This window comes from Gobius niger (assembly GCF_951799975.1).
Source record: "Gobius niger genome assembly, chromosome: 24".
NCBI classification, from domain to species: domain Eukaryota; kingdom Metazoa; phylum Chordata; class Actinopteri; order Gobiiformes; family Gobiidae; genus Gobius; species Gobius niger.
In genome coordinates this window covers 10,802,861-10,947,039 of record NC_136875.1, presented here as the reverse complement: position 1 = coordinate 10,947,039, position 144,179 = coordinate 10,802,861, and the positions used below count along the sequence as shown (strand labels likewise).

At 42.0% G+C, this 144,179-nt stretch overlaps 4 protein-coding genes and 1 pseudogene across 5 annotated transcripts; all 5 read right to left on the bottom strand.

Annotated features, from left to right (window-relative positions):
- Window positions 1-75,625: 75,625 nt before the first annotated feature.
- Window positions 75,626-99,307, bottom strand: LOC306982505 (high affinity choline transporter 1-like; the record flags this gene model as incomplete). The annotated part of the gene is made up of 8 exons (XM_079582441.1): window positions 75,626-76,180; window positions 76,332-76,549; window positions 76,641-76,794; window positions 76,897-77,040; window positions 79,402-79,550; window positions 79,622-79,777; window positions 81,724-81,840; window positions 99,124-99,307. The coding sequence occupies 8 exons, from the start codon at window positions 99,305-99,307 to the stop codon at window positions 75,626-75,628; spliced, it is 1,677 nt and encodes a 558-aa protein (XP_079438567.1).
- LOC306982452 (high affinity choline transporter 1-like) lies at window positions 91,913-98,005 on the bottom strand (annotated as a pseudogene). The gene is made up of 8 exons: window positions 97,963-98,005; window positions 97,788-97,904; window positions 96,147-96,302; window positions 95,511-95,659; window positions 95,283-95,426; window positions 94,945-95,098; window positions 93,420-93,637; window positions 91,913-92,467 (listed from the first exon to the last, which is right to left on the bottom strand). The product of its transcript is annotated as a high affinity choline transporter 1-like (transcript).
- Window positions 99,308-107,966: 8,659 nt separating the features above from the next.
- Window positions 107,967-115,782, bottom strand: LOC306982504 (high-affinity choline transporter 1-like; the record flags this gene model as incomplete). The annotated part of the gene is made up of 8 exons (XM_079582440.1): window positions 107,967-108,521; window positions 109,496-109,713; window positions 110,601-110,754; window positions 110,947-111,090; window positions 111,188-111,336; window positions 111,953-112,108; window positions 112,648-112,764; window positions 115,599-115,782. The coding sequence occupies 8 exons, from the start codon at window positions 115,780-115,782 to the stop codon at window positions 107,967-107,969; spliced, it is 1,677 nt and encodes a 558-aa protein (XP_079438566.1).
- A 576-nt stretch (window positions 115,783-116,358) lies between these two features.
- LOC306982503 (high-affinity choline transporter 1-like) lies at window positions 116,359-129,828 on the bottom strand (the record flags this gene model as incomplete). Its single annotated transcript, XM_079582439.1, has 8 exons — window positions 116,359-116,913; window positions 118,076-118,293; window positions 123,055-123,208; window positions 123,401-123,544; window positions 123,629-123,777; window positions 125,714-125,869; window positions 126,618-126,734; window positions 129,645-129,828. 8 exons carry the CDS (start codon window positions 129,826-129,828, stop codon window positions 116,359-116,361), a joined length of 1,677 nt encoding a protein of 558 aa, XP_079438565.1.
- Window positions 129,829-132,810: 2,982 nt separating this feature from the next.
- On the bottom strand, window positions 132,811-143,402 carry LOC306982406 (protein-glutamine gamma-glutamyltransferase E-like). The gene is made up of 6 exons (XM_079582343.1): window positions 143,329-143,402; window positions 142,797-142,858; window positions 141,225-141,399; window positions 140,058-140,218; window positions 134,582-134,715; window positions 132,811-133,047 (listed from the first exon to the last, which is right to left on the bottom strand). Exons 1-6 carry the CDS (start codon window positions 143,378-143,380, stop codon window positions 132,888-132,890), a joined length of 744 nt encoding a protein of 247 aa, XP_079438469.1. The 5' UTR covers window positions 143,381-143,402; the 3' UTR covers window positions 132,811-132,887.
- Between the last annotated feature and the right edge of the window lie 777 nt (window positions 143,403-144,179).

Sequence of the window (144,179 nt, the reverse complement as noted above, 5' to 3'; positions counted from 1 at the left end):
TTTCTTCATATGAAAGATCAGGAGACTTTTTTAAGTTTATATCCAATAAAATAAAACAAGAAAGCAAGATTTTATTTTTTGGCCATATCACCCAGCCCTAGTATAGTTTTTTTTTTAGTTATCTATTATTTAGAGTTTGTTGTTTAAGGCGAGACACTGCAGGCGAATAGGGAAAACATTTAAATTTACAGATATCAATTTGAAACTTTTGCTGTCGATCACTGGCATAAATGTGAGAAAAAATACATTGCAAGTTTTCTGTCATTTTATCTTTTCATATAAGAACAAGGTGTTTTATGCCTAAAAATGCCCCAAATTTCCCATCATTTCGGCGACGAAATCTGAATAATGGATAGAGCTACATTCAAATGTATGGTTTCATTTTATTGATAAATGAGTTTCCAAGACTTTTTCAGAGGGGATTTTGGATTTTTTGTTTAGTTTTAAAATAAGCTGTTTTTTAGTGGAAAAATTTGTAAAAATGTAATTTTCACCTCATTTTTTGACATTCAAAACTCAATAAATGGGGCTACGGATTAAAAAATAAAAAATCCCTCTGAAAAAATCTTCCAAATATTGTTCAGTCCTAGGCTGGAAAATTTGAAGTCTTTAGGTCCGACTGACGTGGACATAGTGTCGCCACAATGACAGAAAAATGTGTTTTGAGAAAAAGGCCCTTGAAATTGCATTCTCCCATATAAGTCTATGGGGGAACATTGAATCAGCGCAATATTTAAACATGTTATTGTGAAGATTAGGCATATTTTCTGTTTCCGGGTGAAAGCTTGTATGTTCAGAGACTAATTTGGCCCAAAAATTAGTTTTGCCTGTACTGTCTCCCCTTAAAATGTAGGCACTTCGCCCATTGCATAGGATGTCGTATTTTTATATATGAAAACCTGAAATGACAGAAAAACCATCCCTTCGCCGAGTAAAGCGTGAACGTCCCATTACTCTTCCTAATCATTCTGCACAAATGTCATTTTTGGCACACAGGATGACGTTCATGTGGACAGCGTGGACATCTGGCTCTGCACAGACAACGTTTAATCGGTTTATGTTTTTCTCGAGAAGAGCCTTTTTGAATATCGCGAGCCAACTTTATCGACAACCGTCTAATTATGGACCTCATCTTTGTATTTCCAGCTGCGGATTTTTTTCACCGTGACCAAAATAAATCCTCTTCATAGTTTGTTCTTTCCGTGCAGGAGAAGAAAAACACCGTTGGCCTTGGTCCAGTTTGGGATTTCGACACATTTGCCGCCGTTGAGACTTAGTTCTGCCTTTGAAGTGTGAGCAGGTGGAGGAAAGTCGTTTTTTGAGAGTATTTACTTTTGCAAATAAATTAAGTCAAAATAAAAATGTGGTGTCGCTTTTCTTTTACTGCAAACTTGTACCGATATTTGTGATAATGATTTGAAAACATTCTGTGTTGATGCAGCGAGTTCAACAACTGACCTTGTGGGTTTTCTGTAAAAGTTTGAATTGTTCTATGAATGTTATTTCTTTATCTACATGACACAATAGTCTTATTTATCAAAGAAAAGGCTTTTGTCTTAAATTCCTAACTTTCCTCACGCATTTCAAACATTCCAGTTCTTCACAGGGACGAGTTCATGAGCGTGTTTCACTTTCAGGGTCACTTTCACGGAAACACTAACAAAACCTACAAGTTCAGTCGATTGATGCGAATACTGGCAAAACAAAAAAACAAAACAAAACAAAAAAGGCGGCGCAAAAACAAGGTCACGCGCTCTTTTGTTTGGACGCCTTTAGCTTTTACAGCACATTCTCTGTGGCTTTGTTTCAATAAGCTTCTGCAATGTCAAAAGATCTAGTGTTGCCTGTCCCGTCGCCAGACGTCAGACTTAAAGGAATAGGCCACCGTTTTTACATACTGAGATATGTTCTTCCCTTAGCTTTGACGAGTTCTTTAGGACCTGTCTGGTCTTCCAGGGCTTTATCAAATCAAATGTTAAGACCTGATTGGACCGGTTTAGACCTGGTTTGGACTGGTTTAGACCTGGTTTGGACCAGTTTAGACCTGGTTTGGACTTGTTTAGACCTGATTGGATTGGTTTAGACCTGTTTGGACTGGTTTAAACCTGGTTTGGACCGGTTCAGACCTGGTTTGGACTGGTTTAGACCTGGTTTGGACCAGTTTATACCTGGTTTGGACCAGTTTAGACCTGGTTTGGACCAGTTTAGACCTGGTTTGGACTTGTTTAGACCTGTTTGGACTGGTTTAAACCTGGTTTGGACCTGTTTAGACCTGTTTGGACTGGTTAAGACCTGTTTGGACTGGTTTAAACCTGGTTTGGACAGATTTAGACCTGTTTGGACTGGTTTAAACCTGGTTTGGACAGATTTAGACCTGGTTTTCGACCAGTTTAGACCTGGTTTGGACCGGTTTAGACCTGTTTGGATTGGTCTAGACCTGTTAGGACTGGTTTAGACCTGGTTTGGACAGATTTAGACCTGTTTGGACTGGTTTAAACCTGGTTTGGACAGATTTAGACCTGGTTTTCGACCAGTTTAGACCTGGTTTGGACCGGTTTAGACCTGTTTGGATTGGTCTAGACCTGTTAGGACTGGTTTAGACCTGGTTTGGACAGATTAAGACCTGGTTTCGACCAGTTTAGACCTGGTTTGGACTGGTTTAGACCTGTTTGGACTGGTTTAGACCTGGTTTGGACCGTTTAGACCTGGTTTGGACCGTTTAGACCTGGTTTGGACTGGATTAGACCTGGTTTGGACTGGATTAGACCTGGTTTGGACTGGTTCAAGCTGGATTTGACAGGTTTTGACTGATGTAGACCTGGTTTTAACTGGTTTAGAGGAAGTTTGGATGGGTTTTGAGCAAGTTCAGATCAGGTCTGGCTGAACTGGTTTATGCTGGTTTAGATCAGGTTTGGACTGGTTTAGAGCAGATAACTAGGAGGTCTCACAAAAATGGTTAGAAAATAATAATAATAATAAAAACGTGTAGGGAGTCATACATGTAACTGCACCTTCTATATTAAGCTCGTGCATGACGGCACTTCGGACCCGAATTAACACCTTTTTGAGTGACAGTGCAGGATTTTAGAGGCAGTTGTGGTGAACAGGTCTCATTCTACACATTAGGACATGGCTGGAACATGTAGCGGGAGGAAAATACTTAATTTTAACATTTTTAAACTCCGTATAGTCCCTTTAATATTGTCATCTTCAGCTCTCACAAACTCAAAAAAGTGTCTTAGTATTTCCAGCGAGAAAACGCTCATCTCTCTCCATTGTTCTTCCATTGTTCCATCTTTTTACTCAGGACAGTGACATAATAGTAACGCACAGTGACTTGGATAAGTAGCGTTAGTCTGATTACTGGTTTGGAAATAGTAACGCGTTGGAACTTGTTACTGAAATAAAGTAGCCAGATTAGAGCCGTCTCCATCCCTGACTGTATCGGCATCGACTTCAAGAACCTCTTATTTGTAAACATTCAAAGACATTTTATTCAGCTGCTAGAATAAACTCGTCTACGGGGTCTTTAATGTCTTCTTTAAGTACAACGTAAGTGAAATAGGTATCGACGACTCACAGAGGCCCTGCTGAACTCCTGCAGGCCCGAAACGCTGATTCAGGCTCGGCGTATTGACAGGGCCTTGCACTTTGGGATAGAGAGCCCCATCGCTCACAGTAATGGTGCGAAGGATGGCTGGTAATTAGTTGAAATCATGTCAGTCTCCGGCTAACGAGAGCGACTCGGCCAAATGAGGAATAGGTCAAGGAAAAACCCGGGCAGTGTCCGGGGCCCGGCTGTCAGTCAAGTATTCACGGAAGGATTGAGCGAGGAGCCGCAGCAGCAAAACACACGTATTCTACTTTCATTCCCGCTTGTACGAGTAATTCAGTCTACTTTTATGATGTTTTTTTCCTGGAGATCTGATTCTGGTCTGTACATGAACTTTCTTGATCACTGGTCACTGGCTGGTCTGAGTTTAAACATCAGAAATTGACACTGTTTGCTATGTAGTAGTCATTGTAGTAGTAGTTTAAAGGGATATTTCATGATTTTAGACATAGGGCCTCATTTCCTAGTTATCCAGAGAGTTGCTGGTACCTGGAGATATTTTTTTTGTAATTCATGCGGTTCTTATGTTTGAAGAGTTACGTTGCGCTAGGCTAGTGCATTTCTATGGTATCAGCTAGCCTGCATTAAAAACAGTCTGACCCGCTCCACAGAGCACCTGAGGCAAATCACTTATAACACCAGACTAACCATATAAATGTCTGTGTCCATAGAGTAATTTTAACCATTTTGCATTTAAAATACCTTATATATGAGCAGCATCAGCTTCGTGGTTGTATAAGCTACGGCGGCGGAGTGATCTGCTCGAAAATAGTCCCTCAAAATGTGATCATTCATGTGATTATAAGTGATTTTCCTCAGGTGCACTGTGGAGCGGGTCACACTGTTTTTAATGCAGGCTAGCTGATATCGTAGAAATGCGCTAGCCTTGCACTAGCCTAGCGCCACGAAACTCTTCAAACATAAGAACTGCATGAATCACAAAAAAAATATCTCCAGGTACCAGCAACACTCTGGATAACTTGAAAATGAGGCCCTATGTCAAAAATCCTGAAATATCCCTTTAAGAAGACAAAACACTTATATGTTCAGAAACTTTCTTTGTAAGCCTGAATCCAGCTCAGTAAATGTGTGTCCACATGGGTCGACTCAGGTCTGTGAAAAAGGCGCAATTCATCTGCCAGGCCTGTGTGAGGCGCTGTGACGCTAACACAGATAATTGACCCTTTAACCGCTGACATCATCAGTGACATCATCTGGAGGCAGGAAGTGATCAAGAGAAATAAGATTAAACTAAAACTAGAGATTATAAGTGTAAAACTACAACTAAAAATGTGGTCCCTTTGTGGCTTAAGGCGCAAGACCAAGAGGAACCACATTTGAGATGATAAAATAAGGTGTATTTGATATTTCCAAAAACAGTTAAACATTTGTTTATCATTACCATGACAATAGCTAGCTAGGAATCTAACTTCCTGCCTCCAGCTAAGCCCCGAATGTTTGCAAACTATTAAAGGGTCTATAGAACAAGATGCGCAGAAAACTATTGTGGAATGTAAACAGTTAAAATGAAACTGATTCACGGATTTAGGATGTACAGAAGAGACGAGGAGGAGAGTTTATTCTTCAGACGTAACGCAGAAAAACCTGTCAGTGACTTTTACTGTCAGTCCAAAAACACAGACCGACTCGTGTTTTTCTACTTGTCCCCTGTGGCTTGTGGAGCAAAGAGGGGCGGAGTCAAACCATCATAGATCGATGAGGAAAACTCAGTATAAGGTCAGAAGATTATGGATCACAGACTCTGGAGCTGTGATGTCATCGATGTCACGTAAACAGCGTTTTGAGATCTTTACCAACTCTGGGACCCAGTTTGGAAAATGTTCGTTTACAGACCCTCAAAACGCCGGGCTCGTATGGACGATACACTGGACGGATAAAATATCTTTGCGTTTGGTCCTCAGCTTGACTTCGTATGGACACGGCCTATTTCTGGTCCAACAAATACCAGACACAATAAACCACCAACATCAACATCCTTATAATTCACGACAAAAGATTTAGGCTAAAGTTACACTTAGCCTTGCCTCACCTCATGCGCGTTTGAACCCCTTAACTCCCACCTGAACCGAGCACATTTTCTCCAGCTTTGCCCCAATCCAACAGCTTCTGGAAAAAAAGGTGTGAAAATAGCAACAAAACTGAGACAAAAACAAGGATGAAAATGTGAAAAAAGTGAGAAAAAATTCACGAAAAAGTGACAAAAAATTTACAAAAAATGACAAAAATGGACAAAAATTTGACCCAAAAGTGAGAAAAAATTGACAAAAAATTGAGAGAAAATGGACGAAAAAGTGACAAAAAATTGACAAAAAAGTGATAAGAATTTGACAAAAAAATGCAAATAATTTGACGAAAAAGTGACAAAAAAGTCACGAAAATTTGACAAAAATGAGATGACTGCCCAACAAAAAAAGTGCTGAAAAATAATCTGATGTGAAATGTGAAAAAGTGAGAAAAAATTGACGAAAAATGACAGAAATTGATAAAAAATTTACAAAAAAGTGAGAAAAATTTGACGAAAAATTGAGAAAAAATGGACAAAAAAGTGACAAAAAATTGACAAAAAAGTGATAAGAATTTGGCACAAAATGCGAATAATTTGACGAAAAAGTGACAAAAAAGTGATCAAAAAATGGAACAAAAAAATGAAAAATTTGCCAAAAAAGTGACAAAAAAGTCAAGAAAATTTGACAAAAATGAGATGACTGCCCAACAAAAAAAGTGCTGAACAATAATCTGATGATGTGAGGAAAAAGATACAATTTAGTTTTGTAGGTCTTTCAAATGAGGCGTTACACTGGCCTACGGGATTTGGGTAAAGCTGAACTGGAGAAAATGCTCTCGGTTAAGGCGGGAGTTAACAGGTTAAGTAAAGCTTCCGCAATTTGAGAGACAAAAGCCAAACCAGAATAATATAAAACATTTCACTACTGATCACAGCATCTTTTAATGTTTTAAACGTTTAGATTTATTTTATCGTCCGAGTCGTTCCATAAACCAACCCCTCGTACAGCAATATCCCAGTGCCCCTGAGGCTATATCGACTCCATGTTGGAACATCATCTGCATTTAAGGTGGAGGATTATAATCATGTGCTTTATACACCACAGCTCATACAAACATGGGCCTGTAGATACACTCTGGAGGAGATCAGTATGTGGATGCAAAACTGCTTTCTCCGACTAAACTCAGGCAAAACCGAGATCATTGTTTTTGGCCAAGGTTCGAAATCTAGTAGTGACCCTGGACTCAGACCTGGACTTAAACAGCCACATCAAAGCAACAACATCAGCAGCTTTTCACCATCTGAGAAACATGGCTAAGATCAGAGGAATCAGCAGGTTAGACCAGTGGTTCTCAACCTTTTGGAGCCGTGACCCCCATTATATCAGTTCATTAGGATCGTGCCCCCGCCCGGGTCAGACCATGGGAAACACAGGGACTTAACCTATATAATTCCTATATAACCTATAAGATTTGATCAAATTTAGAACAAATAATAGCACTCTGGAAAAATAGCATGTATGCTACAACAGTGTCTCCCAACGTTTTTTGTCTTTCGTACCCCTTTGGCCTTTCAGTGGTCAACCGTGTACCCCTATCTCAAGGGTGTTACAATTTATTTAGAAAGTAATTGCTTAAAAGTGGCATTTGTAAGAAAAAGGACAATATTGCAGTCAAAATACACCTAAAATTCTCCCAAAGCAACACATTTTACTGAAAAATATAGCTTTTCCTATAAAAAATAATGTTACATTTTCCCATTTTAAAAAATCTGAAATAGTTCCAAGTACCCCCTGCTAGGTTCTCGAGTGTCCCCAGGGGTCTCCGTACCCCTGGTTGGGAAACACTGTGCTACAATACCATAATAATAATATTAGAATATATATTTTTCTCTATATGCTCCGGCGACCCCCCAAATTTGTCTCCCAGGTTGAGAAACCCTGGGTTAGACGACTGTAATAGCTGCTCACTGGCCACAAGAACCAGGAAATACGACCATATTAGTCCAGTGCTCCGGTCTCTGCACTGGCTTCCTGTCACTCAGAGAAGAGAGTTTAAAACAGCTCTGCTTCATGGTTTAGCACCGAAGTACATCTCTGACGTGAACCATCTCGGGCCCTGAGAACTTCAAGGAGGGGTCTCCTGTAGGGCTTTTCCACCAAGGTGCTGGTTCAGAGCTGGTTCTGGTGCCGGGTTGGTTCCATACTGACTTGGTTTTCCACCAAAATGAGAGCTGTCCCTATTGTCATAGCAACGCTTTGGGAAGTCAACATCAAAAATGGATAGTAACATCTTACTACAGCCACTTCTGGTTATAAAATACAGAAAAATAAGTTTATGTTTCAGTCACAGCAGCCGTTAACATTTTGATTTCTTCTTTCTAACGCTTGTTTTAGCAAAAGAGCATAAAGCAAAACAACAGTTTCCTCCACAGAGACTGATTTGGCTTCTCCAGGAAGTTCTAAGCACAAACTAACTAATATTGATTGTTTGTTGGAGGAGAGAGCCACGCCCCCAGCTGCTGACATCACCGGTGCTCGTTTCTTGGTCCTGCTTTTAATTGGTTCCCAACCGGCACCAGATTTTGGAACCAAGAGCCAGCGTTTTTTCAGTGGAAAACGAAAGAACCGGTTCTGAAACTGGAACTGGCCCAGAACCAGCACCGGCACCAGCTGGGTGGAAAAGGGCTCCTGGTGGTTCCCAGAGTCAGGACTAAACACGGTGAGGCTGAGCTTCAGTTTCATGCAGCTAAAATCTGGGACAGTCTTCACGAGGATGTGAGACAGGCCTCAACTCTGCCAATGTTCAAATCCAGGCTGAAAACAGTTCTTTTTACCCGTTTATCGGCACTTTGCTTAGAGAATTTTGATGTTGACGTTTTATGGATTGATTTTTTTCTGTTTTCTCGTAACTTTATGCAACCGTGAAGCATTTGAATTCCCTTGTGTATGAATTGTGCTCTACATATAAACCTGCCTTGGCTTGTATAATGCAACAAAAACATGCCAAACAAAATTTCGCCTTGACTTTGCGTTCAGAGCTTATAGGAAGAGGAATTCGATATTGAAAAATCCTTCAGGGAAAACAACATCGAGATGCTGCACTGGACAAGACTGGAACATTTGTTGGCCGTAGATGCAGAAATCTATGAAAAACATCGAGGGGCTAAGAACATCATCGTCGGCAAGCAAACAAATCCATCTATTCATTTATTTACCCGAGTTTCCCTGCGAGGGCTTATACAATAGCGGCCACTCAAACGCAAACAACAAACCCCCCCCCCCACAGACAGCAGTAAATATAGTCCGGAGAAATCAATGTTGGATCTGCATGTTAAATGAGTGTCGGGCACAAAGGCACGCGGGCAGTAATGAGCTCCACGCCGGGCCGTTCATTCATCACCCGCTGCTCTGAATTATTCACGGGGCACACTTAAATCTCTGCCACATCATTTATTTAAGGCCTTTGCACTAATCGCTCTCCCCCGCCAATACTACCCCCCCCCCCCCCCGAGGAGAGCGGGGGGGGGGGGGGGGGGATTCTCAAGTCGAAGTGGAGGATTCAAAGGTGGGAGGTGCACGTTTTCAAGTTTTCAATCGATTTTAACCTCTTAACCCCCACCGTAACTGAGTGCGTTTCCTCCAGTTTCGGCTTTGCTCAAATCTGAAAGCTTCTTTACTGGAGCCTGTGCCAGACTGATCCTCCATGTTGAGAGGTACATGGGGCCTTTGCTCTGCCCAATCCCGTCAGACCTGGGAGGCTAAGCAGGGAAGGGCCAGGCCGGTACTTGGATGGGAGACCGTCTGGGAAACACCAGGAAGCCTAGCGAATGTAGAGAGTGAGTGAGTGGTTGCCTCGCTTCCGTCAGTCTACCCCAGGGCAGCTGTGGCTACAATAGTATCTTACCACCACCAAGTATGGAGTGAATGAATAATGCAATGTAAAGCGTCTTAATAAAACCGATGCATTATTATTATTATTATGGGGATAAAGTCTGGAATTGTGCGATTTGAATTTCGCTGGCAAAACCAACAAGAGCCAATCACAGCACGGGAGGCGGGAGTTAACGGTGTGTCATCGTCCACGCCAGGAATGGGGTCGGTCCATTAGTCCGACAACCCCTTAGTCTGACGTCTCGTTATTCTGAAAATGTCCCATTGAGTAGGGGTGCCATTAGTCCGACATCGCTTTAGAAAAATGGGGCCCGTTGCTCCGACCGTAAACAGTGAAGATGTGTCGGAGTTAAGGGCTAGGGATAAATAGCTATAGTCTTCAGCTTACTTGGAGCGTGTACGTCAGGCCTACTCAATAGGCGGCCCGCGGGCCAGCTCCGGCCCGCAAACCAATTCAATCTGGCCCGTGCCTCATTTTCCATAAGTATATCTATTTTTTGGCATTATCCGGGCCGCTATCGCGTCGCTCCGCGGGGCTTTCGCGTCGGAATCACGCTGCTTTTCGTAGCAGTGCCTGCAGCCTAGCTAGCGTCTCTCCTACAGCGCGGCTCAAATGAAAACATGGCTCTTTTAAACGGTGTAAACTGAGTGAACAGGAGCTGATCGTTGGACGGACTGACAGGTTTTCTAAACCGAAGCACAAGGACAGTGTGCAGCGTGTTTTGGGACTTTTGTTTGGATTATCCCGCGCAGAAGCAGCGCTCTTCGCGCACCGCCGCAGATGACCACATGTTTCCCTGTCGTCTTCATCGTTACAAAGGGCTTGACCAGCGACTGTCAGGTCAGAAACACCAGTTCAGTTGTGGATGTTTGTAAAGTGGACGATGTGAGTTTTGGATCTGTGTCCTGCACCTGCAGCGCGCGTGTTTAACCGGTCAGCGCTAAACCTGCTCTCTGGGCTCTAACTTAACTAAATAACATCTGAATCATGAATCTGACCTTTCTCCCCCGACTTCATTCGATACGTCTTTGTGTGAAATGTACAAGCGCAGAGATGCTCTTTGTGAAGTTAACAGGCTAAAGAGAGGCTGAATATGTGGATGAGCTTCTTTCACTTTTATCATAAAGCTCGAGGTCTGGACAGAACAGCGGCTCAGGGGTTTGGTCAGCGTATGTCCCTCAGCTGAGGAGCAGAGGCTGAGCAGGAGTTACTCGTGTTGTTTGAGATGAGCTGGTCTCACATGTAACTCTCTTATTCTGTATCAGGCCTTTGCTCTGGTTTATGGGATATAGTCCTGCCTTAGCCCTGATATATCATGTTTTGCCCTGGTTTAATCCTGGTTTAGTTCTGAGTTGTCCTAGTTTATTATTAGGCTCTTTATCAAATGTAAGACCAGGTGGTGGATTTTGCACATTATATGACATTTGTAAAACATTTTGACTTCCAGACTATCACTTTAACATACCAGACACCTGTTTAGTTTGTTCTTTATGCTTCATGTCACTAACCATCAATGTGTGCACCTTATAGTCCGGAAAATACGGTACTTTCAGAGGGGATTTTGGATCTTTGTTTAGTTTTTCAATAAGCTAATCATAAGTGAAACAAAACAAGTAAAAAAGTCAAGCTTAATCATTTAAGATTGTAAAGTTTGGAGTCTGTAGGAGCTACTAAAGTGGTGAGGTCGATGCATGAGTGGTACAAAAACAGAAAGATATTTGGATTATAGCGTCATCTTCCTTCACACGACACATGGATGTAAAATATGTCAAAGTTTGTGAATGAATATGAGCGGAAAAGTCGGCTTTAAGGGACGTTGTTGCTACTTCAGGGACGTCTCCGCCTCGCTACAAAACATCTTATAGTCACACAGTCTTTTTTAAACTCTGACATGAAATCTCATCGTTGAGAACTGCATGAAAAGTCTGTAATTTTTCCTGCCTTGGCTCACCTGAAGGCGAGACACGGCAGGTGAAAGTATTGATTTTTCATGCAGTTTTCATGTCAGAGAATAAAAACAACAAAACTCACCCGCATGATGTTTATTTTATGATGTTTTGTCTGCGAGGCGGATGTAACCCGGAAGTAGCTGCTGCGCTGTGTAGAAAGTCCGTCTTTCCCGCGGGTTTTCATTCATAAATATTGACAGATTTTACATCCACGTGTCCTGCTAAGGGGCCCCGTGATGACGCTTTCACCCAAATATGGTGTTTTTCCTCCTAAGAGACGCTGGATCGGAAAAGCCGAAGCCGCACTCGCTACAAAACTTCAGGGCTGGTTTTCTCTGAATGAGAGAAGCCGCACTCGGGCAGTGGGTGAGCCCTTATAGTAGCTCCAACAGACTCCAAACTTTACAGTCTGAGACCTAACAATGTTTTGAAGGTTTTTTCAGAGGGATTTTTTAATATCTAATTCCAAACCTGATTTATTCAGTTTTGAAACCCAAAAAACAGGCGGAATTTGAGTTTTTACAGATTTTTTTCACTGATGATTAGTTTATTGAAAAACTAAACAAAATATCCAAAATCACCTGAAAAAATCTTAGATACTAATACGTCAATAAAATGAAACCATAAATTTTAATCTGGCTCAATCCATTATTTGCATTTCGTTAAAAATATAGGCAATTTTGGCCATTTTCATGCTCAAAATGCCTTATTTTTATATGAAAACATAAAATGACATAAAAAAAATGCAATACATTCTTTTCTCATGTTTATATCTGTGATGTTCAGCAAAAGTTTCAAATTGACATCTCTACATTTAATTTTTTCCCCCTATTCACCTGCAGTGTCTCGCCTTAAAGTGATCGTCTGTAATATTGCAAAGTGAGGAGAGAATTAGTCACATGTGATTTTTTAAAGAATAACCCTATTGCTCATTCTATCCACTAGGGGGCATTACATTTAAATAAAAAGGAAAGAGTTCCACACGTGTCCAGCAGAGGGCACTGACATAATAAGAGCTCAGGATATGAACGTGATATGACAGTCTGAGTGTGGAGTGAATGAACAATGACTATGTAGCACTTTGAGGAACTTGTGACACAGGCTTGTAAAGTGCAATACAAGTGCAAGACGTTGTTATTACTGAAGCTACAGTCAAGTTGGGGCTTTGATCAAATCACAGCTTATTATTATTCATATATTGGAAACATTTTCTCTATTATATGTGCCCCGCGACCCGCCGTGGGAGCTGAATTTCGGCCCGCGACCCAAAATGAGTTCGACACCCCTGATCAAGCTCCTCCACCATAGATACAGACGGCATCTCGTCATAGAAGGGGGCGTGGCTTCGCCGAGGGGGAAAATAGAATCTTCAGGGAAACACCAGTTTTCACTCTTTTTAGCCATTTTCTGGTGGAATATGAACTTATTTATCACATAAATAAAGTCAAGTGTAAATTAGGCCCATATGGATGTCGTCTCACAGCAGATTGTTCTGTAGAAGTGAAAAAAAACGGCAGTTGTAGCTCGCGCTAGCTAACTGTTAGCATTAGCCCGATGCTAACATGTAGCACCAAGTTAGCATTCTCCGTTATTTATGTATTTATGGGCTGTTGAACCACTTTGCTCCTCCCCATGTCTTTGTATTTAATAGAAAACTATATTCATAATTCAGCATTTGTTAAAATAGTTTTTTAATAATTAGAGAAAGTCTTGATTTTTCTCCAAATTGTTTTCCCCCTTAACTGTTTTCAAACATGACCATATATGGCCGATTCCAGAGATGCCGTCAGTATCTATAGGACCAGAAAGCCAGAAAGTGATTGAACAAATTTTCAAATGGAGACGATCAAGCTCCCTCCCCCGTCTCGCCTGATTGGTCAAAGTGACGGCACCGGGGGTTCTGATTGGTGCCTGAAATCAGACAAAAGGAGCGACTTTTGAAAAATAAAATTCAATACTACTTTGGTTAAGTCAAATTTCAGGCCCAGGAGCTCAATTATACACAATCCATTACATTTGTGAAACGTTTAAACTTACAGACTGTCACTTTAAAGATGGCAATTTTTCCAGTAGATTTCCCCCACTCTGCCACAGTTACACACACATGTCAGGAGACTAACCCGAACCACTCTGCCACCTCTAAATTAACATGAAATATCACAAAACGATGCCACCGTGATCGCTACACTTCACAAACGGCAAAAGATAAAAAAAGATTTAAAGACTCAAAATCAATTTCAATGACAAAGTTGATAAGAAAGTATTTCAAAACAACCAAATCCATCCAAACGATATCGGCGAGGCACATAAGAAAGAGCAAAGACGAGTGCAAGTTTGAAACGAATCCTTCAAGAAACGCAAACCATGTCAGTGAGAAGTTTAAAATGAAGAAGAGAAGAGAAGACCGGATTAATCCACAGCGAGAAAGACAAGAGAAAAGGAAAGAGTGGATTTTTTGCGGGAGACCTACCACAGGCGAGGAGGTTACAGCGCCGTGGGGCCGGAGGTGCGTCTGCGGTGGGGAAGGTTTGCACCGAATGAGGACTGAATGAATCGAGACCCAGCGCTTTCGGAGGAGGAGGAGAGGGAGAGAGGGAGAGCGAGGGAGGATCTTAAAGCGACAGTACGGATTTATTATGGATGTTTACTGGGAGCTTTGGGATCGGTTCATTTCACAAAGCGAGATTACTCATATTATCTGAGGCCCGATCGCTGTAAAGCCGAATGAGGAAAAATGTCTCTTTTCATGAGATCTGGGTCTAATCTGTGACAAAAAAGTGAGGAAACTTCCAAAAATTGGCAAAAAACAGACAAAAAATTGACAAAAATTTGACCAAAAAAAATATGAAAAAGTGGCAAAAATGTGAAAAAAAATGACACAAAAGGACAAAAAAATTACCAAAAAATGACAAAAAATGGACTAAAAATGGCAATAAATGATGAAAAAATTATGAAAAAGTGGCAAAAATGTGACAAAAAATAGACAAAAAAGGACCAAAAAATTACAAAAAATTGACTAAAAAAATGGCAATAAATGATGAAAAAATTATGAAAAAGTGGCAAAAATGTGACAAAAAATTGACAAAAAATGACAAAAAAATGACAAAAAAATAACAAAAAAAATGTCAAAAAAATGATGAAAAAATGATGAAAAATGATGAAAAAGTGGTAAAAATTGGACAAAAAAATTGACAACAAAAGGACAAATGTGACAAAAAGTGACAAAAAATTTACTATTTGACAAAAAAGTTACAAAAATGAGTTGAAGACCCCCCCAAAAAATGATGGAAAAAAAATCTGATGACATGAGAAAACAGATCCATTTAGATAAGTTTTGCAGATCTTAGCTTTCAAATGAGGCGTTACACTGGCCTACAGGATTTGGGTAAAGCTGACCTGGAGAAAATGCTCTCGGTTCAGGTGGGAGTTAAGAGGTTAAACTATGTGACAATTAGGGCTGAACGAAAATTTAAAATCTCGATGTACCTACAGCTACTATACCCAAGCATTTTTCAGAAAAATAAAAACATCATTATTCAAAAGAGTGCAGAGGGAGAGAGGGGGAGGATCTTAAAGCGACAGCACAGATTTATTATGGATGTTTACTGGGAGCTTCGGGGTCGGTTCATTTCACAAAGCGAGATTACTCATGTTATCTGAGGCCGGATCGCTGTAAAGCCGAATGAGAAAAAATGTCTTTTCATGAGATCTAGGTCTAATCTGTTTACTGAAAAGAGCCACCTCGGCCAAGATTTCCAGATGAAGCTCTTAACCCCTGAACTTCCACCTGAACCGAGCCCATTTTCTCCAGTTTGGCTTTGCCCCAATCCAAAAGCCTCTGGAAAAAAGGTGAGAAGATAGCAACAGAACTGAGACGAAAACAATGATGGAGATGTGACAAAAAGGTGAGAAAACTTCAAAAAATTGTCAAAAAACGGACAAAAATTTCACACAAAAAAAAATGAAAAAATGACATAAATGTGACAAAAAAGTGACAAAAAAGTGAGAAAACTTAGACCAAAAAAGGACAAAAAACGGACAAAAAATTTACCATTTGACAAAGAAGTTACAAAAATGAGTTGACAAAAATGTGACAAAAAAATGATCAAAAATTGACGAAAGAATAACAAAAAATGTGACAAAATGTGACAATTTGTTTTTACAAAAATGTGATTAAAATTTGACAAACAAATTACAAAAATTTGACAAAAAATGATAAAAATAAATAAATACTAAAATGTGAGAAAAAAATGACAAAAAAGTTACAAAAATGAGTTGAATACCCAACAAAAAATGATGGAAAAAAATCTGATAACGTGAGGAAAAAGATCCTCTCGGTTCAGGCGGGAGTTAAGAGGTTAATCCCTGCAGAGAAACGCAACAGGGTATTTCCAACCAAAATAAGTGTATAAAAATCATTTGGGACATACTTTGAATCCAGAATCACGTAATATCACAATTTCGACATCTATGAAACAAAGAAAAATAAAGATGGCGGCTCCTGCTTTTTCCCGCTCCTTCCTTTGTTCCTTCCCAAACAATGTCCAATTAGAACCGCATACTTTGTTCCTATAGCTTGCCTCTAATTGAATTGATAAACACATTCACAGACACAAAGCCCCATAAGATGCACTAATCCAGGCTTCTGCTGAGGAATAATAGGCTAAATATCCGTCGGCTTAATCCCGTCACGCACCGAGCCGGTGGGGAGGATAAATCTGTTTATTTATTTGGAGAGAACAAGTAGAAAAGTCTCTGAAGGGGGTTAAAATATTGATAAGGAGAATGAATACAGTGTTTAAGAAAGACAATATAGGTTTTCTTATTCGCAATAGGATAATAGGAGTCCTGCAACGGCGAAAACACATGGAGTATTGGGGGACATAACATCCTTTCACACAAAACTATCTAACAGTTTTGTTTAGAGGTTTGAGGATCTCATATAAAAGTCACTCCTGGTTGTTAGAAATACACTTTACAACAGGTCTAGGTGCACAGATGAGTTAAAATGAACAGAGCAGAGGCAATTGATTTACAAAGATACCAATAATTTAGCGACTTGTTAAGATTCTCCCCTCCTGGAACCGCCTCCTTAACGTGGTGGAGGGGTGGATGGATGGATGGGTGGATGGATGGATGGATGGGTGGATGGATGGATGGATGGATGGATGGATGGATGGATGGATGGATGGATGGATGGGTGGGTGGGTGGGTGAATGGATGGGGTGGGTGGATGGATGGGGTGGGTGGATGGATGGATGGGTGGGTGGGTGGGGTGGATGGATGGATGGATGGATGGATGGATGGATGGATGGATGGATGGATGGATGGGTGGGGTGGATGGATGGATGGATGGATGGATGGATGGATGGGGTGGATGGATGGATGGATGGATGGATGGATGGATGGATGGGTGGGTGGATGGGTGGGTGGATGGATGGATGGATGGATGGATGGATGGATGGATGGATGGATGGATGGGTGGGTGGGTGGATGGATGGATGGGTGGGTGGGTGGGTGGGTGGATGATGGATGGAGGTTAAGATTCTTAGTAGTTCATCCTTGCTTTAAATTATGTTTTTTTTTTTTTTCACGTGCCGTCCGTCTACACGCCAATGTCCAGTTACTTTACGGCAGACAGGACAGTCCAAAGGCTGCAGATGATTTCCAGATGATTCGTGTAAACCGAACCCCACCAGGACCCTACGTTAGACAATACAATGAACACAAATACAGGTATACACTGTGTTCCAAAAGTTCGAAAATCTTTCTGCTTCAGCTTCAATGAACAGTTTAGGGGAGGCCGGATAGAAGGTTTATGCACAACTGCAGCCTCTGGAGGGTCCTACACCTGGATGTTTCGGGAGACTCCAGAGGCACCAGCAGCTTCAAATACCTGTCTGCTGCTTTGTAGCATCTGTTCTCTTAATCTGATGTGTTTGTCTGGCAGAAACCGTCCATGTTGTGCCTTTATCTGCACAAACCTCTTAACAAATCTCTTATCAGTATGATGATAACGCTTAAGCTTTCATGAAATATTGAAGGTTTTCATACCTAGACCAAGGCATTCAACTATTTCACGCTTTTCATCAGCAGAAAGATCCTTTTTCTTTACCATATTGCTTGAAAATGATGATCTGCTTAATAATGTGGAACGTCCTTTTTCAGCAGTTTTGGAGCTATAGAGGAGAGAGGGAGAGGCTAAATGCTAACGCCGTCTGCGCTGTGTTTACGTGACTGAAGGCACGGGTGAAGATCAGACAGGTCCTAAAGAACTCGTCAAAGCTAAGGTAAGAACATATCTCCGTATGTAAAAACGGTGGCCTATTCCTTTAACCTGCAACGTTGCCTTAAAGGGATATTTCAGGATTTTTGACATAATTTCCTAGTTATCCAGAGTGTTGCTGATTTCTGCAGGTATTTTTTTTTGTAATTCATGCAGTTCATATATTTGAAGAGTTTCGTGGCGTTAGGCTAATGCAAGGCTAGCGCATTTCTATGGTATCAGCTAGCCTGCATTAAAAACAGTCTGACCCGCTCCACAGAGCACCTGAGGCAAATCACTTATAACACCAGACTAACCACATAAATGTCTGTGTCCATAGAATAATTTTTGGAATATAACTGACCTTGCATCACATGAAAGATCGCATTTTTAGGGACTATTTTCGAGCAGATCACTCCGCCGCAGCATAGCTTACACAACCACGAACCTGATTCTGCTCAGATATGAGGTATTTTAAATGACAAATGGTTAAAATAATTCTATCGACACAAACATTTATATGGTTAGTCTGGTGTTATAAGTGCTTTGCCTCAGGTGCTCTGTGGAGCGGGTCAGACTGTTTTTAATGCAGGCTAGCTGATACCATAGACATGCGCTAGCCTAGCACTAGCCTAGCGCCATGAAACTGTTAAAACATAAGAACTGCTTGAATTACAAAAAAAAATATCTCCAGAAATCAGCAACACTCTGGATAACTAGGAAATTATGTCAAAAATCCTGAAATATTTATATTTGGGCTACACAAAACCATTGATTGAAATATTCCAGGCCAGAAAATGGATTAAGTATTTCCTTCAGCAAACAGTTCAGTACTTTCACTGGAGCAATAATTTGACTGAGCAACTTTTAATGGAGTAATGTTAGTCCCGTTTCTTTTCAAGTACTTTAACCACCACTGAACCTTTCTCTGTACAACCTTCAGAAGCAAAACACACACAGTCTGTTTTCACATATTGCTTTACCTACTTCCTGTCTCAGCGCAAGATTCGTGAAACATCTGAACTCATTTTGTCTCGAACCAAGAACTGAAAGTTTCACTCCGAACCCACCACTTATGATTTCCCCGCGCCTCGACTCATCACTTTGAGCAGAGGAAATAACCATTGGAGCATGTCGTTTCAGTCATTTTTAATATCATTCATATTTAATACAGTCCCATCTGCAGCGGGCGCTCGTTTCATCCACTTCTCCAGATTAAACTAAAGTGAAGTCGGTCTGTAAAAGTGCTCAAATATTTATCAACTTATTCAAATGTAATCATGTTCCTTTCAGGGCAAAATAGAAGCAACGGCGCCTCAGGAGAAGGATGACGGAGTTAATGGAAGGAGCTTGTGAAGACAAAAGGTGGGTTGTCGAAAAAATTAAGCCACATTCAGAGTTTCCCGTTTTCACATAGAGAGTCAATGTTTATCGCTCCTGAAATAATATTAGCAAATCCTGTAATAGTTTGGGTCACAGGGTGTTCTTCCTGCGGCAGCTGAGGGAACTTAAGCTGCCGACCAAGAGGCTGGGGCAGTGATACGGCCATCATCGAGTCCATCCTCTCCTCCTCCATCACCGTGTGGTTCATCCTCTCCTCCTTCATCACCGTGTGGTTCATCCTCACCTCCTCCATCACAGTGTGGTTCATCCTCTCCTCCTCCATCACCGTGTGGTTCATCCTCACCTCCATCAAAGTGGGGTCCATCCTCACCTCTTCCATCACCGTGTGGTTCATCCTCTCCTCCTTCATCACCGTGTGGTTCATCCTCTCCTCCTCCATCACCGTGTGGTTCATCCTCTCCTCCTTCATCAAAGTGTGGTTCATCCTCTCCTCCTTCATCAAAGTGTGGTTCATCCTCTCCTCCTTCATCACCGTGTGGTTCATCCTCTCCTCCTTCATCAAAGTGTGGTTCATCCTCTCCTCCTTCATCAAAGTGTGGTTCATCCTCTCCTCCTTCATCACAGTGTGGTTCATCCTCTCCTCCTCCATCACAGTGTGATCCATCCTCTCCTACTCCATCACAGTGTGGTTCATCCTCACCTCCTCCATCACAGTGTGGTTCATCCTCTCCTCCTTCATCACCGTGTGGTTCATCCTCTCCTCCTTCATCACCGTGTGGTTCATCCTCACCTCCTCCATCACAGTGGGGTTCATCCTCTCCTCCTTCATCACAGTGGGGTTCATCCTCTCCTCCTTCATCACCGTGTGGTTCATCCTCTCCTCCTTCATCACAGTGTGGTTCATCCTCTCCTCCTTCATCACAGTGGGGTTCATCCTCTCCTCCTTCATCACCGTGGGGTTCATCCTCTCCTCCTTCATCACAGTGGGGTTCATCCTCTCCTCCTTCATCACCGTGTGGTTCATCCTCTCCTCCTTCATCACAGTGTGGTTCATCCTCACCTCCTCCATCACAGTGTGGTTCATCCTCTCCTCCTTCATCACCGTGTGGTTCATCCTTACCTCCTCCATCACCGTGTGGTTCATCCTCTCCTCCTCCATCAAAGTGTGGTTCATCCTCTCCTCCTTCATCACCGTGTGGTTCATCCTCTCCTCCTCCATCAAAGTGTGGTTCATCCTCTCCTCCTCCATCAAAGTGTGGTTCATCCTCACCTCCTCCATCACCGTGTGGTTCATCCTCTCCTCCTTCATCAAAGTGTGGTTCATCCTCTCCTCCTTCATCAAAGTGTGGTCCATCCTCTCCTCCTTCATCACCGTGTGGTTCATCCTCTCCTCCTGCATCACCGTGTGGTTCATCCTCTCCTCCTTCATCACCGTGTGGACCATCCTCTCCTCCTCCATCACCGTGTGGTTCATCCTCACCTCCTTCATCACTGTGGGGTCCATCCTCTCCTTCTTCATCACAGTGTGGTTCATCCTCACCTCCTCCATCACCGTGTGGTTCATCCTCTCCTCCTCCATCAAAGTGTGGTTCATCCTCTCCTCCTCCATCACCGTGTGGTTCATCCTCTCCTCCTCCATCACCGTGTGGTCCATCCTCTCCTCCTTCATCACCATGTGGTTCATCCTCACGTCCTTCATCACAGTGGGGTCCATCCTCACCTCCTCCATCAAAGTGTGGTTCATCCTCTCCTCCTTCATCACCGTGTGGTTCATCCTCTCCTCCTCCATCACCGTGTGGTTCATCCTCTCCTCCTCCATCAAAGTGTGGTTCATCCTCTCCTCCTTCATCACAGTGTGGTCCATCCTCTCCTCCTTCATCACAGTGTGGTTCATCCTCTCCTCCTCCATCAAAGTGTGGTTCATCCTCTCCTCCTTCATCACAGTGTGGTCCATCCTCTCCTCCTTCATCACTGTGTGGTTCATCCTCTCCTCCTTCATCACAGTGTGGTTCATCCTCTCCTCCTTCATCACCGTGTAGTCCATCCTCTCCTCCTCCATCAAAGTGTGGTTCATCCTCACCTCCTCCATCAAAGTGTGGTTCATCCTCTCCTCCTTCATCACCGTGTGGTTCATCCTCTCCTCCTTCATCACCGTGTGGTTCATCCTCTCCTCCTTCATCACTGTGTGGTTCATCCTCTCCTCCTTCATCACAGTGTGGTTCATCCTCTCCTCCTTCATCACCGTGTAGTCCATCCTCTCCTCCTCCATCAAAGTGTGGTTCATCCTCACCTCCTCCATCAAAGTGTGGTTCATCCTCTCCTCCTCCATCACCGTGTGGTTCATCCTCACCTCCTTCATCACCGTGTGGTTCATCCTCTCCTCCTCCATCAAAGTGTGGTTCATCCTCACCTCCTCCATCAAAGTGTGGTTCATCCTCTCCTCCTCCATCACTGTGTGGTCCATCCTCTCCTCCTTCATCAAAGTGTGGTTCATCCTCTCCTCCTCCATCAAAGTGTGGTTCATCCTCTCCTCCTCCATCACAGTGTGGTTCATCCTCTCCTCCTCCATCAAAGTGGGGTCCATCCTCTCCTCCTCCATCAAAGTGTGGTTCATCCTCTCCTTCTCCATCAAAGTGGGGTCCATCCTCTCCTCCTCCATCACTGTGTGGTTCATCCTCTCCTCCTCCATCAAAGTGTGGTTCATCCTCTCCTTCTCCATCACAGTGTGGTTCATCCTCACCTCCTTCATCACCGTGTGGTCCATCCTCTCCTCCTCCATCAAAGTGTGGTTCATCCTCTCCTCCTCCATCACAGTGGGGTTCATCCTCTCCTCCTCCATCACAGTGTGGTTCATCCTCACCTCCTCCATCACAGTGTGGTTCATCCTCTCCTCCATCACCGTGGGGTTCATCCTCTCCTCCTCCATCACCGTGGGGTTCATCCTCTCCTCCTCCATCACTGTGTGGTTCATCCTCTCCTCCATCACCGTGTGGTTCATCCTCTCCTCCATCACCGTGTGGTTCCTGACGCTACAGACCAGGACAAGCATCGACTACAGCGCATTGTGCTGCTGCTGAGAAGGTGAGCTCCATCTCTCCAGGGCCTGTTCAACTCCAGACCTCAGGGGCGAGAGGGTCGGCTCACAGCTGACCCTTCTCACCGTGGACACGGACTATTCAAACCTCAGGCAGGAGGCTACAGTCCAAAGCTTCCCCCTCCGCCATCAGACTCATGAAAAACACCCAATAACTATATCAGACTCATGCCCATTATAACCTGTTCCAGCCGTTTGCACCATGTGGTCTGTCCACACTCAGATCTGCTGATAACACTTAATACACCTGTAAATACATTCATGCTTTTGTTCTAGGTTAAACTCTCATCTCACCAGATTCTTTAAATCTATCTTTTTAGGCATTTCTTTATATTTTTTATAGTTTATTATTTCTCTACAAAGTTTTATGTGAAATGTTTCATGTTGCACTTTTGCATCAAATAAAATTCCTAGCTTGTGAATCTAACAATGGGAATAAACCCGATTCTGATTCTGATTTGCATGTGATCAACTTACCAATAAAGTGACAAGCTACAATGTTTTACGCTGCCTCAGGTTAAACTTCCTTCACACTGCAAAAAGTAATTAACTAGATCAGTATAAACATCTCAATTTGAGCATAATAATCAAATTTTTTGTTGTTTTGACTAGTTAAGAAGTTCTTGGGCATTTGTCCCAGATTATTTCACTTGTTCTGAGATGTTTCTGACTCGTTTCAATACATTTCGTCCTTATTTCAGGTCATTTTCTTTGCCAATGGGGAAAGAAAATTGGTCTTATCTCATTGGCAATTTTACTTTCTTATTTCAAGCGAGATTTACCCTAGAACTGGTCTGAAATGTCCTCAAACAAGCAAAGTAAACTTGGTCCGATCAGGAAAAGTGTCTAAATGAGTGAAAAGGGCTCAAAACAAGATACATTTCCTCAATTCCAGTCATTTAAGCCAATGCTTGATATTCACTTTTTGCAGTGCAGCTCAACCGGAGTAAAACGAGATTTCAGTAGTTTGTCCTGGAGCTCAGAGAGAGGCTCAGAGACAGACTGAAAATATTCACTGAGCACTATGGAAAAGGTTAAAAGTCTGGGGGGGGAGGGGGTTATTTGATAACAGCTTTTAATCATTAAAAATATACTGCCAGAGCAGAACCATTTCTCTCTTGAGCCACTGCAGCCGTGACGTGCACAGATGTTTTACAGGGCTGTTGCTCAGCTGGCGTGAAGGGCACTTTCAGCGACTAAACTATTACCTTTCACGCCGTCAGTCAGAGTTAATTTCCGGACTGGAACGTGTGACATGGGATCAGCACTTAAGCTGTCGTGACACGTCCGGTAAAAAGCATGAAGTCAGTTCACTGAGTGGCGATCGAGGGGAAATGTTCGCCGCTAAAGTATGATTTACAGTAGAGGGATTTGTGTAAAATGTTCATTTCCACTAACAAGTCAAAGCAAGGCAACTTTATTTATACCGTGCATTCCGTACACAAGGCAACTCAATGCGCCGGAAGCTGCACTGTTTCTGTTTCTGTGACACTACACAGCTCAGTTCCTGGACGAGTTTTTCGAGTGTCGAGGCGAGGGCCAAACCAGTCTGACCAGGTATACGTTTAGGACTGACCTCTGGCTGGTTATATGGATTCAGTATTTCACATTATCCCACTGTTCTCAAAGGGGATTTTACCAACATTAGCATTTAGCCGCTGTTTGCGCAACTTTAGCTGGGGTTAGCATTGCTTCCTACCTTCATAGTTGTCTTTTTGCAGCTTCTTTCCTCTAGTATTTGCCTTGGCACCTCTGAATGATTCCATAACTCCCTCCAGAAGGCAGCATCTGTCCACATTTGTTCTCATCGTGGCTTACAAAACCTTCAATGACGATCTGTACAGCGTGCTCCTCTGTGGGGGCGCTGCCCACAACAACCGCAGTTTTGTCGTATAGTGGAAACACAAGTGTGTACTGGGTAGAGTCGATACGTGACAAGGCGAATACATAGACCGTGGCATGTGCGGTAGAGCCGTGTTCAGTGGAAAGGTGACTTTGTGTCCGTGTAGTAACTGATCTTCTCTGACGTCTGCAATATCTAAACTAATAGGAGTGAAGGGGCGGGCACAATGAATGGCGGAATTAAATAAACAAGGTGAATACAGCACCGCACAATACTCACCGCGACCCAAATTGTTTTCTCCTCTGGGGCTGGTGCAATATGATTTGGGCATGAGGGGCGTGGAATCCAAGCGAGGTAGTTAGTTTTTTTAATATATATTATTCTGATTTTTGATATATATATTACTCACCTTATTCCGGAAGTCCCCGTGGGCACTGCCGTGGCAAAAAGAGGCAAAAGTGCACGGGGTGGAATGAGGTGAATTAAACTTCTAAAATCTTAACCCCCACAATCCGTGTATCATTCGTTCAATCAATATTCAAATTGAAAACAAAACAGGAAATCACTTGTAAACGTTTGCTATGAGCGTTTTTCGTTTTATGTAATGAAACCAAATCACTCTAAATGGCTTAAATTTAGATTTTTTTTTAAATCTGATGCTTAAATTGAAAGATAAATTTTGAATGCACGGGCTCAGTGCAGGATTACACCATCAATTATGATTTATTCATTTGTAACAGCCGAAGTTTCCTCTCTTTCAGAAGTCGAGGCGCAGAGAAGTGCAAGTAGCTTTAGAAATAATCCCAGGGCTGTCGAAATAGCAAATAGTTTCAAAATAGCAACAACAATGAGAAAACAAGGATGTAAATGCAAGTGGCACAGTGGCACAGATGGTAGAGCGGGTCGTCTCATGATCGGAAGGTCGGGGGTTCGAATCCCACCTCCTGAAAGTGCACACTGTCGTTGTGTCCTTGGGCAAGACACTTCACCCACATTGCCCCCAGTGTCTGCGTACATTGGTGTATGAATGAGAGCATGAATGGATGAGTGGATCCTTGCTGTAAAGCGCTTTGAGTGCCTAATGTAGGTGGAAAAGCGCTGTATAAGTTGAGACCATGTACTAATATCCATTTAGATGAGTTTTGTTGGTCTTTCAAATGAGGCGTTACTCTGGCCTATAGGCTGTAAGCCCCAGTGAAGAAGCTTTTAGATTTGGGCAAAGCTGAACTGGGAAAAATACACTTGGTTTAAGGTCAGCACACGCTACACGACTTTTATGCCCGATATTGCTCTAATTCTCAGTCGTGCCGAGTCTTGTTGAGTCGTGTCTAGTCGAAGGCGGTCACACAGAGAATCATGTAGTGTGGGCGGCACAAAGACGCGACTAGACTCCAATCGTAGCGGCCAATGACAGAGTGAAAGAAAAAAAAACACTGTAGCACCTCCGTTTACAAACTGTTCAGCTTCACCTCGCCGGTAGCAGCGAGCCTCTCTCCGCTTTATAGGCTGTCTCCTCCGCCTCCTCTATCTCAGGGCTGAGGTCCGTCTCTTTTTCTTATTAAATCCACTGAAATACATCACACTTCTTCGTGTCGCCGACTTTTATCTCAATTTGACAGAACTATAGCCAAATTGAAGGCTTCGTAGTAGCAGTAGCCTTGCACTGGGGTGTTGTGACATTGTTGACACTGTTGACCAATCGGGACATGAACACGTTTTCCCCACGCTCACAAATACAGATCAATCTTTGCGGATTTGGGGTCAGTTTTTGAAGCCGGAGGAGAAATGAAGCCGTAGAGAGGACAGACAGATGTTATAAAACAGTGTGAGTGCAGTGCAGTGTGAACCCCCAGACGTTCTATAATCGCACTGAATCCAGTCGTGTAGTGTGGACCCCCCATTCTATATAAAATCGTTTAAGAGTAGAAAAATCGTGTAGTGTGTGCTGGTCTTTAGATATCAAGGGAAAAAACACCAGATAATGCAGCAGGTGCAAGAGGGCTGTTACCCGGGCAACAATAGCACAAATGTGTGCCTGTCAGAAACTCTGATACATGCATTCTTCGCTTATCACATTGATTATCGTCTCTCTTTTCTTTTCCCGTTCTCCAAGAATCCATCACTCCTCAGCAGCTGTTCATAAACCGTCCCTATTGTGAGACACTGTGGGATCTGCGTGTATTAAAACTGCCGCACAAAGAAAGTGTGATGGATTTACTAAATGACCAAACTGATGGTCATGGAATCTCACTCCACACAAATATTTACTTACATTTTGCACACATTAAAGGACAAAGTGTTATTGAATCGTGCCACAAAAAAATTATAATTCCATTAGTTTACTTCAGAGCCGTCTAGTTGGAAGACAGTAGTGCTTTTTTTTTGTTGAACATGCGTCCTGAGAACACGTTGGCACCTCACCACGCCGCGAGACGACTGATCCAAGTTGGACCGACTGCGAGAGGCGTGACAGATCGGCTGCCAGCAGAAGAGATTTTAATTAGTTTCATCAATTTATCGAGAACAAAAGACCTCGGGAAACAAAGTAGCGGTCCGGACTCCTGCCAGAAGAGCTCCGTGAACATGATGTTTGTGGAATCTCTCAAAGTGGCCGTTTCTCCGGTGACACGTCTGTGATCAGAGAAAGGAAATCTGAACTGAGAAGCTCGTCTTATTCTTTATCACTTTCCCGAAGAGCACCACCTATATGTTGGATTAATCCATCCATCCATCCATCCATCCATCCATTTCCTTCCACTTTGCCGTTGCCGGGTCGTGTGGGCACCAGCCCCTTATGGCTCCCCCTGCAGGTGGTGGGTCCACAGAAGGACGGCCTCACAATTGTCAGGCCTGTTGGTCTCTCATAATCCGTCACCTAGGACCTGTTTGCCATGGGAGACCCTACCAGGGGCACGAAGCCCCCGACAACAGAGCTCCAGGATCATTCAGGCGCTCAAACCCCTCCACCACGTTAAGGTGGCGGTTCTGGTAAGGGATGTTGGATTAAAGAAATTTAAATACAGTTACGTGTGTAGTAAAACGATCCGAGTATACATGTACATGCTTTCAGTCATGTGACTTTTGTTGTTATGGCGGTCATTTTGAATACCTGTAGGCTAACAATATCTCTACTCAGGATATAAATGAAAGACAACTGACTGACAGTGGCATTTTTATGTACTCGTAATCATTGCTCAAGAAGATAACTGTTAAAACAAAACAGAGACGCACGCTTATGTGAAAAAAACAGTGAGTCAGTGTTTAAGCTGCTCAAGACGCTAGCATGCTACCGGTTAGCATTTAGCTTCAACAGTTTCCCGGGTCAGTGGTTCTGTCGTGTTATCTCAGTGAAGGGGGTGGGAGTGGCTTTCCTCAGAGCTGATTGTCTGTACAGTACAGAAAGGCCTTCTAAATTTTACATTTTACTTTCTACATTTTAGATCTTGCATGACATATTATTATGTGGCGTCAAAATAATCCTACAAAATGTTATTATGGGTGCCTCAGCATTGATGGGTGCCAGGCTGTTGGTCCGACAACCCATTAGTCCAAAAATTACCATTGAACAGAGGGGACATTAGTACGACATCTCTAACCCAGTTGTGTTGTGGATTAGAGAGCCATATACAACCACTGGCCCTAACCTTAAGGTCAGTGGACTCTTGCCTAAACCTAATTTACTCTTCAACCTCCACTCAATGAGACATTTTCGGAATAAACAGATGTCGGACTAATGGGCCAACCCCCAAATAGTAACATTGAAATAAAGGGGCTAGAGCTGGCAACTGTGGGAATAACCAGAGGCGGGTAGCACTCAGGTACATTTACTCAAGGAGAATCAGAACAACTGGACCACACCCACAAAGAGCTCAGTATATAACATGCAAAACGGTACAATGAACCAATGTACAGTGGACAAGAATTGACATTTCTTCGTCTATCACTTAAAGAAATGCAAATATTTTTCCACTTTTTTTCTTCACTTACCACTTCCTTATTGTAGAACTAAACACTTATCACAGATTATCCCATCATATTAAGTAAAAATGAGAATCTAGTAAATACTGGTGAAACAGTGGTGAAGTAGCTCTAATGTCTGAGCCTATAAACACCTGGTTTGATGTTTTTGTTTGAGCCGAGAGAATAATGACGCTGTTGTGATATTCCAATCCCCCTTTTGAAAACCACAATAAATAAGCTTCCATTCCATTCCATAATTTATATATGATAAATGCGGAAACACAATGAAACCTGCATCATTCTCTATTTAACAGGTGACCGATGTGCTTAAATATACACAAGCAAAGTCACTCATCCATGTCCTATTACTGCCTGCAGTAATTGAACCGCATGTGTTAATTTCAGTTCAGCTTGAATAAATTAGATCAGCGCAGACACCGCATGTAAAGTGTAAGGTTTTCTCAGGGGTAGTAATGTGATTGGGCTATATTCTGTACATAGTTAGAATATCATCAAAAATGTACCTGAATTGGCGATAAACAGGAGCAGTCCAAGTTCTGATCCTTGTGGCAAACCCTAACGGACGACATAAAAGTTGAGCGGGATACATTCAATGAAGACTTTATTAGATTACTCTCTGTGGGAAAGATCTTTGCGTGTCTGCACTTTACTGTCTAGGCACTTTTTTGCGGAAATAAACACAGATAGCCAAATTTGGTCGTAGGAAGGATTCACTTTCTGAACCACGGTGGAGATAAGTGCATGCTCATGATTTTACATTGCAATGTGCCATCGAAACATTTGTTAACCTCTTACCCCCCACTTAAATCGAGTGCATTTTCTCCAGCTTTTGTTGTTTTGTCGTGTTTTCATCACATTTTTGACATTCTTTTTTAAGCTTCTAGATTTGGGTAAAGCTAAACTGGAGAAAATGTGATCAGTTCACATCAGTTCTTTCTTTTTTTTCCCCTTGCTTTTTGTCGTGTTTTCATCATGTTTTTGTCCCTTTTTTGTTGTCTGCTTTTTCAATGCTCCTTTTCATTGTTTTTTGTCGTGCTTTTGTCACTTTTCTGTTGCTTTATCCCTTTTTGTCATTTTTTGTCACTTTTTTGTAATTTGTTTTGGGTTTTTTTGTCATATTTGTGGGGGGGTTGTCACTTTTTTTAAACTTTTTTATTTTTGTATTCTCACTTTTTTGTTATGTTTTTGATATTTTTTGTCACTTTTGTTACTTTTTGTCATTTTTTTCCGTTTTTTGTTGTTTTTGTCACTGTTTGTCACTTTTTTGTCGCTTTTTTGTCGCTTTTTGTCACTTTTTTGTCACTTTTTTGTCACTTTTTTGTAACTTTTTTGTCACTTTTTTGTAACTTTTTTGTAACTTCTTGTCGTGTTAATTTTTTAATATTTTTTTGTCACTTTTGTTACTTTCTGTCACTTTTTTATAGTTTTTTGTTCTATTTGTCACTTTTTTGTTCTTTTTTGTCACTTTTTTGTCGCTTTTTGTCACTTTTTGTCACTTTTTTATAACTTTTTGACGTGTTATTTTTTTGATATTTTTTGTTACTTTTTGTCACTTTTTCCCGTTTTTTGTTCTTTTTGTCACTTTTTTGTTCTATGTTGTCACTTTTTTTTACTTTTTTGGCACTTTTTTCCGTTTTTTGTCACATTTTTGTAACTTTTTGACACGTTTCTGTTACTTTTCCCGTCACGTTTTTTTGTCATTCTTTTTTTAAGCTTTCAGATTTGGGTCAAACCAAACTGGAGAACATGTGCTCAGTATAGGTGGGAGTCAAGAGGTTAAGACAAACAAATAGCAGAGTACAATAGTTTTTGGTTCGGTTGCAAAAGAGTCGGTCCAAAGTCGGCCAAAAATCACATTTTGTCGTGTTTTCATCATGTTTTTGTGCCTTTTTTTTATTGTTGCCTTTTCATTGCTCCTTTTCATGTTTTTTTGTCGTGCTTTTGTCACTTTTTTGTCACTTTATCACTTTATTGTTATTTTTTGTCTCTTTTTTGCCATATTTTGTCACTGTTTTGTAATTTTTTTTGTTTTTTTTGTCATATTTGGGGGGGGTTGTAACTTTTACGTCACTTTTTTTGTCACTTTTTTTATATTTTATGTGACTTTTTTGTCACTTTTGTTACTTTTTTGTCACTTTTTGTTAAAAGAGGCAAAAATCTAATTTTCCCACCCCATTTACAGTACCTTCCAATAGCATTATTTTCACCCATTCAGTCTCATCATATTATCCATAACAGATTTACACAATGACATCGTGAAGATTTGCAAGATACAGAATCATAGCGTGCGTTCAAGGGCCAGACCAAAATGCGACCAATGTGAATGTGAATCATCAGTTTTATACATTATATACATTTTGCATAAGAGGTTAACACATAAAGAACAACATAAGGAAAGTAATGGTAATGAAAAAAAAGAAAAATACATGCATACTGTGATGACCTCTACAAACAAGAAAACCTGGACTGAAAGCTCTCACATAATGCACTTCGCTTACAGAGTGGAGAACGCCACATAACCATGACAGTCAACTTGTTATTTGTCTTCATTCAAACCTTCATAGCACATTCACGTCACGTTGCCTTCACTGACAGTGGGACGTTTCCACAGCAGAGCCCTGTCTAACCATCTCCCCTGTCGCCGCATGTTGCCTGTATGTCTTCATTTGTGAACACATGCTAATACCACATGCATATTCAGCGGTCGCCGCGAAAGCCTTCAGGGCGCACACGGAACAGCCAGTGTGGTCTGGAGGAAACGATGAGCAGAGTACAGCTTAGTACTGTAGTAGTAGTAGTAGTAGTAGTAGTAATTATTTGCGCATTCTGTTTTTTCTTTGTTCACCACATTTTGTTTGTTTGTTTTTTTCATTGTTTTTTTGTCATGTTTTTTGAGTAAAGCCAAACTGGAGAAAATGCGCTCGGTTCGGGCGGGGGTTTAGAGGTTAATGGTTTGCAATAAATGACCCAATATTTTGCTCTCTTTGCCAGAGCACTGGACACATCTTTTCTCTTGTATTGTAATATGTATTTTTTTTATTATATTTTTACATGAAATTATATATACATATATATACAAATTATTTACATCTTATATACATAAACATTCATGTTCGATTCGTTTATCCTTACTTTACTTAAGGGGAGACACTACAGGCAAAACTCAATTTATTCAGTTTTCAGGTTTTGGGTCTAATTGGTCTCTGAACATACAAGCTTTCACCCGGAAACAGAAAATATGCCTAATCTTCACAATAACATGTTTAAATATTGCGCTGATTCAATGTTCCCCCATAGACTTATATGGGACAATGCAATTTCAAGGGCCTTTTTCTCAAAACACATTTTTCTGTCATTGTGGCGACACTATGTCCACGTCAGTCGGACCTAAAGACTTCAAATTTTCCAGCCTTGGACTGAACAATATTTGGAAGATTTTTTCAGAGGGATTTTTTATTATTTAATCCCTAAACCCCATTTATTGAGTTTTGAATGTCAAAAAATAAGGCGAACATTACATTTTTACACATTTTTACACTAAAAAACAGCTTATTTTAAAACGAAACAAGAAATCCAAAATCCCCTCTGAGAAAGTCTTGGCAACTCATTCACCAATAAAATGAAACCATAAATTTGAATGTAGCTCTATCCATTGTTCAGATTTCGTCGCCGAAAAGATGGGAAATTTGGGGCATTTTTAGGCACAAAACACCTTGTTCTTATATGAAAAGATAAAATGACAGAAAACTTGCCATGTATTTTTTTCTCACATTTATGCCAGTGATCGACAGCAAAAGCTTCAAATTGATATCTGTAAATATACATTGTTTCCGTATTCACCTGCAGTGTCTCGCCTTAAAGAGCATTTTACAGGTTCCATTTTTGCAAGCCATACTGTATGACTCTATGACAAAGACATGAGAGGACAAAACATCACAAAATAATAATAAAAAGCAAAACAAAAAGAAATAGAAGAGCACCAATTGAACAGAAATGAAAAGGACAGCATTAATGGATCAATTCTTCATATATGTTGATTAGGTTTATTGATTTTTTGTGTGTTATACGTTTGGTAACGTCCATGTGATTTTTAATCTCGATCAGGAGAACTTTGAATATGGGTTTGGATTGTGAGAATTTGGCTTTGTGTATGTGATATTTCCCTAGTAAAATAAATAGGTTGACTATTGTTTCAATTTTTTTGTTTTGGTGCATGAAATAGGTTATTATGTTTGCCAACTTGAAGGAGATCGTAATTGACAATTTTTGGGATAAATAGATTTCGGTATCTTTCCAGAATTTGGAGCTTGATGAACAGGAATAGAAGAGGTGGGTGACATTGACGAGATACCGTCTGTGTCTATCAGAACTGGAAGAATCCACACGAACAAAAAACTGTTTCAAAATCCATTGTCTCCTCTGTCAGCACAAATGAAATGTCTAATTAAGAGAGGCTCTTTGAAATGAAGGAATCGCAAAGACGTACAAGTTTTGGACTATGATACGACACATAAAGATATTGTCTTCTTTAAAATGCCCACTCTTCCACTCTTCCTCGCGGTTGTTGTTGCGTTTGGTGTCGGTTTAAATGTTTCATATTTTGGAGCATTTTCAGACAGTTGTGTCCATATTTACAACGCCCTCTTTTCCCTTTGGTTTATTCATGAGCGAGAGCCCTGTCCTCGCGGGGCTTTTTCCACACAAAGGTTCAGATGGAGAGGCTGGACCATCTCTCACAATGCAGCTCACTACATATTCAGAGTTTCTATACAGTCGCTCGTCCTTCGACAAAACAGCCATGTTTGATGCATCGCACTCGGAAAAAGGCGTCTCGCTCGGGGGCCACATAGGGATCTCACAAGTAATTCTGAATGTGGTACAAAAAAGCCTTGGTATTATTTTTATAAACGCAGTATAAACCCAAGGTAATTTTCTAAAACATACAAAAAAATAAAACAGTCACACATAATAGACAAAGGTTCTTAATCCGTCGTCTGTACTGGGTTGTTGTATAGTCTCAATAGGATGTTTCCACTCTCCTCTAGAGGCTTTGTGTCAGCAGCAGGCTGGATAAACAAAGATTTAGTCGCGAGTGCTAGAAATCCCTTTATATGAGTGTTATATACGGGGTATCCAGCCGGCTGCTAATGTCCGTCGGACTGGAAGAACATGGATGACGGATAAAAAGCTTTGTCTACCAACTATAAGGTGTATTGTATGGTTTGTTTCATTCAGTAGAAACAGCACAGTGGCACAGTGGTTAGGCTTCAGGTTTAGGTTTCAGGTTCAATCCCCTTTTGGTGTGGAGTTTCTGGGTGTAGGTCCTCCTGTTTCCTCATCGATTCTGGGCTTTACAATGGCCCAGAATGAACAATGTCAATGTCCAACCCACGCCATCTCGACCGCCCGTGTGCGACAACAAGCATGAGTCCACTTCCCATAGTGCCCGACTCTACAGCCCAAGGGCCAAAAACAAGTGGCACATGCACAATTACAGTTATCATCCCTACATCAAATCAAATCAAAACAACTTTATTCATCCCAATGGGCAATTCTGCTCTCTGGTCATAAAAAACAGTAAATGGAGACACATACAACCATATACAGACGTCATGAACTGTAAGTGCATCAGGACACAAGGAGACCAGTAAAAAAAGAACAAGATAAAGGCTGCCTTCCTAGATGTTGTCATTTAAATTTCTGACAGCAGTCGGAATGAAGGACTTTGAATAGCGGTTTCTTTTCTGTTGAGGGACGACATATCGCCTCCCCGGAGGGCATCAGAGTAAAGTGCTACCGCAAGACATGATTTTGTTGACCCAAAATCGATCGAGTCTTTTGGAGGACTCTTTCCTTACATAGTGAGGCAAGGTCTTCAAAACGCACACCAGAAATCTGACTACACACTTTGACAATGTGGTTCAGACTGTTCTTATTTTTCACAGACAGGCCATCAAACCAGCAAATAAAAGAAAAGGTTAAGACATTTTGCTGATACATTAAAAGAGTTCAGTTTCCTCATCAGGTGAACTCGTTGATGTCCACGTTTGACAATTTGCTCTGTGTTTTTATCAAATCGTAGAGAGCAATCAAAGACAGTCCCCAAGTACTTAAAAGAGTCGACCTTTTCCACCTCTTCCTCGTGGATAAAGCTCGGTTTGGGGCTCTCCGGATTCCTCCTAAAGTCAACAACAAGCTCTTTAGTTTTTGTCACATTTAAAGTCAAGAAAGTTGTCATCGCACCACTGGATGAAGGCAGACATCTCTCAACACACACATATTTGACCACAGAGGGAGAGAAGAACGCACACACAGTCATTAGTGCCATGGACAATGACGACGGTATATACCTGCACACAGCCTACGATCAAACACAGAACACAAACAAATCAATTCAACTGAACACACCCTGTTACCGGCTGTAAGTTACAGAACAACAATGGCCTCATCAAAGAACAAACAGACACACAACAAGAACCTTCAGAGCTTTGCATGCCTTCCGCGCTGTAGAGTTGGTCCAATCCACTCAGTCGTTCATGACCCATGGTACTCCGAGGTCTTCATCAAATGACTGCTCTGCCGTGGCTACAGTGACTGATAAGAGGGGCAAAATACGGTAATGGGATACTTGACAGCTATGCCAGGGCATCATCAGTCGCAGAAGTCATGGATGGCCTGGAAAAGTTCACTGGTTTCACGCAGAAAAAACGAACCTCTGCAGTAGCTGATTGATGATAGTGTCCGGTCTGGCACCGCGGTGAAGTTAGTTGGATATTCGGCAGATATTCAGAGCAGGAGCTGCAGCGGGGGAAGCGGCTAACGCTCCTAGACTGATGGCCGGTCAGATTTAGGGACCGTCAGCAAATGACTCTACTTAAATTGTGGTAGTGTAGTAGTCCTACGTGCCATGTATATTGACAGTATTTTCATACTGAGTCTGCACGATGCGCCCAATCCCTGCCCGCGATGGGCCCTTCAAGTGCCGCTGGCCCAGCTCACATTCACCTTTGCTCCAGTCTACCACGTTTGCCTCCGCCCTCAAGATCGGGCCCCAGGGGTCTGATGGGATAGTCAGGGGAGTCAGAACCCCCTGCACCTCCCCCATATTTCGCACTCTGGTCCTTACGCTTCTGGAGCTTCCCCGCTCAGCTGTGGAGTGCCGCAGGGCTCCATTTTGCGCCCCTTATTGTTTTCAATGTTTATGCTGCCCCTTGGGTCAATTTTCAGGAAATATCAAATTGACTTTCACTGCTTTGTAGACGACCTGCAAATGTATCTGCCTTTGAAGTCATGCACAGACAATGTTCAAGTTTTGTTTGATTGTTTACAGGAAGTGATGGGCTGGATGGCTCAAAACTGTCTAAAGCTAAATGACTCTAAAAATGAAATCGTGGTATTTGGAAAGTCCTGTGATGCCACTGCTCTGGGCCCTTTGAGTGTCTTTTGCCACGAGTCTGCCGGGAATCTTGGGGTTGTTTTGGATTTCGTTTTGACAGACAAACAAGTTCAGGCGTCAAAAATAGCTTTTTTTCAGCTGTGCGCACTCGTCTAAGCTAAGGTAAAAACATATGTCATTGTGGAAGAATGGTGGCCTATTCCTTTAATCTCTTAACTCCCACCTGAACCGAGAGGATCTTTTTCCTCACGTCATCATTTTTTTGTTGGGTATTCAACTCATTTTTGTAACTTTTTTTTTTCATTTTTTGTCACATATTTGTCATTTTTTAATCAAATTTTTGTCACATTTTTGTCATTTTTTAATCAAATTTTTGTCACATTTTTGTCATTTTTTAATAAATTTTTTGTCACATTTTTGTCATTTTTTATCACATTTTTGTCGCATTTTTGTCATTTTTTTGTCTAATTTGTCATTTTTTGTCAATTTTTTTTATTTTTTTGTCAAATTTTTATCACATTTTTGTCATTTTTAATTAAATTTTTCATAATGTTTTTGTCAATTTTTTGCCATTTTTTGTCACATTTTTGTAATTTTTTAATCAAATTTTTGTCACATTTTTGTAATTTTTTTGTCTAATTTGTCATTTTTTGTCAATTTTTTTTATTTTTTTGTCAAATTTTTATCACATTTTTGTCATTTTTAATACAATTTTTCGTAATTTTTTTGTCAAATTTTTGTCATTTTTTGGTCACATTTTTGTCATTTTTCGTCAATTTTTTTTTGTCAATTTCTTGTGACATTTTTGCCACTTTTTCATCAATTTTTCGTCACTTTTTTTGTCAATGTTTTCTCACTTTTTTGTCACATTTCCATCATTGTTTTCGTCTCACTTTTGTTGCTATTTTCACAGCTTTTTTCCAGAAGCTTTTGGACTGGGGGTAAAGCCAAACTGGAGAAAATGTGCTCGGTTCAGGTGAGAGTTAAGGGGTTAAGAACAAATTTGTGTGACATTCAATCACACATTTACTCTTTAATTTGACCCGTTAACCTTTTCCGAAGAGCCGACAACAAGACTTTCCATTGTTCTCGTGTTCCCAATGCCAAAATCCACGGAAACATCCCAGCCCAGTGTGAGTTCCCCCCCCCCCCCCCCGCAACGTCAGCCGCACATCTCAAACTGTCCTGAGAATAACCTCCTGAAGTTTCCGTTGGAGAAGTCTGACAGTTTTCAACAACACGCCTCACTTTTAACCTACTTCCTGCATGATTTTGGCACCGAACCCTCACTTCCTGTGGAGAGATGTCACATGATGCACAAATAAACAGCTCCGTGCCAAAACCGGGCCAACGGGACCGGGAAATAAACTGGAAAAAAAAAAATATGAAAAGGGCTGGAGTTTCCTGCATTAATGTCCCAACAGTGAAGCCGAAGGGATTTCATTTTTATTGGCTCATAAATATGTACCTGTCCCCGATGTGCCAGGATAAAAAAATTAGTTATTGTCATATTTATGGAATGACTGAAATCTTACAATACGATTTCCCCCCTCTCATTTATATCAGTGATCTACATTGGAAGCTTCAAATTGATGTCTCTAATTAACGTTTTTATTATTTCACAGCAGTGTCTCCACATATTTTTTTAACAGGCGGCTAATATGATTTTTGGAGTTAATCTATTGGTACTTCTGTCACAATCTGTATTGAAACTGAACCCAATATCTACCCATGAGACGAGAGAGCAAACCACAAAGCTGTGATGAATAAACCTCCAAACACACAGGGCTAATCAATCATTAAGTGCTTTGCCGAAGGACACCACGGCTCTACACATTGCAGGTTTCTGGGATCAATATGACGGGCTCTGTACTCAAACCATCGCTCAAACCGCACTGAGATTAAAACACGTCCACAGCGTTCATCGGGAAATATGCCAATCATCCTCGCGGTAAATCCTGCCGAGGCCGGGCCGTCCCGTCGAGCGGCCATTATTATAATTCATATGGAAAAATCCCCGACTTCCAACGCGTGGTTGTTAATTCGCATTCAAAGCCAGCGGTGTCTCATAATCCTCGAGCGCTGGAAAGCGGAACATCTTCAGATATTCCCCTCAGACAAAACACTGTCATTCAGAATCGTCCATAGTCATTCTCGTGCAGAAATAAAGTAAAAGAAAAACCCTTGCAATAAGTCAGGGGTTAAAGGAATAGGCCACCGTTTTTACATACTGAGATATGTTCTCACCTTAGCTTTGACGAGTTCTTTAGGACCTGTCTGATCTTCACCCGTGCCTTCAGTCACGTAAACACAGCACAGACGGCGTTAGCATTTAGCCTCTCCCTCTCTCCACTATAGCTCCAAAACAGGTCAAGATAGAAGCTACCAAGCTCTTCCACGTTTTCCCTATTTAAATATGGTTACGTGAAGTGTTCCACTACAAAGTATAATTACACAAAATTAAACAATGTGGATTTTCTAAGCGGATAAAAGGGGGAACTATATTGTAAGGCGTAATAATACTAAGAGTAGTTTGGCATCCGCACAGTAAAGTGAAGATTACTGCGCGATTACTGACCTTGAGCAGAAGTTCATTATGCTTTTTAATCCCGGGCTGTAAAGTAGAGGTCTATTCTTTGCTCTGACCTTAAAGGCTTCTGTCTGTGGTGTTTGGGAGAAACAGAAATACGTCTGCAAACTTTTAGATCACAGACTTTCCAACAAACGCGAGACGGTGCGTGATCTTCATTCCAGGAGCTTTTCTCCGCCCTCTGGTCTCGCCAACAATCCAGGCGAGGCACACTTATTATTATATCATACATATCAGATTTGGGCCTAAATCTGTAATACATACAATTTCAATGTCATATTTCTTCATTATAACAAGTTGTTTCTGTTCTTTTGACTCGCTTTGTCTGTCAGCAAACATTTGTTACACGATGTGTTTTTTATCCTGCAATGAAAGTAGCATCGAAGTCTTTTCGAAGAGCCGATTGTTGGATTTGCAGCATAGGGGAAAGTAAATAGTAAATGATTAACAACAATCTCACTGAGCTGAGGACAGATACAAAGCACAGAAAGGCTTTTACTCAAAACCATCTGACATCAGTGACAGACGGGGAAACAGAGGAGACATGACGGATAAGACAGGAGCAAACCTCTCAGAAAAACATAGCTCTGACAGACAGGCAGGCAAACAGACAGACAGACAGACAGACAGACAGACAGACAGACAGACAGACAGACTACAAGGAGTTTAGAATAAAAGTGAAAAGCAACTCGTTATAGTGGAATATTCCATGAACACATCATTTCTACATAGCTGATCTAAATGGTCATCATTTTTTGTAATTTCTTTTTTTAAATCCCTTTTTATGCCAGTTTTTTTTTTTTTTTTAGTTTTTCCATCACTTTTTTTGATGCGTTTTCCACTTTTCATTTTTGTTTATTTTGTCTCGTTTTTGGTCACAGTTTTTTTGTGATCAACCTTTTACTATGATTTTTTTTTTTCCTTGGGGAGTGTATACATTGTTATAGATATAAACGTACATTTTTTTTCAGTATATTCATACAAAAAACAACTGAAACAATAAATCCCCCACACCCTCCAGCTCTGACAGACAGACAGACAGACAGACAGACAGACAGACAGACAGACAGACAGACAGACAGACAGACAGACAGACAGACAGACTACAAAGAGTTTTCGAATAAAAGTGAAAAGCAAGTCGTTTCCCAGAGTTTTCAAGTCCAGACAACTTCAACAGCACCAGTTGAGGCAGTATCGCGCCCTCTGCTGGTGTTTTGTATTACTACATTCTAAAGTTATGGGGTATTTTCAGGACACGGCGTTATTTTAAGTCGCACTACAAAAACATAAAGGCTTAGGTGTTTGAACACTGTCGACCATGCTGGTCTGATTTAATTAGTTTTATGTTGTGTGCTGAATATAAACTTAATAAAACAAGCTGGCAAAAGCAGCACAACAATAATAAATTGTAATAAATGCTATTTGGTATTACAGAGGTCAAGCTGTGCCACCACTGACTCATGCAAACACCACAACCAAATGAGTTGATTTTGTCACTTACAAAGTGCCAGTCAGCATTATGTTTTGTTTATTTTGTATTCAATAAAGAAGCTATAGCATTAAAGGGATTATACAATTATGTATTTTCCTCCCCCGATGTGTTCCAACAATGTCCTAATGTCCTGTTCACCACAACTGCCTCTAAAATCCTGCACTGTCACTCAAAAAGTTGTTAGTTTGGGTCTGAAGTGCCGTCATGCACGAGCTTAATATAGAAGCTGCAGTTACGAGTAAGACCTGAGGTGGCAGCAGTGAGTATAAAATGACCAACTTGCATCTAGTCCCTTTAACAATCAGTGATTAGCACTGTGGAACAAAAGGCTACTTTTGATGATTTTGCAGGTGGGGAGGGGTGTGCTAATGAGGAAACACTGGCACAAATATTCTTCCTCATGCTTCCTTTGCATGGGGGGATCAGAAATGAGCCGCCATTTTGAGCTACAACCTAAGATTTTCCCCACGACAACTGATCGATCGTCGCAGACAGCCAAAATCACGCAGTGTGCACCCAGTGTCACAGGCCAGAGTATACCCCCGATTTGGACTATACCCGAGGTTAAAGGGGCCTAGGCCATTTTATACCCCGGGTATGTTCTGGCCGAGGCTATTTTATACCCCCCCAGGCCAGATTATACCGCAATGATAACAGTTATGTTAAGTGATATAGCAAGAATTGTTTAGAGCGATAGAGTGGGTTGTCCTTTAACCGGAGGTCGGCAGTCACAAAGTTACAAACAAAGTTGACATGTGATGCAATGTTAATAGCTAGGCTTATTATGTTATTACCAATGTTCACATTTCAAAAGTCAAATCAATGTCAAACTTTTTTTTTTTATCACAAAATCTCTGAAAAGTTGTGCATTTTTCTTTCTTCTTCTTTAAGGGACTATACAGAGTTTAAAAATGTTAAAAGAAAGTATTTTCCTCCCCCTACATGTTCCAACAATATGTCTTAATGTGTAGAATGAGCCCAGACCTGTTCACCACAACTGCCTCTAAAATCCTGCACTGTCACTCAAAACGGTATTGCGTCGGCCCGAAGTGCCGTCATGCACGAGCTTAATATAGAAGGTGCAGTTACACATATGACCTGAGGTGGCAGTAGTGAGTGTAAAATGGCTAACTTGCGTCTAGACCCTTTAATGGTTATTTAGTGAGAACATACCAAAAATCACATCTGTTCAGACAGGTATGTTCTGGCCCAGGGGGGTATAGTCTAGCCTAGGCTGTTTTTATACCCCCGGGTATAGTTTGGCCTGGGCCAAATCTGGGCGGGGGTTAATTTGGCCTGTTACACCGCGTTACACACTGTAGTATCTAATGTGAACAATTCATTTCATTTCATTCATTTTCATTAATTTATTCATTTGAGCAGAAAACGTATGTCAACATTTTACAGAAAGAAAAAATACAAAACAAGACTTTGTGCTCAAAAGGAGTAGGAAGAATTTCAAAGAAGTTATAGTAAACCTACCCCTTATCTCTCATTCAAGTAATCATCACATAAACTTTCCGCTAGACTCATGCAGGAAACCGATGCATGAGTCTGTGCTTACATGTTGATATAAATCGTTTATGATCGTACAAAATGTCAAAGAATTTCATCATTTACAGTCTACCAAAAAAATAGGATTGATCATTTACACTCGTAAATAAATAAATACACCATATGGTACATAAGAGTTATACCAAGGCACATCTCTCTTTCGTTCTGATCATACAAAAATATATATACTATCGCTCAGCCCTGCTATACCAACTATACCCACATGTACAAGCTCCGTATAACCATGTAGAAATAGAAACTATCTGTCCATAGTCACTCACTCAAGATTGGCAGGGAAAGGGAAAGATAAGTCCAGTATTTCACCTTTTAAACTCTCCATTAGTTTATTACTGCTGCTGACCCCCTGATGCTTAGAGATATGACATCACAGTCCTGAACTCTATAGCATGTAACTTATGTCAGTTGTTTAAGTATTTATGGGCAGTTGAACCTTTTGCTCCTCTCCTGAGCTCTGTATCTTTATTTTGTACAAATTGTTCATAATTCGGCATTTGTTAAAGTAATGGTGGAGAAATGAAAGAGAGAAAGTTTTCCCTTGTGTGTTTTCCCTGCTGGCTGCTTCCATGAAGACCACACAGCCTATGGGCAATTCTAAAGATGCCTTCTGCATCTATAAACCAAGAAAAATCCAATGTTTTGACGGTTACTCCAGTTACTACCATAGAATTCATAGTAGCTGCACCAACTCCATTTTTAATCATCATATTTAGCATATTTCTGCAATTTAAAAATCCTGAATAAAGCCGCTTATTTCAATTTCCTTGGGGAGGACGCTGCTTGCACTCACCCATCTTTTGACCAGTCAGTTCACCACCAGACAAACCTCCCGATAAAGAGTGCGATGCTGTTCTAGCTAGCACTGGTTTATCAAAGAAACGCAACAGCATAAGCCCAGATCGACAAAACACTACAGCCTCACAGCCTCAGGGACTTGTTCATCGTTATTCATTTGTGCGGATCTAAAACTCTGACCTCGTGCGATTCCTGCTCTTTGGTCTGACTTCAGCTCGATCTCTCTGTTCGCCCCTGTAGGGTGTTATTCTTCAGGGAAATTTACATTTCTTTACCGCTTTTTCCACCATCTTCTCCCCCCCCCCCCCCCTGCCTTTTTATCTTTTGTGCCCCGGTAATGAAAGTAGATCAAAGTGCTTTCCTCGCGTCAGATCAGGTATAGCTGAATGAAAAATGAATGAGGCATATGTTGGTGGGGGGGATATTACACGGATGGTGCTGTTTTCTATTATTTATTTACCCATGTTTTTCCCCCATGAGGGTGAGATGTATGGAGCGGGAAGGCTTCCTCAGGTCAGCTGGGATGTGCATGGGGTGTGTAATGCTTTGAGTAGAGTATATGTTAGAAGTAGAAGTGTCATTTCATATTAACAACTCAAAGAGACAATGCTTTGGTTTGAATCATATCTCTCTCACAGACAACAATGTGTTTCTCTTTCTGGCTCCAAATCACCTTACCTTGACTGCCCAGCCGGGGTCCCCCAAGGCTGCATTTTAGGACCTATTTTATTTAGTATTTATATTAATGACCTACCCAAAGTGTGCCAAAATGTCAATGTCCAGCTCTATGCAGACGATGCTGTAATTTTCGTGCAAGCAAAATCCACACAAGAAGTTTCAAAATTGTTAACATCTGCCATGACCGATGTCCAAAAGTGGGTCAAGGAATCATGTTTACAACTTAACAAAAAGAAAACAGTCTGTATGATGTTCAGTAAAAAAGCAACTGATTTAAAAACAGTCCAATGTTTTCCTGGATAGAGTCGAGCTCAGCCTTGTTACTGAGTTCAAATACCTGGGACTGACATTGGACCCAACGCTGACATTTAAGAAACATGTTAAACGGCTCACTAAAACTGTTAAATTTAATGTACCAAATTTTAGACAGGTGAGACCCTTTATGTCTCTGTATGCCGCCCGAATGTTCTTACACTCCATGATTCTGTCTCATGCAGAGTATTGTATAACCACATGGTCACTTGCTGCTGGTACAACACTCAAACCAATAGAGTCTCTTTTTAAAAAATCCATAAAAAATCTTGGACAAGAAACCGTTCTCCTTTCACCACTGCACTGTTTTAGAGAAGCATCATTTACTCAATTTTGATAACTTCATTCATTTTAAATATGGTTGCCTTGTATATAAAGTATTGCATGGACTTGCTCCACCTCCATTGCAGGATTTCATCAAGCCAAAGTCTGTTAGTGGGATCATGGGCACCAGGGCATCAGCTCGAGGAGACTGTGAGGTTCCACACAGGAGAACCTCCTTTGGACAGACTGTGCTCTCTGTAAAAGGCACCAAGTACTGGAATAGTCTCCCTTTATCAGTCAGAGAGACTCCAACTCTGGCAACTTTTAAAGCACGTTTTAAACTGTGGCTAAAGGAAAACCAGGCCTGTGAACACTTTTAATTGTTACTTCATTTATTGTTGTCACATTATGTTAATTGTTAATTGTTAATTGTAAATTGTAAATTGTAAATTGTAAATTGTGTATGTGCTGCCTGCCTAGGGACTACAGATGGAAACTAGCATCCCTGCTATAATCTGGCATGTTTACAGTGCTCATGTGCAACTGTTCATCAATATGCAATGTCCCTATCAAATAAATAAATCAATAAAAAATAAAAAATATTAGAAGAGCTGGCTGTAAATATTGTTCTGATGGTTTAAACTTTTTTTTTTTGCTGCAATACTTCAAGATATTGTCAGTAAGATTTTCTTCTTCCTCAGACACCTTTAATATTCATGTGGAACAGTATAGGATTTGCAAAGCAGCTCTTGACTTTGAGCCACAGCCTGGGGAAAAGTTAGCTTAGGACAAGGTGGGGCCGCAAACTGATTTCTAGGCAATATAATAATAATATTGAATTTGATGTCACATAAATGGGCTTTACATCAAGGAACCAGCCATTCATTGACACACACGCAGACACTGCACGCACAGCTGCCATCTTTTAAACTGTTTTGCACCTTTATAATTTAATAACACAGTGGGGCATCCAGAGTTCTTTGTCTGATAATTTGTTACAACCACCAAATATCTGGGCTTCCATCTCGATTCTGATCTCAGTGGGGACACATCGAACCAAATGGTAACGGAAACCTCCTCTTTTCTGACGGTCTTGGCGAGACAGGGCCTACCACAACAGGACCTGTTGACCATCTACATCACATTAGTGGGACCATGTTTGGAGGATGGGGTGCAACAAAGGTCAGGCTGCACATCGCAGAAGAGAACACTGAAGATCAGCTCTATGGAGGAGCTGCAAAGGAGTTACCCACAGCCGAGCAGAAGAGAGAAGGTGACTGTGAAACTGGTCAGAGAGATGGGCCACAGTGAGCAACCCACTACACGAACTTCTGCCAAAAACCAGCGTTCAGAGCTCTTAAAGGTGTTTGCACAGCGGACTGGACAATCTGTGCAGCCAACAGCGGTCAGGCTGTACAATCAGGGCCTGAAAGGGTGATTAGTCTGTGAATATCCATCCATCCATCCATCCATCCATCCATCCATCCATCCATCCATCCATCCATCCATCCAGCCATCCATTTTTTTCCACTTTATCTGGGGCCGGTCGTGGAGGCAGCAGTCTCAACAGAGATACCCACACATTCAAATCCACACACACCTCCTCCAGCTGTTCTGGAGGGACCCTGAGGCGACACCAGGCCAGCTTAGAGGCATAGTCCCCCCAGCATGTCCTGGGTCTTCCACGAGGCCTTGTCCCACTAGGACATGCCTGGAGGCGACTAGGAGGTACCCGGAACAGATGCCCTAGCCACCTTAGCTGGCTCTTTTCGACATGAAGGAGCAGCGACTCTACTCTGAGCTCTGAGCTTCACTTTACTGCGCAGTAATCTTCACTTTACTGTGTGGATGCCAAATTACTCCTGGTATTATTACACCTTACAATATAGTTCCCCCTTTTATCCACTTAGAAAATCCACATTGTTTAATTTTGTGTAATTATACTTTGTAGTGGAACACTTCACGTAACCATATTTAAATAGGGAAAACGTGGAAGAGTTTGGTAGCTTCTATCTTGACCTGTTTTGGAGCTATAGAGGAGAGGTGTGTTTACGTGACTGAAGGCACGGGGGAAGATCAGACAGGTCCTAAAGAACTCGTCAAAGCTAAGGTAAGAACATATCTCAGTGTGTAAAAACGGTGGCCTATTCCTTTAAGCTTCAAAGCCCTTGATGGAAACACACGTCTTTGTAGCATCAGGCAGTTTGTTCCACAGTGTTTTGCCCAAAAGTAGAGACGAAAAGGTTAAGTGCAGTATTGTGCAAATTAACTAAAGTCTGTTATTAGGGATGGGCGATACCACATTTTTTGGAATCGATACGATACCGATACTTTTATGGTCATTTTTGTCGATACCGATATCAATACTGGTCATTTCATATGGGTAAATGTATTTCAATCAAATATACATCTCTAAAACTGGTTATTTTATACAATAAACATGGTCAGTTAAAATTATATTACTTAAACTGGTTAATTAAACAATACTAATGTGATATTAAATACATAAACATATTTTTTAATTAATACTTAAATGACAAACAGAACCTAAACCAGAATGATATGACTGGCTCAGTTCAATCCTTTGCTGTTGTGACTGTTTTGGCTCAGAACAAAGAAATAAATCATCCTTTTGTGTTGATAATTGCCCCGCCTTCTTTTAGAATATGCTAATTTGTATCGATAATTTTTGTCCAATATCGATACTTTAAAAATAGCCGTTTGGTATCGATATATCGATACTTTGGTGTCGATCCGCCCATTCCTATCTGTTATTTCCATTTTTGCACAGCAGTGATTTCAACAGCCAAAGCCATTCAGGGGCGGACTGGCCATATGTCCATTCTGGAAGAGCACAGAAGGGCCACCGGTCTGGCCTCTGACTTTACCTTACCCTTACCCCCGGGCGTAACCGAGCTTTACCCAAATCTAAAAGCTTAACCTCTTAACTCCCGCCTGAACCGAGAGGGTCTTTTTCCTCACGTCATCAGATTTTTTTTCCATCATTTTTTTGTTGGGTATTCAACTCATTTTTGTCATTTTTTGTCACATTTTTGTCATTTTTTGGTCATTTTTTGGTCTAATTTTTGTCATTTTTTGGTTACATTTTTATCAATTTTTTGTCACATTTTTGTATTATTTCATGTCATTTTTTTGTCATTTCTTTTGTCATTTTTGTGACATTTTTGCCACTTTTTCATCAATTTTTTGTCAAACTTTTCTCACTTTTTTGTCACATTTCCATCATTGTTTTCGTCTCAGTTTTGTCACTATTTTCACACCTTTTTTTCCAGAAGCTTTTGGATTGGGGTAAAGCCAAACTGGAGAAAATATGCTCGGTTCAGGTGGGAGTTAAGGGGTTAAAAGAAAAGCATCCAAAAACAAAAATGCGCTGGAAAAGCAACAAAAAAGTGACAAAAACACAACAAAATGTGACGAAAACGTGACGACGAAGCAATGAAAAAAGCGATGAAAAAACAACAATAACATGACAAAAAAAAAACGAAAAACAAGAGACGAAAACACAACAAAAAAGTGACAAAAAAGTGACAAAAAAGTGACAAAAAAGTGACGAAAACACGCCAAAAAGCCACAAAAAAGTCATGAAAAAGCAACAAAAACATGACAAAAATGCAGCGACAACGTGACAAACAGTTACCATCACTTTTCTAGATTTTATCTTTCAAATGAGGCGTTACAGTGTTGCTCTCCAGTCAAGAAGCTTTTAGATTTGGGCAAAGCCGAACTGGAGAAAATGCTCTTGGTTAAGGCGGGGGGTAAGAGGTTAACATGTGTATTTGTGGAAGTGTCACATTTACGCTAATTTGGGCCAGGCTGACCAGAGTCAGGGCTGTTTTTCAGTCCCAGTCCGCCCCTGAAGCCATTAAATTATTATTAGAGACACTAGCTGTTTTCTGTAAACAGACTGAATGTTCACAATTTGTATGTGATTAAGACAGAGTTTATTTCGTTTGTAACTGTAGTGACGGATTTAAGGCTCTTTAATGGGATCCAAATCTTTAAATCCGTTTATCTTCGTTCAAAGACTGGCTTCTTTTTATTCCTTTTAATACAAGTCATGTAAAAAAAATGAGCCAGAGTCTGAGTCCTGATATTGCAAATGTAGATTGTTATGCCGGCCCACTCCCCCCGTCTGCTGGATCCCCGTGTCTGCATGTCCCGGGGCGGAGGGGGACATTTGGACGTGGGTTTCCCCCTGAGGAGATTCACAGCTGCGGTGGGAGATAAGACGCACCTGGCCACGTTCTGCTCCGAGCCAGCACTCAACTTTAGCCGGATCCGTCCCGAGATGAGACCACAGCGTTTGAAAACACGTGCGCTGCGTTTCACCAGGAACATCCGACATCCAACATCTCCTTCTGAGGCCTGTAGAGGGCAGTCTGACGGTGAGGGAGCCAATGAAACACACTTTGATTATCCTCTGCCTTTAAAGGTGGTCCACCATAAATAAAAGCATCATGAGAGAGAAAAATAAACCAGGTTGCAGAAGTTGAAGTTGATATTTTTAACCTGGTGTTCATTGGTTTGTCTGACTGAGACTACAGATTTCTTGTTGTGGAAAATCTCATAACTCGGCATTGACATAGATACAGAATCGCCCATATATGGTCATTTTTTTAAACAGTTATGGGGGAATTTTTTTTTTTAAATGTAAATTTTCTCTAATTATTCAATAACTACTGTAACAAACGTTGAATTATGAATATAGTTTTCTACTTAATAAAGATACAAAGACATGGAGGGGAGCAAAGTGGTTCAACAGCCCATAAATACATTAAAAAAACGGAGAATGCTAACATAATGCTACATGTTAGCCTCGGGGTAATGCTAACGGTTAGCTAGTGCTAGCTACAACTGCCGTTTTTTCACTTCTACTGAACAATCTGCTGTGAGAAAATATCCATATGGGCCCGATTTACACTTGACTTGATTTGTATGTGATAAATAAGTTTATGTTTTGCCAGAAAATGGCTAAAAAGATTGAAAAATGTTGTTTCTCTAAAGATTCTATTTTCCCCCTCGGCAAGGCCACGCCCCCTTCTATGACGAGATGCCGTCTGTATCTATTAGAGCGAATCACTTTATCACTTTATGACCAGTTTATCGCAGAGAATATCAGGAACAGAGGGGGTTTGTTTAGCTGAGGCAAGGGCTGCATTTTAGCTATGTTTATTTCCGTGGAAAAGTGCAGGGAAAGTCCTGTAAGATGCAGATTCAGACACGCTCATGCTTGTGTTGCTTATGACTCTTTCAGCGTGCGGTGTTGACACTTGAAAGAGATCATCACTGCAGCAAGAGGAGCTCACTCTGCGACTATAGCCTTGCAAAATATCAGACACTGCTTGATGTCGGTCGTAGCTCGTCTTTGGTCGTATGACGGTTCTATTTCAAATCCCTGTCTCACTGTACGATCTAAGACCTAAGATATTGAGCTACGACCTAAGGTTTTCCCCATGACGAATGATCGTTCGTCGCAGACGGCCTAAATCGTGCAGTGAACACTCGGCTTCAGTGGTGCAACAGTTAGCGCTCATACTTCACAGCTAGTAGTACGAGCGTCCAAATGTCCAAATGTTAATACAAACAAGAGTTGCAGAATTTCATTATTTGAATTTGAATTCCCGTGAAGGCCAAAATGACTTCATGTTACTGTCACTCATGGTGTCTGAGCTAAAGTTAACTCAGAAAAAGAGTCAATTCACATTCACACTGAGAAGGTTGGACTCAAATACTCACACGCCGAACAGTATCAAAAATCCGAACAGTGGTGGAGGGGTTTGAGCACCCGAATGATTCCTGGGAGCTCTGTTGTCGGGGGCTTCGTGCCCCTGGTAGGGTCCTAGAGGACGGGTCAGGCAAAGAGCAGTTGGGATGCCCCTTATGAGAGACCAACAGGCCTGTTTAATCGTGGAGGAGGAGCCATAAGGGTCTGGTGCAATGTGATTTGGGCAACTCCAACTCCAACAGCTGCCCCCACGACCCGGCAACGGACAAGTGGAAGAAAATGGATGGATGGATGGATGGATGGATGGATGGATGGATGGATGGATGGATGGATGGATGGATGGATGGATGGATGGATGGATGGATGCAATGATGTATGGATGGATGGATGGATGGATGGATGGATGGAAGGATGAATGGATGGATGGAAGGATGTATGGATGTATGGATGTATGGATGTATGGATGGATGGAAGGATGTATGGATGTATGTATGGATGTATGGATGTATGGAAGGATGTATGGAAGGATGGATGTATGGATGGATGGAAGGATGTATGGATGGATGGATGTATGGATGGATGGATGTATGGATGGATGGAAGGATGTATGGATGGATGGATGGATGTATGGATGGATGGAAGGATGGATGGATTGATGGATGGATGGATGGATGGATGGATGGAAGGATGTATGGATGGATGGATGGATGGATGGATGGATGATGGATGGATGGAAGGATGGATGGAAGGATGGATGGAAGGATGGATGGATGGATGATGGATGGATGGAAGGATGGATGGAAGGATGGATGGATGGATGGATGGATGGATGGATGGATGGATGGATGGATGGACGTTTGTATCAAGCAATATCTGATATTTGGGAGTTCAGTGAGTCATATCTTCCTGCTGCATCGACAATTTCTATCCAGGCATAAAGACACATGACAGCCTTAAATGAAAACTACTGCATTGGCTTTTTCTTTCCGTTTTCTGAAATAATAAACGCAAATAAAGCAAAAGACTTCCTCTTAAAGCACGAAACTTTCTATCTTTGCATCCACAGCATTCACGATCAAAATAAACTCAATTAACTTTCACCGATAAATCTAATACTCTTTTATTACAGTTTGTGCCCCGAGTATTGCACTGCACACTTGTGCTTTGTCAACATAACCTCGGGTTCTGTGGAGTGGAAGCTCATTGTCCAAACGGCGGCAGCACCGTCCGAGGTGAAGCCGGGTCAGCCTCGTATCGACGCCTGACATCGAAATGAACGTGACAGTCCGAGTGTCAGCAGAAAGCCATATCTGAGACGAGCCTAAACAAAAGCACAGGACACAACAACGGAGCAGCAGAGAGGATTATGGGTAGGATTTAGTGAGCTTCAGACGAGGAAGTGCAGTGTTTCTATCGAGAGAACGCGTCTCAGGAATGATCCGAGGATTTGTAAGTCAGCGAGCTGTCAATGAAACTATTCTGAAGAAGGTGTACAGTTGTTTCTATTGTTTCTGGTTGATTGGCCACATTTTTTGCTCATTTATCCACATCATTCACAGCACACACGATGCACGAAGGCAACAACCTTTACTTGCAGTTGTGGCTTCATGTTTGGATTGTTTTGAGTTTCGCTGTGTGTTATGTGGGATCAGAAAGTGCAGGTTTTGACGAGAAAGAAAAAGTTAAACCCAAACTGCGGCAGAAACTCACTGCACTCCAAACCCCACAGATCTTAACAACCAGGCCATTGCACTCTCCATAGAGCAGGACTCCACCCCCCCCTGCAGCCAGGATAGTGTGTTTGAGAGAGCGCGTGTGGGACAATGTATGGAAATTAGCCCAAGGACCAAAACTAAAGAAAGAAATAAGATGGGGGGGAAAAAATGAATGAAAATTTAAAAAAAGAGTAAAAGCAACGACAAAATAAGTAGACTGACATACAGTAATAATTATAAAAAGCCAGACAGTTTATATATAGCTTTCTGGCCTCTTTTATTCATGAAACAGTAGCTTTGTTAGTACTGGCATATGAGGAACACCACAGACATATAGAAGCAGCGTTCGGTCATAAGGTGTGTGGAGGGTTAGCAAGTCGGCTGGTCCGGGAGACAGCCATTTCACTGTATTTTTCCTATAGCCGTTAGCATTAGCCATCAAACATCGCAAATTATGAAGGATCCAGATGTTTTCAGCTGCTGTCAACCCTTCGACCACATTAAGGTGAGGTCAAAGCCTCATTAGAAATCATTTATGAAAGTACAGACCTTTTGAGATTTTACTTTAGACACAAATTAGCGTCTAAAAGTGTCCACTGAGCTAAATATGCACATCCAGTGGCCACTAAACACCACCTTATAATATGATAATGATCAAGAAACCACAGAAATTATATAAAAATGGACATAACATACTTCCCTATATAGTATTTCTCCATTGCCTCCCTATTCATTTGTATCCGGACGGCATTGTGTCATAGAAGGGGGCGTGGCACTCTTTTAAGCCGCTTTCTGGCAAAATATAAACTTATTTATGACATACAAATAAAGTCAAGTCTAAATCGGGTCCATATGGATGTTTATTCACAGCAGATTGTTCAGGAGAAGCAAAAAAAAATGGCAGTCGTAGCTAGCGCTAGCTATCTTTAGCATTAGCACGATGCTAACATGTAGCATTATGTTAGCATTTTCCGTTATTTTAATGTATTTATGGGCTGTTGAACCACTTTGCCCCTCTCCATGGCTTTGTATCTTTATTTAGTAGAAAACTGTATTAATAATAAAAAATCTAAAAGTAATAATAATTTTAGATTTTTCTCCAAATTGTTTTCCCTTTAACTGTTTTCCAACATGACCATATATGGGCAGCTCAAGATACAGACGGCATCTCGTCATAGAAGGGGGCGTGGCTTCGCAGAGGGGGAAAAAGGAATCTTTAGAGAAACGCAATTTTTCACTCTTTTAAGCCATTTTCTGATAGAATATGGACTCATTTATCAAACATAAATAAAGTCAGGTGTAAATCGGGTCCATATGGATATTTTCTCACAGCACATTGCTCAGTTGAAGTAAAAAAACGGTAGTTGTAGCTTGCGCTAGCTAACCGTTAGCATTAGCTCGATGCTAACATGTAGCATCAAGTTAGCATTCTCCGTTTTTTATCTATCTATGGGCTGTTGAACCACTTTGCTCCTCACCATGTCTTTGTATCATTATTTAGTAGAAAGCTATATTCATAATTCAGCATTTGTTACAGTTGTTTTTGAATAATTAGAGACATTTTAGATTTTTCTCCAAATTGTTTTCAAACATGACCATATATGGGTGGCTCCGGAGATGCCGTCTGTATCTATGGGATGAAGCACATTCGCCATGGCAATGGTTGGAAGTTCCAATATGGAGTTTACTAATAGATCTTCGGTGATGTCATTAGAGCTGTTGCCATAGATACGGGGCATTCCCACACTAATGATGATGTCACCACCAGAACTTCCTTGTGTAGAACAACTTCTGCTCAGCTCATTTCCACCCAGGCAGCTGTCGAGGTCAGTCGCCGATCCAGCAGTCCACCCACTTAGCCATTTTCTCCCCTTGTAATCCGGTTTGGTGAATTGAATCGGGCACTCGAAGACAAAACGAAACATGGAAGTGTCGGCGGAGACCATTTTCGAGGCTGTGGCTTCCAAAATCGAAAACCAGTGCCGCCTTCCCGCCGAAAATCTCAAATCGGTGAAGTCTCGAGCCCTGGCGATGGGTGCGCACTCGAAGCATTTCTCCCTCTTAGAAGTGGAGTGCCTGATCCGCCAGTTCTACGTCCTCCTGGGCCAGGAATCCAAGCTCGCCAGGCCGATCGCCGGCATGGACAAACGCGAGTTCATCTTCGTCCTGCACACCGTCTTCGGCATGGACACAAAAATGATGATCGATCGCATCTTCGCCACGCTGGACCTGAACAAAGACGGCTTCATCGGCGTGGAGGAGTGGGTGGAGTCGCTGGGGGTGTTCCTCCGCGGGGACCTGGACGAAAAGAGCAAGCACACGTTCCAGGTTTACGACTTGAACAGCGACAAGTGCATCTCCAAAGAGGAAATGTTCTTCCTGCTGAAGAAAGGCGAAACCACCAAGTCCAAATTCGACGAGGACCTGGAAGACGTCTTGAACATGACTTTCAAGGACATCGACCAGGACCACGACGGGATTCTCACCTTTCCCTATTTCCAAAAGCTGGTGCGGAAAGACATGATGTGCCTGGAAGCGTTCGGTAAATGCCTGCCCGACCCGTTCGCCGTGACCGCCTTCGAGCGTCACCTGGCGGAGCTGAAGCGCGTCGTGAAAGCCAAAGGCAAACGGGAGCTGAACATCCCGCGGAAAGGCTGCCTGCTCAACATGTCCAGCGCCAATCCCACACACCCGCCTGTGCCGGCTTCCTCCGAGAGGTTCTTGCTGAACGCGCTGCGGCTCGCCAACCTGCCGCCCGTGTCGCCGAAGGGAACGGACGGCCCGAAAACCGGGACGCAGTTCACGTTTCCTGTGAAGAAGGACACTCCGACAAAGGACGTGGCGAAAATGGCGGGAACGCAGGCCAGCAAGTCTCGCAAATTCACTTAAGCTTGCATCTCATTTCTTTCTTTCTTTCTTTCTAGATGTTTTCTTGGCCGGACTGTTGATGTTACTAAAAGAAATCTGTTAAATAAAGGCAGAGTCTCGAGAGCAAGAAACACATGAGCTTTTTTCTCTTTGTCCAGTTTGCATGTTTGAAATTTCTTCATTGCATTGAGAGCATTTACTTGTCCTGGTTCAGATCCGGATGTGCCGCCATGCTGGAGACGAGACGGATTGTCAATTTTGGACAAAAACGCAAGGTTTCACAATAAAGCCTCGAGATCAGACCCCAAAACTTCTCACACAGTTCACCAGTTGTACAACGAAAGAAAAAAACAATGTTTTATTAACAAACTGAAGTTCCAAACGGATTCCAGCTTGTTCAGTGGCGATTTGTAATCTTCCATCCATCCATTTTCTTCCACTTGTTGCCGGATCGTGCGGGCAGCTGTTGGAGTTGCCCAAATCACATTGCACCAGCCCCTATGGCTCCTCCTGCAGGTGGTGGGTCCACAGAAGGACGGCCTCTTGGTTCTAACCGGGCCTTTTGGTCTCTCATAAGGGTCTTCTGAATCTCTCTTTTTCTGACCCGTCACCTATAGGACCTGTTTGCCCTGGGAGACCCTACCAGGGGCACGAAGCCCCCGACAACAGAGCTCCCAGGATCATTCAGGTGCTCAAACCCCTCCACCACGTTAAGGTGGCGGCTCAAGGAGGGGATCTGCAATCTCGCCTCCCGTAAGTGAATCCATCTTCTTATCAATATTTGGTGTCTTGCTCTTTATGCGAAATTGACACAACACTCTTAGAAATGTGTGTGATTTTTTTTATATTTCCCACCTCTAACTAGAGGTCCTGTTGGAATTAACCTTGCTAACTGAAAATGTGATGTAAACTTTTACACATAGGCTTAATCCTGTTGATTAAATGTAAAATCCACGAACCAGCTACAAGATAAGCTGTGCAAAGTCGGATGTTATCCAGATTTTTTCCATCCAAAATCTAATTGAGGTTCCTAACCCATAATCTTCTCTTATATTTCGATGATTGTTCTGTCTGCTCTCCCTTATTATGCACTTCTCTGGATAAACGTAAAACTGAAAAGCAGTTTCTCCATCTCATCTAGAGAACGCGACACTAATTAACCATTTTGCTGTTTCAAACTTTGCGGTGCTGTTGGTTTTGGTAGATAAGTATATGGGTGAACACTCTATATAGGTAAAGTCTATTTACACACGTGCATCTGTAGTTACTCAATTCTGTTTTTACTCTCTTAAACCCTATTCACACGGGATTACAGTTAGAATTACCAAGGTTACTGACTTGCGGTTTCTAAGACCATGCGAATCTGCCACGTCTTTAATTCGGTTATTTCTGCAAACTCCGCTTTGTGAATGTGTTTGTGAAAGGCGCTATGTAAATAAGGTTCATGACATGTCGGAGATTGGAAAGTTTGTAACCAGCATTGTGAAGTCATTGATTATTTTTCTCCATCCATTTTCTTCCGCTTTTTTCCAGGGCCGGGTCGTGGGGGCAGCAGTCTCAGCAGAGATGCCCAGACCTCCCGATCCACACACACCTCCTCCAGCTGTTCTGGGGGGACCCCGAGGCGACACCAGGCCAGCTCGGAGACATAGTCCCACCAGCGTGTCCTGGGTCTTCACGAGGCCTTGTCCCACTAGGACATGCCTGGAATACCTCCTACGACCAGGAGGCATCCGGAACAGATGCCCGAGCCACCTCATCTGCTCCTTTTGACGTGAAGGAGCAGTGACTACTCCGAGCTCCTCCCGGGCAACTGAGCTCCTCACCCGATCTCGAAGGGTGCGCCCAGACACCCTGCGAAGGAAACTCATTTTGGCCGCTTGTATTCACTGATCTGTCTGTCGAGCTCACGCTCCATCCGTCCCTCACTCGTGAACAAGACCCCGAGATACTTGAACTCCTAAAACACAACCCTCCATAGTTTAACATGATTCTCATAAGCGCACGATGTAGACAAAATGTAGCCAAAACATAAGGAAACAAGACGTCAGAGTCCTGCACTGGCCCGACCTAAATTAGAGAATAACTCACAGAACCAGCTACACTTTAGCTACGACCAAAACCAAAACGCACCGTTCTCCGAGGCGCAGTGTCACCCGGCATTGGGATACAAACGCTACGTCCACCGGAGCTTCGGGACCTTCGGGACCTTCGGGACCTTCGGGACCTTCGGGACCTTCGGGACCTCCACACCCGATACACAGTGGCTCCATGTGCATTGTACTGAGGCTCTCCCCGTTGATAGTTGTGCCCTTCGACACTATAAAGCAGGGCTTTGATTAGGGCCAAACCACTTAAAGGGACTATACAGAGTTTAAAAATGTTAAAATAATGTATTTTCCTCCCCCTACATGTTCCAGCCATGTCCTAATGTGTAGAATGAGCTCAGACCTGTTCACCACAACTGCCTCTAAAATCCTGCACTGTCACTCAAAAGGTTTTACTTCGGGTCCAAAGTGCCGTCATGCACAAGCTTAATATAGAAGGTGCAGTTACACATATGACCTGAGGTGGCAGTAGTGAGTATAAAATGGCAAACTTGCATCTAGCCCCTTTAAACTTCGCGCTACCTGTTAGCATGTTGCTCCAAACACAGGAGGACGCCGGCTTGACCATCCGGAAGAACAAAGACCAGAGGCAGAGTGAAGATAGGCGTGACCTTTAATACTTTTTAAGCCCAAAGTTGTTCCTGCCGTTTGAGATGAATTGACAGCTCTCGACACTCTGAAGGTAAAGTCACTCTTTCCTGGTCTGTGCTGTGATTGTGTTATCAGTAAGTGGAAGATATGTGGCTTGTGTCTGAAAACTGCTGATGGCGCGGCTTTGGCTGAAATTGCTCATAAAATGTGTCCATTTCCTCCCGGCTCCCCAAAGACACTGATGTCTTTCTTTATTGATTTTTAAATACCTCACGCGGCGTCTTTAATTTAACACGCCCTGATGAATGGCCTCCGGTTAAACGTGGCATTTGTGGTCAGCGTGATACAGACAGACGCCATCGCTCGCTCCGAAATCAACCAACATGACAATCAGAACTTAAGCCTTAAGCCTCCACAGATATCGTCTAACAAAACACCATGATGCTAAAATCACATCAGCATCAACAATCGTGCTCTCTTTAACTTCTTACCCCCTGCCTTAACCGAGCGCATTTTCTGCCTTATTTGAAAGCTAAGACCTACAAAACTGATCAAAACTTTATTGTTGTGTTGTCGCCACATTTATGCCGAGTTTTTGTCTCTTTTTTTATTGTGTTTGTGTCGCTTATAATTGCTTTTTTGGTACATTTTCGTCCTGTTTTTTGTAAAAACATTTGTCGCACTTTTGTTGTTTTATTTTTCGCAGTTTTATTTCTTTTTTGACGTGTTTTGGTAGTTTTATTTGTCACTTTTGGTTACTTTTTTTAATGCTTTTTGTCCCTGTTGTTTTTTTCCGGCACGTTTTTGTTGCTGTTTTGACGCTTTTTCGTGTTTTTTTAATCACTTTTTAGTCATGCTTTTTTTGCGTTTTCACCCTAGTTTGTTTTGCCGCTATTTTGTCGCTATTTTGCCCCTTTTTTTCCAATAAGCTTTTAGATTTGAGTAAAGCCGAACTGGAGAAAATGTGCTTGGTGGAGGCGGGGGGTTTAGAGTTTAGGCCGTGTCCATACGAAGTCAAGCTGAGGGCTAGTGTATCATCCATACGAGTCCGGCGTTCTGAGGGGTCTGTAAACGAACATTTTCCAAACTAGGTCCCAGAGGAAAGATCTCAAAACGCCGTTTACGTGGTGTCTGTGATCCATAATCTACTGACCTTATAATGAGTGTTACTCATGGATCTATGATGGTTTTACTCCGCTCCTCTTTGCTCCATACACAGGCCCGGAAGATAAATCACGCTGTAGACTCACCTCTACAATAAAACAATGGACCTCCACCTGAACCGAGTTTGGCTTTACCTAAACCTAAAAACTTCTTTAAAAAGTGTCAGAATAGCAACAAAAAACGAGGATGAAAACGCAACAAAAAAGTGACAAAACAAATATTCAAAAGTGGCAAAAACGTGCAGGAAAAGCAACAAAAAAGGCACAAAAATATGTAAAGAAAATGCAATCAGAAGGCAAATAAAGAACAACAGAGAAGTGACAAAAATGGGACTGAAAAAAAAAAGCCACGAAAAAGCCACAAAAGAGAAACGAAAAAGCAATTCAAGAGCAACAAAAAAAAGTGACAAAAAGTGATGGGGGGAAAAAAAGCACTGGCCTATAGGCTGTGAGCGAAAAAAGGTCATTGTTCTGCACGTTTTATACTTTTAACTGTTGCCAACAAGTGCTGCAAATGAGCTTCTGCTCTAAGCACAACGACGCATGAGACTTCTGTTCCAGTGTCTCTGTCTAAAATCAATATTATTAACGACAAACATACGTCTCACAGCTATATGATGGGGGGGGGGGGGAGGCTCTCAGTGAAGTCTAATCCCTGAAACGCATCTGGTTAACTCACTGTTGCAGAGCGGCTTCTGGCTTTTCCCACGTCTGATTGAAGAGCTTTTGTGCCTGATTATGGAAAGGCTCTCATCAGCGCGGATATGCAGCCCTGGGCGTGGGCATTTACATGTTTAATTCACACGCAGATGAAGTGGATGTTTCTCCGCGCTCTGATTAGTCGAGTGTTTACGTCTCGTCGCTGCGTCGCGTCGCGCGTGATCAGCTCTTCACTTTTATTAGATCTGTTCGCACAAATATTCAGTCCCAACACGCGATTACGCAGGGGAAATAAGATAAGATGATACTTTAAATGTCTTGTAGGCTTTGAAATTCGCTAAGGACTGACAGTGAATGTTTGTGTCCGAGTGCACGACATCCAAAGTTCACTAAGCTTACGTAATAACGGATTGCAGCGATAAAGACAGACCGATGTCATGTGACGCTTTACTGTTTCTGCTCTGATGACGGGTTAATGGTTCAGAAACACTTTTGTTGAGAATCTGAATCTCTGTAAATAAACAAACTGTAATCTGTCAGCATGAATAATGTAATGATATGTGCTTAGAATAGTAAAAGGTAGGGGTGTTGAAAAATATCGATCTGCCGATATATCGTGATATTACGTTGCGCGATTCTCATATCGATCCAAAAAGCGCCGTATCGCTATTTAAGCATCTATTTTTGGGGGAATTTTCATAGCAGCGTCTCGCTTTGGTCCTGCACTTTGGCTCCAGCCCGCTAGATGGCAGCGCACGCGTCATGCTTGAGTAACACTAGAATCTAGTGAGAGTTGGAGAAACACAGGAAGAGTTCTGCCATGGAAAAGAAAGAGTTATGAGACGCTCCGGGCTCTTTTAAAACTCTACATTTGGCCCCATTTGGGCTTTTACAGCAAAGACAGAGACCTGGATTATTACGAGAGCCTCCAGCTGTGTGCAGATGTTACGGAGTTTGTCACCGCTGCGTTCAGAGAGGATTTAGCTTCGTAGCATTTTACTACAGAATTAAACAAAGCCGAGGGAAAACTAAACACAGCAGCTCATGTTAAACTGTCTCGCTACTGCAGTACAGACACAAGTTTAACATGAGTCTGCTGTGTTTAGTTTCCCCTCGGCTTCGTTTGTGCTAATGCTAAAAGATTTCGGAGACGAGCGCTTTAGTCACGGTGATGCCAGCGTTGTCATTTTGTCCCTGATCTACGAGTGACACCCGCTATGGAGTAGATCAGGTTTAAATACCCCGTCTGGTTTCATCCATAACTGTTGCTGATCACTAAGGACTAACAACTATAGAAATACTAGAAAACGTGCATCCCCAGTTAAGTTGGTGTCATTACTAGGTTTCCAAGAGTCTGTTTTCCATTAGAATGTATGTCGATAGATAGATAGATAGATAGATAGATAGATAGATAGATAGATAGATAGATAGATAGATAGATAGATAGATAGATAGATAGATAGATAGATAGATAGATAGATAGATAGATAGATAGATAGATAGCTAGCTGTTCATGTTTCATATTTCATGGACGACCTTATGAAGCTCATGGAGAAAATTGCAAGACTAAAGAGAGGTCATTCTGAACCATTTAAAGTATAAGATATATTTGGAGTTTTTTCACCCTTTTTGTGTTAATGTTATATTGTTGAAAACAAAGAAACAAACTTTTGACCGCTGCTGTAATTCAGATAAGCTAAACGACACTCCATTAGTCTTTGTTTGGAGCGTAGCCGATAAATTAACCCTCGTGTCGCCTTCGCGGGTCTTTTTGACCCGCTGTCATGTTCCGGGCATTTGGATGCAAGGTGACACAAGGGGGCGCCCTTCCAACCTTCTCAGTGTAAATGTGAGTTGACTTTCTTCAGAGTTAGACTTTCGGTCAGACACCATGAGTGACAGAAACATGACGCTAAATACAGTGAGCTCTTTGTTTGCAGTAAAAAGGCTGAGGCCTCATTGCTCTTCAGTCACAGACTGAGAAGTGAAGAAGGAAGTCATGGAGCTTCTGCTTTAGACAGAACTTCAGACTTCTGCTGCATGTTGGGGTCATATTATATCATATCAAATTTGGTATGCAAAGTGCTTTATAAATAAAGATTGATGGATCATAATCTGTAAAGGGTAAAAACATAATATATGGAAATAATTATTACAATTACAAAAAGAAAATATTTGAAAATCATCTATCTAATAAAAAAAAATAGTTTTATTTAGTCTTATTCTAAAAAAAAAAAAACCCAAACCATTTGTATCTGCTGTAAAGTCATGTGTGTCCCAGTTCCTCTGAGTCATGGTGGGTCCTGGTGGACCATGACAGATGTGGACAGGACTGTGGTAGATCTACTTTTACTGTGGAGAAAATAGTCACTATAGTAACTGTTGAAGAAATGAACCTCATGAGCTTCTTCTGTAACATCTGTCCACATCAGTCCTGCTACACCATGACTCAGAGGAACTGGGACAAACATGACTTTACAGCAGATACAAATGGTTAGGGTTTGTTTGGGTTTTCTTTTTTAGAATGAGAGTAAATTAAAAAAAACAAAACGATTTGATTAGATACAGCATTTTTGTAATTGTAGTAATTTTCCATATATAACTTTTTACTACAGATTTGAGTTTCAGAATATGATCAATCAATCAAACTTTATTTATAAAGCACTTTTCACATGGAAAGATATCACAAAGTGCTTTACAGATTGCAGCATTTGATATGATATAATATGACCCCTACATGCAGCAGAAGTCTGAAGTTCTGTCTAAAGCAGAAGATCCATGACTTCCTTCTTCACTTCTCAGTCTGTGACTGAAGAGCAATGAGGCCTCTGACTTTTTACTGCAAACAAAGAGCTCACTGTATTTAGCGTCATGTTACTGTCACTCATGGTGTCTGACCGAAAGTCTAACTCTGAAGAAAGTCAACTCACATTTACACTGAGAAGGTTAGAAGGGCGCCCCCTTGTGTCACCTTGCATCCAAATGCCCAGAACATGACAGTGGGTCAAAATGACCCGCGAAGGCCACACGAGGGTTAAATATGAAGTAAAATGTGCGTACTTAAAGGGGGGGATTTTTCACTTTTTCGTTTTGTTTTTGTATCTTTATCGTATCTTTTTTGTCATGTTTCGTTCTGCTTTTCTGCTGCTTTTCCGCCACATTTTTGTTTTATTTTTGCAGAATTTTTGCCACATTTTTGCCGCTTATTTACACTGTTTTTGTCTAGAATTCATAGCTTTCCTGTTGCTTTTTCATCACTTTTTTTGTTGCATTTTTGTTTTGTGTTTTTATGTGCAGCCTTTAGGCCAGTGCAATGCCTCATTTGAAAGCTAAGACCTTGTAGCTTCTGAAAACATGTGTAAGATCTGGGTAAACTTACAGCTGGTGGACGGCAGGTCACCGGTTCAATAAAATGTTGATTGTAGAAATGGTCTTATTTTGACAAACATGTAAATATGAATACAGTAGAAGCAAAAATTCACAGTAGTGAGCTGTAATACTTTTTACAGTTCTCAGCGGTTATTTTACCTGCTTTAGGAAAACCGTAAATTTACAGGAAAGCCAGCGCTTTTATGTAAATTGATGCTATTTCTTCTTACAGTGTTTATGGTGCTGACTGTCCTGCGTTACCATGGTGATCCGATTGCAGACACACATCATCCCTGAAGAACCAAATTCATAACTCTTTCAAATTCCGTTTTTCCTCCTTCTTTCTCACGCACGACGATCCTCAAACAAAACAAGCCGTCCTCACAGAGAGATATATACGACAACGCCCCCGCGCCATCCGTCTCCGTCCTGTCGCGAGCCGCCGCTAATTGCCGGAACAGAGAAACGGAGCGCTCCCTGAAGACGAGCACTAAAGGGGGGGGGCTCTTCTGATCGGACGATTAATGGCAGATGCAGATAAATAATGCGCTCCGGTTCGGAGGATTAATGTCTGCCGCGGGTGAGTGATGGCGGCGCTGAGGGACCGGGACAGAAACACTTTGGAGAACGCGCTGGATTAATGGCGGGGGGAGTAAATATTGAGGTTTTGTTGCTCAGGTTAAACGCTGAAGGCGAGCGGAGCGGAAGCAGCAGTCGTGTGTACCATGGTATAAAGCTTCCAGTAACCCTGACTGGTGGGATATTTGTAAGGTTTACTTTATTGTCTCTGTCAGTGGGGAAATGTGTAAGAAACGGAAAATGATAAACCCATAAACTGGAATTACAGTCAACATGGTGAACAAGGTGCAAGAATAACGCATCTAGAATGAACCGAAAGATTTAACCTCTTAAACCCCACCTGAATCAAGCACATTTTCTCCAGTTTCCCAAATCTAAAAGCTTCTTAACCCTCGTGTCGCCTTCGCGGGTCTTTTTGACCCGCTGGTATGTTCCTGGCATTTGGATGCAAGGTGACACAAGGGGGCGCTCTTCCAACCTTCTCAGTGTAAACGTGAGTTGACTTTCTTCAGAGTTAGACTTTCGGTCAGACACCATGAGTGACAGTAACATGAGGCTAAACACAGTGAGCTCTTTGTTTCCAGTAAAAAGTCAGAAGCCTCATTGCTCTTCAGTCACAGACTGAGAAGTGAAGAAGAAAGTCATGGAGCTTCTGCTTTAGACAGAACTTCAGACTTCTGCTGCATGTAAGAGTCATATCATTTTCTGAAACTCAAATCTGTAGTAAAAACATAATATATGGAACATTATTATTACAAAAAGAAGAATCTTTGAAAATCCTGTATCTAATCAAATAAAGTTGTTATTTATTTTTTTACTCTCATTCTAAAAAAAAAAACCAAACAAACCCTAACCAGTTGTATCTGCTGTAAAGTCATGTTTGTCCCAGTTCCTCTGAGTCATGGTGGGTCCTGGTGGACCATGACAGATGTGGACAGGACTGTGGTAGATCTACTTTTACTTTGGAGAAAATAGTTACTATAGTAACTGTTGAAGAAATGAACCTCATGAGCTTCTTCTGTAACATCTGTCCACATCAGTCCTGCTGCACCACGACTCAGAGGAACTGGGACAAACATGACCTACAGCAGAAACAAATTACCTGGCTTTGTTTTTTTTGTTTTTTTTTAAGAATGAGGGTAAATAAATAAATAATTTTTTTTTGACTAGATACATGATTTTCAAATATTTGTCTTTTTGTAATTGTAAAAATAATTTTACATAGATTATGTTTCTACTACAGATTTGAGTTTCAGAATATGATCAATCAATCAATATAAAGCACTTTTCATACCAAAAGTTATCACAAAGTGCTTTACAGATTACATTTGATATGACATGATATGACTCTCACATGCAGCAGAAGTCTGAAGTTCTGACTAAAGCAGAAGCTCCATGACTTCCTTCTTCACCTCTCAGTCTGTGACTGAAGAGCAATGAGGCCTCTGACTTTTTACTGTAAACAAAGAGCTCACTGTGTTTAGTGTCATGTTACTGTCACTCATGGTGTCTGACCTAAAGTCTCACTCTGAAGAAAGTCAACTCACATTTGTTGGAAGGGCGCCCCCTTGTGTCACCTTGCATCCAAATGCCAGGAACATACCAGCGGGTCAAAAAGACCCGCGAAGGCGACACGAGGGTTAAAGGGGCTAGATGCAAGTTAGCCATTTTATCACTACTGCCACCTCAGGTCATACGTGTAACTGCACCTTCCATATTAAGCTCGTGCATGACGGCAATTTGGACCCGAAGTGAAACCTTTTGAGTGACAGTGCAGGATTTTAGAGGGAGAGAACTCATTCTACACATTAGGACATGGCTGGAACATGTAGGGGGAGGAAAATACTTCATTTTAACATTTTTAAACTCTGTGTAGTCCCTTTAAACAAAGTGTCAAAACAGCCACGAAAACGAAGAGTAACAAAAGAGTCACAAAAAGTGTAGCTTGTCCTGTAAACGCTTAAAGCAGTAACGTGTTTACCTCAATGAATCCTTTCCGTAGTCCCTGTGGGGGTAATACAAGTGTTTATGGGATGATTGGAGGGTCTTTCATCTCCCCCTGGTGTCTCTGGCCAGAAAACCACATTGAAACTTTGCTGCCACCGGACCGGAGCCACCAATACACACTAACAGAATCACGAAGAAGAAGCTAACATGCTAACAGGCAAAACTAACTGTGGGCTAACGTCATTTTAAACAGTATTTACAGCAAGTTTGAGTGAAAAAAATGATTTCCATTGCGTAATTGGATGCACAATATCGCTCTGTCCCTTCCCCTTTTCTGTCATTGTAGTATTTAGTCTCCAAGACAATTAATAAGTAAAAATGTAAAGGATTTAATTGATCAGAAACTGTCATATCGACTGCGGAGGAGTTGCAGAGTTATGCAGTACTTGTTCCATTGGCAAGAATAGGTTTTATCTCCTCTAAGACCAGACCAAATCTGCTCAAACTTTAGATTTAATCTCTTAATTCAAGTAGATTTAAGTCATTTCTTCCTTTAGATGAGTTTTCTTCTAGGATTATGGACTAAAAGGGTGCTCTGCCAAGACATTTCTAGAGCACTTTAACCCTCGTGTCGCCTTCGCGGGTCATTTTGACCCGCTGTCATGTTCCGGGCATTTGGATGCAAGGTGACACAAGGGGGCGCCCTTCCAACAAACGTGAGTTGACTTTCTTCAGAGTGAGACTTTCGGTCAGACACCATGAGTGACAGTAACATGACGCTAAATACAGTGAGCTCTTTGTTTCCAGTAAAAAGGCTGAGGCCTCATTGCTCTTCAGTCACAGGCTGTGAAGTGAGGAAGGAAGTCATGGAGCTTCTGCTTTAGACAGAACTTCAGACTTCTGCTGCATGTAAGAGTCATATCATATCAAATATTGTAATCTGTAAAGCGCTTTGTGATTCCTTTTGGTATGAAAAGTGCTTTATAAAGTTTGATTGATTGATCATATTCTAAAACTAAAATCTGTAGTAAAAACATAATATATGGAAAATAGTTATTACAATTACAAAAAGAAAAATATTTGAAAATCCTGTATCTAATATAGAAATTAGTTTTTTATTTTATTTGCTCTCATTCTAAAAAATGAAAACCCAAACAAACCCTAACCATTTGTATTTGCTGTAAAGTCATGTTTGTCCCAGTTCCTCTGAGTCGTGGTGGGTCCTGGTGGACCATGACAGATGTGGACAGGACTGTGGTAGATCTACTTTTACTTTGGAGAAAATAGTTACTATAGTAACTGTTGAAGAAATGAACCTCATGAGCTTCTTCTGTAACATCTGTCCACATAAGTCCTGCTGCACCACGACTCAGAGGAACTGGATCAAACATGACTCTACAGCAGATACAAATGACCTGGCTTGTTTTTTTGTTTTTTTTGAATGAGGGTAAATTAAAAAAAATATTAGATTGATTGATTAAAACTGATTAGATATCAAATATTTTTCTTTTTGTAATTGTAATAATAATTTTCCATTTATTATGTTTTTACTACATCATTGACTTTCAGAAAATGATATGACTCTTATATGCTGCAGAAGTCTGAAGTTCTGTCTAAAGCAGAAGATCCATGACTTCCTTCTTCACTTCTCAGTCTGTGCCTGAAGAGCAATGAGGCCTCAGACTTTTTACTGCAAACAAAGAGCTCACTGTATTTAGCGTCATGTTACTGTCAGTCATGGTGTCTGACCTAAAGTCTCACTCTGAAGAAAGTCAACTCACGTTTACACTGAGAAGGTTGGAAGGGCGCCCCCTTGTGTCACCTTGCATCCAAATGCCCGGAACATGACAGCGGGTCAAAATAACCCGCGAAGGCGACACGAGGGTTAACAGGCATTTGATCTCTGATTCGGGTCATAATATTTCTCAAAATCATCTCGAGGGCCAGAGTTTGATGATGGAGGGCCGGTTTTGGCCCCCGGACCTGACGTTGCCTACCCCTGTCCTAAAGTGTAGAATGAGCCCAGACCTGTTCACCACAACTGCCTCTAAAATCCTGCACTGTCACTCAAAAAGGTGTCTTAATATAGACGCTGCAGTTACACGTATGACCTGAGGTGGCAGTAGTGAGTATAAAATGGCCAACTTGCATCTAGCCCCTTCAAGCTCCAGTCGAGAAGCTTTTGGATTTGGGTCAAGCCGAACTGGGGAAAATGCACTCCGTTAACCCTCGTGTCGCCTTCGCGGGTCTTTTAGACCCGCTGGTATGTTCCGGGCATTTGGATGCAAGGTGACACAAGGGGGCGCCCTTCCAACCTTCTCAGTGTAAATGTGAGTTGACTTTCTACAGAGTTAGACTTTAGGTCAGACACCATGAGTGACAGAAACATGACGCTAAATACAGTGAGCTCTTTGTTTCCAGTAAAAAAGGCTGAGGCCTCATTGCTCTTCAGTCACAGACTGAGAAGTGAAGAAGGAAGTTATGGAGCTTCTGCTTTAGACAGGACTTCAGACTTCTGCGGCATGTGAGAGTCATATTATATCATATCAAATTCTGTAATCTGTAAAGCACTTCGTGATACCTTTTGGTATGAAAAGTGCTTTATAAAGTTTGATTGATTGATCATATTCTGAAACTAAAATCTGTAGTAGAAACATAATATATGGAAAATTGTTATTACAATTACAAAAAGAAAATATTTGAAAATCATGTATCTAATCAAAAAAATATTTTTATTTAGTCTCATTCTAAAAAAAAACAAAAAACATTTGTATCTGCTGTAAAGTCATGTTTGTCCCAGTTCCTCTGAGTCATGGTGGGTCATGGTGGACCATGACAGATGTGGACAGGACTGTGGTAGATCTACTTTTACTTTGGAGAAAATAACTATAGTAACTGTTGAAGAAATGAACCTCTTGAGCTTCTTCTGTAACATCTGTCCACATCAGTCCTGCTGCACCACGACTCAGAGGAACTGGGTCAAACATGACTTTACAGCAGATACAAATGACCTGGGTTTGTTTGGGTTTTCTTTTTTAGAATGAGAGTAAATTTAAAAAAAAAAACTTTTTTGGATTAGATACAGCATTTTTGTAATTGTAGTTGTTTTCCATATATAATGTTTTTACTACAGATTTGAGTTTCAGAATATGAGCAATCAATCAAACTTTATTTATAAAGCAGTTTTCATGTGGAAAGATATCACAAAGTGCTTTACAGATTGCAACAATACGACCCCAACAGGCAGCAGAAGTCTGAAGTTCTGTCTAAAGTAGAAGCTCCATGACTTCCTTCTTCACTTCTCAGTCTGTGACTGAAGAGCAATGAGGCCTCAGACTTTTTACTGGAAACAAAGAGCTCACTGTATTTAGCGTCATGTTACTGTCACTCATGGTGTCTGACCGAAAGTCTCACTCTGAAGAAAGTCAACTCACATTTACACTGAGAAGTTTGGAAGGGCGCCCCCTTGTGTCACCTTGCATCCAAATGCCCGGAGCATGACAGCGGGTCAAAAAGACCCGCGAAGGCGACACGAGGGTTAAGGAGGTTTTTAAAAGGTCAAACTCAATACAATCAAACAATTAAGAGCTAAAACCTCCAACTATGTTAATTATAATTCCAATAAATGGACTTATCTTGACTTGAAAACGCAGGTCTTGCCACAAAACAAGTCGTTTCTTCACAGGTTTGTTGGATTTATTGGACTTTGAGAAAATAGGTCTCACCAACATGTTCATGAAGTGAGCTATATATTCCTATCGACCAAAATGGAGCAGCACTACAGCACTGTTGAAATTAATTAATAATACTGTTCAAATACGGATGACAACACCAACATTGCAACCGAATTACTGCATTTGCCTGTTTCTATTCTTACTCACACATAAAAAGGATAAAAGCGTTTCAGTGGCAGGTCGAGGTCAGGTCACGTCTTTGAAAATAAATGTCACTCTTTCCCTTTGTTTCTGACGGTAAAGACAGAAGACGACGTTGTGCTTTTATCACCGGTTTGTTGAATCTAAGGCTTTTTTCTCAATAAGACACTGCCTTCTGCCCTGACGCCTTCCTTCATCAGGTTCAAGGTGCATTGTGGGACATTTGGAGTGCATTACTTTTTTCTTTTAGGGACACTTGGACGTCTCTACAGAATGGCGTGACCCCCATATAGTGCCATGTAAAGGGAATAGACACAGCCCCAGTTCTATCCCTAGAATGTCCAGCTTTTATAAACAATAAGGTGACTTTCCCACACTCATGCAGACATTTTTACCAATAATCCAATACTTTGGGTACAACATGCACCACTACACTAAAGACACGAGCCCGTACGGATGCAAGGCAAGGCAACTATTTATACTGCACATTTTGTACACAAGGCAAAAAGGCAGGTCTGAGGGCACAGGGCGAAACAATTACTTGGAGCAGTGACAGTAACACACTTGTTGACAGACAGGTAGGTAAAGAAGGTCAAGTTTAATGGTTTTGTACAGCCCAATATCACAACAGAAGTCGCCTCACAGGGCTGCACCAAACATTAAGGCAATAAAACAGAGCAATAAATATGACAATTAAAAGTTCAGGTGGATCCAGGCAAATATAATGTCCAATAGGAGGTAGGGACGAGCGGCGTGGGCGTCCCCCGTCCTTAGACTCTCCAGCACGGCAAGGAAAAACTCAAAAACCCGGCAGGAGAAAAGAGAAACCTTGGGGAGAACCACAGAAGGAGAGATCCACTCCCATGGACGGACAGGCTATAGAGCCCCAGGGCCGAAGGATCCCTCAGCAGACGGGCCAAGATCACAGACCGTCCAGTCCTCCGATTCCAGAATGCAGGGTTCCTCCGTTCACAACTGCTAAAACCTGCAAATACAACTGACATTAGATAAACTAGACAAACTGCACGGTGTAAGTGCTTCACAGTTACAAGAAAACAGATAAAATCAATAAAATATCAACATAAAAATTAATCAATTACAGTTAAAGGCGAGAGTGCAGATAAAATACTTTCAGTCATATGCATGGGCAAAAAGAACTGTTTTCAGCCTGGATTTGAACACTGTCAGAGTTGAGGCCTGTCTCACATCCTCATGAAGACTGTTCCAGATTTTAGCTGCATGAAACTGAAACGCAGCCTCACTGTGTTTAGTCCTGACTCTAGAAACCACCAGGAGGCCCCTCCCTGAAGTTCTCAGGGCCTGAGATGGTTCATACGGCTGCAACATGTCAGAGATGGACTTCGGCGCTAAACCATGAAGAGACTTGTAACAAGCAGAGCTGTTATAAAGTCTATTCTCTGAGCGACAGGAAGCCAGTGTAGAGACCGGAGCACTGGACTAACGTCTTTCCTGGTTCTTGTCAGGACTCCAGCAGCAGCGTTCTGGATGTTCTGCAGCTCTGACAGCTTGTTTAGAGAGGCCGGTGAGCAGCCGTTACAGTCGTCTAACCTGCTGGAGACAAATGCATGGATAAGTCTCTCCCCCACTATCAATCTGCAGCAATATTGATTGATTGATTGTTTTTACTGCATATGTGAGTTTCTCTTATATATCTCTTATATCCAGCAGAAGTCTGAAGTTCTGTCTAAAGCAGAAGCTCCATGACTTCCTTCTTCACTTCACAGCCTGTGACTGAAGAGCAATGAGGCCTCAGCCTTTTTACTGGAAACAAAGAGCTAACTGTATTTAGCATCATGTTACTGTCACTCATGGTGTCTGACCTAAAGTCTAACTCTGAAGAAAGTCAACTCACATTTACACTGAGAAGGTTGGAAGGGCGCCCCCTTGTGTCCAGTGGCGTCCAACTGCCCGGCGCAAAACTGGCCCCCGATCGGGTGCTGTTAGGGTCGAAGAGGTTAATTTACACTGATGGCAATGACATTTGGTACAAAAGAGGTGACCCACACAGCCAACTACCTAAAACAATTATTTATTAGCTCTGATAATAGCATAAATGACTGATTTGAGAGAACTTCTACACTCTCCGAATAGCACAGGAGCTGGGCTGATGACTTTCCAAAGTGCAGCCATATTGAACGAACCACCTTGCGCTGATGGCTGAGGTGGAGGTGTGGCCCTCACGGAAACGATCATTGGCTGGAGGCAGGTGATGCTGAAATGAGTCTCCCAGGTTCAATTAACGCCTATATTCATTTCCATAAAACAGGAACAAACGTGCACTTTCTATTATAGGCCATAACACAAGCTGTATAAAAGCTCAGAAATCTCAATATATAAATATCTCTTACATGCTTTTCCAGCCTTACATCACAAAGTCAACAAGCGGAATTGTAAAACACTTTTGATAGAAAGTGTTTGTCCAGGACACATTGTGCTAATCTATAGCTCTGAACAGCTTTGGTGGGTGACAATGGCATAACAATGAGGCATGTGATTATCAATACGTCCCATTGATCCTGAAAAGGCCATTTGTGAGGATGAGACGGTGTGTCCGCTTATTAAATAAATGCCCGACACAAGTGCTATAATCTAATTCAAACACAGCCATTGATCCCGAGGCTGATCTAATGATGTTCATGTTGAGAGGTCGGAAACATCGATGCGAACATGTACCAAGAATGTATAACCTTTATCAGACTGTTTGTAGAGAAGAAGAAGAAGAAGAAGAAGAAGAAGAAGAAGAAGAAGAAGAAGAAGAAGTTTTGGAGGAAATCTGGGCTTCATTGACTCACAACAATCACAAACGTATAGCAAAAATATCCAAGGATGAGTTGAAACATAATTGGTGTTATGGCGACCATTTTGAATACCGAAGTAGAATTATGCAGTACTACAACATGTAACAATATTTCTACTCAGGATGAAAATGAAAGACATTTGACTGACAGTAACATTTTTATTTACTCGTAAGTGTAAAAACGCGGCCCCAGAGACAAACGTTTATGTGAAAAAAACAGCTGCTCAAGACGTTAGCATGCTACCGGTTAGCATTCAGCTTCAACAGCTCAGCTCTCCAAGAGAAAACCCTGAACATCACTCCAAACATCTAGCCTTGGATACAACATGTGACAGAGGTCAGAGCTGAGCTGTTACTGTAGTATTTCCTTAGTGTTCATAGATGTGAGCCACACATGTGTTTATCGTGTTGAAGCCACTGACAGTTATTTGACAGTCGCTAACCGGTAGCATGCTAACGTCTTGAGCAGCTTAAAGACTGACTCGGACTGAGACTCTGTGGACATGACAAACTGTAAAAATCACAGAGAAAGGTTTTCTGTCCTCTTTGATGTGTTCATTTAGTGAAGCAGGTCTTTAGTAAATCCTGCTGTAGCTCGACAGACAGAGCTGCTACGTCTGTGCCACATTTGCTGGTTTCTTCACATAAACGTGCGTCTCTGGGGCCGTGTTTTCACTGTTATCTTCTTGAGCAATGAGACATAAAAGTACATAAAAATGCCACTGTCAATCAAAAGTCTTGAGTAGAGATATTGTCACATGTTATAGTACTGCATAATTCGACTTCGGTATTCAAAATGGCCGCCGGAACTATGTGTGATGTCATTGGAAATGCATGTATAACTAAAGCAAATCATAAAGAAGAGAGAGCGCAACAACAGCGACCATAGACTTTAAAAACAATTGAATTCAGTCAGTTCGCCCTCAAAGTTTCGGTTTGGATCGAGAGATTGGAAGAGAAATTCCCAAAGAACGAAAAACGCCGGCCAGTCCGAGAACAGTGGATGGAATAACGGAAAATACTTGGCAGAAACAATTCCTCCAAACAAGCCCGAGCAATAATTCAATCTTAGAGACGGCTATTTGTATTATCTTGGAGCTGTCAGGTGAACTGGCCAGAGGATGATAGGAGAGTCAAAAAATGATCAAGTGTATTGTTATGATAAAAGAAAGTGCACCACAAAGCTATCATTTATGTTCTGTGTGTACCCGCCAAAAGTTTAAAAACACATTTTATGAGTTGGCATTTCTTTATTTTAACACCACTTACATTGTGTGATTAAACTATGTATGAACACATTATGTTGGAAATGAAAAAGGGTGACGTAATATGTTTTATATTTGAAATTCTTCAAAATGGCCGCCCTTTATTCTTGGCATTTTCCCAAAGGGCTTCAACGAAGACGATATGCAGCCAAGTTTTTTTATTTTATTGCTGTTTCTTATTCTATTATAATTGTCACATTTTAGGTTGAAAAGTGTTTCCTGCTATGTCAATGTTTAATAAGCCTAATAAACACTGATAATATATTTTTTATATAACTGGAAATAAATTGAGGCGTCAGGGGGTTCAGATTCATCAGCCCAGCACAATAAAGGCTTTTTAAACATAAATAGAGAATTATGTCTTGGGAGGAGTACCTTGTTTTTTTGTGTTTGTTTTGTGTTCATTCATAAATGAACGCCCTCAGTGATAATCTACAATGTAAACTGTCTTAAAATACAAAAAAAAAAAAAGCAAGAAAAGTTTCCAAACTCTTACTGTTACTGTAAATTAGAAAATTAAGAGAGAAAAAAAGAAAGAAAATAAGACTATCCATGCTGAAAATGGTCAGTTGTGAGTCTCGGTTACTCTTCCTGGTGTGAGCAGCAGTTTTGATCACATGGACCATGGCGCCCTCTGGTGGATGCTGCAAGGACTCGATGATGACAGAAGTAACCATACTGTAAATACTCGACCTTTTTTACAAACAAGACACTGAAAGATGCAAATAATTGTATATTTACAACAATTTCCTCCATTTATCATACAGATAAATGTTTTCCTATCTCATTTTTTCCCATAATGATTGTCCAGGACGTTTGGCTTCAGCCTTTGATTCAGCAAAATGATGAAGTTCACATGCAATACACTGTACATTAGTAATATACATGATGTTTGATTTTAAATTGTACAATCTATGGTTCTCAACTGTTGAGTCATGATTCAGATTCACAAAACTTTATTGATGATCCCAAAGGGCAATTCATTGGTAGCAAACCTCAGAACAAACACTTCGTAACAGACGAGGAGAGGCTCAAAATAAACAACAGTCCATAACATAAAAAATATAGGACACTTCAAATGGTCTATGTTACGTTAAAAAAAAACTCTCCCATCAGAATTCAACAGTGCAGGGACAGAAGAGACAAAAGAGTCGAAGAAATGATTTGTTTTCCGACAAGGTATAAAAACATCAGCATGAGCGAAAACTCTGAGAACAGTTAATCGTGTTATTTAAGTGACGCAGCAATTCTTCTTTTATGAAGAAATTTTATTTTTATTTGAATTTTGAAGCTGCTGACAGGAAGTGACATAGACAGAGGTAAAGTTCCATAGACTCATTTCCCAATGACTTAACATGGTTGCACGGCAACAGTTTAAAATTGTTTGCCTTCATCTATGTCACTTCCTGTTGGTGTTTAGTTTAGTTTAGTTATTTAAAAGTGACCATGAACAACTCTAACATAAATGTTGCCATTTAAAACATTGTACCTGAGGCTAATTTACATCTGCAGTCTCTGAAAGGGAACGGACGACCCATGACAAAAAACAGGATGAGATTCACAAGACAAGGTTTGACCAAGAAAGACAAACGACATTACAGATTCAATGAAAACCTTTCGTCCTCCCCCACAAACAACCAGACAAGACACATCTGTACCATAGGCAGATGTCAATCTTAAGGGGGGCATATGAAATCCACGAGGGGGCACAATTTCATACAGTCCACTGTTTTTGGACCATGTTTTGAATAAACAGGAGAGCGCGTGGCTCGGTCAGTGCTGTGGGCGCTTCCACTTTTCAGTCTTTTTCAAGCCTTCAGCAGTAAAGCGCACACTTCGAACAAATTTGTAGTAAAGAACAGATTGCTTGTTACCAGCCCGCACCCGTCACTGCCTTTGCCCACAGACGTTCATGAGCCGGTGCACAGGGAGAGAGAAATGTGCATAGCCTAAAAGGTCCAACATGGTGGCCTCTCAGAGCGGGGAATGAACAGGGAAAGAGTCTATGGCTGCGTCCGAAACCATCAAATTGTAGCCTCTAAGCACTAACACTAGCAACTAACTCCTTAACCTTTCATGGGGTTGACTGTTAGACCTCTATGCAGTTAGTGAACTAGACCTTCAGCAGAATTTCCGTCCATCCTTAAACAGGGGAAAGGGAAGTGACATCACCAACAGCTGTTTTTCTTATTCTTTAAAGTTACTGGTGGAGTGAGGCCAAACAAAAGTGCATGTCGCCCCCTACTGTACAGTGTCCAACAACAACATAGTGTCCAAACAAAGACATTTAAGGAGAAAGTGGCGCAGTGGCTTGTGGGATGGCACATAGCTCCTAATCACCGGTTAGTTAGCATCAGAGGTCCCTATGCTAAAGTGGCCATGATAGTTAGCATCAAGGCTCCTTTTCCTAACTACTTCCTAACTGACTTACCAATTCGGAAGCACCTTGTCATGGTGGACGCTGACGCACATCCGGTTTGGCGTAAGAGCTCTTAGCAATCTGACCATTTCGGACGCAGCATATGACAGGGAGACGCTGACCTGACCATGAGACATGCTCTTAATAAGCCTCTATCGTTATCAGCTGTTCCCCGGTCGGGTTTTATTTTGTGAGCAGTGCACGAGAGACGGAACTGTTTCTGTAGAGACAGAGAAAGATGAACTGTCCCCTCTCGGTTTCAGGGGAGGAAATGGCTGCTTGTTGTGGAGGTTGGGCTGGTCTCTAATCGGGCAGAAAGCGCAAAAGTAACACTGCGCAAATGTGTGATACGTGCCTTTGCCCAATTCATAGTGGTCATACGGTAATTCTGCAGGCCTTCAAGGCTTTCGGGAACGGCCCCCTATGGCCCGCCCATAGCGACGGGCATGACCATAGGGAGTGTGAAACCAAAGGGGGCTGGCATGCTAGTGTGTGCAAGGCTGGCTACTTTTTATGTGTTTTTTGAGTTCAGTTTTAAAGCTCTTGATGGTCTCATGTCTTTATATTGTCAGGCAGTTTGTTCCACAGTCCAGCGACCTTCACTACAAAAGCAGATTGTCAAACTATAAACATCACAAAAATGGCCAATCTGAAGAAATCTAGGTACAATCTTTAACAAAGTGTTTATGAAGGTTCTCATTCATCCTGGGAGTATCCATCGTAGAAAAGGTTACATCATCAGCTGGACTGGGTTTAGATAAGTTGAGAACAGTTCACTTCCAGTCACAGAAGCTTCTTCTTATCTCTTTCGGTCATAAAGACACTATTACCCAAACTGGAGTGGATTATATAAAACCCAGGCTCCACCCAGGACGAGGGAACCAAAACTGACAAACTTCCCTACTCAAGTTGTTTACAATATCAGCCAACGAGCAGGTCTTTGTTCTGCTGCTGAGTCGATGGGCGTAGACGACCCATTATCCTTAACAGAAGAGGGTCGTTCAGCTGTTATAGATGGTGGACACACGGCATGAGGCTCTAAAGTTAGCAGGCGGTGTTTTTAGCGAGAAGCCTGTCCATTGGTTTCTATGGGGGGAGATCCAGGGAATCTCTGGTAGCAACAGATGCAATGAGGTATGATCGAGCAGTGGCCGTTACGAGGTGAGGTTTTGCGAAAGACAAATTGAAATCCATTTTTCAGACATGTCTGTTTTGTGCCAGCACTGACTCTCCCGTTCCCACACAGCTCCTGTTCTCATTTTGTATTGGCAAATAGCTTTACCAACAAATCCACAGAGGCAAACCTATTCCTAGTGCAACAATACCTTTACCAATTTTGTGGCATGTTTTTGGTCATTCATGGCCAAAAGAGGTCAGTAATACATTGTCCTGCGCCTATTTTTCAAAAGTACTTTTCAACATTGGCTGTGTGGCCTCCATCGGCAAACTATTTCTATCAACTTTCTTCTCCAGCGTCTCCTCCTCTGGTCCACTTGGAGGCGCTGTCTGCTGACTTTTGACTTTGAACACGTCCAACCTCTCCGGAAGCAGACCTTTGTTGAAGAGCACCGACGCCAGGAAGGAGAAAAACAAGATGGCCGCCACCGTGGACAACATGAAGATCGTTTTAACAGGAGCGCATTGGACGTATTCGCCATCCTCCGCAGTGCATCCTGGGAAATGTACGACCGGCTTTAATCCCAAAGAGGCTTCTCCGAAAAGCAACCGCGGCGGAAAACCAAAAACCCATCCCATAATGGCGCCGTAGCCGTTGGAGACCTTGAAAAAGAGAACGCAGATGAGCTGGGGGAAGATGACGATGTAGGAGACTTCAGCGCCGAGGAACCAGAACAGCATAATACTGTTCTTCATCATGGTGAGAGCGCTGCCAATCACACCGGAGACCAGCACGGACACACGGATCACCCACTGGATCTCTCTGTCGGACGCCTGAGGACGGAGAGAAAGGCATTCGTTTTATTTATCTAAAAAATAGGTTTAGTCGCTAATGCTAAATTGTGTCACACGAATTGTTACACACGAGGAGAGCAGGATATTAAGAACATGGTGGTCATTGTTCATATGTGGTGTGAAAACGTACCTGTGGGCGCAGTACTTTCTTGTAAATGTTGGCGGTGAAGACAGAGGCAACGGATAGGAGCACAGAGTCGGCGGAGGACATGACGGCCGCCGCCACGCAGCCGATGCCCAGCACGGAGACGAACGTCGGGGTGAGATACTGCAGCGACAGGGGAAGGATCTGGGCCATCTCCCCACGGGCGAACGGAGACGGCGAGCCATAAGACGTCCGGTTCCAGTCTAGAGAGGAGAAGGAAAGGGCAGATTCAAACTGGTTGACGCTCACTCTTTTACTCTACACCTGTAAGAACATCTCAATTCCAAGAGTCACCTGTAGAGGCCGCTGCAGCCCCGATGAGAATAGGAGGGATCCCAAACATCAGGATAAAACACGCTGCGACGACACAGGTGATTTTGGCCCTGCGGGTGGAAGACAGCGCCAGCGTCCTCTGGTGGAAGCACTGGTACCCCAGACTGCCCAAGGCCTGAGTTACAGATAAAACAGTTCAACCGGTCAGAACCATCTGAAAAGCAAACCCCAACAATCAAGTGCTCCACATGGAAGAAGTCTTTTTTTTTTCACTCACCAGAACCAAGAAGTCGTCGATTTTAACCCAGATTTGATCCAGGCTGAACTCTCCGATCCATGGAGCGTGGAGAGAGTTGTTGAGTAGAGTCTGGCTGATGCTGACCGTGTGCGGGTTCGTCAGGACAAACGGGACACAGATCCACTGAAACAGGAGGTGAACGTGAAGGCAACAGGCTTCATGGAAACATGGTTTTCTGTGTCTGAAGGCCACCTACATTTAAAGTTCACACGCATATGGGGATTAAAACTAGACTTCAACATTATTATAATAATGTCTCTGTAAGAATTAAGTTGTACGAATGAAATACAGGCGCTATTCACCTTATTCCGCCGCGCCCACTTTTTCCACTTTTTGCTTTGTCTCGGCGCAGTAGATACAGCCACTGCAAAGAACTTAGCTATTTTCACTGTGAGGACTGAGTTAGCCTCCGTGCTAGGTATGAATTATACCTGTCAAGTTTTGGATTTGAAAATACAGGACATTTTCTAGCGCCCGCTGTGAGCCGTCCCACCAGCCCAACCAAGCTCCAAGACAGGTCAAAATACGGTAGTTTCCCGGCAAAAACGGGTGACTTGACAGCTATGCAACCTCGTGACAATTGCCACTCAGGCTTCTGCAGGTGGCATTTCTCACCAGTGTTTTTTTTGTCAATTTTGTACGGGGAACTATTTACGGGATAATACTAAAACAGGAAGTCGGCGGGAAAGAGGAGCAAAATACGGTAGTTTTGCCGGCCAAAATGGGACACCTGACAGCTACGTGTTAATCACTCCATTGAGACCTCTTATTATGTCAGTGGCCACTGTTACGTTAGCTGTATCTGGCTTAAGGACTTTTTCAAGCTTTACATCATGTTATTCTGTCACTCCCTCATTAAAAACATGCCTGAAGTGTTGCCTTGGCACATTCACGTATTTTTGAGTGATCTGTAAAAACTCTGATGGCGGCCATTTTAGGGATAGGTTTGCCTGAGTCCTCCTAGGAACGCCCCCACCTCCTGGAGACGCCTCCGAGCTTTCGTCACCAGCCGAGTAACCAACCACTGCTCCTCAGCAGAACCCCCTCCCCACTGATGCCACAGACAGCGTGTGGAGGGGGCGTGTCGGAAAGGGTCAGAGGTTCTTAAAGAGACAGAGGCCTATTTCAAGACATTCACTACAGCCATTTTGAGAGAGCAATTTTATACAAGGCAGTTATTCTAATTTACTGCATTTACAGACCAACAGGAGGTTTGGTCATCATTGTAGTGTGATATAGACTGGTGCTATGTGATTGAAAAAAGAATAACACCCCCTCTTTAAAGGACTAGGCCACCGTTTTTACATACTGAGATATGTTCTTACCTAACCTTAGACGAGTTAATATATACCCGTCTGGTCTTTGTCCGTGCGCTCAGTCACGCAAACGGAGCGCCTCACTATATTGTGAGGCGTAATGATACGAGGAGCACAACGTCCGCGCAGTAACTCCTAAAGACTTCCCCCGCTCACTTCCGTCAATAACCTTTAGGAGTTACTGCGCGGACGTTGTGCTCCTCGTATCATTACGCCTCACAATATATTACCCCTTTTTATCTGCTTATAAAATCGACATGCTACATTTCTGTGTAAACATACTTCGCTTGAAAACACTTCACGTAACTTTATTTAAATAGGGAACACGTGGAAGAGCTTGGTAGCTTCTATCATGAGCTTTTTTGGAGCTATATGACATGTGGGAGAGGCTGCGTATGTGCTACGTTTGCAAGACAGAGCGCACGGACAAAGACCAGACGGGGATATATTAACTCGACTAAGGTTAGGTAAGAACATATCTCAGTATGTAAAAACGGTGCCCTATTCCTTTAAGTTTAGGGCTAAGGTAAGGTAAGCTTTAGTCCGTAAACTCCACAATCCTTAAGTTTAGGGCTACGGTAAGGTTTGCTTTAGCTCGTAAACTCCACAATCCTTAAGTTTAGGGCTACGGTAAGGTTAGCTTTAGTTCGTAAACTCCACTATCCTTAAGTTTAGGGCTACGGTAAGGTTAGCTTTAGTTCGTAAACTCCACAATCCTTAAGTTTAGGGCTACGGTAAGGTTAGCTTTAGTTCGTAAACTCCACAATCCTTAAGTTTAGGGCTACGGTAAGGTTAGCTTTAGTTCGTAAACTCCACTATCCTTAAGGGTAGGGCTTCAACAGCAGTTCCTGTAAGGTAGCCTATGGATGAAGAAAGCTGTGAAAGCAGTTGAGAGGGGGGTAATCTGAAATCAGGGGGTAGCTTGAAGTCGCGTTCATTTTACCCCCGGGGGTAACTTAAAACTGATTTCAAATTACCGGGGGGTATCCTGAAATGGGGGGTATTCTAAAACCTTTACAAGGGAACGCAGTACTGGACTTGTACCAGCTTGCTTTCACCCCTGGTTATAACATGATTTAAAGCTAAAAAAAAAAGTGGATGTGTGCAGATTAATGATTCTTTTACAAATCCAGAAGAGAAAAACAGCAGTATGGTGGTATCGACTCACCATACTGACGAAGATGAGGATGAGCTGAATGACGTCGGTGTAGGCCACAGAGTACAGTCCTCCTAACAGAGTGTACACGATCACCACTGCAGCCGAGATCCAGATGCACAGGGAGTAGGACAGGTCCAGCACTACGCTCATCGTCGAGCCTGTTTTATAGAGTATGGTCAAATAAATAGCGTAAATGTTATCAGGGGACAGGGTTCCTGTTGTGTCTTACCCAGCCCGATGAGCGTGCTGCCCACCCACAGCATGTCCAGCAGCACAGACGCCAGACTCAGAGGAGCGCTCAGGACCGGGCCGTACTTCATGTGGAACGGGTCCAACAGAGTCAGGCAGTTCAGCTCCCGCAACGGCTTCACAAACACAAAAGCACCTAAAGTGAGCACACGAGACGTTCAAGCCAATTCATACCCACAGGAAAGTGCTTTGTTTGTCGAAACTGCGTTCAGGTGTCAGGCTAGTCCTGAGCCGCCGCCACTGTGCCACCCCGAGCACCATGTTTTTGGAGGTCAGGGAAACCGGAGCACTACCTTCAGTGCTCCTCTGAAACGATGCAGCGCCTCCTGGGTCTGTCCCTGTTTGAGAGCATGGTGTCCTGCACTGGTCATGGTCAGCTTCTCCGCCTCCGCTCCCGTCGCGCTGCCTCCATTCTTTAACTCAGGGTCATCTCCTTGTTTGCCCCTTTTTGTTTGTTTCCTGTAGCGTCTCTTGTTGTGACGCCTCCACAGTTGAAGGTTGGCTTGTGATTAGTTACAATTCATAAAACACCAAAAGCACAAACAACAAGAAAGTATAAAGCAATATAAAATCAGCTTACTGCACTGCAAAAAGTAAATATCAAGCATTGTCTTAAATGACTTGAATTGAGGAAATGTATCTTGTTTTGAGCGTTTTTCGCTAATTTAGACATTTTTCCTGATCGGACCAAGTTTACTTTGCTTGTTTGAGGACATTTCAGACCAGTTCTAGGGTAAATCTCGCTTGAAATAAGAAAGTAAAATTGCCAATGAGATAAGACCAATTTTCTGACCCCATTGGCAAAGAAAATGACCTGAAATAAGAACGAAACGTATCGAAACGAGTCAGAAACATCTCAGAACAAGTGAAATAATCTAGGACAAATGCCCAAGAACAACTTACCCAGTCAAAACAACTAAAATGTGGATTATTATGCTCAAATTGAGATGTTTATGCTAATCTAGTTAATTACTTTTTGCAGTGTGGACATTTTAGAAGAGTTATTTCTACCACAGAGTTGGAAAAAAGTGGTGACATGATATTAAAGGTCCTATATCATGCAAAATCGACTTTTTGGAGCTTTAAGCCATGTTGGTGTGCTATTTCCTTATCAAAAACACCCCCAGAGTGGTTTTGGCTTCATTCACGCAGATGGGACACTCTGACGTTTTTACGTAGAGCTCGACGGCCTGATTTTAATTTGTAAAACAGCTTTATCAATATTTCGGTCGTAAGAAAGAAATAATGATAATTAAAAAAAGGAAGTCCTGACGTGTCCGCGCTGCCGCTGCAGTGAAAACAAACGCACCCCTGAGCGTCTGAACAGATGTCATGTTTGCACCGAAAGCTGTGATGGAGCTTTTTCTAACCTACTCTGGACACGGCTGTTCTTTTTCTTGCCTAACGCTAATCTCATGGCGAAAATGCGTGTTTGGACAGACTTTATTCAATCGTCCAAAAGAAGAGTTCACTCGCCAGAGGTTGGAATTTCTTTTTCCGGGATTCGGCGACTGTCAGCCAAAAGAGTGTTTTCCTGTGACTGTCTCAGATGGATGTTTGGTGAACCTTCGCCAGAACCAAAGTGGATTCACTCTAACCAGCGGTGATGGAGCGGCCAGAGCAGTGGTGAGTGAAAACACGTGTTAGCTTGTGTGTGTGTTTATGAAGCTGTGTTGCAAATGTCAACTCCTTATAACTGCATTGTGAAGTAACTTCTCTTTTATTATAAGGGATATTATATTTCTAGTACTGCAAAAGTTGCATCGGCTGCATCAACTTGGAGAGAGGGGGGCAGAGTTAACTGAATCGAAGCATCTTGTCTTCCGGGTTTGAAAAATACCTCCAGAAAATACTTATGTGTATATTTATCACAAAAATTAGCACTCCATAGTGGTAGAGGAACAATATATCCTAGAAATGCCTATAGTTTACTTTTGAAAGGCTAAAAGAGCATGATACAGATCCTTTAAATCAAGACGGAGATCGACCTCAGTACTTTATTTGAAAGATGACTTGAACGCTGAACAGGAAGAACTTACACGATAAGAGATGTTTTGATGAAGCATACTAACTGTGACGTACCGATGATGAAGGAGGATGAGTAGGACATGAGCAGCAGCACAGCTCCGATCAGACCTGAAGAAGGCGTGTACAGCATTTCTGTGATCCCCACGATGAACGCACCGCCAATCCACGTCGCTGCGCACACAAAAAGATGCTTCCCAATGTCAAACATTAACATGGTAAACGCAGAGCTTGTGATTTGGACAAGCTTCATGAGTCAGGGCTGGGTGGCAGCTCATTGCAGATAGAAATGTCTGTATTTTCAGGAAGAATTTACTTTCTGAAGGACAAGCTGGACACAAAGGCCCCAGTGCCTCCAGTCCATCAAACCAAGTATTAATCCTCGTGTGAATCACGAAGAAGAAGCTAACAGGCTAACAGGCAAAGCTAGCATGAGTTTGAAGAGCACCTGTTTAGTAAGGTTTTTTTTGCTAGCTGCTAGCATTCACTCTCCTACTACGGTGATCCAGCGAGTTCTCTGCCACTCCTCTTCTAAAAGAGAAACCATAATAAGTTCAAGTTGTATTTGTTCTAATAAAGTATGGAACCTGCCTCTGTGTCAATACTTACCAATGTGCCTTTGGGGTTAACAGTAAAGGATAATTACTGCTATTTACCAGAGTTTCACCTCTTAAACTTGCTGACTCAGAATTTTGAAGTTCTGTCTAAAGCAGAAGCTCCATGACTTCCTTTTTCACCTGTCGCTCTGTGACTGAAGAGCAATGAGGCCTCAGCCTTTTTACTAGAAACAAAGAACACACTGTATTTAGGTTCATGCTACTGTCAGTCATGGTGTCTGACCTGAAGTAAACTCTGAAGAGTGTCATTCACAGTCACACTGAGAAGGTGTGAACTATACAGACCAGGGGTGTCAAATTCATTTTGCGTCCCGGGCCGAAATTCAGCTCCCACAGCGGGTCGGGCCGCTTTTATATACATAATATATATGTATATATATACATTTTTATATACATATATATATATATATATGGTAGTGCTTCCTGCTTTGAGAGGGTGAAGACGTGTCTCTGCTTGCTTATGCTGCTTGCCTCTTTATTCGCTTTTTAATCATTCTATTTTTGGCACATGTCACACGGATATGATTTTATTCTCTTCTAAGTGAGCCAAGACTTTTTTGAATCATTTTTCCTTTTTTACAACTCATCTGATGAAACAGAGATGATAGTCTTGTCAACAATGGCTGAGGGAGTAACGCAAACATCTTCTCGTGAAAGCTGTCGGATTTATCAACAAGAAATTCTGTTTTTACGGGACAAAATTCTCGCCTTTAAGACGGATAAAGGACTTCATGACACGCTCCCTGTGGAACACGGGAAGAAGACTGGAAAAATTGATACTTGCAACCTAAAGCTAGACGATACCGTAACGTTCCCAAAACTAAACAGACAACTTGGTGCTCGGCCAAAGCAAAGACAACATGCTAGCAAAAATGAACCTGGAATAAAGTTAACAAACAGATTTTCAGCTCTCTCAGAAGATGAGTGTAACAAACAGAGAATATAAAAGAGAAAATCAGAGAGAAACAGAGGACAAGAAGTTAAAACAAAGACAGAACAAAGTGTGGCAAGTGTCAAGGCCAGAGATATCCTGGTGCTCGGAGACGGAGCCATATCTAATATAAACAACAGGATCACTACGAGTACTTATCCCAGTGCTACAGTTTCTGACATCACAGAAGTTCTAAACAAGGAAATCACACATAACCCTGGGATTGATAAACTTATCATACATGTTGGTGCTGTGGACATAAGAGACGAAGAGTCTGAAGCCCTGAAAGAGAAGTTCAATAAACTTTTTGAGAGACTTGATTGTCTGGATAAAGAGGCAATACAAATGTTCATCAGTGGACCCATCCCAGACATCGACGGGAGAATAAACAAATTCTCCCGGCTGTTTCAGTTGAATACATGGCTGTCCAAAGTCTGTGAGTCAAGAGGATTGACTCACAGATCACATAGACCAATCAATCAAAATCATTTGGGGGCCAATGAACGCAGAGAGCATGCTGATGAATGAATGTGCAGATGGTGTTGTTAATGAATCTCAAAGCGATGACCAGAAGACGACGAGAGCGGCCGCTTTTGGGGAAAGTCATGTTGACGTTTCTGCCTTTTGTGATGGAATCTGTTGTGGATACATTTGTTGAAATACTAACATTAATAATTACATTTTTACAATGAAACTGACTAAAACTAGACTTAAACCTTTTTAAGTTTTCATTGACTAAAACTCTCACGTCTAAAATGTGACTAAAACTAAAAAACGTTTGTCCAAAAGACTAAGGCCGTGGGAACCCAGGGTGCTGAGGGCGCTGCAGCACCCCCTGGTGGATAGGCAATATCAACCCCTTAACTCCCACCTGAACCGAGCACATTTTCTACAGCTTTACCCCAATCCAAAAGCTTCTGGAAAAAAGGTGTGAAAATAGCAACAAAACTGAGACGAAAACAAGGATGAAAATGTGAAAAAAGTGAGAAAACATTGACGAAAAATAGACAAAAAATTGACAAAAAATGACAAAAGTTGACAAAAAATTGACAAAAAAAAGTGAGATAAAATTGACAAAAAATGGACGAAAAAGTGATAAGAATTTGACAAAAAAATGCGAATAATTTGACGAAAAAGTCACAAAAAATGAGACGACTGCCCAACAAGAAAAGTGATGAAAAAAAATCTGATGTGAGGAAAAAGATCCATTTAGTTTTGTAGGTCTTTCAAATGAGGCGTTACACTGGCCTACAGGATTTGGGTAAAGCTGAACTGGAGAAAATGCTCTCGGTTCAGGCGGGAGTTAAGGATAATAAATAGTATTTATGCACAGAAAAAGTATTTTGGGGGTAAATTTTGTCCCTCAGCGCCCCCTAACTAAAATATCTTCCCACGGCTCTGCAAAAGACTAAAGCCGGACCTGGCCAAGACTGAACCTAAAACCAACAGGGCTGCCAACAAACCACACCGGTGCTGCACGTGCATAATGGTGCAGGTGGAAAAGCGCCATATAAATTGAGACCATCTAATTTATTTATACGGCGCTTTTCCACCGGCGTGAGGCGCTGCATGAGTTTGGATTTCACACACTCCCTCAGTGTTGCTTAAGCCGGTCTGTTCAATTGAGCCGCGTCTGGATGATCTGTGTTTATTTAATGAGCGTCGCCTCGTGTGTGAACACTACTCGCTGGGGTCCGGGGCGAGAAGGATAATAAAGTCGAACCTTGAACCTTGAACAAAAGGAAAGTGCTTTAGGGTCTTTAACTATAACCAGTAGATTAGGCATTAAGTCCATATTGTTTCTTAGCCCCCTGTGGGTTTTCAAAAGCCCCATGCCTGATGTTTTCTCTCGCTGTGAAATAAAAATGTAGTTTATTATAGTAAAAGCAGACATTGTGAAACGAGCTTATAACCTTTTCCCTGTGAATAACTGGGATGTTTCAAATGCTTTAAGTTTGGGAAAAGTTTGGATATGTTTTATGTGCACGTCGTCATTGCTTGGAAATGAAAACAGCCCTTTAAAAGTCCTTTACAGCTGCTTCACGACCCAAATAAAAGTGTAACTTATTGTGGATGATGTAAAATACTGCATTTTCCACACATTTCTTTTTATTGAACAAGTAGTAAATGTGCCTTTAAAGCAGCTCGATAACATAGATGTGATTTTTCAGAAGGAAAATACCGAAAGAAATGTCGTCTAGGAAAGGCTTGTGACTCATTGAAAAGTTGAGAAACCATTGCTTTAAACCAGGGGTGTCCAAACTGTTCACAGATCAGTGGTTAATGCAGTTAAACATTCAACTGCGGTTATTTAAAGTGCATATGACACATTTAAAACACACATTCTTAAACAAAGTTAAAGAAGAACTAAGTAATGTGTTTACCTTAATACATCCTGTCCATAGTCCCTCTGGGGGTAATACAAGTGTTAACAGGATGATTGGGGGGTCTTTCATCTCCCCCTGGTGTCTTGCCTACGGATCGGAGGTGCAATACACACTAATGGAATCACAAAGAAGAAGCTAACAGGCTAACAGGCAAAGCTAACTGCGGGCTAGCGCCACTTAAACAGTATTTACAGCCAAGTTTGAGTGAAAAAAATGATCTCCATTGTGTAATTGGATGTACAATATCCCTCCCTTTGTCTTGTCTGTCAGTGTAGTATTTACTCTCACGGACAATTAATGAGTAAAAAAATCGCAACTTGCTACGACACCTGCAGTGGCGCTTATAGCCTGTAGGGGCAAGAGTTACATAGTTCGGCCTCAACACAATTACATTCAAGATTTTGCTAAAATGTTACCCAGATTAGTTTGACAATGTTTGTGATGTTTATAGTTTGATTTCCTTATCAGACACTGACAAGAAGTGACATAGATAGAAGAGAATAATTTTCTGGAGAAACATAAACTTATTTATCGCATACACATAAAGTCAAGTCTAAACCGGGTCCATATGGATGTTTATTGACAGCAGATTGTTCAGTAGAAGCGAAAAAACGGCAGTTGAGGCTAATGCTAGCTAGGTGTTAATTCGGGTCCAGGGTTGCCAGGTCTGGGCAGCCAAACCCGCCCAAAAATACCCGAAAACCTCGGAAAACCCGCGGGCATACGGCGCGGCTGGAATTTTCAATATTAATAGTTAACAGAGCCCATGTGCTCCTGCGATGATGAGAAACCGCCCTTACCTCCCTACCTTTTTGAAAAAGCAGCTTACAGAGCCTTGGATTTGCCTTCGAAATAGTGATTTTGATCTAAAATAAGATAGAAATAGACAATTTGACAGCAAGGCAAAAAAACGTGGACAGTTTTTTTCACCCGCGGAATGGCTTTAAAGGTCCTATATCATGCAAAATCGACTTTTTAGAGCTTTTAGCCATGTTGTTATGCTATTTCCTGATCAAAAACACCCCCAGAGTGGTTTGTGGCTTCATTCACGCAGCTCTCAGTAATCCTCCTGAATCCTGCTCTCTGAGGCTCCGCCCTCTCCTGGTGAACGACTGAGTGTTCAGTTGTGTCGTCACAGCGGAACGGAAGTGCTCGACGTCTGTAATGTAACGTCTTACAGCCTGATTTTAATTTGTAAAACAGCTTTTTCATTATTTCTGTCGTAAGAGAGAAACAAAGAGAAAAAAAAAAGTGAAGGAAAAAAAAAAAAAGAAAGACTGTGCCCGAGGTGCTTCCAGGTCAGCTGAGGCCAAAACAAACACATCCCTGAGCGTCTGAACAGACGTCATGTTTGCGCTGCAGCTGAAGATGGAGCTCGTTATAACTGGACACACCTGTTCTTTATTCTACCCAACGATAATGTCACGGAGAAAAAGAAGCGCGTTTGGCTACGTGGACAGGAGTATATACAGTCTATGATTCAACCTTCCTAAAGAAGAGGCCACTCCCGTCTGAAGTTGTTTTTTTCTCCGGGATTCGGCGACTATCACCAAAATATTGTTTTTCTGTGACTGTCTCTGATGGATGTTTGGTGAACCTTCACCAGAACCAAAGTGGATTAACTTTTATAACCAACGCGAGTCCCATAATATAAACAGCGATGGACCAGAGCGGTGAGTCAGTCCAAATGCGTGTTAGCTTGTGTGTTAGCATATTAGCATGTGTGTTAGCCATTTATGAAGCTGTGTTGCAGATGTCAACTCCGTATAACTGCATTGTGAAGTATCTTTACTTATTGTTGTTTATTTATATTACGGTAAAGTTGTATGTGCGGAGAGAGGGGGCGGAGTTAACTGAATCGAAGCGTTGTGTCTTCCTGGTTTGAAAAATACCTCCAGAAAACACTTATATTTATCACAAAAATGAGTGCTCAATAGCGGTAGAGGTACAATCCTTCATATAAATGCCTATACTTAACTTTGGAATGGCTAAAATAGCATGATACAGATCCTTTAAAAAACACCCAATTCCACGGTTTAACCGCGGACCTGGCAACCCAGTTCGGGTTCGAAGTGCCGTCATGCACGAGCTTAATATAGAAGCTGCAGTTACATGTATGACCTGAGGTGGCAGTAGTGAGTATAAAATCGCCAACTTGCATCTAGCCCCTTTAAAGTAGTTTGTGAATAATTGGAGAAATTACGTTTTTTTCCTCCAAATTCTGTTCCCCCTTGAATGTTTTTAAACACGACCATATATGGCCGACTGCATCTCTGGAATCGGCCATGTTTGCAAACATTTTGAGCTGGAGGCGGGAAGCTTGATTCTTATCTATGTCCATTGTAACTGCGGAATTTCCCGAACGCTATACGGTCTTGTTTGAAAACAGCTAAGCGGGAAGCAATTTGGAGAAAAATCTAAACTTAATCCAATTATTCAAAAAATACCCAAACAAATGCTGAATTATCAATATAGTTTTCCACTAAATAAAGATACAAAGACATGGAGAGGAGAAAAGTGGTTCAACAGCCCATGAATACATGAATAGTAAAGCCCAACTCTACAAGGGAGGGAGAGTTTTAAACTAATCTAGCTAATGACTTTTTTGCAGTGGACTGACGGTATTACAAACAAAGTAAAACGGACTCCATCTCTCCGCCCGCTTTTTCCCGCTGCTCTCGTTTGGACTTGAACGAAGCCCAGATCCCGGTGCCGAGGACCAACAGGTAGAACAGAACGATCGCCACCACTCCAGGTACGTTGACCGCCATGGTGCTCCAGCCACACTCACAACACTGACAGTGCTGTAGTGCAGGAGTGAGGGCAAGAGGGAGAGAGGGGGGGGGAGGAGGGAGAGAGAGAGAGGAGGGAGGGAGAGAGAGCAGGGAGGGGGTGAGAGAGAGAGAGGAGGGAGAGAGAGGAAAGAGGGAGGGAGAGAGAGAGGAGGGAGGGAGAGGAAAGAGGGAGGGAGAGAGAGAGGAGGGAGGGAGAAAAGGGAGAGAGAGGGAGGGAGAGAGGAGGGAGAGAGAGAGAGGAGGGAGAGAGAGAGGAGGGAGGGAGAAAAGGGAGAGAGGGAGAGAGAGGAGGGAGAGAGAGAGAGGGGGGAGAGAGAGAGAGGGGGAGAGAGGAGAGAGGGGGAGAGAGAGGAAGGAGAGAGGAGGGAGAGAGAGAGAGGGGGGAGAGAGAGAGGAGGGAGGGAGAGGAAAGAGGGAGGGAGAGAGAGAGGAGGGAGGGAGAAAAGGGAGAGAGAGGAGAGAGGGAGGGAGAGAGGAGGGAGGGAGAGAGAGGAGGGAGAGAGAGAGAGGAGGGAGAGAGAGAGGAGGGAGGGAGAAAAGGGAGAGAGGGAGAGAGAGGGGGTGAGAGGAGAGAGGGGGGAGAGAGAGAGAGGGGAGAGAGGAGAGAGGGGGAGAGAGAGGAAGGAGAGAGGAGGGAGAGAAAGAGGGGGAGAGAGAGGGAGGGGAGAGAGAGAGGAGGGAGGGAGAAAAGGGAGAGAGAGGAGGGAGAGAGAGAGAGAGGAGTGAGAGAAAGAGGGGGAGAGAGAGAGGAGGGAGGGAGAAAAGGGAGAGAGGGAGAGAGAGGAGGGAGAGAGGAGGGAGAGAAAGAGGGGGAGAGAGAGGGAGGGGAGAGAGAGAGGAGGGAGGGAGAAAAGGGAGAAAAGGGAGAGAGAGGAGGGAGAGAGAGAGAGGAGGGAGAGAGAGAGAGGAGGGAGAGAGAGAGAGGAGGGAGGGAGAAAAGGGAGAGAGGGAGAGAGAGGAGGGAGAGAGAGAGAGGGGGGGTGAGAGGAGAGAGGGGGGGTGAGAGGAGAGAGGGGGGGAGAGAGAGAGAGGGGGAGAGAGGAGAGAGGGGGAGAGAGAGGGAGGGGAGAGAGAGAGAGAGAGAGAGAGAGGTGAGAGAGGGAGGTGAGAGAGAGAGAGAGAGAGGAGAGAGAGAGGGAGGTGAGAGAGGGAGGTGAGAGAGAGAGAGAGAGGGATGAGGGTAAGGTGGCCAGAACAGGAAAAACTGGAAAAGACGATGTGAGCAATGTGATATTTTTTAAGCACCAGTTTACAAAGGACATGTCCTGAGGTGGCGAGTATGAGTAACTGTAACCTTTTTCCAGGGGGGTGGGGGGGGGGGGGGGGGGGAATCATTAGTTGATTTTACTTTGTCCAATTCTAAAATGGCACAATAGACCCAAATAAAAACAGTAGCAAACCATGCGATCTATAAACAAAGCAAAACACACACACACTTTAGCAGCAGTCACATAATCTCACACATCTTACTAGAGAAGGACAGGACAGCAGATTGTGCAGCAGCGAGCAGTAACCCGTGTTATCTGCTTTTTTAAACAAATGCCGGGGCAGAAGCTTGACGCTAACCCCGCTCACTACAGCTACGGCGACACCACAGGGACACAAAACCCTGCCCCACTACAATAAGATAAGCCTTTATTGATCTCACAATGGAGAAATTTACTTGTTACATCAGCCCTTAGAAACACTATAGGCAGGAAATGTGAGGAAAAACAATTAAATAGTAAATAGCGGTATCTTATATACAATGACTACCAAGGACTTTGTGGGGATGAAAAGTAAAAGCAGTAAATAATAAAGTAAACAGCTCCATACCATGCATGGAGGGTTCCACCCCAAATCCAGCACCCTGAGACTGTACGCTAGCCGTAAGGAAGGAGGCCGAGGACTAGTGAGTGTGAGAGCCACTATCAAGGATGAAACATCCATAAGTACATCAAGGACAAGGCTCCGACAGATGACGTGCTCAGTGAATGTCTCAGACAATGGGGAACAGAAGATGAGGTGCTGGAGGTCCCGTCATTGGAGGACAAGCCCCTACACGGCATGTACCACCGAAACATAACTGAAGTGGCGGATATACAGAAATCCTACCAATGGCTAGACAGAGCCGGACTAAAGGACAGCACAGAGGCTCATCATGGCTGCACAGGAGCAGGCCTTGAGCACCAGAGCAATAGAGGCCCAGATCTACCACACCAGACAAGACCCCAGGTGTAGACTGTGCAAAGAGGCCAATGAGACAATCCAGCTTTACATAACTGCAGGGTGTAAGATGCTGCAGGGTGTAAGAACATAACTGCAGGGTGTAAGATGCTGCAGGGTGTAAGAACATAACTGCAGGGTGTAAGATGCTGCAGGGTGTAAGAACATAACTGCAGGGTGTAAGATGCTGCAGGGTGTAAGAACATAACTGCAGGGTGTAAGATGCTGCAGGGAAAGCTTACATGGAGCGCCATAACCAAGTGGCTGGTATAGTGTACAGGAACATCTGTGCAGAGTATGGGCTGGAAACCCCAAGGTCAAAGTGGGAAACACCTCCAAAGGTGGTAGAGAATTTATCTGGAAGTCCCACAGGATCTTGGCTTGGTCAGATGGACAGAATGGTGATGAACCAACCGGACATTGTGGTGGTGACAAAGAGCAGAGGAGCCATTGTGGTCGACATAAAAACACCAAGCGACTTCAACATCAGGAAAAAGGAACACGAGAAACTAGAGAAATACCAGGGGCTCAGAGAAGAGCTGGAGAAAACCTGGAGGGTGAAGGCATCAGTGGTGCCCGTGGTCGTTGGGGCACTCGGGGCAGTGACCCCCAAACTGGAGGAGTGGCTCCAGCAGATCCCAGGAAATACATCAGACATCTCGGTCCAGAAAAGTGCAGTTCTAGGAACAGCAAAGATACTGCGCAGAACCCTCAAGCTCCCAGGCCGACGGTAGAGGACCCGAGCCTGGAGGAAAAAGAGACCGCCCGCGGAGGGTGAGGAAGTTTTTTATTTACAATATATATGAGTGAATAACACAAACCAAATGAACAAGTGTAACAAGTGAATTTCTCCATTGTGAGATCAATAAAGGATTCTCTTATCTGATCTTAGGCACAGCTATGAACTGTGCTGTGTCCATCAATAACTGACGACGAATTTTATATATGAACGTCGTGATGATTGTGATGTGAGCTTCTTTTATACTTTTGTAATGCAGCCAATGTGCCACTGGAGCCCAATACAAATTTCCCACAATAAAGTTTATCTCATCTCATCATCGTCTCAAGATGCCAAACAGCCACAGGTACAAACAAGCATTTCCCAAACTTAGTGTTACTCCTGTACTTTTATTGTCTGGAGTTTTATTGTGTTTTTAATTTACAGTGTGAGTTCCCGCGGAGAGTTTGCTATTGTATATTATTGCTGTGCTGATTATCACAAAGTTGAATCAGTTAGTATATTCATTCTATCCCGTCCCCAGCGCAACAATGACTTTATTTAGCCACAAGAGCTCAGTTATAACAACATATTTATTCTTCAAAAGTACTTTTCAACATTGGCTGTGTGGCCTCCATCGGCAAACTATTTCCATCAACTTTCTTTTCCAGCGTCTCCTCCTCTGGTCCACTGGGAGGCGCTGTCTGCTGACTTTTGACTTTGAACACGTCCAACCTCTCCGGAAGCAGACCTTTGTTGAAGAGCACTGACGCCAGGAAGGAGAAAAACAAGATGGCCGCCATTGTGGACAACATGAAGATCGTTTTAACAGGAGCGCATTGGACGTATTCGCCATCCTCCGCAGTGCATCCTGGGAAATGTACGACTGGCTTTAATCCCAAAGAGGCTTCTCCAAAAAGCAACCGCAGCGGAAAACCAAAAACCAATCCCATAATGGCGCCGTAACCGTTGGAGACCTTGAAAAAGAGAACGCAGATGAGCTGGGGGAAGATGACGATGTAGGAGACTTCAGCGCCGAGGAATCAGAACAGCATAATACTGTTCTTCATCATGGTGAGAGCGCTGCCAATCACACCGGAGACCAGCACGGACACACGGATCACCCACTGGATCTCTCTGTCGGACGCCTGAGGACGGGGAGAAAGGCAATAGTGATTCAAATGGCACACTTGTCCTGTTTCTGTGTTTTTCCCCACCTTTCACTCAGCACAAAGTTGTGAATGAAAATGTGGTTCCCGATCCTTTGAGTTTGCTTTGGTCTAGAATAGTTTTGGGCCTGCCTTCAACACTTTGTGCTAGCCTCACCCAGCTTCCTGACCTCATGCCTCTTCCCCGCCCCATGGAGTGAGGCGACGGCGGCTTCCAGGGCCGACGCCTCACTCCATGGTCAAGGCAATACTTTGCCTTGCCTCTAGAGCCCATCCCCAGCCTGTGTAGCAAGCAGATACTCGGCCCCTGCAACACACGGGTTTATCGCCTGTCCCTGACTGGGTGAACACGCAAAAATCCACACCGACTTCAACTCGAGCAAGTGGGTTGGCACCACTTCCTATTTATCACACACAAATAAAGTATAGTCTAAATCAGGGCCATATAGATGTTTTTTTCACAGCAGATTGTTCAGTAGAAGCCGTAGCTAGCGTTAGCATGTAGCATGATGCTAACTTTCGCCGTTATTTATGTATTTATGGGCTGTTGGGCCACTTTGCTCCTCTCCATGTCTCTGTATCTTTATTGGGTAGAAAACTATATTCAGAATTCAGCATTTGCTAAAGTAGGTTTGAAGAAATAAAACATTTTCTCCTCTTTGTTTTCCCCCTCAACTGCCGTATGCATCATCTCTGGAATTGCCCATATATGGTCATGTTTGAAGCAGCAAGAGGGAAAACTAATTATTAATTATTAATTATTATTATTCAACAAATGCTGAATTATGAATATATTTTTCTACTAAACAAAGATACAGAGACATTGAGACAATGCTAACCAGGGAGCTAACGCTAGCTTCATGCTACATATGCTAGCCGTTTTTTGCTTCTACTGAATAATTCAACATCCATATGGACGTTGAAAACGTACCTGTGGGCGCAGTACTTTCTTGTAAATGTTGGCGGTGAAGACAGAGGCAGCGGACAGGAGCACAGAGTCGGCGGAGGACATGACGGCAGCCGCCACGCAGCCGATGCCCAGCACGGAGACGAACATCGGGGTGAGATACTGCAGTGACAGGGGAAGGATCTGGGCCATCTCCCCACGGGCGAACGGAGATGGTGAGCCGTAAGACGTCTGGTTCCAGTCTAGAGAGGGGAAGGGGGATATATTAAAAATACTATATCTAGAGCAGGGGTCACCAACGTGGTGCCCGTGGGCACCTAGGGGCCCTTTGGGGCATGTCCAGTAGCCCTTGGGACTTTTTCTAAAGTGTAAAACACTTCATTTTCTTGAATCTAATTCTTAAATTTACAGTTATTTTGGTTCTTGTGACTCAGTATGAGTTTAAAATAAAGCTATTTTAATATAATATGGGGTCAATATCCTATAAGTGAACAGTGTACGTTTAAGTCTTTAGGATTTGTTTTTAACTGGTAGCCCTCGAACAACTTAATGCTCTTAAAGTAGCCCTCAGCTGAAATAAGGTTGGTGACCCCTGATCTAGAGTAATGACCAGGCTGTTTTTTGAGTATTCTTTGAGTCCTGTGAGCATTAACGAGTTTGGGACATGTGCTTGCCAGCAACATGAATCAAATTAATTGTAGTTTTCATAGCTTTCAATGCCCTGGGGGGAAGGGGGGCGTGGCAGACACACAGATAAAGGCACAGGAGGGAAAGAGAGAGAGAGGGAGACTAGTTTGTCGACTTACGTGAGATCTGAAAAAATCAGGTGAGAAGGATATTATTAGCCTTCACCGCGTTTGCATCAGGCTAAAAGTTAGGAAAGTTAGCTAGCTAGCTAGCAAGGCAGTGCTACAACTTGTCCTGAGCCATTTCCTTGCAAATATGAGCGACTCAAGCGACAAACTTCATTCATATCATTAGAGTCTTAATCTCTGTAATGGCTCCGCGCTGCTGTTGTTGTTTTGGGATTGCCTGGCCTGCCAGACACTCCTCCTTTCTGTTCTGAAGAAGAACCATCTGGACAGCTCCTCGCAGCCTATCATTTCACGATTTTACCCAAATCGGTCCAATCACGCACCGAGAGGCGGGACTTCATTCCCCCAAGAGGTGGAAGCCGTCGCCACACTCTACCAAAACGATAGGGATGGCGTGTGCGGCGAGTGATGCGATGTTTTCTCCTGCTCTTTTGTCTGTTTTAAATCATTAGAAAAAAAAAAAATGATCCCAAAAACCGGAGCAAGAAACAGTGTTCCTCGTAAATAACGACGTTTTTGGAAAGGCATGGAAAGGCCATGCTGACCACTCATACAGTCGCTGGGTCACTGCAAGGTCAAATACGCACAAATATCAACTTCTTTTTTTCTACATAAAAATTGGATAAGGCACCTTTAATGACAAATGCTCGGTTCAGCTCGGGTTAAGAGGTTAAATGCCCCATGGAAACCCTGAATATTGGAACTGTAAGGAAAACGGCAGTTCCTGGTGTTACCTGTAGAGGCCGCTGCTGCGCCGATGAGCACAGGTGGAATCCCAAACAATAAAATCAAACACGCTGCGACGACACAGGTGATTTTAGCCGTCCGGGTGGAGGATAAGGCCAGCGTCCTCTGGTGGAAGCACTGGGCCCCGAGGTTACCGAGGGTCTAGGAGGATAAGAGTGTAGCAATAGTAAATAATATATTTGCAGTTGCAGTTATAGTAGAAGAAGGTCAATCACTCTATCAAATACCTACCTTTTTGCCAAGTCAAGTGTGAGAAAAATCAAACTCAAGCCGTGACAAATTATGATACCATGAATTACTGTGAATGAGTTTTTTTTTCACTCACCAGAGTCAGGAAGGTGTCGATTTGAACCCAGATTTGATCCAGGCTGAACTCTCCGATCCATGGAGCGTGGAGAGAGTTGTTGTGTAGAGTCTGGCTGATGCTGACCGTGTGCGGGTTGGTCAGGACAAACGGGACACAGATCCACTGCAGGAACACACATTTGGTTTATTTATTTTAGATCAGAGCTTGGGGCCCACAGTAGGGCCGCATGTGCCCAGAATGACTCACCATACTGACGAAGATGAGGATGAGCTGAATGACGTCGGTGTAGGCCACAGAGTACAGTCCTCCTAACAGAGTGTACACGATCACCACTGCAGCCGAGATCCAGATGCACAGGGAGTAGGACAGGTCCAGCACTACGCTCATCGTCGAGCCTGTCAATTAGGAATGTTTATTTAAACTAGTAAGAATCAGACTTGTTCTTCCTGTCTGTCTCAGGTTGTTAAGCGCAGTGGTGTCAGGCAGTGACACAAAGTATGGAGTGAATGAATAATGACTACTACTTTGAGGAACTTGCATCAGTACATGTGCGATCATGAATCGATATAATAATAATAATAATCGAATAATTATCACGTTGAGCAGCGTTCCCAGGCATTTTCCCAAGTGGGAGGTTCGGAAATTTACCAGTTGCCTTTAACATTATGATACACTGCCGCTTTTTATGTTTTATTTTACTCTTCACACAATGTGCCCTATAGATAAAGTGGATTGCACACACAGTGGGATCTTTGTCGGCCAAAGCATTGTGGGTTTTGCTTCAGTGATGTGACGAATGACTCTTTTTGTTAGTCACTTGAAGCTACATCCTGACAACGTAATAAAACGTCTGTAAACAAACAAACAAATGCGTTGTGTTACCCAGCCCGATGAGCGTGGTTCCCACCCACAGCATGTCCCGCATCACAGACGCCAGACTCAGAGGAGCGCTCAGGACCGGGCCGTACTTCATGTGGAACGGGTCCAACAGAGTCAGACATTTCAGCTCCCGCAACGGCTTCACAAACACAAAGGCGCCTACAACAAATGAAAAAGACGTGATACCCAAATGTGTTAAACTTAACGTAATGGCTGCGAAACATATGCCTAACCTTTGTTGTGTTTGCTCCAGCTGTGGGCACTTTTTTGTGGCTTTTCAAAGCACTTGTTGTGTAGCATCAGTGTACTTGCCTAGAGGGGGCGCTGTGGGCCTATATGTGTGTATTGGTATGCAATGAAGAAGTGAGTCATGAAGATGAGAGTAATGCAATATCAAGTAAGAGAACCAAATGGAGACATATTGGTCCAACTTGTTCCTCAGAAAGTGGCGTTATAGATTTGACTTTGTGGATGACCAAAACAATCTGTACAGTGAGAACACCGAGCCGTTTCCTACCGAGTGTGCATACAGTATAGCATGTTGTAATAGCGCACTGGTCTGGAGGGTCACGCATTTGTTGCTTTCCCCGTTTCAAAAAAATAGTCACAGGAGGTTTGAAAAGTGACTAAATCTGTGTCAAAGTTACGCTTGGACCAGCTCCACTCCGCAGCGTTCCCCCTCGGCCTGGTTCCATTTGTTTACTTCTTGCACGCAAATTTTCATTTACACAACTTTCCTTCATCCAGTCGGCGTTTTCTGCCCCCAGGTGTAGGTCTCACCGGCTCATCGAGGCCAACAAAAGTGTTTACACCGTTTAAAGCACTTATTTTGAGGAATGAATTGAGCATAAACAAACCTCTGTTCCGAGCGCTGCCTTGTTGGACTGCGTCGAATGCTCACTGAGAGGATGCATCGCGTTTGGGCTAAAAACAAGTTTGCCGCTTATCGCGGTTTGGAAAAGAACGGCATCTTGTACCTACATTTCAACAAGGAAATATAGCAATTTGGCCTGAAACGTTGATGGAGCAGTGAATAGGTTCAGTACACAGCAAAATGGCGTTTTGCCCCCCGGTCAGCGCGAGCGTCTCGTCTTCTCTCGGGTCTTTTATGATCGATCACAAACGCTCCGTCTAAAGTCGCCTTTTACACAAGACAACAACAAATAATCCGCGGTAAAAACGAAACAGAAACCTGCAGTGACATCGATGTCAAAGCTCCGCTAACAGCAACGAAACACTTCCTGTTGTCAATGTTCCAGCCGCTGGGAGAGTGTTTGCAAAGTTAATTAATAGATGAACCTAATATTTTAGGTGCAAATGGACACAAATCATGTTTTTCTTCATTTTCCTGGTCGTCCGTTTTGCTCAAATAGAAATAAAGGCCTGTCTCTAATTGTGGCCTGGTTCCAATAAAGGCCTGGTCCCAGATGTGCTTGAGTAAATAAAGGCCCCGGCCTATGTTAGAGCATTTACGGTATATCATGGAAATGCCTATACTTTACTTTCAAAGGCTAAAAGAGCATGATACAGATCCTTTAAAACAAGACGGAGATCGACCTCAGTACTTTATTTGAAGGATAACTCGAAAGCAGAACAGGAAGAACTTACACGATAAGAGATAGAAGCATACTAACTGTGACGTACCGAAGATGAAGGCGGATGAGTCGGACATGAGCAGCAGCACAGCTCCGATCAGACCTGAAGAAGGCGTGTACAGCAATTCTGTGATCCCCACGATGAACCCACCGCCAATCCACGTCGCTGCATACACAAAAAAGATATTTGCCAATGTCAAACATTAACATGGTAAACGCAGAACTTGTGATTTGGATTTCTTGAGTTGGGCCTGGGTGGCAGCTCATTGCAGATAGACATGTTTGTATTTTGAGGAAGAATTGACTCTTTCCGAAGGGCAAGCTGGACACAAATGCTCCAGCGCTTCCAGTCCATCAAACCAAGTATTAAAACAAAAAAACGTTCTGCCATTGTCAAAAAAGGTGCAGTTGCATTGATTAAAGCAGTACTAAGTAACGTGTTTACCTTTATAAATCCTTTCCGTAGTCCCTGTGGGGGTAATACAAGTGTTTATGGGATGATTGGAGGGTTTTTCATCTCCCCCTGGTGTCTCTGGCCAGAAAACCATGTTTGCAACTTGACTGCCACCGGTCCGGAGAAAGCAATACACACTAATGGAATCACGAAGGAGAAGCTAACAGGCTAACGTGCAAAGCTAACTGTGGGCTAGCGTCACTTAAACATTATTTACAGCCAAGTTTGAGTGAAAAAAATTATCTCCATTGTATAATTGGATGTACAATATCCCTCTGTCCCTTTGTCTTTTCTGTCAGCGTAGTATTTACTCTCCAAGACAATTAATGAGTAAAAAATCCCAACATGCTACGACACCTGCAGTGGCACTTGTGGGCTCTCGGGGCATGAGTTACTTAGTACTGCTTTAAAGGAGAACTAACTTTACCATCCTTTCCTTTAATATAGAATATGCTACAATTTTAAAGTAACTTGCCCAACACTGAATATGACCAAGTGGAATGTTCTGACAGGAGGCTTTAAATGTTTCTTGTTTTGGGCGTTTTTTAATTTTTCCTTTTTTTTTCTTCCTTTTTTCCTGATCTGATCAAGTTTACGTTACTAGTTCAAAGGTAAATCTCTCTTGTAATAAGAAAGTAGAACTGCCAATGGGACAAGACCCATGTTCTTTCCCCATTGGGAGATAAAATTACTTGAAGAAAAGACTAAATGTATTGAAACAGGTCAGAAAGATACCAGAACAAGTGAATACTCGTCAATAATCAATAATTAATCATCTCAATGATCTAGGTCAAAAGCACAACTGTATCTAACTCACCAAAACAGCTCAAATTTTGATTATTTTGCTCAAATTGAGAATTTTAAACTAATCTAGCTAATCACTTTTTTGCAGTGGACTGACGGTATTACAAACAAGTGAACTCTAACCCACCTGTCATGGTGAAGATCCCCAGTGTGAGGTTAATGCTGCGGTTTGCCAGTAAAACGGACTCCATCTCTCCGCCCGCTTTTTTCCGCTGCTCTCGTTTGGACTTGAACGAAGCCCAGATCCCGATGCCGAGGACCAACAGGTAGAACAGAACGATCACCACCACTCCAGGTACGTTGACCGCCATGGTGCTCCAGCTACACTCACAACACTGACAGTGCTGTAGTGCAGGAGTGAGGGCAAGAGGGAGAGAGGGGGGGAGAAAGGAGAGAGAAAGAGAGAAAGAGACAGAGAGGGTGGTTGACGGTTGACTTTTCAGAGCTTTCTACAATGTTGTTTTCTCATCAAAAACAAACCAGGAGCTTTGTTTCGACCCACTCGCCAGAACGGCAGCTCCCAAAAACAGGGGATGTGCAGAGTTGGACAAGTCAAATTTAAGACTTTTTAAGAGCACAAAATCTCAAAAATAAGACCTGTTTTTGAACGCGCAATATATAAATGGACTGTAAAGAAAATCACTGTCACAAAAATCCAAGTGTTAAACTGTTGTTTTTGAAATCACAGTGGGATGTACAAATGTAAGAACTTAATTTTCACATTAGGCATTTTCACAACCATTCAAGTTTTAACAACCTTATCCCATAATAAGAATATTGAGATTGAATAATTACTCACAATTATCGACTGAATGAAAGAAAACAACAGATATTTAGTTTTTGTATTTAAAATGCTTTGTAATACTTGAGCTGGTAAACATTCACGGTTTCGAAAAATAAAAGCAGCTTTTCCACTCGTTTGCATAATAAAACACTGTCAACTTTACAACTCAAATTATTTTAATTGTATTATTATTATTATCAGGCCACAATCTAGTCTAGGTTTTATGTTTTTTAAACTTGTTTGTCAGATGTTTTGATGAACAAACTGAGTGTTTCTAAAGTAACAGGACTTTCACTTTCCTTCTGTCCCCGAGCAGAGGAGCGTTCGCTTTGTGTTTCCCAACATTTGGACAAACTTTATTGTGAATGATGCAGTTCATTACCCTGAGTTGGACATTTACAGCGAAGGATTATTTCCACGTGGTTTCATATTGGACGTACAGTGCCTCTCGAAAGTATTCATACACCTTGAACTTTTGCACATTTTGTCATGTTTACAACCCTAAACATAAAGATTTCATTTTGATTTTTTTAATGGAGATAAGTATTTATATTTATCGGGGTTCGAGAGCCGGACCACACCTCCTATACGCCTCTTCCGCCCGCCGGCCTATTTAAGCCCCCCGACTACTAACCTCGTCCTCTCGTTCGGAGTTTCCGGCCCCACCCTCCCTCCCTTCTAATATTTTTCTGCTATTTCTACAGGTAGGGGACGAGAGCCCGTGAGCTTCCCCATCTGAAGCCCCAAAACGACTACGCTACGTTCTAAAATAAACATATTTTTCATCACATCATACCTGAGGTTGTGGTTCTTGTGAGCGAACTGAACGTTCACACACAAGTAACAGACAACTGTGAAGTGAAAGCAAAATGATACATGATTCTGTTATTTTTCAAAAAATAGAAAAGTGAAAAGTGGGGCGTGCATAAGTATTCATACAGATGAATGAATACTTTGTGGAACCCCCTTTTATTGCAATAACAGCAGCAAGTCTTGGGGTTTGACTCTACAAGATTAGCACATGTAGAGACTGACATTTTAGCCCATTCATCTTTACAAAACAACTCAAGCTCTGTCACATTAGAAGGAGAGCGTTTGTGAACAGCAGTTTTCAGATTATTCCACAGATTTTCAATAGGATTTAGGTCAGGACTTTGACTGGGCCATTCTAACACATTAATATGTTTTTATTGAACCATTCCATTGTAGATTGTAGACATTGCTGAAGGTGAATCTCCGCCCCAGCCTCAGTTCTCTTGCTGACTCCAGCAGGTTTTCCTCCAAAATGTCCCTGTATTTGGCTCCATCCATCTTCCCAACTATTCTTACAATCTCCCCAGTCCCCGCTGAGGAAAAGCAGCCCCACAGCATGATGCTCCCCCCACCATATTTGACACTGGGGATGGTGCACTCAGGACCATGAGCAGTGTTAGGTTTGCTCCATACATAACGTTTTGCATTTGGGCCAAAAAGTTACATTTTTGTCTCATCTGACCAAAGCTCCTTCTTCCACATGGAGCTGTGTCCTCCATGTGACTTCTAGCAAACTTCAAACGGGATTTCTTATGGCCTCCTTTCAATAATGGCTTTCTTCTTCCACTCGTCCATGAAGGCCAGATTTGTGTAGATACGACTTATAATTGTCCCATGTACAGATTCCCCCAGCTCAGCAGCAGGACTTCACAGCTCCTCCAGAGTTATCTTGTGGCACTTGGTTGCATTTCTTACCCGTGTCCTCCTTGTTTGATCTAATATTTTAGGTGGACGGCCATGTCTTGGTAAGTTGGCAGTGGTGCTTTACTCTTTCCATTTCTGAATGATGGATTGAACAGTTGCTTCGTGAGATGTTTAAATCTTGGGAAATCTTTGTGTAACTTAACGCTCCTTTAAACTTCTCCACAGCTTTATCCCTGACCTCTCTGGTGCTCCTTGACCTTCATGATGCTGTTCAGTGACCAATACACTCCGACCACAGCTCTGAGGGCCTAAAAGAACAGCTGAAATTATACTGAGAGTAGATTACACACAGGTGCCTCTATTTAACCGTTAGGCCAAGGTGTGAACATTCTGGAGTCATTAGGAATGTTATAAAGGCAATTCAATGCACTCAGAAAATGCTGTATGAATACTTATGCACGCCCAACTTTTCACTTTTCTATTTTTTGAAAAATAACAGAATCTTAAATCAGTTTTTTTAGGAGTTAAAATAAGATATTGTTTATTTCAACGTTGAAAATCTCGATTAGAGATTTTTGGAGCGTAAAAAAAGACTTAATTCAAGGACTTAAAATGAATGTTTGGCACTAGATTTATTTTAGAAAGGCAGTCAGTCAGGAGAAACCTAAAACTAATGAGAATTTGCAATATATTATTTTCATAGGGCTGGCCCTGATGTGCATTCTTTATTTTGTTCTATTTAGTGTCTCAGTACAAAAGGCACATTTAATTCGCTAGTTTTACAGAAAAGTCTGAGTGTGTAGGATGATAAGACAGGAGTCTAAAAGTTTGAAAGTCTAAAAGAAGTTCATTTCCCATGAGTATAGGATACAGCAGTGGTCCCCAACCTTTTTTCCTTGAAGCCCCCGCCATGACCTGACTCTCTGACCAGGCAAAGCTCTGGGCCCCCCCTGCAATCCCAGGCGCCCCCCCTGTTCCATATTTGACAGGTTCCATTCACATGACGTCACAACAAAGAGCCTAGTGTAATATTGAGGTGGAGGGCAGGTAAGAATACCATGGCGGTAACTATGGTAACTGTCAAAATGCACATTTCTACTCTTGATTTTACTGCTAATTTCTCTGTAATTTCTGGGACAACTCACATAAAACAAAAACAGTCACAAAGTTCTATTTCCTCTCTTCCATCTCTTATGGTCTCATTATTTCCTCAAAAAGTGGAGACAGTATTCAAAAAACATTAGCGTGATGTTGGTCAGTATAATAAGAATCACTGTCATTATAATGATCAGGGAAACATTTGGACATTTGCTTTCTGGAAATTTCTTTCAAAAACTGTTTCTCTCCCATTTAGTTGTATTGGCCCCTTCACTCCCACGGAAATGGATTTCGGTGACATGAACGCAACCCATTGAATAGTGGTTATTTGTAACCAATGTCAAACAACCAATAAACTTGCATTAAAGATAATCCCACTTTTGATGAACAGGAAGTAAATGACTAAACCTCTACAATGACTGAATGTCACAAAGGCTATATATTATTGGCACAAAGACACTTTCTCTGAAACTAATAGAAAAATGCAAAGTATGATCTATGAGCTCAAGTACTGTAAACCCGAATACAGTTGTGAAAGACATAAAAACTCGCATAAATCTTTATTCACCTCAAAACATTTATGTCCAAAGTTTTTTTTTTTTTTAAGTTTAGTTAAGTTTTATTTCCATGTAGATTAAAATGGTTCTGTTCATAACATTAAAATGATACATTTTGAGGGTCTTTTGCGTCATGACATCACGATGCTTGCGTGCCTCTGATGGAGTGACATAGTTCTGCGCAGCCGCAGTCGCTGCTGCTGAGGGAGCGTCCGCCATTGACCTCCAAGAACTTCTACGGCCTGAATAAGGTAAAGTACTTTATTCATATCCAGCGACATGATGTCTGATTTCAGTTTGCAGGTAGTTTGACCCAGATGAATTGTTTATGCTTAAACTGCAACGACACACTTCCGCCCGCGTCCGAGAGAGACCAAAATCCTTTAAAAAAAATAACTGTGAGGACCTTATTAATATATTATATACCCTGAGGCAACCATTTTTTTTTCTTTTTAAGTGGTCGCATTTCCATGCACTAAGTTGCACATTTATACAAGCTTAATAACAATTTAATCTATAGTAGGAAGCACAAACTGTTGCCTAAATCAGTGGTCCCCATCCCCAACCTGGAGCAGGTGTGTGTGTTACTTATTGTAAGAGCAAAATTTGTGTGAACAATGCACACAAAGCTCTAGACTCTAAAGTTGTGTGTGCATTGTTCATCTGTTTGCTTAGATCTTTTTACTGCCTGGCTTATAAAGTGTTGGAGCAATATTGGACACATTTAAACAACAACAAAAATTCTAAAGCGCTGATCATGAAAAAAAATCAAACCAAAAGATTCCAAGCTCAGGTTCTCTACAGTCGGCCAGGAGCTTGTGGTGCTGCACAATATCATTTCATACTGAGCTGTGGGGTGTTTAGTACTGGGATCAACTTTGTGCTTTATTCCAGTCACACGAGGACCTGCTGTACCTGGAGAAGCCTCTGTCCTCCCCGGTGCTGCTGTTCGATGGTACAACTACAACCTACCAAAGAGGACTTCTCTGCTTAAGGTTATAATCCTTACGGGCGAATTGTATTTTTATTTTGATACATAAAGGATCAATTTGTTTGAATTGTCCTAAAATTACTGCCACTTGACACTTTGAGGAAAAAAATACATGCTGATGTTTTCATATTGCTTTTCTGGTTTTGATTTCAGTAAGATGTATATCCTTTAAACAAGCACTGGTTTCAGTTTTGTTTTTTTTGGAGCTAGTTTTAGGATAAATTTTGGTTCATTTTAAGATATATTGACTTGTTTCAGGATAATTTCCACTTTTTTTAAGTAAGGTTAACTACAAACAAAAGTTGATAATAATAATATATAATCATAATAAGTATATTTTCCTCATAGTTGAATCTAAAAATAAGTTTTCTGAGCTTAAAATAAGTCTTGGGAGCGCTTATTTTGTATACTTTATTTTGTACTGCTTGTTTCAAGATTTTAATATCTAATTTTAAGATTTCTTACTAAGTAAAATTAACTTGCTGCATGGACAGATAATGTGACTAGTTTTAAGTATTTTTGTCTTGAAATGCTGGTATTTTATCTTGTTTTTAGCTACCTCTTGTTTGCAGTGTAGAAACACTCAGGGTGTGCAAATAGGCAGGAAATGTGGAAAAAAAGAAAAAATGAGATAGTTAATAGTGGTATCTTATATACCAAGGACTTTGTGGGGATAAAAAGTGTGAACAGTAAATAATAAAGTAAACAGATAACAAAAAATGTTATCATTTTTATTGTCATTATTAGCAGAGCACAATCATAGTGCAAGTGGTTGATAAAGTGACGCAGATAAGTGATGTAAATACAGGGATTATTGCATGTATTTCTGCAAAAGGGTTATTGCACATGTTACTTTACAGTCTTGTTGTACAGTCTGACAGCAGTGGGGATGAAGGATCTGCTCCTTCTTGCTGAGGGTGTCTCAGGTCGGCATAACGCAAAGTCACACACAGTCGTACATATGGTGGAAAATAGGAGACATGAGTTCTCTGGATCACAAGCTGCAAAACGCTGCTTGTTTTATGAAAATTCGACATATATTTACGCCAAAAACATGCTGTAAAGACGACGGAATAAGTTGGGACTGAATTCAATGAATGTGCGTATGGAGGCATAGAGTGCCCGCGACCGACATTTTATGACCCGCCCCGCGCATCACTACTGTGCACTACTCGGCTCAACACTTTTCTGCATTCATTCCCCCTTAGTACCACCGTAAAGCATGAACATCTATTTCTTTGCTTTACACACAAAATTCATTCATCCCTTTACTCCCTCTATTGCTGTCACTTCCCTGAGCTCCAGTGTGCAGGAAACCCTGATCTGTACATTGTAAATAGAGATGAGGAAAAAGTGCTTACCGTGTGAAAGAGAGAACACCTGAGGCACTCAAAGAAGTTCAAGCAGATTGTGATTGTTCCCTGCCCTCCAGATCAGAGCGTGTCTGTAGAAAAAACCAAATTACTCTAACCCGTAGGAATGCGGATATACATGTTTTTTACGATTGTACATTAGGTAACACAAGCAATGTAAGTGAGCTTCAGTAATAACAAAGCCAGACTGGCAGAGTCGGTCCAACAGCTCAACGGCAGCTTCATAAAAAAAAAAAAAAAAGCTACTAAATTGCATAAGTTTGATCATCACCAAAAGTGAAGCCCTGACATCGCACCGCAGCTGTCAATAAAGAGCAGAATTTATGATTACGATAAAAACACAAACAAAACTAACTCCAACCAGTACTGAGCCTGAAAACACAGTGAATGAAATGAAATTACATCCAGAGCATATAGTCACAACAAGACTGTGAGGACTCTCGGGAAGATAATTTAGTTCACAGATATTTTTACAAGATAATTACAACAGGTTGAAACGCATGTTTGTTCACCAGCATGTACAGGTGCGCTCTGTATTTCTTGATTGATGTGATCACATGACCAAACCTAACCCAGCCACAGCTGTACCACAGTTAGAAGCTCAAAAAGTCAGTACTCTTACCAGAATCTTAATCTTTTCATGCATTTAATACAGCCTGAGAAAAAAAAAAAAAAAAAATGAGGCGAATATTTCTATTAATTCAGAGAAGCTTTGGGTAAAGTGGAAATGGAGACAACGCGCTGATCGGTTAAAGCGCTTCAGACTCTCCTTTCTTCACTGTTATGGAAATCCAACTGTATATTATTATTATATTTATTATATGTTTATTGTAATCATATTACATTCTAATCTAATCTAGAATTTAAAGGCCCTATATCATGCAAAATCGACTTTTTGGAGCTTTTAACCATGTTGTTGTGCTATTTCCTTATCAAAAACACCCCCAGAGTGGTTTGTGGCTTCATTCGCGCAGCTCTCAGTAATCCTCCTGAATCCTGCTCTCTGAGCAGCTGCTCCGCCCTCTCCTGGTGAACGACTGACCTGCTCAGTTGTGTCGTAACGGCGGAACGGAAGTGCTCGACGTCTGTAAAGCAATGTCTTAATTCTATGCTTACGGACGGATTTTAATTTGTAAACCACCCTTTTCATTATTTCTATTGTAAGAAAAAAAAAAAAAAAGGAAAAGAAAAAAAAAAAAAAAGAAAGGATGTGCCCGAGGTGCTTCCAGGTCAGCTGTGGCCAAAACAAACACATCCCTGAGCGTCTGAACAGACGTCATGTTTGCGCTGCAGCTGAAGATGGAGCTCGTTATAACTGGACACACCTGTTCTTCATCCTACCTAACGATACTGTTACGGAGAAACAGAAGCGCGTTTGGCTACGTGGACAGCAGTATATACAGTCTATGATTGAACCTTCCTAAAGAAGAGGCCACTCCCGTCAGAAGTTGTTTTTTCTCCGGGATTCGGCGACTATCACCAAAATGGTGTTTTTCTGTGACTGTCACTGATGGATGTTTGGTGAACCTTCACCAGAATCAAAGTGGATTAACTTTTATATCCAACGCGAGTCCCATAATGTAAACAGCGATGGAGCAGAGCGGTGAGTCAGTCCAAACGTGTATTAGCTTGTGTGTTAGCATATTAGCATGTGTGTTAGCCATTTATGAAGCTGTGTTGCAGATGTCAACTCCTTATAACTGCATTGTGAAGTATCTTCACTTATTGCTGTTTATTTATATTACGGTAAAGTATGTGCGGAGAGAGGGGGCGGAGTTAACTGAATCGAAGCGTTGTTTTCTTCCGGGTTTGAAAAATACCTCCAGAAAACACTTATATTTATCACAAAAATGAGTGCTCAAAAGCGGTAGAGGTATAATCCTTCATATAAATGCCTATACTTAACTTTGGAATGGCTAAAATAGCATGATACAGATCCTTTAAGATGTTGTGTCTGTGTCTGGCGCTTTGGTGACGCTTGTCTTATACATTTCGTCAGTGTCCTTGAACGCCTTAGATCACTCTGACCTGTTGCACCATTGGTCCACTCTGATCGTATGATCTTGTCTGTTTGTATAAATACCATGTTCTGGCTCTGGACTGACAGAGCGTCTTTGTACAACCTGTGCAAAACCTGCACGCTTGATTCATGACGACTTCTCTCCGGTTTTCATTTAATATAGTCTCAATGTTTACCATAACACTACTACCTTATCAAGTAACCCCGTGAGACAATAAATCCCAACATGTGTGTCCCCCAGGGCTGTGCACTCAGCTCAACACTTTTCTGTATACATTCCCCCTTAATACCACCGTAAAGCATGAAAATCTATTCCTTTGCTTTACTAGTGACACACAAAGATCATTCTTCCCTTTACTCCCTCTATTGCTGTCACTCCCCTGAGCTCCAGTGTGCAGGAAACCCTGATCTGTAAATTGTAAATAGAGATGAGGAAAAATGCTCACAAGGGCTCAGTTATAATAACATTTTTATTTTTCAAAAGTACTTTTCAACATTGGCTCTGTGGCCTCCATCAGCAAACTATTTCCATCAACGTTCCTTTCCAGCGTCTCCTCCTCTGGTCCACTGGGAGGCGCTGTCTGCTGACTTTTGACTTTGAACACGTCCAACCTCTCTGGAAGCAGACCTTTGTTGAAGAGCACTGACGCCAGGAAGGAGAAAAACAAGATGGCCGCCACTGTGGACAACATGAAGATCGTTTTAACAGGAGCGCATTGGACGTATTCGCCATCCTCCGCAGTGCATCCTGGGAAATGTACGACTGGCTTTAATCCCAAAGAGGCTTCTCCGAAAAGCAACCGCAGCGGAAAACCAAAAAACAATCCCATAATGGCGCCGTAACCGTTGGAGACCTTGAAAAAGAGAACGCAGATGAGCTGGGGGAAGATGACGATGTAGGAGACTTCAGCGCCGAGGAACCAGAACAGCATAATACTGTTCTTCATCATGGTGAGAGCGCTGCCAATCACACCGGAGACCAGCACGGACACACGGATCACCCACTGGATCTCTCTGTCGGACGCCTGAGGACGGGGAGGAAGGCAATAGTGATTCAAATGGCGGCTTATACGGCCACTTGGTGATACTTTGACTTGACCTCTAGAGCCCATCCCCAGCCTATGCCGCAAGCAGATACTCGGCCCCTGCAACACACGGGTTTATCGCCTGTCCCTGACTGGGTGAACACGCAAAAATCCACACCGACTTCAACTCGAGCAAGTGGGTTGGCACCACTTCCTATTTATAACACACAAGTAAAATATAGTCTAAATCAGGGCCATATAGATGTTTTTTTCACAGCAGATTGTTCAGTAGAAGCAAAAAAACAGCAGTCGTAGCTAGCGTTAGCACGTAGCATGATGCTAACATTCACCGTTATTTATGTATTTATGGGCTGTTGGGCCACTTTGCTCCTCTCCATGTCTCTGTATCTTTATTGGGTAGAAAACTATATTCAGAATTCAGCATTTGCTAAAGTAGGTTTGAAGAAATTAAAAATGTTCTCCTCTTTGTTTTCCCCCTCAACTGTCGTCTGTATGATCTTTGGAATTGCCCATATATGGTCATGTTTGAAGCAGCAAGAGGGAAAACAAAGTAAAAACTGAACTTTCTCCACCACTACTTTAACAAATGCTGGATTATGAATATATGTTTCTACTAAACAAAGATACAGAGACATTGAGACAATGCTAACCTTGGAGCTAACGCTAGCTTCATGCTACATATCCTAGCGTTAGCGACGAGTGCCGTTTTTTGCTTCTTCTGAATAATTCAACATCCATATGGACATCATTTTGGCTTGACTTTTTGGTGGGTGATGAATATGTTTATAGTCCGCCAGAAAATGGCTACAAAGAGAGAAAAACTGTGATTCCCATGAGAGGTTTTCTTCCACTAGGCTAGGCCACGCCCCCTTGTATCACCGCATTATCAACTAAAAGAAAATATATGAAACCCATGTGTGATCGGCCCAAGTCACCACAGTGTGAAAACGTACCTGTGGGCGCAGTACTTTCTTGTAAATGTTGGCGGTGAAGACAGAGGCAGCGGACAGGAGCACAGAGTCGGCGGAGGACATGGCGGCAGCCGCCACGCAGCCGATGCCCAGCACGGAGACGAACGTCGGGGTGAGATACTGCAGCGACAGGGGAAGGATCTGGGCCATCTCCCCACGGGCGAATGGAGATGGTGAGCCGTAAGACGTCTGGTTCCAGTCTAGAGAGGGGAAGGGGTATATATTAAAAATACTATATCTAGAGTGTTCTTTCAGTTGTGAAAAAAGGTAGAAAAGCTGACAAGGGAATGATTTAAAACCACATTTCCCCAGTGTCTTTACAATATTTGCCCTTTTTTTCTGCAGTCAGGTTTTTATGAGACATTTAATTTGACTCTTTTTAGCACTCTCACTTTTTAGCCTCCTTCCAAAAGATTTCTTGCTAATATCTGTGAGATATTTTAAGATCAATCACTCAGTTCAATCTTTACTGTTTGTAATTATGAAAAACATTTAAGGGGCTAGATGCAAGTTCGTCCTTTTATACTCACTACTGACACGTCAGGTCATATGTGTAACTGCAGCTTCTATATTAAGCTCGTGCATGACGGCACTTTGGACCCAAATTAACACCTTTTTGAGTGACAGTGCAGGATTTTAGAGGCAGGTGTGGTGGATACGTCAGGACTCATTCTACACATTAGGACATGGCTGGAACATGTAGAGGGAGGAAAATACATAATTTTAACATTTTTAAACTCTGTATAGTCCCTTTAAGGCTAGATTCTTAAATTTGTGTTCATGCTTATAAATCATTTGAAAAAAAAAAAAAAGATCCCAAAAACCGGAGCAAGAAACAGCGTTCGAAGCGTTCCTCGTAAATAACGACGTTTTTGGAAAGGCATGGAAAGGCCATGCTGACCACTCATACAGTCGCTGGGTCACTACAAGGTCAAATACGCACAAATATCAACTTTTTTTCTACATAAAAATTGGATAAGGCACCTTTAATGACAAATGCTCGGTTCAGCTCGGGTTAAGAGGTTAAATGCCCCATGGAAACCCTGAATATTGGAACTGTAAGGAAAACGGCAGTTCCTGGTGTTACCTGTAGAGGCCGCTGCTGCGCCGATGAGCACAGGTGGAATCCCAAACAATAAAATCAAACACGCTGCGACGACACAGGTGATTTTAGCCGTCCGGGTGGAGGATAAGGCCAGCGTCCTCTGGTGGAAGCACTGGGCCCCGAGGTTACCGAGGGTCTAGGAGGATAAGAGCGTAATAGTAAATAACATATTTGCAGTTGTAGTTATAGTAGAAGAAGGTCAATCACTATATCAAATACCTACCTTAGATATTTTCCTTTTTGCCAAGTCAAGTGTGAGAAAAATCGAACTCAAGCCGTGACAAATTATGATACCATGAATTACTGTGAATGAGTTTTTTTCACTCACCAGAGTCAGGAAGGTGTCGATTTTAACCCAGATTTGATCCAGGCTGAACTCTCCGATCCATGGAGCGTGGAGAGAGTTGTTGTGTAGAGTCTGGCTGATGCTGACCGTGTGCGGGTTCGTCAGGACAAACGGGACACAGATCCACTGCAGGAACACACATTTGGTTTATTTGTTTTAGATCAGAGCTTGTCTTCGCGTGATGGGGCCCACAGTAGGGCCGCATGTGCCCAGATTGACTCACCATACTGATGAAGATGAGGATGAGCTGAATGACGTCGGTGTAGGCCACAGAGTACAGTCCTCCTAACAGAGTGTACACGATCACCACTGCAGCCGAGATCCAGATGCAGAGGGAGTAGGACAGGTCCAGCACTACGCTCATCGTCGAGCCTGTCAATTAGGAATGTTTATTTAAACTAGAAAGAATCAGACTTGTTCTTCCTGTCTGTCTCAGGTTATTAAGCGCAGTGGTGTCAGGCAGTGATTAGCTCTTAAAGCAGGGGTAACAAGAGCTTAGGATATGAACAACACATTATATAACCACGTGGTATATGGACAATCTGCCCCAGGGTGGCTGTGGCTTCAATAACAGCTTACCACCACAAAGTGTGGAGTGAATGAATAATGACTACTACTTTGAGGAACTTGCATCATCATGTGCGATCATGAATCGATATAATAATAATAATTATCGAATAATTATCACGTTGAGCAGCGTTCCCATTTCCTAAGTGGGAGGTTCGGAAATTGACCAGTTGCCTATAACATTATGATCTGCTGCGTAGGTTACGCTGCCGCTCTTTATGTTTTATTTTACTCTTCACACAATGTGCCCTATAGATAAAGTGGATTGCAGCGGGTGGATCTTTGTCGGCCAAAGCATTGTGGGTTTTGCTCTTCAGTTACATGACGAATGACTCTTTTTTGCTATTCTTACCCAGTCACTTAAAGCTACATCCTGACAAAGTAATAAAACAGCTCTAAACAAACAAATGTGTTGTCTCACCCAGCCCGATGAGCGTGGTTCCCACCCACAGCATGTCCAGGACCACAGACGCCAGACTCAGAGGAGCGCTCAGGACTGGGCCGTACTTCATGTGGAACGGGTCCAACAGAGTCAGACATTTCAGCTCCCGCAACGGCTTCACAAACACAAAGGCACCTACAACAAATGAAAAAGACGTGACACCCAAATGTGTACAGCGGGTAAAAAGTTAACGTTAAGTTGATAAATGTGTTTCAAAAATAGCAACAGGAAGTTTCAAGGAGATGTTGCAAAAAACTAATAATAATATTGCATTATGTCCCCCAAAAATTCATTTTTTATTTCCAAATGACGAAAGTAGTTGTTAGTCACGTGACCCCAATATAAATTGATGGAGGAGATAATTGCGACTATTCCACAAATAAAAAGCTTAAAGTGTGAAAAAGTTCACATTTCGGTGTGTGGACCACTGTCACATTGTCACAGTTTAATGTGAGACTGGGTTGAAAAATGGGTACTCCATAGTGGTCGAGGTACAATATATCATAGAAATGCCTATAGTTTACTTTGGAAAGGCTAAAAGAGCATGATACTGATCCTTTGAAACAAGACGGACATCGACCTCAGTACTTTATTTGAAGGATAACTTGAAAGCAGAACAGGAAGAACTTACACGATAAGAGATGTTTTGATGAAGCATACTAACTGTCACGTACCGATGATGAAGGCGGATGACTCGGAAATGAGCAGCAGCACAGCTCCGATCAGACCTGAAGAAGGCGTGTACAGCAATTCTGTGATCCCCACGATGAACTCACCGCCAATCCACGTCGCTGCTCACACAAAAAAAGATATTTCCCAATGTCAAACATTAAAATGGTAAACGCAGAACTTTTTTAATTTTTTTTATTACGACTTTAAAGTAGAAACGTCGTGCCCAAAGGCATTGACGGCTGGGTACATGAATATTAAAAAATAACATCAAAGATCAGCCTCTTATCAGTGTCCCATAATTTGTTTTTAAAACAGTCCAAAGTAGGACAGTCCCACAGTTCTGGAATTTTGTTTAGTAACTTTGTTGCGAATAGAAATGGAGATTGGTCCAGTGCTCGACTCGTGGGGAACTCTATGCCCAGATGGACAAGTGTTTTATTCCGTGTTTCAATAGGAGTTCTTTTAATGGTTGGACATAGGGACTGGAGAGCCTTTGGAAGTAATCCTCGTAACAGCTTGTAGCCATAGCACATAACTGCAAAGTTTCTCCTGTGTTTTAGAGGAGCCAGTTTGAGTTCTTCAGCACAATGTCTCGAGTTCATGTCTCCGGGTCCCGTATCGATGGTAATTAAACTTCTCCTGCTTCAGACATCCAGACTGCTGCCTGTTTTTCATCTATCCTCTCGAACACCATTGTTGATTCTCTAACACGCACAATGTTCCTCACAGTTGAAACAGCATCTCGGAATCGCCCATATATGGTCATGTTTGAAAACAGTTAAGCGGTAAACAATTGAGAAAAATCTAGACTTTCTCTAATTATTCAAAAACTACTTAAACAAATGCTAAATTATGAATATAGTTTTCTACTAAATAAAGTTATAAAGACATGAAGAGGAGCAAAGTGGTTCAACAGCCCATAAATACATAAATAACTGAGAATGCTAACATGATGCTACATGTTAGCATAGTGCTAATGCTAACGCTAGCTTCGACTGCCGTTTTTTCACTTCTACTGATAAATTTATATTTCGCCAGAAAATGGCTAAAAATAGTGAAAAACTGTGTTTACCACAGAAGAATCTATTTTCTCCCTCAGCGAGGCCACACCCCCTTCTTTGATGAGATTCCGTCTGTATCTATACCTTTGTCTTTGTCACTTTCTGTCAATCACTTAAAAAGTTAAATAAAAATTACTTTTTTCACATTTAACATTTATTTTTAAATCACTTTTTTTTCGGCATTTGTGGCATTAAAAAGAAAAATTTAAAAAATCGAATGAAAAGCATTGAATGTGACTTGCTTCTGCCTGTATAAACCCTGTAGGGTAGCAGGGATGGGCGAGTTTGCGAACCTCACCTTTGTAGCCCAAAGTAAAGAACCATTTCCTGCAAATGCCAAAACATTACAATAAATATGACCAGTGTGGGGGAAACGTATTATAAAAGTAACACCTTAATTAGTAACGAAAATGTACTACTTTTCTCAGTAACTAAGGAATATAACACTGAAACAAAACATGGGGAGAATTGTCACTTCTTGACAAAGGCTTGTTTGGAGCCGATACGCGTGTTTTAAAGATTTAAACACTCATCAGCCCAGCAAAATAAAGGCTTTTTAAATGTAAATAGAGAATTATAATGTGGAGGAGTGCCTTGTTTTTTTTCTTTTGAGTTAATTTAATTCCCCAAATGCAAAAGAGCATCCTCCCCCCAATAACTAATTCTATCATTGACTTCCTGAGCACTTTGTCTATTTTTTTTTTTCATGGGAATATATTAGTCATTGCAATTCAAGTAACTCAAGTTACAAGTGCATTTAATGCATGAACCAAAACATGCCCCCAAACAGAATGCAGCATCAAATCAGGTTGGACACTGGTGTATAAGATCTGCAATTACGCATAGAAGTCGTCAAAACAAAACACGAGAGAACGGGGATAAAGAAGGAAGAGGAATTTGTTTACTGCACTGTTGCTCAGTGGCATTATTAGTATTTTTTTATATATATTTTAACTCAAAAGTAACTCACAGTAGTTTTTAAAGCATTAAAGCAGTACTATGTAACTCTTGCCCCTAGAGGCCATAAGTGCAACTGCAGGTGTCGTTTTTTTCTTTTTGATTGTCCGTGAGAGTAAATACTACGCTGACAGAAAAGACAAAGGGATATTGTACATCCAGTTACACAATGGAAATAAATGTTTTCACTCAAACTTGGCTGTAAATAATGTTTAAAGTGGCGCTAGCCCACAGCTAGCTCTGCCTGTTAGCCTGCTAGCTTCTTCTTCCTGATTCTATTAGCGTGTATTGATGACTCCGGTCCAGTGGCAGTCAAGTTGCAATTGTGGTTTTCTGGCCAGAGACACCAGGGGGAGATGAAAGACCCTCCAATCATCCCATTAACACTTGTATTACCCCCAGAGGGACTACGGAAAGGATTTATTAAGGTAAAGAAGTTACTTAGCATTGCTTTAACTACTAATATAGAATATGTTACACTTTTAAAGTAACTTGCCCAACACTGAACATGACCAAGTGGGATGTTCTGACAGGAGGCTTTAAGCGTTGGCTTAAATGTTTTTTACTTTTTTCCTGATCTGATCAAGTTTACGTTACTAGTTCGAAGGTAAATCTCTCTTGTAATAAGAAAGTAGAACTGCCAATGGGACAAGACCCATGTTCTTTCCCCATTGGCAGATAAAATTACTTGAAGTAAAGACTAAATGTATTGAAATAGGTCAGAAACATACCAGAACAAGTGAATACTAGTCAATAATCAATAATTAATAATAAATCATCTCAATGATCTAGGTCAAAAGCCCAACTGCATCTTAACTCACCAAAACAGCTCAAGTTTGGATTATTATGCTCAAATTGAGAATTTTAAACTAATCTAGCTAGTCACTTTTTTGCAGTGGACTGACGGTATTACAAACAAGTGAACTCTAACCCACCTGTCATGGTGAAGATCCCCAGTGTGAGGTTAATGCTGCGGTTTGCCAGTAAAACGGACTCCATCTCTCCGCCAGCTTTTTCCCGCTGCTCTCGTTTGGACTTGAACGAAGCCCAGATCCCGGTGCCGAGGACCAACAGGTAGAACAGAACGATCACCGCCGTTCCAGGTACGTTGACCGCCATGGTGCTCCAGCCACACTCACAACACTGACAGTGCTGTAGTGCAGGAGTGAGGGCAAGAGGGAGAGGGGGGGAGAGGGGGGGGGAGGGGGGGAGAGAGAGACAGGGTGGTTGACGGTTGACTTTTTAGAGCTTTTTACAATGTTGCTTTCTCATCAAAAACAAACCAGGAGCTGTGTTTCGACCCACTCGCCAGAACGGCAGCTCCCAAAAAGCTCCAGGAAACACTTTCCACACCTCTCGATTTAAGATAGATTTACTTGTTACATTCGGCTCTTAGTTTAATTGCCCGTGAGAGATATTGTACATCCAATTACACAATTTTTTTTTTTTTTTTCACTCAAACTTGGCTGTAAATACTATTTAAGTGGAGCTAGCCCAGTTAGCCTGTTAGCTTCTTCTTCATGATTCCATTAGTGTGTATTGTTGACTCCGACCCGGAGGCTGCGATGTTGCAATTGTGGTTTTCTGGCTACAGGCACCGGGGGAGAGGAAATTTCATTCTGCAAAGACATTGAAAAAAACAAACCTTTCCCCAGACTTTATTTTAGCCACAAGAGCTCAGTTATAACAACATTTTTATTTTTCAAAAGTACTTTTCAACATTGGCTCTGTGGCCTCCATCAGCAAACAATTTCTATCAACTTTCTTCTCCAGCGTCTCCTCCTCTGGTCCACTGGGAGGCGCTGTCTGCTGACTTTTGACTTTGAACACGTCCAACCTCTCCGGAAGCAGACCTTTGTTGAAGAGCACTGACGCCAGGAAAGAGAAAAACAAGATGGCCGCCACTGTGGACAACATGAAGATAGTTTTAACAGGAGCGCATTGGACGTATTCGCCATCCTCCGCAGTGCATCCTGGGAAATGTACGACCGGCTTTAATCCCAAAGAGGCCTCTCCGAAAAGCAACCGCAGCGGAAAACCAAAAACCAATCCCATAATGGCGCCGTAACCGTTGGAGACCTTGAAAAAGAGAACGCAGATGAGCTGGGGGAAGATGACAATGTAGGAGACTTCAGCGCCGAGGAACCAGAAGAGCATAATACTGTTCTTCATCATGGTGAGAGCGCTGCCAATCACACCGGAGACCAGCACGGACACACGGATCACCCACTGGATCTCTCTGTCGGACGCCTGAGGACGGAGAGAAAGGCAATAGTGATTCAAATGGCACACTTGTCCTGTTTCTGTGTTTTTCCCCACCTTTCACTCAGCACAAAGTTGTGAATGAAAATGTGGTTCCCGATCCTTTGAGTTTGCTTTGCTTTATAATAGTTTTGGGCCTGCCTTCAACACTTTGTGCTAGCCTCACCCAGCTTCCTGACCTCATGCCTCTTCCCCGCCCCATGGAGTGAGGCGACGGCGGCTTATACGGCCACTTGGTGATACTTTGCCTTGACCTCTAGAGCCCATCCCCAGCCTGTATAGCAAGCAGATACTCGGCCCCTGCAACACACGGGTTTATCGCCTGTCCCTGACTGGGTGAACACGCAAAAATCCACACCGACTTCAACTCGAGCAAGTGGGTTGGCACCACTTCCTATTTATCACACACAAGTAAAGTATAGTCTAAATCAGGGATATATTGAGTTTTTTTTCACAGTAGATTGTTCAGTAGAAGCAAAAAAACAGCAGTCGTAGCTAGCGTTAGCATGTAGCATGATGCTAACATTCGCCGTTATTTATGTATTTATGGGCTGTTGGGCCACTTTGCTCCTCTCCATGTCTCTGTATCTTTATTGGGTAGAAAACTATATTCAGAATTCAGCATTTGCTAAAGTAGGTTTGAAGAAATAAAACATTTTCTCCTCTTTGTTTTCCCCTTCAACTGCCGTCTGTATGATCTTTGGAATTGCCCATATATGGTCATGTTTGAAGCAGCAAGAGGAAAAAGTAAAAACTGAACTTTCTCCACCAGTACTTTAACAAATGCTGGATTATGAATATATGTTTCTACTAAACAAAGATACAGAGACATTGAGACAATGCTAACCTTGGAGCTAACGCTAGCTTCATGCTACATATGCTAGCGTTAGCGACGAGTGCCGTCTTTTGCTTCTTCTGAATAATTCAACATCCATATGGACATCATTTTGGCTTGACTTTTTGGTGGGTGATGAATATGTTTATAGTCCACCAGAAAATGGCTACAAAGAGAGAAAAACTGTGATTCCAATGAGAGGTTTTCTTCCACTAGGCTAGGCCACGCCCCCTTGTATCACCGGATTATCAACTAAAAGAAAATATCTGAAACCCATGTGTGATCGGCCCGAGTCACCACAGTGTGAAAACGTACCTGTGGGCGCAGTACTTTCTTGTAAATGTTGGCGGTGAAGACAGAGGCAGCAGACAGGAGCACAGAGTCGGCGGAGGACATGGCGGCCGCCGCCACGCAGCCGATGCCCAGCACGGAGACGAACGTCGGGGTGAGATACTGCAGCGACAGGGGAAGGATCTGGGCCATCTCCCCACGGGCGAACGGAGATGGTGAGCCGTAAGACGTCTGGTTCCAGTCTAGAAAGGGGAAGGGGTATATATTAAAAATACTATATCTAGAGCAGTGTTTCTCAAACTTTTTCAGCCCAAGGACCATGTAGTGCTCAAAAAAAGGAAACTTAAAACTGCGACATAAGAAAACTTCAAATAAACACTTAGACGCACCCTGGGTTTTTTGGTTTTATGCAGCATTCAAAAGAGAACAAGGTCCAAACAAACTTAAAGGTTCAAAAAGGGTTTTATTTTCCAGATTTGGACGGCAAACAGCCAGATTTCATGTCAAAGGCCTACTTGCTGCCTCTCCGACGCGACCATTAGCCCACCCAGGTGCGTGTTGGACAATGTGGCTACTCCCCTATATCCCCTAGGTGCGCAATAGAAGACTAACCAAGTAAAATAAAACAAAAAGTAAGCAAATTAGACTTAACTTAGCATATTGAAGACTACATAACAATATGCTAAGAGTTTTAGTCCATAGCAGCTTCCAGCAGCAGGCAGAGCTTGGTCACAGGCCTGTCCAGTACACCGGTTTTAGTCTTCAGCTGCACAGAGCAGACCAGGCCACGAGCGTCCATGTTAACGGCCAAGACTCTCCCCATCTGCCAACGTCCTCTTCGATCCATCTTTTCCAGAATATTTCGGCCATGTATTGTACCTGTCTCCACCTTTTCCTCAGGTATAAATCATGTTTTTCAAAAAGTCCAGGAGGCACGACGGGTTTGCCCTTTAATGTTAGGATATGATTTGGCGTGAGGGCTTCAAAATCATCTGGATCATTAGAGACTGGTGTGAGAGGTCTGTCATTTAAAATGGCCTCAGCTTCACAGAGCACAGTTTGGAGGCACTCATCATCCACAATCTGCAGCTCGAGGACAGAGGTGAGAATATTCCTGACTGAACGAATCAGGCGCTCCCAGACGCCACCTTGATGTGAAGCTGAAGGGGTGTTAAAGTCCCCATCCCTGGCCATAGCGCCTTGAATGTTTTCCTGATTTAATGCAACAAGGCTTTCTTTGAGATCTCTGTTGGCTCCCACAAAATGTGTGCCGTTGTCTGATCTGATGGAGGAGACTGGGCCACGTCTGCATACAAATCTTCTAATTGCTTTGATGCAAGAATCAGCATCCAGAGTGTATGTGACTTCTAAATGGACAGATGGTCAAACAAGTGAAAATGACCCCATATCTTTTCAACAGGCTCCAACCTTTTTTGACATCAAATGGACCAAAATAGTCTACTCCAACATCTGTGAATGGAGCATTATCTGGTCTCACTCTCTCCATAGGCAAATCAGCCATTTTTTGTTCAATTAACTTTCCTCTGTTTCTTCGACAGATGAGACAGATGACACATTCAGACAGAATTCTTCTGGCAGCAGAGTTTGCATTAATTATCCAGTATTTTCGCCTCAGCCTGGACACCATGTGGTTTCTTCCTGCATGGCCTAGTTGATTGTGAATATGGCACAGAATTAATGTTGCCACATGCATGTCTTTACACAGGATGGCAGGATGGTTAATTTCCAGTGGCAAAGCAGCTTTCTTCAGACAGCCACCAACTCTGAGTACTCCATTGTCCAGTAATGGATCCAACTTATAGAGCTTGCTCTCCTTTGAGGTGTTCTTTGTGGCTCTGAGTAACAAAATCTCAGATTCAAACCTGTGATGCTGCTCAAACAGAATTATGCTTTAGCCAAATCTTCAGCTGTCAGATATTGTTTCTTTAGTGTCGTTTTGAAATGTTTCATTTTCTGTGCCACATTTTTGGCTTTGATGTTATCATTTTCTTCTGTGGCTGAGAACTCTTTTATTTTCTGAGACAGCACTTTAAGTAGCTCTTTCACTTTCAAAAACCAAGACACAGAACGTTTCAACTTCTCCCATGATGAAAAGTGTAAGATGAAGGAAATGGTTGTGTCGTCCTTCTACTTCATAACAACATTGACTGTCACATCTTTCTTTACTTCAGGGTCATCAGCAGAAACAGGATCGTGTGTTACATTGAGCTTAGGCCATTTGTCTTCATGCTCCAATAGAAACTAAGGGCCAAAAATCCATCTGCTGTGCCCCAAAAAGTCTTCTGCTCTCATTCCTCTAGATGCCTCGTCTGCTCGGTTCTCTTTAGAGGTCACATATCTCCATTGATCCACATGCGTAGCTTCTCGAATGACAGAGACTCTGTTTGCAACAACGGTCTGAAATCTCTTTGTTTCATTACTGATGTACTTCAGGACGGTGGTGCTATCAGTCCAGAAAACAGATGTCTCCAACTTTAGCTGCAGCTCTCTTTGTAACAGTTGGTCCATATAGACAGCAAGGACAGCGGCGGTGAGCTCCAAACGAGGAATGGTGGTCTGCTTGAGAGGAGCAACTCTGGCCTTTCCCAGAAGGAATGTGAGGTGGATGTTGTTGCCATTTTGAAATCTTAAATATGACACTGTGCCATAGCCCACTTGGCTTGCATTAGAGAAGTGGTGAAGCTGCGCTGTTACAGGACAGAACTTATTAGGCTTCATGCACCTTTCCACTTTAAACTCTGACTAAAAAAGCAGAGCTGTTTTAAATTCTATTCTCTGAGTGACAGGAAGCCAGTGCAGAGACCGGAGCACTGGACTAATATGGTCGTATTTCCTGGTTCTTGTCAGGACTCGAGCAGCAGCGTTCTGGATGTACTGTAGCTGTCTGATAGCTCGTTTAGAGAGGCCAGTGAGCAGGTCATTACAGTCTAACCTGCTGGAGACAAATGCATGGATAAGTCTCTCTAAGTCTGGTTTTGACACTATTCCTGTGATCTTAGCCATGTTTTTCAGATGGTAAAAAGCTGCTGATGTTATTGCTTTGATGTGGCTGTTCACGCCTAGATTTCTAACCTGATTTTTTGGTTTTAGAGAGAGAGACCCAAGGTGACTGATAACACTTTGTCTTTGTGTCTGTGGGCCAAAAACAATGATCTCAGTTTTGTCTGAGTTTAGTTGGAGAAAGTTGTTTTGCATCCACAAACTGATCTGTTGGATGCAGTGACAGAGAGTATCTACAGGCCCATGTTCACCTGCCGTCAGTGACACGTAGACTTGAGTGTCATCTGCGTAGTTGTGGTACGACACATTGTTGCTGTTTATTAGCTGACCCAATGGAAGCATGTGCACGTTGAATAAGAGGGGTCCCAAGATTGACCCCTGGGGGACTCCACAGGTCATGGCAATTTTGTCTGAGACACAGTTGCCAATTTCAACAAAGTACGTCCTGTCCTCGAGATAGGACTTAAACCAGTTAAGAGCAGTGCCAGAGATTCCCACCCAGTTTTCTAACCTGTGAAGTAAGATCCCGTGGTCCACTGTGTCAAAGGCACCGCTCAGGTCCAGCAGAACTAAAACTGAGACCTTACCTGCGTTGGTGTTCATGCGGATATCATTTGTCACCTTGATCAGAGCTGTCTCAGTGCTGTGGGGGGGCCTAAAGCCTGACTGGAAAGTATCAAACACATTGTTAGACAGGAGAAAGTAAGTGAGCTGCTGATACACTACTTTCTCTAGGACTCTTCCTAAGAATGGTGGGTTTGATATGGGCCGGTAGTTGTTCATTACCTTGGCATCAAGGCTGCTCTTCTTTAGAAGAGGCTTAATGACTGCAGTTTTCAAGGCCTTTGGAAATGTTCCAGTCTCGAGTGAGATGTTAACTAACTGAGCAAGTTGCGGTAACAAGCTGGTCAGCTCAGACCGGAGATAACCTCTTCGATTGCTTTGTCAGTAACAGGTGTGAAATGTGTCAGCTCAAGGTGTTTATCTTGTGGCAGAGTTTCTATTTGTGTTGTGGAAATTATGGCATTTTTAATGCTTTGGACTTTGTCATGAAAAAATATTGCAAACTCATTGCACTTAGATGTCGAGATTAGTTCTAGGGGCAGTGAAACTGGAGGATTAGTTAATCTGTTTACTGTGGAAAACAGAACACGAGAATTGTTTCTGCAGTTTGAGATGATTGTAGAGAAGTACTTCTCCCTTGCTCCACACAAAATCTGCGAGCAGCCGCATCGACAATGGAGGAGGAGAACATGGTCCACTCGGACTCCATGTCCCCAACCTCCCTCGGAATCTGGGTGAAGCTCTTCCGGAGGTGGGAGTTGAAGACCCCACTGACAGAGGGATCCGCCAGACGTTCCCAGCAGACCCTCACAACACGCTTGGGCCTGCCAGGTCTGACCGGCTTCCTCCCCTGCCAGCGGATCCAGCTCACCACCAGGTGGTGATCGGTTGACAGCTCAGCCCCTCTCTTTACCCGAGTGTCCGAGACACGTGGCCGGAGATCAGATGACACAACTACAAAGTCGATCATCGACCTCCTGCCTAGGGTGTCCTGGTGCCACGTGCACTTATGGACACCCTTGTGCTCGAACATAGTGTTCGTTATGGACAAACTGCGACTAGCACAGAAGTCCAATAACAGAACACCACTCGGGTTCACATCGGGGAGGCCGTTCTTCCCAATCACTCCCGTCCAGGTCTCACTGTCGTTACCCACATGAGCGTTGAAGTCCCCCAGTAGAACAATGGAGTCCCCAGTCGGAGCACCATCTAGTGCCCCTCCCAGGGACTCCAAGAAGGCCAGGTATTCTGCACCGATGTTGGGCATAATAGAGATAACGGTGAGAGTCCTGTCCCCAACCCAAAGGTGTAGGGATGCGACCCTCTCGATCACCATTCAGCTCGGGTTAAGAAGTTTAATGCCCCATGGAAACCCTGAATATTGGAACTGTAAGGAAAACGTCAGTTCCTGGTGTTACCTGTAGAGGCCGCTGCTGCACCGATGAGCACAGGTGGAATCCCAAACAATAAAATCAAACACGCTGCGACGACACAGGTGATTTTAGCCGTCCGGGTGGAGGATAAGGCCAGCGTCCTCTGGTGGAAGCACTGGAACCCGAGATTACCGAGGGACTAGGAGGATAAGAGTGTAGCAATAGTATATAACATATTTGCAGTAGTAGTAATAGTAGAAGAAGGTCAATCACCATATCAAATGCCTTTACATTATTTCCTTTTTGCCAAGTCAAGTGTGAGTAAAATCAAACTCAAGCCGTGACAAATTATGATACCATGATATTATGAATGAGTTTTTTTTTCACTCACCAGAGTCAGGAAGGTGTCGATTTGAACCCAGATTTGATCCAGGCTGAACTCTCCGATCCATGGAGCGTGGAGAGAGTTGTTGTGTAGAGTCTGGCTGATGCTGACCGTGTGCGGGTTCGTCAGGACAAATGGGACACAGATCCACTGCAGGAACACACATTTGGTTTATTTATTTTATATCAGAGCTTGGGGCCCACAGTAGGACCGCATGTGCCCAGTATGACTCACCATACTGACGAAGATGAGGATGAGCTGAATGACGTCGGTGTAGGCCACAGAGTACAGTCCTCCTAACAGAGTGTACACGATCACCACTGCAGCCGAGATCCAGATGCAGAGGGAGTAGGACAGGTCCAGCACTACGCTCATCGTCGAGCCTGTCAATTAGGAATGTTTATTTAAACTGGTAAGAATCAGACTTGTTTTTCCTGTCTGTCTCAGCTAATCACTGCCTGACACCACTGAGCTTAATAACCTCTTAAAGCAGGGGTGTCAAACATAATTCCAGTGTATGTAAAAAAAAAAGTAAGTCTCTAGCCCATTCCTGTGCAGAGTTATGAATTTTTAAAGAATAACCAGAATGCTCATCCTAGCCACTAGGGAGCATTAAATAAAAAAAAAAAAGGAAAGACTTCCACACGTGTCCAGCAAAGTGAACTGACATAATAAGAGCTTAGGGCAGGGGTGTCCAAACTTTTTTCATGGGGGGCCACATATTGGAGCGTACACGGGGTAAAGGGCCATGGGTCGGTGGTTAGTTCCACGAAACCTTAGAGGTTTAAATTGTGCCTCATGCCTTTATTTATGCTTAAAACCTTAATGCCAGCTCTGTCTCACAATAAAATGCTAGTTGTTAGGTTAGAATTGTGTAGAATTATTACATATTAAATAAAAAGGACTATCTCTGATGATGTGAACCGATTCAGCAAGCAGCCCGAGGGCCACCAAAAATTGGTCTGAGGGCCACATTTGGCCCGCGGGCCGTACTTTGGACACCCCTGGCTTAGGATATGAACAACACACTATATAGCCACGTGGTAAATGGACAGTCTGCCCCAGGGTGGCTGTGGCTTCAATAACAGCTTACCACCACCGAGTGTGGAGTGAATGAATAATGACTATGTAGTAATTTGAGGAACTTGTGACACAGGCTTGTAAAGTGCAATACAAGTGTAAGACATAGTTCTTAATGAAGCTACAGTCAAGTTGGGGCTTTGATCAAATCACTGCTTGTTATTAATCATTTATTGGAAACATTTTCTCTATTATTTGCGGCCTGCGACCCGCCGTGGGAGCTGAATTTCGCGACCCAAAATGAGTTCTGTGTGATTTTCATCATTAGCTGCACTAATGGCATCTGGCCAGGGCCGACCTGAGATCAATTATAGATAAAAAACATCATTCATTAAAAGTAGTAGTTGCCATACTGGCAGCATTTATACTTGTTACTACTACTACAGACATGAACAAAGCCTCTTCTGAAATGTCTTGACCCAAATGGTCGGGATGCAACAATTAATGCACTCAAGCCATACTTTCATCCTTATTGTTTATCTCATCTCATTTTGCTAATTTGCTATACCAGTCCTTTTAGACCCACTTTGGATAAGCCTAGTTTTGTTCATGATTATGCTCATTATGATGATCGATCTATTCTTTTTTGTTTTTTGTTTTCAGTACATGCGATCATGAATCGATTATTATTAGAGGAGCCTCCACTTCTGATGTAAATTTTCAAATTTCCACATCAACGTGACAGAGCTCCCCAGAGATGGAGAAGGACCAGGGAGGACTTGTTTGAAAGCTTCAAATCTCTAGTGTCCAACACAAAAGACTCCGGACTCCATCACTTTTCATTCCAGTTATATCCAAAAGCCAGCGATGTTGCTGATAGCGGGAGCTTGGACCTCATAGGTTAATACAGATGGCACCTAAGTCACCTAAGCCCAGGCCGGCCCTGGATCTTCCTTCTGAACCTGGACCACTCTGATCATCTCCGAGTTTTCATGATTTTAATTCTCACGTTGAGCAGCGTTCCATTTTCCCAAATGAAAGGTTCGGAAATTTACCAGTTGCCCATAACATTATGATCTGCTGCGTAGGTCACGCTGCCGCTTTTTATGTTTTATTTTACTCTTCACACAATGTGCCCTATAGATAAAGTGGATTGCACACACAGTGGGATCTTTGTCGGCCAAAGCATTGTGAGTTTTGCTTCAGTGATGTGACGAATGACTCTTTTTGTTAGTCACTTAAAGCTACATCCTGACAAAGTAATAAAACAGCTGTAAACAAACAAACGTGTTGTCTTACCCAGCCCGATGAGCGTGGTTCCCACCCACAGCATGTCCAGCACCACAGATGCCAGACTCAGAGGAGCGCTCAGGACTGGGCCGTACTTCATGTGGAACGGGTCCAACAGAGTCAGGCATTTCAGCTCCCGCAACGGCTTCACAAACACAAAGGCGCCTACAACAAATGGAAAAGACGTGATACCCAAATGTGTGCAGCGGGTAAAAAGATAACGTTAAGTTGATAAATGTGTGTCAAAAAATAACAGGAATGGAGATGTTGCAAATAACTAATAACGTAAGTAATACAAAATGAGCAGTATTGTGGAAGTGCAAAGAACATGACTTCAGCTTCGATGAGGACTGGACTTAAGCTCCACAGTCTTCAGCCCTGTCTGTAGAGGAACTCCATCAGTCTGTGGTTTTCCACAAGGTTTCTATTTTTTCCCACAAGCTTATTTTTGATGTTCCACGTGGGCTGGGCCGTCGAGGCGCCTGCCTTTGACTGCCGGCCAGTCCTCTCTGCACCAGACCCCTACAGCTCCCTCTGCAGGTGGTGAGCCCACATAAGACAAGACTGTTTCCTTCACAGGGTGGCTGGGCGCACCCTTAGAGATAGGATGAGGAGCTCAGTCACCCAGGAGGAATTGCGACTATTCCACAAATAAAAAGCTTAAAGTGTGAAAAAGTTCACATTTCGGGTGAGACTGGGTTGAAAAATGGGTACTCCATAGTGTTAGAGATGCAATATGTCATAGAAATGGCCTTTAGTTTACTTTGAAAAGGCTAAAAGAGCATGATACAGATCCTTTAAAACAAGACGGAGATCGACCTCAGTACTTTATTTGAAAGATAACTTGAAAGCAGAACAGGTAGAACCTAAAGGATAAGAGATGTTTTGATGAAGCATACTAACTGTCACGTACCGATGATGAAGGAGGATGAGTCAGACATGAGCAGCAGCACAGCTCCGATCAGACCTGAAGAAGGCGTGTACAGCAATTCTGTGATCCCCACGATGGACGCACCGCCAATCCACGTCGCTGCACACACAGACAAAAAACAAAGGTATTTCCCAATGTCAAACATTAACATGGTAAACGCAGAGCTCGTGATTTAGACAAGCGTCTTGAGTCGGGGCTGGGTGGCAGCTCATAGCAGATGGAAATGCTTGTATTTTGAGGAAGAATTTACTCTTATACTCTTATACATACAAGTGTTAATGGGATGATTGGGGGGTCTTTCATCTCCCCCTGGTGTCTATGGCCAGAAAACCTCAATCGAAACTTTGCTGCCACCGGGTCAGAGTCACCAATACACACTAATGGAATCACGAAGAAGAAGCTAACAGGCTTACGGGCAAACTGTGGGCTAGCGCCAGTTAAACAGTTTTTACAGCAACGTTGGAGTGAAAAAAATGATCTCCATTAATAAATTCTTTCCGTAGTCCCTCTAGGGGTAATACAAGTATTAATGGTATGATTGGGGGTCGTTAATCCCCCCCTGGTCTCTTTGGCCAGAAAACCACATTGCAACTGAAGAAGGAAGTCATGGAGATTCTGCTTTAGACAAAACTTCAGACTCCTGCTGGAAGAAAGAATTAAATACTATTTATTTATATATACGTATATCCTGGAACCGCCACCTTATCGTTGTGGAGGGGTTTGAGCACCCGAATGATCTTAGGAGCTCTATTGTCGGGAACTTCGTGCCCCTGGTAGGGTCTCCCAAGGCAAACAGGTCCTATAGGTGACGGGTCAGACAAAGAGCCGCTCAGAAGCCCCTTATGAGAGACCAACAGGCCAGTTTAATCGTGAGGCCGTTCTTCTGTGGACCCACCACCTGCAGGAGGAGCCATAAGAGGCTGGTGCAATGTGATTTGGGCAGCTCCAACAGCTGCCCTCACGACCCAGAAACGGACAAGTGGAAGAAAATGGATGGATGGATGGATGGATGGATGGATGGATGGATGGATTGATGGACATACCGTGTTTTGACTCATCTGTAAACCTTGTTTATTGCCTCAGCTCATCCTCTTTTGCCTCTTTTGCTTCTAAGTATTCTTGGCCCCACGAGTTTGAAGAGCACTTGTTTGTTTTTTTGCTAGCTTCTAGGATTCACTCTCCTACGACAGTGAACTACGGTGAACCTTCATTAAATACAAGTTTCTCTGTGTCAATATTACCTGTGTGCCTTTGGGATTAACAGTTAAGGTTAATTACTGCTATTTACCATAACCCTTTCTACCACTCCCGGTTACATATACAGTGGTTTGCAAAAGTTTGGGCACCCTTGTAAATTTCATAATGAAAATTCATGATTTTCCTTTGTAAATCATTGGTTGTCTAGATAAGAAATTTCAGTTAAATATTTTAAAACAAACACAGTGATATTTGAGAAGTCAAATAAAGTTAATATGATATATGGAAAGTGTGCAAGAATTATTTAAACAAAATTAGGCATGTGCATAAATTTAGGCACATTTTATTGACTTCAACAATGCTTGCCGTCACCTACAACACCCGCCTCCCCGCTCGCTGAATGGTGGTAGAACGTCAACCGATGCAAAGCATAATACCCCCTCTTTAAATGTAAAATGAGAATTATAATGTGGAGGAGTGCCTTGGTTCCCCAAACGTCAAAAAGCACCTTCCCCCCTAATACTAATTCTATCATTGACTTCCTTTGTCTAGTTTTTTTTTTTTTTTTCATGGGAATATATTAGTCATTGCAATTCAAGTAACTCAAGTTACAAGTGCATTTAATGCATGAACAAAACATGCCCCAAACAGAATGCAGCATCAAAGCAGGTTGGATACTGGTGTATAAGATCTGCAATTACGCATAAAAGTCGTCAAAACAAAACACGAGAGAACGGGGATAAAGAAGGAAGAGGAATTTGTTGACTGCACTTTTGCTCAGTGGCATTATTACTATTTTTAGTTTATATTCTGCCAAAAGTAACTCAAAAGTAACTCACAGTAGTTTTTAAAGCATTAAAGCAGTACTAAGTAACTCTTGCCCCTCGAGGCCATAAGTGCAACTGCAGGTGTCGTAGCAAGTAGCATTTTTTTACTCATTAATTGTCCGTGAGAGTAAATACTACGCTGACAGAAAAGACAAAGGGATATTGTACATCCAGTTACACAATGGAAATAAATGTTTTCACTCAAACTTGGCTGTAAATAATGTTTAAAGTGGCGCTAGCCCACAGCTAGCTTTGCCTGTTAGCCTGCTAGCTTCTTCTTCCTGATTCTATTAGTGTGTATTGGTGACTCCGACTCGGTGCAGGGAAGCTGAAATTGTAGTTTTTTGGCCAGAGACACCAGGGGGAGATGAAAGACCCTCCAATAATCCCATTAACACTTGTATTACCCCCAGAGGGACTACGGAAAGGATTTATTAAGGTAAACAAGTTACTTAACATTGCTTTAACTACTAATATAGAATACTTATAGTTACACTTTTAAAGTAACTTGCCCAACACTGAATATGACCAAGTGGGATGTTCTGACAGGAGGCTTTAAGTGTTGGTTTTCTTGTTTTGGGCGTTTTTTTATTTTTATTTTTATTTTTATTTTTACTTTTTTCCTGATCTGATCAAGTTTACGTTGCTAGTTCAAAGGTAAATCTCTCTTGTAATAAGAAAGTAGAACTGCCAATGGAACAAGACCCATGTTCTTTCCCCATTGGCAGATAAAATTACTTGAAGTAAAGACTAAATGTATTGAAACAGGTCAGAAAGATACCAGAACAAGTGAATACTCGTCAATAATCAATAATTAATAATAAATCATCTCAATGATCTAGGTCAAAAGCCCAACTGCATCTTAACTCACCAAAACAGCTCAAGTTTGGATTATTATGCAGAAATTGAGAATTTTAAACTAATCTAGCTAATCACTTTTTTGCAGTGGACTGACGGTATTACAAACAAATGAACTCTAACCCACCTGTCATGGTGAAGATCCCCAGTGTGAGGTTAATGCTGCGGTTTGCCAGTAAAACGGACTCCATCTCTCCGCCAGCTTTTTCCCGCTGCTCTCGTTTGGACTTGAACGAAGCCCAGATCCCGATGCCGAGGACCAACAGGTAGAACAGAACGATCGCCACCACTCCAGGTACGTTGACCGCCATGGTGCTCCAGCCACACTCACAACACTGACAGTGCTGTAGTGCAGGAGTGAGGGTAAGAGGGAGAGATAATGAGAGAGTGACAGATGAGGGAGGACCTGGAAAGATCAATGCAACATCCAGCTACAGTGAGTACAGTAAGATTTGGCACAAACTGAACTTCTAAGAGTCGTTTCATGATAATAATAATAATGCATTGGTTTTATATAGACACTTAAAGCTGCTTTACAGTCAATGGGCGAGGAATGTTCTTCTCTATGGTCCTTTTGGCGGGGAGCTGACATTGCTGTAATACCACCCCCTTGTGGCGACTCCAAGAGACACTTGGAGACATCTCATTATTCATAAAATGAAATTGAAAAATATCGTTTTTTTATATTGCAAAAGCACAGAATATGTAAAAAAAAATAATAATAATAAAATGAACGCAACATATGAAACATACACACAGGCACGCACGCACGCACATACACACACACACACACACACACACGCACATACACACACAAAGTATTTTTAGTCATCTTACAAATACATAAAATAAATCCAATCCATCAAAGATTTTGTTCATATCTTGAGTTCCTGTTAACTTTAACATTGGTATTTACGAGTATCCTTGGACTGCTAGTGCTAGAATGACCATAAAACTCAAGTTAAACATAAAAGCAAGGCTTTGATTGGATGCTTTACTATGGACATTATTCTGTTCCTAGATTTCATGGGAGGAAATGTAGGTTCCCAAGATCTTCACAAACGCTACTTCCAGCACCAGCAACTCACGGAGATGAAATGCAACAACTGAGAGGTCTGACAATCCTCTGCAGTGAATGTGCTGTAGAGAACGGCATGAAAGTTGCCTTGACTTGCCTCAAACAGTAACTTGTCTGGTTTTACACGTTTGTTTTAAGTGCCCAACAGTACTGACTGTACTTGGGCACAACATGTCCTGGTGAGATATGACAATCATTTATGGCAAATTAAAAACATCCAAATCCAAGGGAATTCTTCATCCCAAAATCCATGTTGGTTTTAATGGCACTGTAATACAGCAGAGGCAGCGTTAAAGTATTGGCATCTGTATTTGCTGTGGGAAATGTGGAACTTGAGTGAGAAATTCAAGGTATGGATTAAAACTGACAGAATGTAAACATAAACCACTACAGCAGTACTGATCACACATACTATTGAATCAATGTGCACGAGTGCTCAAATGAAACACAGCAACATTAACGTGCACTTTGAGAGGTGGTGGAACTTTAAAGCAGTACTAAGTAACTCTTCCCCCTAGAGGCCATAAGCGCAACTGCAGGTGTAGTAGCAAGTTACGATTTTTTTAACTTATTAATTGTCTTGGAGAGTAAATACTACGCTGACAGGAAAGGCGAAGGGAGAGAGGGATATTGTACATCCAATTATACAATGGAAATATTTTTTTTCACTCAAACTTGGCTGTAAATACTATTTAAAGTGACGTTAGCCCGCAGTTAGCTTTGCCCGTTAGCATGTTAGCTTCTACTTCGTGATTCTATTAGTGTGTATTGGTGGCTCCGCACCGGTGGCAGCAAAGTTGCAAACATGGTTTTCTGGCCAGAGACACCAGGGGGAGATGAAAGACCCTCCAATCATCCCATAAACACTTGCATTACCCCCACAGAGACTACGAAAAGGATTTATTAAGGTAAACACGTTACTTAGTACTGCTTTAATCCATTAGACAGGCAAGGGCGAACTAAGGCCCGGGGGCCAGATGTGGCCCTTAAATCCGTCCCTCAAATCCTGACCAAGCCTGACATGCATTGCCTAAGGAGGAAAACACCAATGTTTTCATTGACATAAGGAAAGGTAATTCATAACTGCTGCTATTTTGTTGCTCTTTTAATGTGTTTAGGCCAGGGGTGTCAAACATACGGCCCGCGGGCCTGATCCAGCCGTGAGATGATTTAATCCCCTGCCCTGTTGAGCATAAATTCCAGAGTATGTAAAAAAAAAAAAAAAAGTAAGTCTCTAGCCCATTCCTGTGAGTTCCATCCACTAGGAGGCATTAAATTTAAAGAAAGGAAAGAGTTCCACACGTGTCCAGCAGAGGGCACTGACATAATAAGAGCTCAGGATATGAACAACACATTATATAGCCATGTGGTAAATGGACAGCCTGCCCCAGGGCGGCTGTGGCTTCAATAACAGCTTACCACCACCGAGTGTGGAGTGAATGAATAATGACTATGTATCACTTTGAGGAACTTGTGACACAGGCTTGTAAAGTGCAATACAAGTGTAAGCCGTTGTTATTAATGAAGCTACAGTCAAGTGGGGTCTTTGACCAAGTCACAGCTCATTATTATTCATTTATTGGAAACATTTTCTCTATTACATGCGGCCCGCAACCCAAAATGAGTTTGACACCCCTGGTTCAGGCGATTACAGTCAGAAGGGGAAACCGTAGCACTCGGAGGAAACCTGGCTGGACGACTTCAGTAATTAAGTAACTTAAAGTATAGTTTAACTTAACCACCTTCCATGTTGTACACACTTTGATTTGGGCCCTTGGAGAAAAAAAGAAAGTAACTAACGAGACTAATCAGGTGATACTGACTAAAGTTCAATGACCTTTTTATCTTTTCTTCTTTATTTTTATGCCCGTGATTAAATGTTGCTTCATTCTTTTGATGTGTATTTTTTTTAAATATATATTCTGAAAGTTCACGGGAAAAATTAATGAGAGATTTAGCAGATTTTTGAACCGACATCAAGTCATTTTAAATAATGTGCTCCGTTATTTTTGTGTGTGTCAAGCCTAAAGTCGGGGCAAGAGAGTGTTGCATCGTCAAGATCATTCTCCACCAAATTAATAAACGAATTGTCCCAAATCAAGGGCAGAAAATATGAACGCGATCACTTCTCAAGAAAAAGGTCAAAAAAAAATTCACACATGATGATTTTCCCAGTGACTTTTTATTGTTTTGACCCAAGACTTTGCAGCTTCAGAGCAACGATATTGAAAAGTGCCATTAACCCCGATCCAAAGTCAAAATGATTGTGTGCAGCTGTTTGGATGAGCGTTTTCAGAGTAAGTTTGATTCTTTCACGGTGACGGGGACGCTTTTCTTGATGTCCCTGAAGACCGAACAGTCGAAGTCCGCCATCAGAGTCTTCTCTCCAGCTTCACGGGGGTAGAAACACACCTTCACCCGAATTTTCTTCTCGGGATCAAGGTCCGGCAGACTGAGAACACGAGAGCACGGGTGTTATTTCAGAGACACAAAATAAATGTACTTTCTTATATATCTTTAAGCTTGAGCCGCTAAATGAGGCCTTTTTCAAGTACCAGCAGGGCTCAGCTCCACTTACATGTAATTTACAATTCGTGAGCACTTTTTCTTGCAGATATATAGTTAGTGATTAGGTTGATCATTAATGACTACATTTTCGGCCAACCTTGAATGTTTTGTCAACTTGTACACACTTTTGATCGTGACAGTTAGTTACTTGTGAATGTTTGCTTTGTAAAATGTGTGTAAGCAGGGGCGGACTGGCCATATGTCCATTCTGGAAGAGCACAGAAGGGCCACTGGCTCTGGGGCCACCGGTCCCGCCTTAACGGAGCTTTACCCAAATCTAAAAGCTAAAAAGAAAAGCATCAAAATAGTGAGGAAAAAAAGAGGATGAAAACAAAACAAAAATGTGCCGGAAAAGCATAAAAAAAAAGTGGCAAAAAATGTGATGAAAAGTCAACAAAAACACGACAACAAAGCAGCGAAAAGGCCCTAAAACGTGACAGAAGCATAATAAAAAAAATGATAGAAAAAATGGGACAAAAATGGGACAAAAATTCAACAAAAATTCAACAAATATTCAACAAAAATTCAACAAAAATTCAACAAAATGTGACAAAAAGTCAACAAAAACACAACAACAAAGCAACAAAAAGGCCACAAAAACGTGACAGAACCATAACAAAAAAATGTGACCAAAAATGTGACAAAAATTCAACAAAAATGTGACAAAAACTCAACAAAAAAATGACAAAAATTCAACAAAAATGGGACAAAAATTCTACAAAAATGGGACCAAAATTCAACAAAAATGTGACAAAAATTCAACAAAAATGTGACAAAAATTCAACAAAAATGGGACCAAAATTCAACAAAAATGGGACCAAAATTCAACAAAAATGGGACCAAAATTCAACAAAAATGTGACAAAAAGTCAACAAAAACACGACAACAAAGCAACGAAAAGGCCACAAAAACGTGACAGAACCATAACAAAAAAAATGATAGAAAAAATGTGACAAAAATTCAACAAAAATGCGACAAAACCTCAACAAAAATGGGACAAAAATTCAACAAAAATGGGACAAAAATTCAACAAAAATGGAACAAAAATTCAACAAAAATTCAACAAAAATTCAACAAAAATTCTGCAAAATGTGACAAAAAGTCAACAAAAACACGACAACAAAGCAACGAAAAGGCCACAAAAACATGACAGAACCATAACAAAAAAATGATAGAAAAAATGTGACAAAAACACATTTACACTGAGAAGGTTGGAAGGGCGCCCCCTTGTGTCACCTTGCATCCAAATGCCAGGACCATAACAGCGGGTCCTGTACAGGCTCAGGTATTTTAAGAGGCTAATGTTCGGTGCAGCCCTGTGAGGCATCTTCTGTTGTGATATTGGGCTATACAAAACCATTAAACTTGAAACTCGAAACTTAAGATCCAAGCAGGTTCTCGTGGAAAAGGGCGCCGACCTGATTTCCTTGTCCTCTGTTATCAGTTCACTGCCCGACAGAGTGATGCTGCAGCTCTTCAGAGTATCAGACACAGGGTTCACGAAGGTCATCTCCACAAACACTGGCCGATTAACAAACGCCTCTTCCAACACCTGCAACACAGTGCACAAATCCATCACATAGAAACTTGTAGAGTTCTCAGATTATTGACCATCGAAACAGCACAATTTGATGTTCACATACTGTGTTTTCCGGACTATAAATTACACTTTTTTTCATAGTTTGGCTGAGTGTGAGATTTGTACTCAGGTGCAATATGAAAACAATATAAATACACGACGGCCGCTAGAGGGCACTATACGCTTGTGTACCAGTATCTGCTTCTCCTGCTTCACTGAAAAAAAAATCAGCAGAAAGAAAGATGAGTGAGAAACTCCTCCAGGTCCAGGCAGTTACGAAGGCTGGTGCGACTCATACTCCGGGGTGTCTTAGTTCGTAAATTTCTTTCTAAACTTTCACACATGTGCAAACACTAACCAGGAAAATACAGCAAAGAGGCTAAACTAATTTAATGAGGATTAAAGCAGTACTAAGTAACGTGTTTACCTTAATAAATCCTTTCCGTAGTCCCTGTGGGGGTAATACAAGTGTTTATGGGATGATTGGAGGGTCTTTCATCGCCCCCTGGTGTCTCTGGACAGAAAACCATGTTTGCAACTTGACTGCCACCGGTGCGGAGAAAGCAATACGGTTAGTGCTAGATCGTACGCTCCGGAGGGACAGTCAGTCTGCCGTGAAAACGTGAGATATCATGACACAAATTAAGGTTAGGGCCAGGGAAATGGTTAACCTCTTAACTCCCGCCTGAACCGAGAGGATCTTTTTCCTCACGTCATCAGATTTTTTTCCCAACATTTTTCTGTTGGGTGTTCAACTCATTTTTGTAACTTTTTTAGTAATTTTTTATCACATTTTTGTCATTTTTTCGTCAATTTTTTTGTCAATTTTTAATCATTTTTTTGTCACTTTTTTGTCACATTTTTGTCATTTTTTTGTCACATTTTTGTCATTTTTTCGTCAATTTTTCGTCAATTTTTTGTCAATTTCTTGTGACATTTTTGTGACATTTTTGCCACTTTTTCATACATTTTTCGTCACTTTTTTGTCAATGTTTTCCCACTTTTTTTTATCACATTTCCATCATTGTTTTTTTTTTTCCATCACTTTTTTCCAGAAGCTTTTGGACTGGGGTAAAGCCAAACTGGAGAAAATGTGCTCGGTTCAGGTGGGAGTTAAGGGGTTAACTTTAAGGATTAGGGTTATAGGATTAGGATTATTTGTATTTTTAGACAAACCAATTCATAGATCTATACAAACTCACAGCAGACCGTCCCTCCGGAGCATACGATCTAGCACTAACCAAAGCAATACACACTAATGTAATCACGAAGAAGAAGCTAACATGCTAACGGGCAAAGCTAACTGCGGGCTAACGTCACTTTAAACAGTATTTACAGCCAAGTTTGAGTGAAAAAAAATATTTCCATTGTATAATTGGATGCACAGTAACCCTCTGTCCCTTCGCCTTTCCTGTCAGCGTAGTATTTACTCTCCAAGACAATTAATAAGTTAAAAAATCGTAACTTGCTACGACAGTTGCGCTTATGGCCTCTAGGGGGAAGAGTTACTTAGTACTGCTTTAAAACTATATTGAAAAGACTGAAGGTATTTCTGATTTAAAAAAAAGAAATAAAAAAGTAAGTTATCCATGAAATAAATCTATAATTAGAGAGAATACAGTTTGTTTCCAACAGTAGGTGCTGCACAAGGGCAGAATATTACTCCATCCTCAACATTGTGAGTTTGAGTCCCAGCTCTGATTCATTCTCTTCACCCGCACATTTTTAGTTGAAATTGAAGCACAGTTTGTACTATTTGTATTTTATTTTACTTCTACTACTACAATTAATAAAAAAAAATGAGACATAGTTGACTGAGTTTGAACCCCAGATCTTTGGGTTACTAAACCTGAGCTGTATCCACTCGGCAGCGAGTACAAGACACTGACGTCACATGGAGCAAACAAGGAGGCGCAATCGTTCTCCACCTGGTTCTGCAGCCGGGCCTGACTGAAGGAGGCGGGAAGGGAGAGAGTTCAGTTGCTCTAAAAATGAAAAATCTGCACTGGCACATGTAGAACCCGGAGTTTTGGATCCTCCGATTTCTGAACAGAATGTAAACTCAGATCTGATCGTGGATTATCTGATTACTACAGTTATCTGAGTTTCCTGACCATGTAAATGTAGCCACTGACTCCCTGAGGTTGGCATTTCGCTTCCCCCTGCAATAAAGTCTTTTTAGAGAAAAAGTGAATAGATCATTTTGATACAGGGAGAGTGACCTGTACGTTCTTTTCACCACAGAAGTGTTCTTTGACAAGCATGTCCTGAGCACTTTGATTGTTTGAACTCTACCACTGACGTTTAAGCTTGTTATCTAATGTCTAACATCTAATCAATAGCTTTACCTCACCACTGGGGGGCGCCATTGCTGTCTTCATCTCATACCTGAACTCAGACCGGTCTGACCATCTTCAAGTTGACATGTTGTAATTTCCAGTTGCCTGGTAACTCAATATTATACGCGCTGGATCTGCTTGTTTGTTGACTAATCTTCCCTACAGCCAAATTAAAGTACATAAGTTTGTGTTGAGTGAAGTATTCAAAGTAGAAAGTACAAATCACTTTAAATAAGATTCCTTTAATGGAAAATAACTTTGCACCTTAAAAACAAATTGGACCTGAACTCTCCTCTGTACGGCAACACAACAGGAACAAACCTTTTTCCTTGTCGTGAGCCAATAGCTTTGATAGAACATCTGCACAGCGCCACCTCTGGAGTTAAGGCTCTTAAAATGAACAAAACACATGACCAAGTTTACTTTTACATTATGCAATAAATGCATAATGAAGAAGAAAAAATATATATTACATATATATATATTATATAAGTCGCACTAGCCTTGGTAACTACCTGGGCACGGAGGCGTAACTATTGACAAGCCTCTCCCGGCAGCACGTTGTTCAAGCAGGCATTTGCAAACCCTGGCCACATAGCTTTCAGCCCGCAATCATTTTTTTGTTGTTTTCATCATTGCAGTGAGAGTAACCTCCGCTTTTCACCAGTCCCTCACAAGTTTCTCGCTCACTTTCTTTCTGCTGCTCGATTACCGTTTTTTGGCAGCATATTTCGCTACGTTCAGCTTGTATTGTGCAGAATATTTTCGGGGGCATTTGAGCTCAGAATAGCAGAGAATGATACACAAGCCTAGAGCGCAGAGTGCAGCAGAAGTCTGCAGTTCTGTCTAAAGCAGAAGCTCCATGACTTCCTTCTTCACTTTTCAGTCTGTGGACTTTTATTCAAGGAAACACTTATTACGGTGTTCAATGAAAGTATTCAAATCGTCTTCTGTACTGGTGGTTGATACTCTGGAGTGAGCAGGTCGTTAGAGACACTCTACTTCAAAGGGGTTTACACTCAAAAAAAAGTCATTCTTTGCTCTTGTAAAAGATAATAAATGCATAATGTTAACTCTTTACTAATTCTTTGAAAAACAGCATTTTATTTATGTGACAGAAGTACAGTGTATGTGAATGTGTATTTTTCGGACAAGGCTTAATAAAACATATAAACTTGAATTGAATTAATCCCATAAGAAGACTCCAACCATTATCTCTAGAAGTAAAGTCTAAGAGAATGTGTATTTTTCAGATAAAGTTCACTAAAACATAAAAACTTTAATTGAATTAATCCCGTAAAAAGACTCCAGCCATTTCTCTCCAGGACGATAGGGGGCAGCAGCGAGTTACACTTTGTTGATTGTTGTTTTAAGTTTTAGCATGTTTTTGAAGTGTTTTTATAGATTTCTAATAAAAATTAAAAATCTACACAATTTGGTAATTTCTTCCATTTTAGTATAGAATTACATGTAGCACTTACATAAACTTTAACTAAAAATAATGAATCAATAGTACTGTTTTTGTGAATATTCCCTTAAAGGTTAACCTTTTAGATTTATAAAGATTAAGTTATTTGAAAACATGGAGTTTTTTTTAACCTTTACTTGAGAAACACGATGTTTATGTGATTTAACTGGCTAAAGTGTACTCATAGAAAGTCTTTAAGTTTTATTGCATCATTTAGATGTGCATGTATGTAATAAATTCACATGGATAATCTGCACCCGATTCAATCACTTAAAGTCTGTCTTTTTGGGTCAATTATTTTTTTGAGTGTACGCACAGGGAGGGTACCGGTAGTTTCTAGGGAGGGACCGAGCTTACCCCAACTCCTCCCCTTTTGGTCTTTATCTAGGCTGCGAGCTAAACAGAACTTTAGTTTTCGCTGACAAAGCCTTTTGGATGAGAGGTGAAACGTTCGAGACTTCAACCACCAGTACAGAAGACGATTTGAATACCTTCACTGAAGATGGACAACTCCTGACGGAGAGCTTACGCAGACAACTTATTACATTGCCCTTTTAATCTCTGATTCTGGCCAATTATATATTTTGAAGTATAAGTCGCACCTGAGTATAAGTCGCTGCCAAACTATTTAAAATAGTGTGACTTGTAGTCCGGAAAATACGGTATTAACAAAATGATCAACCAAACTCATATTCATTAGGATTTAGTTTGTTCAAAATAAACACTTTTAAATTCAAACCTGCAATATATGATTCAAATGGCCTTTTCTTTTAAAGGGGGGGTGTGAAACAAAATCGACTTTTTCAAGCTTTACATCATGTTATTAAGTCATTCCCTCATTAAAAACATGGCTGAAGTGTTGCCTTGGCACATTCACGTATTTCTGAGTAATCTGTAAAAACTCTGATGGCGGCCATTTTAGGGATAGGTTTGCCTGAGTCCTCCTAGGAACGCCCCCACCTCCTGGAGACGCCTCCGAGCTTTCGTCACCAGCCGAGTAACCAACCACTGCTCCTCAGCAGAACCCCCTCCCCACTGATGCCACAGACAGCGTGTGGAGGGGGCGTGTCGGAAAGGCTCAGAGGTTCTTAAAGAGACAGGGGCCTATTTCAAGACATTCACTACAGCCATTTTGAGAGAGACATTTTATACAAGGCAGTTATTCTAATTTACTGCATTTACAGACCAACAGAAGGTTTGCTCATCATTGTAGTGTGATATAGACTGGTGCTATGTGATTGAAAAAAGCATAACACCCCCTCTTTAAAATGACAACAAAATACTTTTCAGTTTCATCTTCTTTATGACCTGAAATAATTCCTAAGACCCCTTCCTTATAACTGGTGTACCCTTGGAACCCTAGTTTGGAAACAGTATCCTACACTAAAAACTACATTTCTTAATTAATTCACACCAATTGGGACGGGATGGCTGATGCGCCAGAGTCTGGAGCGTGATTTTTTTCCCAGGAGGTGCAGGATTCACTTCGGGCACAAACAGAGACTCACGTTGATGTTGAAGGGAGGGTCCTCCAGCACCACGTCATACTCCAGACACTTCTCCTTGGTGTGGCCAAAGTCAAAGACACTGGCGGTGACCTTCATCACATCATTGGCCAGCATCTTTGGCCAGTACAGGTCGAAGGGCACAACCACAGGGAGATGCAGGTCTGCACGGGACAGATAAGAGCAAGTAAAAGTAATTGCACAGCTTAAAGTACTCATGATGCATGTTGAAAGAATGTATTTTCTTTTAAAGTAACAAAAGAATAATAACATAAACTTAAAGGAATATTTCAGGATTTTTGACATAGGGCCTCATTTCCTAGTTATCCAGAGTGTTGCTCATTTCTGGAGATAATTTTTTTGTAATTCAAGCAGTTCTTATATTTGAAGAGTTTCGTGGCGCTAGGCTAATGCAAGGCTAGCGCATTTCTATGGTATCAGCTAGCCTGCAATAAAAACAGTCTGACCCGCTCCACAGAGCACCTGAGGCAAATCACTTATAACACCAGACTGACCATATAAATGTCTGTGTCCATAGAGTAATTTTAACCATTTTGCATTTAAAATACCTTATATTTGAGCAGCATCAGCTTCGTGGTTGTATAGGCGAATAAGTGATCTGCTAGAAAATAGTCCCTCAAAATGCGATCATTCATGTGATGCAAGGTCAGTTATATTCCAAAAATTATTCTATGGACACAGACATTTATGTGGTTAGTCTGGTGTTATAAGTGATTTGCCTCAGGTGCTCTGTGGAGCGGGTCAGACTGTTTTTAATGCAGGCTAGCTGATACCATAGAAATGCGCTAGCCTAGCACTAGCCTAGCGCCGCGTTACTCTTCAAATATAAGAACTGCATGAATTACCAAAGAAAATATCTCCATAAATCAGCAACACTCTGGATAACTAGGAAATGAGGCCCTATGTCAAAAATCCTGAAATATCCCTTTAAATTGTAAAGACTAATATATTACTGTATTTTGTTTACTTGCGCTCGGTTCATGTGGGGGTTAAGAGGTTAAATGGTTTGTACAAATCCCCCCAAATAAATAAAGACCAAGCATATCAAATCAAGTTGCTGGTGTATGAGATCTGCAGGTGCATGTAAAATCACTACTGCGACTAATTTATGCTTAACACACTTAACACTAGAGTCGAAAGCGTTTGTACCTTTCCCTGGATCCAGCGTCTTCTCCTGCTTGTCAGACAGGATTTCGTAACAGGCGGTTCCGTTGATGCTCTTGGCTACAACGCTGATGTTGACGGACAGGGTTCTGGACTCAGTGGCTTCGCTGTGGAGCACGAGGTTCAGCTCCACGTCTTTACCGTTCACTGGCTTTGACACCTGCAGATATAGAATACAAATGTGTTTTTTTTTAAAATAAGGAAGTATTGACAAATGTGCGCCTAGAAATCCAGAACAAACCAACCGTGGAGAAAAATCCATCAGGCTGTTAAAGAGATCCTTCCAACCACATTCCCTGTGTCCAGATCTTTTTTAATGGTGTCTATTAACCCTTTCTGCTCTGGGTTTATTATTTCTATTCTTAGAGCTTAGATCTTGGCGTTTGGTCACATTTAAGCCCAACCCACAGTCTCTGTTATCTGATTGGCTTCAGAGCTACACTGTAGGTCAGACACCGTGAGTGACAGTAACATGACGCTAAATAGTGAGCTCTTTATTTTCTGTAAAAAGGCTGAGGCCTCATTGCTCTTCAGTCACAGACTGAGAAGTGAAGAAGGAAGTCATGGAGATTTTGCTTTAGAACATTACACTTCTGCAGGATTTAATAATAAAAGATTGAAATTTGATTGTTTCTTAGCAGTAGCTGCGAAAATCCTTAATTTATGTGATTACAATGTCAATATTATTAGTGACTCTCATTCTACAAAAACAAACCCTTGTCATTTGTATCTGCTGTAGTGGTGCAGCAGGACTGATGTGGACAGATGTTACAGAAGAAGCTTGTGATGTTCATTTCTTCAACAGTTTCGATAGTAACTATTTTCTCCAAAGTAAAAGTAGATCTACCACAGTCCTGTCCACATCTGTCATCACCTTATTAATTTTTTTCCAAGCTCAGGTCCTCAGGCCTGGGAGTTGATGGTTCTTTCCTGAAGATGTCCACCACGACTCAGAGGAACCGGGACAAACATGACTCTACATCAGATAATATCTATGGATATTTATTCAACCTATATAAGCATCAATTGTGTGATTTAAAAAAAACAAAAAAAAAGTTTTGTCTAAAGCAGAAGCTCCATGACTTCCTTCTTCACTTTTCAGTCTGTGACTGAAGAGCAATAAGAAAGTCAATTCACATTTACACTGAGAGGGTTGGAAGGGCGCCCCCTTCTGTCCAATTGCGACCAGATGCCCGGACCAAAACTAACACCCTAAAGAGGTTGAAAAATAAGTTGGAATAAAATAAGTTTGGTCGGAATCATTTTTAGTCAATCTATGTACATGTTTCCAAAGACAAGCACTGATTCCTTTGGACTCTTCCATCAAATGCACAAGTATATATGCAGTTTTAGCTTTTCACATCTCACTTACCACTTTATTTCTAAGACTTTTAAAAATTGCATTATCTGTGTTTAGTTTTGTAGAGATTTTTTTTTTTTACAAGCAAGATCGCTTTGTTTCCTTAATTTACATAATTTGCTACTAATCCATGGCAATGCCTGATGTTTTTTTCCCTTTTTAATGGTTTTGCGTTGAAAGGAAGCACACACGCTCACCTCCACAAAATTCAAAGAGATGGTCGTGTTGTCCTCTTCAGCGTTGTCCCCTTCCCTGCAGCCTAAAAAAGGATTGGTTAGAAAAAATACCAATTTAGTTGGTTAAGGGTTCAGGGAGCATGAGCCAGCATTTTCATACACAGATTGGCCAGATCTTAACCCCATTGAGAATCTTTGGGATGTGCTGGAGAACAGTGGTCACGCTCCCCCATCATCAAAACAAGATCGTGGTGAGAAATTAAAGCAACAATGGATCTTTTGAGAAGAACGTGCGCTGTAAACAAAGCTAGAGGAGCTCCTGCTGAATATATATAAGTGGACTTTTTTAGTTAGGGCGATTTGTCGTTGTTGGTCAGCCCGTATTTCTGCTATGGGTGGACCAATGTGAAACGTCTTGCCCAAATGGATGAATTCATAGTCCACTATACGTAGAGCTCATGGCACCCATTTCATTCTGTCTGGTGGAGTACATAATACGTACACAATACTGCAGCTGCCAGTGTAAATGTTAAAGAATGTGAATAGTACTCACAGTTGGACTCCTGGGGCTGAGGCTCCTGGGGCTGAGGCTCCGTAGTCGACATGTTCAGCTCTCGTCGGGGCACTGTCAGTCGCAGCACTGCACGACTCACGGCATGAGGTGATGATATAGGGATGCACGGCGTCACGCCCTCTGGCCCAAAAACACACTCAAGCTACTTTCACCATCGCAACAAGTATTTACAAGTACTGTGAAAACAACACATATTTGCTACTTTGGGTAATGGGAAACTTGGTTCAGGTGGGGGTTAAGAGGAACCTCTTACCACCCGCCAAAACCAAATGCATTCTCTCCACTTTGCTATTGTCATTTTTATTTCACTTATGTGTTTTTGTCACTTTTTTATTACTTTTTTGCTGCTCTTTTGTCACTTTTTTGCTCGATTTTTGTCTTTTTTTGCTTAATTTTTTTGTAATTTTTTGCTGGATATTTGTCATTTTTTAATGTTTTTTTTTGGTCTTTTTTTGCTGGATTTTTGTCACTTTTTTGTTGAGTTTTTGTAATTTTTGTCGCTCTTTTGTCACTTTTTTGTTAAGTTTTTGTAATTTTTGTCGCTCTTTTGGTCACTTTTTAGCGCTTTTTTGTTGTGTTTACATCCTCATTTTCTTCTCGTTTTTTATTGCTGTTTTGTAGAAGCTTTTAGATTTGGAGAACAGAAGAAAACATGTTCAGGTGGGAGATAACCCTCGTGTCGCCTTCGCGGGTCTTTTTGACCCGCTGTTATGTTCCGGGCATTTGGATACAAGGTGACACAAGGGGGCGCCCTTCCAACCTTCTCAGTGTAAAAGTGAGTTGACTTTCTTCAGAGTTAGACTTTCGGTCAGACACCAAATACAGTGAGC

Excerpts from the sequence above, each read along its gene's own strand:
- LOC306982406 (XM_079582343.1), bottom strand. The coding sequence starts at position 143,380 with ATGTCGACTACGGAGCCTCAGCCCCAGGAGCCTCAGCCCCAGGAGTCC. Across the intron at positions 142,859-143,328 it reads TCAGCCCCAGGAGTCCAACT|GCTGCAGGGAAGGGGACAAC; the intron begins GTGAGTACTATT and ends ATCCTTTTTTAG. Across the intron at positions 141,400-142,796 it reads TCTCTTTGAATTTTGTGGAG|GTGTCAAAGCCAGTGAACGG; the intron begins GTGAGCGTGTGT and ends CTATATCTGCAG.